Below are 144,179 nucleotides of genomic sequence, written 5' to 3'. Positions count from 1 at the left end.
ATCAGGATATCATCGCTGATGTTCAGTACCTCTTGAAGGCCCGACTGAGTCTCTCAGACTGCATCTTGGAAGATTTCCACAGCAGATGATATGCCAAAGTTGAGTCATTTGTAGCGGCGTAGCCCAATGTGCGTCAAGAAGGTCGTTATGTACCGGCTCTCCTCCGCTAGCCTTAGCTGATGGTATCCCGCGCTAAGGTCTAGCTTGGAGAACCATCTGGAGCCGTTGAGGTCAGCTATAATTTTGTCCATTGTGGGCATTATGTGCCTCTCTCTGTTGATTACCTGGTTGGGCAGCTGCATGTCAATACACAACCGTATTTTGCCTGGTTGTTTTGGCTTCTCCGCGATCACCATATGTGAGACCTACGGTGTCGGGCCCGTGACTTTTTCGATTACTCCTTGTTGTTCTAGGTCACTCAATTCTTGTTCAACAAGGGGTCGAAGGTGGAACGGTATCCGCTGGTGACGAAGTGCCACTGGTTTGACCGATCGCGAATGTGGAGCTTTACGGGTATTCTCTTCAGGCACCCTAGCCCAGTGAAGAGGTGTGGGAATAGTTCAAATATCTCCTCCGTTTGGAGGGCTTTGACCGCACATGCAAAGGTGACTAGGCTGAGGTCTTATTTGGTGTGGCTCTCTACCAGGATATCAACCTCCCTGTCGACCACATGGAATGTGTTTGTGAACTCCTGGTTCTCCGCTTTCACGTTTACAGTCATCTTCAGGGGCAGCGGTGTTTGACTTCATATGTGAAGATCTTAGCATTTGTCGGAGCTAGCTAAGGGCGTCGATGTAGTTGTTTATATTGTTGAGTGCCCATGGTGTTGAGGGACACAGCGGTGTCTATCAAGGCTGTGACGTGAGATCCTGCTATCTCTATTACGCATGTGGTCTGGGGACGCCTCCTACACTTTAAGTCACTGGCGAATGATATGAGAAAACATTCCCCCTCATCTTCGGTGGACGACTCCTCGAGGTGGTGACACTGTCGTTGTGATCCTGTACTTGTCTACGGGTTGTCGTCTTCTAGAGACAGTTGCCCCACAGATTTGGATGGTGGCCTCCTCCCACAGGCACCTCTGTTTCTGGCCCCTCCTTTGCATGCTGTGGTGAAGTGGTTGAGTGTGCCGCATTTGGAGCAGGTTCGCCCTTGGGCAGGGCACTCCTCCAGAGGGTGTTCTTCCCGTCACAAGTATCCACCCATGGGACCAGATGTTGCTTTTGCAAGTGGTCTTCCTCTGCCGCCTCATCTTCCTTATGTCCGAATTTCATCTGCTCGCTCCATCTTGACCGGGATGGATCTCTCTGGTTGCTGCGTGATGGTGAGATCCATCGCTGTGGCTCTGGCATCTGACAGGTCATGGGATCGCGCCATAACAAGGATATCCTCCTGCGAGATCCCTGGCTGGCGAAGGATGAGGCTTCTAAGGGTTTTATTGCAGCACCCCTGCATCACTTGTGCTCTCACTTCTTTGGCTTGGCCGTCCACTGTGCATGTGCTAGCTAGTTCCCTCAGGCGTGCGTGAAACACATTCATGGACTCCCCTTCCCTCTGGCAGGCTTGGTGGAACTTGAACCGTTCATAGTCCGGATTAAGTTGCGGGTCAAAGTGTGCATCCAGGGCTTTGACTGCTCGTGGTTGGCGTCTCCCGTGTTCCGCAGGTGTGCAAAGAGTTTGTATATATTCGGCCTCCCACGTGGTACCTGCACTGTGAGTGTAGTCTTCCGGCATCGGCTTCCTGGGGCTGCTTTGGCTGGTATGCGGCAGCATGCTCACTCGTGCTAGGCCGTGTGATGTCTGGGGAGGAGCCGCAGTGCTGGACGGGCTTCAGAGTGGCTATGTCTTCACGCTCCATCGCTGACTTGCTGCTCCAAGTGGTGAAATGACGCTGCAGTCCCGACGTAGGGAGTCGGCTCCACGACCAGGAACTGGCGGCACTGCAGCCTACAGACGGGCCCACCGTGCTGCGATCCCTATGCAGGAGAAATGACTGGGGCGGATGGTGTTGCAGGGTGGTTAGCACCCTCAACGCCAGAGTGGTGTTCCCTGTGTGCAGTTTGCATGTGGCCTAGCTGTGGAACAAAAGGACACACACACTGGGCTGACATGTTATTGGGGAAAAGACCACAAGCGGTCTTTTCCTGTTTAATTATATCCTCTGGCCACGCCTGGCCAGAGGGTGCTACATTGTTTGTGTGTTCTTCCGGAGCAGACCCCCGGCCCACTCTCGCGATATTGGAATTGTTACATCCTGGTCATTTCATGGCCTATATTTACAAAGAAGATGGTTTTCCTACGTTTTTTAACTTTGAGTGATTGCAATTTGTTGTCTTTAAGGCATGCTTTGGAATCTTGACATGACAATGAATGTTCTGTTGTGGATTCCTGAATTGTGGGCTTCTACCTGTGGCAGTTATGAGTTGTGGCTGGCACAGGTAAGTCACTCTCAGGTAGGATGAATAAAGACCTTGATTGGAGCCAAACTCTGTCTGGACGATGTTATTGCAACATTTTGGTGACGAGTTGCCAGGCCATTCAGCCTGCCAGGTGACATCGTACCCATGGAGACGTACTCGACTGCCTTCACTGAGATGATTTTAACCTTGCAAGAAGTGAAATTGGAGACCATGCTTTGGTTGCTTAAAGTCTGGTTGGTGGGTGGGAGCATTTTCCTCATTTCGGAGGAGTGGTGAGAGGGAAGACAGTGGATTTATCGATATGCCTGTGAACATAAAAGTAGGATTCTTGGCATTGTCAATGGGCTGTAAAAACAAGGAGAGAAGTCTTCAGTCACTCATCAAGGTGCTGTGGAAAGAAAGAAAGGTCTTTCTGGGCACATGAAGAGTCTTGCTTCTGTTTTGCTCCTTACGGTCTATGTGTGCTGGCGTGAGCGTTTCCTTTATTTTGGAAGAGTTAACAAAGAAAACTCTTTTGGACTGACATTACGCAGTGGAAAAATTCTCATGACATCTGTGGTGGTGATTTTGTTTTTCATGCTGTTTTTCTTATAGGGAAAGAGTTTTACCATCAGCTTGATCATCACTATGGAACCGGCTGTGGTTATTATTCCCCCACCATTTCTTTCTCATCAAGGGCCTCCGCCCATCCAATAGGAAGATTGGATTGACATATTTGAAGGCTCTTGATGGCCAAACGTTTAGTCCTGAGCATAAGAAAGCCAACTTACTCAGCTTTTTAGGATCTGAGGGTCAACACATATTTAAATTTCTTCCTGAAGTGTTGGATCCGAATGGGCAAAGAATACTAGATGTGTATAAAGAGGCCAAATTGAGACTGGAGTGTAGGTTTGTCAAAGTCGAAAATGCAGTAATGTCTAGGTACAAATTTTATACCAACCCACAAAGACTTGGAGGTTCAATTAATGAATTTATGATGAGGTTCTTAAAGTTGTCAATGGAATGTCAATTAGTTGATATTGGCGAAGAACTGATCCGTGATCAGTTAATAGTTCAATATAGAAGTAGGAAAATTCAGGAAAATTATTGGGCTGCAAAAAATCCCACTTTGAAAGACACCACTGATATAGCTGAGGTAGTGGAAGAGTGTGAAGTGTGTATGAAGGAGATCAGTAAAAGAGGTGGTGATGCTTCAGGAGACAAGGAAGAGATAGTAGCTGTTGGGAGATGTGCAAAAGTCAGGCAACATTGTGGGAGTTGTGTCCAAGGTTCTGTCAAGTCACAGATAAATATGGTGAACAAGAAGGGTCTAAAGATTTGTCATAGGTGTGGAATTAATTTTCACAGTGGTGAGTCAAAGTCTGGTAATGCCATTGGTAAGGAGTGTAGAAAGTGTAGTCGCACAGGTCGTTTTGCACACATTTGTAAAGAATTGCCGAAATCAAAGGTGGGTGTTATGGAGGAGACATATGGTAAAACAATGAGTGATCAGATTGTGAGCTTCGGGAGGATCAAGTAAGTGAGAGAGGGGTAAACAGGCCCAAAGCATTATTAAATGTTAGTTAGGAAGAGACATAGAGTTCGTGCTTGGTACAGGGACTAGGTACACTATAATTTCACGGTCATGTTTCTGAGAGAATGGTCTAATATTAAGCATCTTCCTAGGGACATTTGCCAAGGGGGTTATCAAGGGGAGAAAATTGACATTGTGGGCTATTTCAATGCCACCATTAAGTTCTTGGCTAGAGAGACTGAGGGGAAGGTTTACGTTGCAGAGAGAGGTCTTCCAATTCTAGGATGGATGCATCAGTGTGATTTGCATATTATTATTAATCCCAGATCTCCTGAACAGGTGATGGTAGTTGATGAGGTGAGTGTTGATGACATATTGGAGTGTGTATGGTGAATGTTTAGAGAGGAGCTGGGACAACTGAAGGGGTATGTGCACAAAATTGTTGTCAAACCAGGGGGCCCGGCCTGTCAAATATGAACTTAGAAAGGTAGTCCGAGTTGAAGTAAAACAAAGCGTTGAATGAAAGATAAAGGAGAAAGTTATACAGCATGTGGAAGCTCCAACTTGAATATCACGCATTCTCGTTGTACAAAAGGTTGATGGTCAATTGAGATTTTGCGTTCACCTGCCGTGGGTCCGCGAGATTGGATGTTAGCGCTGAGTCTACTGGATGCCTAATTTCTCATTCCTGTCCTGCAGTCCCACATGAACTACAGGTAGTTCAAGGTGGACCAAGAGCATTTTCAGTTTTTCACGTTCCCATTCAGCCTCACCAGTGCCCATCGGGTGTTCAGTTGTCTCAGCACACCTCCAGTGGGCAGGTATATCAGTCTTCCCCACCCTCAACCACTGACCGCTGAAGGCAGGCTCACCACAGTCTGTCATGGACCACCTCCAGATGATAAAGGATCTCTTAACATCTTTGGGGTTCTCGATCAACATGCTGAAGTCAAATCAGACTCTTTTGCAGCAGCTCCCCTTTGTCAGAGCCATTCTGGATACATTGCAGATTCAAGACTTCCCTCCTGTTCAGGGAGGCAAGGACATTCCGACTATGATTTCCGTATTTCAACCTCATTCAAGGCTCTGAGTGACAGAGGGGTTCTGATACTTCTTGCCTTCCTGTATCCTGACTATGGCAGATGGCACATGAGGGCTTGGAAGTGGGATCCAAAGTCTCAATGGGCTCAGCACCTCGGGAACTATCAGACTCCATCCAGGTTTAGGAGGAGATTCCAAAATACCTGCAGTGGTTATACTTGACTACAATTGAACTGGTGGCAGACCACTCTTCCTACTCCACCCAGAGCTGATGGTGACGGATACAAGGTTGCTAAGTTAGGTAAGTTACCTGGGAGAGGTGGAGGGCAAAAGACTTTAGCCTTTGGCAGAAACCTGATACCACTTAAATTTGTTGGAGTTGAGGGACATCAAAGGACGGCTAGTTTAGGTTATCATGGCTAAGACCACTGCCATATGGTGCCGCAGCAAACAGGGCAGAGTGCGGTTCTGGGCCATGTATCAGGAGGCCCTGTGCCTCTGGAACTGGCTGAGTTGTCACGGCATCTCCTGGTTGGTAACCACCTAGTGGGATCTTTGCACATCTGAGAGGACAAACTCAGTCAGGGACGCCTAACGGATCTTGAATGGCAGCTACACCTGAAGGTGGCATAGGGCATCTTCCACCAAAGGGAAAAGCTCTGCCTCAGTTTCTTCACTACCCTCGAGAATGAGCAGTGTCAGCACTTTTGCATGTTGAAGTTTCCAAGAGGGCTCTCCCACAGAGAAAACATTCAGACTAGAGTGGTGCACGGTACCCCCGTATCCCTTCCTGCTGCTGCCTCTCTGTCCCGAGTTCTGAAGAAGATCAAGAATAAGTGGACCCAAGTCATTCTAATGACTCAGAGGGACCCAGGAGAGTGTGGTACCTGGAACGTCTAGGCATGTTATGTTACAGTTTCTTGTAGAATTTTAGAGAAACAATGGTTCATTGGGGCAGTTAGTCATTAATAAGTATATTAAAAAAGCGAGGCTTTTCGCAAGGAATTACTTATTTGTATATTTACATTTAGAGCCCGAATGCAACAAGTAAGTCCGAATGGCAAGTATGATGCAGGACAAAAAATATTGATTCTTTTGCAATTGTTTTATGAATTGCAGCATATTATCTCGTTTTCGTTTTTTGTCTCTTTTTACGGTGATTATCACGATCCAGTGCTCACAAAAAAAGTGATTAAAAAGTGCTTGAGTGGGTGAAGAAACATTAAAACATGGATCTTAAAAACTTAACACTAAGCTCCTTTTGACAATTTAATATAATGAAATAAGGAGTTAGGTAGGTCGACTGCGTTTCGATCTCATTCAGTTAAGATCATCATCAGGACAGGTAATTGAGCACCTGGTATCTCAGGAAAAAAGAGAGGGGGGGCTCAGACAGAAGGACCCCGGGTTGCCTGCTATCTAATGAACCCCACCTTTTGGTCTCAGCATGGTTGTCATGAGAGCATTGCGGTGCAGGCTGTCATCAGCCAGACAAATCCTAACTCTTTCCCGGCTACTAACCCGGATAGGTTGTCCAAGAGAGTGAAGACCTCTGGGAAGAAGGTATTACCTTCCGTTAGTTCAGCCCTCCTGTCTGTCAATGACCGCTGTCTGTTGGGATATTATTCCCGTGTTCTCTGGGATTCGGTTGCTCAAATTGTCCAAAGTATACCAGAAGACCTATGCCCCGTACTGACCCAGGTTATGCAGAATGACCAAGCTGCTGCCCAGTTTACAATACACTGTGGCCTAGATACCACAGAATCCATCGAACAGTCTAATGGCACCAGTGTCGTTATTCATTGTCACGTCTGGTTGCACTTGACAGGTTTGTAGGACAATGTCCAGTCATCCCTTATGGACATGCCTTTTGACAGGACTGCCTCTTTAGGGGCAAAGCAGATTCCGCTTTTGTGTACTCAACCACGCCAACCGCAGCAATCCTAGTTTTCTTTTTGCAGCCATTTCAGTCTTATGAAGGCATCCATCTATTTTGTGGCCGAGGCTGTGGCACCCACTGACACCGCTGTAAGGCTCAACGTACTAGTCAGTCTACTGCACCTCTGTGTCCCTCGCCAAACCCATTTAGGGTGTCCTTAGTGGAGAAAATCAACCTGGATGGTGGCATGATCCAACGTTTCTTGCCCGGTTGGCAGTCCATAACTTCAGACAGATGGATCCTGCAAATTGTCCAGAAAGGGTACATCCTATCACTCTTGGCTGCTCTGCTGCACTTTCCATCATCCCCAGAATGACTGACAGAAGACCATCTGTCTGTCTTACTGCAGAAAGTGCTAGCCCTTTTGGTCAAAAGGACTATCGAGAGGGTGCCTGTGCCAGAAGTGGATCATGGCTGTTATTCCCGCTACTTTCCGGTGTCAACGAAGGAAGGAGGTCTTTGTCCTATTTTAGAACAGTGTCCTTAAATGCCTTCCTCTAGAAGGGCAAATTCTGAATACTCACCCAGGGCCAGGTCTTGTCTGCCTTTCACCCTGTAGACTGGATGCTGGCATTGGATCTATAGGACGCCTATTTCCATATACCCATCCTGCTGGCCAATTGGCACTACCTGTGGTTCGTGGTGTGACAGGAGCATTTTCAATTCACTGTGCTCCCCCTTTGTCTCACCTGTGCCCCTGGCATGTTCTAGGAAGTCATGCTCATGGTAGGAGATTATCTTTTGAGGTCAGGGGTCCCAGTACCTTAACAATTGGCTGTTGAAGCAGTCTTCAACCACCTCCAGACTTCAGCGGAGCTCCTGACATCTTTAGGGTTCACTATCTGATCAGGCTGCTCCTCTGGGAGAATCTGTGGTCGCAGCAATGGGGCAGGTTCCTTAACCCGGGCCTACGCAATCTCCACCTTCATACTTGGCAATTGACAAGTGACAGCTAAACACCTCTGACGTTCCTCCAGAGGTGGTTGATGTCATCTTGGTAGCCAGTTGTCCCTCGACATAGACCGGATACGCCTGTTGTTGGGACAAATTTGTGGCTTGGTGCGGTACATGGCAGATTGACCCTCGCCAGGCAAAGTTATCTGATGTTTTGTTGTTTTGTCCCTCGCTGCCAAGGCTCTGATCTGGGGACAGTTAATGGGTATCTTTCAGTTCTTTCTGCCTTTTACCAATTGCTGGATCAGCCCTCGTTGCCTAAATCACTTGTTGTGATGCACTTTATGAAAGGCCTACAACATAAGATTCCTCCCTCTCCCTTTGTCATGCTACAGTGGGACCTTAACTTTGTCGTAATATATTTGATGTGTACTCCCTTTAAACTGCTTCACAGTTGTCCTTTGTCGCTTCTCATCCTCAAGACAGTGTCCTTCATCGCCATATATCAGTGAGTGAGCTTCAAGCTCTCTGTGTCAATACGCCATACACTACCTTCTTCCCAGACAAGATGTAAAAATGATGGCTTCTTTTATCAGTCCAATTATTTGATAACTGTTAGGATCACTACAGTCAACATGTGTTTTGCGGTTATGAGAGGCTTCTTCAGTGGCAGATCTTAAATTAGTGATGCCTTACATGCTGTTAATTAAAAATTAAATATTCTTCATTATGTGATTTGAATTCAGGCTAGATGGGCAATTAGACTTCACATCATGTTTAGTAGATCATGATCCTCACAATAGTAGATTCAAATTTAACAGATCAATAATCCAGATTTTATTTTATTAATTCCAAATTTCTTTAATTTCATTGATATTCTCTGTTGTTCACCAACCTTACAGGAAAATCCATTTTGCACGATCACGGTATTTCAAGCCTCAGTCTATGCCATCTCAACCATAGCTCAGCACCGGTCAAACAAAGCAGGACCCACCAGCAGGGAGCCTCCAGCATAGCACATACTATTATGTAATGGGTAACAAAGAAGTCAAGATAACACACACAGGAAGCATATAAGGAAGGATGCCAAACACCTGGTGAAGTCTGTTTGACACAAAAAGTAGTGTTAGTCACAGGGTTGGACAGGCAACGTGAAAGTATTTATGCAGCACTCAAACAGTAATAAAGTGAAAACATAACACAAGAAAAATCCTACACCCATTTAGAAGAATAAAGTAAAATAAACTATTTGACACCAAAATTACAAATGTCCAATAAGTAGAACCCGAGATATGCAATTTTGAAGATTTCAGGTAAGTATAGTGCCTAAAACCACAAAATGCCACCAATAGTTATTTGGTCAGGTGAGACCAGGAGAAAATCACAAGTTCAGGCCTACCACGATGGAGTGCGGGCCTGATACAGGGACTAGGTTAGTCCTGCTGAAAAGTTACCTTGTAAAGTCCAATGCGAAGAGTTCCGTTTGCAGTTGAGGAGGGCCACGAGGAGCAGGAAGAGCATTGCAGATGGTCATCGCTGTAGAGAGAAGAGCAGGCTAGGCATTGCAGATGGTCGTCGTTGTTGCTCTAAAATCCTGTTGGGCGTCGTGAACGTTAGTTGCTGGAGATTCGTGTTGGTGGTCACCACTGGCTGTCGATGCTGCAGCTTAAAGTGTAGATCTCATGTTCCTGGTCATCGCTGGAGGTTGCTGTAGCACAAAGATTGGGGTTCAGTGGAGCTTCGCATTAGCAGTTAGCATGGGTGGTAAGATCTTGGCACAAACAGAACCGTTAGTTGTCGCTAAGAGCCCAAAAATTCAGGATTTCAACTTTTTGAGTCAGAGAAGTGCACTGAAATACCATTCTTGGGTCCAGGACCTAGGTAGGCACCGCTTGTGGATCAGGGACTTACTCTTACAGAGGCCAGCAGGGCTCAGGCAGTTCCCAATCACCTGTGCAGATGTCAGTCAGCTGACCCTTGGAGTCTCTAAGCCTGGGATGACGGGAGCGGGTCAAGTCTTCCTTCTCAGCAAGCAGGGCAGCAGGGTCTCCTTCTACATTATTCACAGGTCCAGGAGTGAACTGAAGAGTGGGTCTGAGGGTCTTCTTTTTATACTTGGTGCCCACTTTGTAGCGGGAGAAGTCTCTGGAGTTTGTGGGATTTGCAGGGGGATCGCGGGGGTGTCGCGGGGAAATAAAAAATAAAATCTACCTTTCCGCTGGGTCCTGTGTCTTCTCTGCTCCTGCTCTCCTGCCTCCGACAGGAACAGGATGCAGGCAGCCAGGCTCCCTCACCTAAACCAATTACAATGCTGCAAACAGTGTTGTGATTGGTCAGGACAGCGCCCAGCCAGGGGCTAGTGGGGTGGGCATGTTCTCCATGCAGGCTGCAATGCAGCCTGTATGGAGAAGGGCAAAGTGCGCATGACTGGTGTGGGTGGCCCGAGAGGGCGGACCAAACATTCTTTGCGCACTCAGGAGTGGGCAAACCACTCCTCCCCTGCCCGGTTTAAACAGCAGAGCAGCCCACCCACCCGCAATGCTCAAGGCACACATAAAATGGTATTAACTTAAAGTTATTACCATTTTATGTATTGGCTTTCTCGCACTGTGAGAAAGCAGTGGGACGAGGCTCCTCTGCCCTATAGGAGGAGCCACCCCCGCCCTTAACCTTTCTGTCCCCCCAGCGATGGAGATGCTGCTGGCTCGTCAACATCAGCTACACTGGTCCTCCATCCCCTACCTGGGGGTCAAATTGGCCCTGACAGTGGAAGCACTATTGTCTGTTCTGGCTCGGCCACGTGGCAGCATCAAAGATGACTACCCTCCCGAAGATCCTGTTTCTGTTTCAAGCCCTCCTGTTAGAGCCTCCCGTTTTCATGCTTGAGTCCTTGCAGGGGGAGATGTGCCATTTCTTCTGGTATTATAGGCAGGGCTCCCATGAGTCAGGAGCAAAGCAACCAGTCCACATGAGAGGGGGGTTTGAGGATCCCCAACCTCCTACATTATTACCAGACAGTGCAACTCCGCTACTTGGTGAATTGAACATAGGGGGGAGTCAGATAAGCACTTGCTGATATGGACAGGGCAGTAGCTGTGGTGCATCTGTGGAAAGTTCCATTTCTACACCCACCACAGAGACCATGGGGTCTTTACTCCTCTCTGGTCACTAAAGCCACTCTTGAAGTGTGGGACCGGAAAATGACATGTAAGACTATGTCCTCGTTCTCCTCCCCACTGACCCTGATTATGGGAAATGTGGTTTCACACCAGGACTGGATCATACCACGTTCAGACCATGGCAAAAAGTGGGATGCAGATCCATTGGCCACCTCCTTGATGAGGAGGACCCCATTCCCTTCGAGCAGTTATGTAAAGACAATGCTCTGCCTGAAATGGAGCAAATGCACTACCTTCAAGTCCGTCATTGGCACACTCACCCGACAGTTTGAGCCGGGCGCAGCACCCCCTAACTCCCTTTTAGAAAGGGCTCTTAACTAAGACCTCTGACAGCCGCCTTATCACTAAACCATATGCAGTGCTCCAACACGCTACCCCAGCGACTAAGACCTCAAGGTAGAAGCATTGGGAGCTTGAACTAGGACAGATGTTTACACACAAGGAATGGACACAATTTATTATGGGACGCGACACAGAGCAACCAGCACTGCTAGCATTGAGACAGCTACTAAAATAGTTACATACTGGCACCCTTCCATGGTGCGACTACATGGGTGCAACCCTATGCATAGCGCGGACTGCTGGAGGGGTTGTGGTTCTCCCAGTCGCTGCTTAATCTGCTCTGAGACTACCCACACACACTTACACGGTTTTGGGATAATATTGAATGATATAGATACCTACTTCAACATGCGGCTACCTTGCTTCCCCACATATGTTATACTGGGACTCCCGAATGCTCTTACCTTCCGGCATAAATCACGCAGGGGGCGACGTATTGGCCTTACATTGAGGGCAGCTTTTACATTGGGGTACCGAAAGGCTCCGACACATCTCGGATGGTTGTATGGACTATGGCACATATTGGGGATGGCAAGATTAACTCTCATGCTAACTAATCAGAGTTACTCCTACAGACAGCTTTGGCATCCCTACATTGCTCTCCTATCTGGGGAGTTTCAGCCGCATTCTAAACCTGAATACGCGCTACAACTTGCACGTCTGAATTTAGCGCCACGATATCCAGAACAAAACATACCAATATGAGAACAGAAGTGTTACGCATTGTTTGGCACGAGTTCACATGACGTTCAAGCGTCATCCTAGGACACACGTTTCAACAGTTCATTCTTGGTAAATGAGGTTAGGTGATTTACACAGACATTAGCAGAATTTTCCCCTGAGGAAGGGACCCCGAGTCCCAAAATGCATTGGGCTTTATGTCAACAACAAGATAATTTGTTAATGTTATGTTTTGAGAAATCTCATGTTACCAGATACATGTAATGTAAAGTTCAATAACTTGTTGGTTTTTTTGTTTGTACAATGGTGGGAAAACACGCACCACATAATATATATACTGATGTGATTTATATGAAGAATAGATGAATAATAATTCTTAAATGAGACTAATTTGTTAATTTGTTTATTTGTTTATATTTGACTGTTAAGATTGTTTAGAAGCACAATAAGATATAGAACGGATGTTCTCTAGGCACAGTGCTCACTGCACTCAGGATCTTATCCTGTTAGACCATTTGTTTATGATTGCATGTGAGGTCAACACATTGTAGCAGTGCAGCACCCTTAGTTTAAGTTCGAGTGTAGGGGGCCCCAGATTTTAGGGCTTACTACTATGCCTGCCAATTACAGTGGTTATCCCATTGGACGGCGGGAAGGAACCTGCAGGAAATAGGATATGGCCCAGTGACTTGGAGAGCGGGACACTCCACAGACTCTTGCTCCCTAAAATTTAACTCCCAACACAGGGCCCCCCTTTGCTGACAACCGCCCTCCAATGCTGGCAGAGGGCTTTACATTATACCTCGGGGACAGTCCCATACATGAGAAATATCCCATTGTTGGGTATGCCAATCCCAGGTGGGCGACTAACACAGGCGAGAGTATAGGAAAGGAAGGAGGTGGGAGTGGAAGAGTTGGGATCGTTATTTGGGGATGGCACTCTCCTGAATCATGACATGTCTGTGCAGGCCACAGGCGCAATGGACCGACACTATTTATTGTATGCTGCAGTTGCACACTACACTAAAGAGACGTGGGCACCTCAGCGTACTGAGCCACCTCAACATGAGCTAGTCCACCTGCTTTACTATATGGGAGGGGTAGCCACTTAGTGAAATGGCTATATACTGGTATTAGAACGCAGGTCTCCATTACACTCACTGATCTCCGGACAAAACGGACTGAAGATGCAGGTATGGTCATAACTGACAAAGCATGGTCGAGTATCTTGGAACACCCCTGTAGGGTGTCCCGGAATGCCGCCTTAAATTCATACAAACTATGGTACTGCATCAGGCATATCTAACCCCGAAGAGAATTCAACGTATGTACCCAGAGGCCCAGAATCGCTTCCCCCGATGCAGGGATGAGGAAGCGGGATTTCTTCACATGTTGTGGGCCTGCCCCGCCTAGGTGTTTACTGGGGCGGGGTCCGGAGGGCACTCGGGGAGACCACACAGCTCACGATTCACAACAACACAGTGGAGTGTCTACTGGGGCTGTGCAAACGTAATGGAGCCCTTAGGGTCCAGTTGCGATTCCTTGACTTAGGCCTCATCTTACCTATACGTGGGATTACCATGAGATGGAAATCTCCCTGTTGTCCTCCAATAACTTCATGGTAAGAAGACGTGATACGGTGGTGCGGGGCTGAAGGCGCGGCTATTAGACGGGAGGAGGCAAGAGGATTACGTAAACAGCCCATTTCCCTAGAATGGGACCGTATGTTAGAAGTGTTTCGACAATTAGATCTAACACCTGGGCCTGTCACACCTACCCCATAGTATACCCACAACGCCACACCATACACAATGTTGGTCGGTAAAACCTACCTCAGCGCCCAGACAAGCGGCACCGATAATTGGAGTCAAAGGTTCTTAGCCAGATGTACAGTAATAAGCCATGGGACGCATAACAAAACGCAGACAAGGAGGGAGGGTGGTGGGAGGGTAAGGGGATGTTATGATGAGGGTAATAGTTTAAATTGCACTTCAGTTATAACTGCCATAGGCAGTACTTTTGTATCATCCTGACGAACATAATGGGTCGGGCATAGGAACAACCGTTACCCTGATGTATTCTGAGTTTTACCAAAGTGTAATTTCCTACACAATGGGAAATATTCAGCTAAGATGTCTCAACAAAAACAAAAGGAAGATGCCAAAGATGTATTCAATATTAATGCTGTATTATTTATTGGTGTGCAATAAAGTTTGTTAAAAAAAAAAAAGTTCGAATGTAGTATGAAAAAATTGAGAAATAACGATACTAGTTAGGAGTGCTCCTCTAACCCTCAGGAGTTTCAGGAGTTTACATGCCCCAGATACTTACGCCTACTGCGCCTAGTGGAGCCAGAAACCTTGCCACAGACCAGAGAGGAAGCCCTGGGTGGGCCTGCCGAAGGCTAATAAAGCGCTACTAGCACACTGGATGTGAGTACTGCGGGGAGTGAGTATCAGAGGGGGGTGGAGGTTTTGTTGGGGTTTTTATGACGAATTGCTTTTAGGATGAAGCGGTACCTCGCTCTCTGTTTGCTGGTTTGAATTATCTTGAAATGCAATAAAAAAGATTTGGATCATAAATGTACGGCACAGATTTTTCAGCAACTGGTTAATCATCAGATTAGAACAGCAGTGTATCACCCATAAATATATGGCCTGGTTGAATAATACAATGCCACATTAAAACTCACCGTAAAATAGCAGAAGATGGAAAAAAGGAAATGGGATTTCATGCTACCTTTAGCCTTGTATGCTATACAATGCAAGGAGCAAGGAAGTGTAGGATCCTCTGCATTTGAGTTATTGTTCAGAAGAAAACCCTGAACCTTACTCAATATGCCAAAGAAGCCTGGGAACAGGAAAAGGAAGAATCTAAAATATTTGTAATATTTTAGAGTATGTAAGCCAATAAAAGGCAAGATTACGTGAAATTAGGGAAATAGTCAAAAACAGTAACGGCTGGCATTACTCGCAGGTGGGGGGGCGAGGGGTCACGCAGGGGCTGGGCCACGGGGGGGCAGTTTAATTTTTTTTTTTTAAGTTGAACTTACCTTCGCTGGCCCGGTCCGGTCCCGCGTCGCATCTGCTTCTTTTTTTGCTCCTCACATGAAGCAGGCAGCCTCCCTCCCGTAAGCCAATCACAATGCTGAAATGGGAACGTTGCGGTTGGCTGGGACGCTAAACACACAGGCGTCTATGGGGAGGCCATTTTCTCTCATGCAGCCTACATGGAGAAAAGGGAGAGTGTGTATTACTGGTTTGGTCGGCCCTTGACCAAATAGTCAGTGCCCTCAGAGTGGGCAAGCCACTGCTCCCATGCCCTAGAGCAGGACTGCCCACCCGCTCGCCCCCAATCAAACCCTTCTGCTTTCTCGTAGTGTGAGAAGCAGAAACATAAAATGGTATTTATAATACCATTATATGTTTCTGCTTCTCGCACTGCGAGAAAGCAGTGGGGCGAAGCTCCTCCACCCACATGGAGGAGCCGCCCCTTGTCAAAAACTATTATAGAAAAATTAACAAGGGCAGAAAGCCCTGTATGATAAAAAAGCCAAACGTTAACAGTTTTCTCTAGAAGATTATGTCCGGCTCTTACTACCAACCAAGGAAATTAAAATATCTAGTCAGTGGCATGGGCCTTTTCAAGTATTGGAGAAAGTAACCCCTGTCACATGTAAGTTAGAAATGAACCAAGTAAGAAAAGACACTCAGATCTATCTCATAAACCTCATTAAGAAGTGTGAAGGCCACATTCTCGCCTTATATTGTGCCAAAATAAAAGCCATTGAAGAAGTACAATACAATGTATTCATCCTGAACTCAGTTCAGATAAACACAAAAATCTCCAAAATTTTCTTAAATCATGTCCAGTAATATATTTGCCTACTCCAGGCCGTACTCATGTAATCCAACATTCAATAAATACAGAACCAAGGAAAATAGTCCGTTTAAAACCATAGAATATCCCAGAAACTAAGCGTACAGCAATAGAGGATGAGGTACAAAACATGTTACAACTAGGGGTGATAGAACCCTCCGTAAGCTAATGGAATTCACCTGTTGTATTGATTCGGAAACCAGATGGGACAATACGTTTCTGTACATACTTTCGAGAAATCGAAAAATATCTACATTTTACAAGTATCCCATTCCTCACATAGACAAAATGATTGAAAATCCCAATCTGTAAGTGCTCAAGATTTATGTAAAGGTAATTGGCAAATCCAAATAAACCAGAAAGATAAGAGAAAACTGCATTTACCTCTCCGGGTGCTCTTTTTCAGTTTACTTGGCTACCTTTTGGATTACACTGGGCCCTGGCTACATTCCTAACAATGATGAACACATCACTTAGAAAGCACGGGAGGTGTGCTGCTGCATATAGTGAGGACATCATAACACACAGCCAGTCTGGGGAAGAATACATGACCCATTTGAAAGCAGTATTAAAGACCTTAGGAGAAGTGGGTCAATCGGCCAATCCAAAGAAAAGTCATCTGGCAAGAAGATATTAGAAATACTTAGGGTATTTGTTGAGTATAAGAGTTATCCAACCTTAAGTAGATAAAGTAATAGCTACTTTAAAGGTTCCCTTTCCTAAGAAAAAAAGAGACTTATGAACTGTTTTAGGTTTAGTGACTGAGAATTCATTCCCCACTTCTTCCATTGGGCCACTCCCTTAACTGACCTATTGACCAGGTATCTGGGTCTGACCGGCAAGTAAGACAGCCCTCTCCCACAACTGTGAAAGCATTTGGTTTAACATTGTTTTATTGATTTTCAAACAACTGAATAAACACATTACAGACCGCAAATAAACCCTTATTCCATCAATTTGGGTCCCTCCCCTACCCCGGATCCCACCCATTCACCCCACATCCTTGAAGGCCATTGAATGAGTCCGTAGACAAGACAAATGTCCAGGGCAGCCGAGTAGGACGAGGGTCCCTTCTCGGTAGACAATGTGCATGGCCCAGAATAACAAAAAAAAATACCCATCCAACCCATCCCCAATTCCCGACCCCCCCCCCCCCCCCCCGAACAGGTGTGCTATGCCTGTACCTTAACAGGTTAGTGCACCAAGGGCCTGTGGCGTCCCATGTTTCAGGAGGCCCCTGTTGTTTGCGAGGTATCAGTGAGTCGAAGAAGGCGAAGGTATTTCGGGCTGTGTAAGCATTTGAAAGGCTAAACGAGATACTATCCTCTGATCAGATTCTACCGATGCTTTTGGGTTGGGCTTAGGGGCAGTGTTATCTCATTTAGACAATGAAGGAAGAGAAAACCCTATTTTATATATTAGCTCCAAACAGTTACCCAGAGAGCGTAAGTATGCACTTGTAAGAAAAGGAGGGATTAGCTATAAAATGAGCCATTAAAAGTCTCTGGTATGACCAACAAGCATTTACAATGCAGTGGTCTCGGCATTGTTAAATTAGAGCTATTGGCATTGCTCATGACATTATTTTTGTTTATGTTTTTGTTTTTAAAACATTTAAAGAAACAGCATTGTTATTTACAATGTCAATAGCTTAATCACTCTCAAATGCGAGATCTGTTGCATTTGCACCCACACACAGAGCCACACACACAAAGCCACCCGCACACACACAGAGCCACCCACACAGAGCCACTCACATAGAGCAACCCACACACAAATAGAGCCACCTACACATACAGAGTTACCCACACACAGACAGAGCCACCACGCATAGAGACACCTACAAAAAAAGCCACACACACATAGAGCCTCCCACACACACATAGAGCCTCCCACACACACACACACAGAGCCTCCCACACACACACACAGAGCCACCCACACACACACAGAGCCACCCACCCACACACAGAGCCACCCACCCACACACAGAGCCACCCACCCACACACAGAGCCACCCACACACACACTTCAATGAAAGACGGCTACGATTTCTAATACAGCATTATTTAAATAATTATTATTGGCTCCGTTATGGAGCTCTCAACACAAACTAAATTGTTGCTGCTAAAGATCAGGAATTTAGTTGCTGACTCACCTGGGCATCCTCCAAAATAAATTGACGCCGGGACCCCGAGGGTCTCACTTAACCCGGACAGGAGCGTAGGGTGGGGGTGGGGGGGAGAGCCCAGGAGAAGGGAGGGGCCGAGAGTATGCAGCAGCGCTGAGACGAGAGAGGGCGAGGGGACAAATCACCCAAGCGGCAGGCTGCAGATTCTCCCGGAGCAGGCCCATCCGTCACGTCACGTCACAGGGTAGCTTCGGCCCGCCATGAACACCACCATCTTTAGCCCAAGGAGAGGGAGCGAGCGCCAGGGGGAGGAGAGCGAACAGCGCCAGCCGGAGAGAACAGGGGGAGGAGACCAGAGCAGCAGCCGGACACAGGAGCACCGAGGGAGCCATAGCTCAAAGTAGCTTAAATGCGAGACCGATTGCATTGCAAATGCTTGTTTATACAGTCGGAGATCTCCAGTTCTCTCGTGTTGGTGGGAGTATCTCATTCAGTCCTTTATTTCTTTCTGGCACTTCGAGCGCTGCAGAAGGAAAGCAAAACTACAATTCCCACAATGCAAAGAAAACACACGGTGTGAGAGCACCACAGAGCTCTCTGTAACTGATTGATTCCTGCCCACTAAGTCCAGTTAACTATACTAGTTGCACAGAGAGCCAGTGATAGCGCTGTCCACCTTTGGAGCTGAAATCATTCTTAACAAGTACTCAGTGAGAATTACTTGGATGAAGCACAAAGTTAGGGTTTGTCCTGGTAGAAGGAACCTGCCTCCCAGTGTGCACCCATCTCCAGGTCAGTAAGTGCACTGGGGCTCTTAGCGGAGGTTTTGCCACTGACGCCGTAATTTGTTTTACTGGTTTGGGTTTCGACCCGAAAGTTGCCTTTACAGAGACGTGGAATACGTCGCTTTAGCCCTGGTCTGAGGCGCAAATGTCGCTGCAAAATTGTCCAGAACGTTTTGAAATTGGACCCTTGCAATGTGCGTAATCTGACCCGCGGCTCCCAGCCTCCATTCTCTAGGCAGCTTGTGGCTCATCACCTCACACTCCCCGAGTAAAGAGGTAGGGCTGGAAAAGAAGAATCAGTGAGACATTATTGGCATATCTGAAGGAGTAAAGAAGCCGGCTCTACAGGTTTTTCTACAGCAGCTGATCTGCAACTGCCTAGGTTGGAGATCGCCCCAAGATTAGTACAGGCGGAGAAGGATAGGGTACTCCAACAGTTTCAGAGCGAATGCGCCGCTGTGTGCGTCCTGCCAGTTGGTGCTGTGTGCAGTGGGGCTTACTCTGGGGCAGTCCTCCGGTAGCGCTAGGAAAATGAGCGCCGATCTATGCTGGCATATAAAGGGTCGTAGTGTCTATAGCAAGACAGGAGGAGGCCGGCGTTGGCGGGGTCAATCAGGCACGGTCCATGCTGCGTGAGAATCTCACCTCTCCCACCAGCACTCCAGTAAAACGTCCGATCGACCGCCCCCCCCCCCCGGCTCACCCACGGGCCCTGTCCCCGCGGGGCCGCCGATGGAAGCAAGCCCTGGTGATGCAGCTCCGGCGGTGCTGGCCGAGGCTACGCCGTACTGGATATTCTGGGCCCGTTCGGCAGAGCTTCAGTGCCGCGTGGCCATCGTGGTCGGTGGCCTGGCCACGCCCCCTGGGAAGTCAACTTTGGGGGCTCCCAAACTAGAAAAACACAAAGGGTTTTAGTAATCAGATTACACCACCATCTTTCTCCGAGGTAAAGCAGAAATGCCTCGGAGAAACGCAGCGTCATTTTCGGATTCGGGGGCATGTTTTTTTTCTCTCCTCTTCCCATTGGCTGGAATGTTTACATTCCAGAGGAGAGAAAGAAACTAAAAAACACGCCCCCGAATCTGAAAAAGACGTGGCTTAAATGGACAGACGCCCCTCTCCTCCAATGACTGGCCTCCGTTTAGGAAGCCAGCCAATGGAGAAGAGGGGCGAGTTCAAGCCCCATACTAGAAAACATTAAATCTCGCCAAGCGAGACTGCGCAAGTGCACGCTAGCCGAGACCTAAAAAGGGAGAGAGTTTGATTTATATAGCAATTATGCCCCTCTGGAATGGATGGCTAAAAAGAAAGGCAACAATTCTGGGGTGTTAAGATTCTTTCCATCCCTGCAACCATTCCGATTCACCCTACATCAGAGAAAGGGAAAGGAACAGACAAATGCAGATTATCTTTCTAGATATCTGCAAGAGGGTTTCTTCTCAGGAAGAAAGTAGGGGAGGGGAGATGTAGGGAAGGAGTATAAGAAGCCATAAACATTTTAGCCGATACGGGTAGAGAGAGTCTCATGTCACAGCCACCCACACAACACCTAGAAACAAGGATTGACAAAGCAAAAGGTTTTCTCCTATGCGAAATCTATTGGCTTTGTCAATGTGCTCTTTTACATGTTGCACAGAAGTTGAGCGGAGTAAAAAAAGAAGCACTATGAAGCAGCCAACACTGTCCGTATTATAGTGCTTCATTTTTTACTGTAAGCCATGTGTCACAGCAGCTTAACTGCTGTGCAACATATAAAAACAAGCATTGGCATATATGGTCCCAAAGGCGAGACCTATTGACTATGCCAATGCTAGTTCTCTCTTGTACTCAGTAAATGTCTGATGAAACAAAAATGTGCTGGCCCCCAGAAATTAGTGCAGCACGCTGTTCAGGACTTTAGGGGAGCTGCGCTGCTTTTAGAGTGAGTGAGTGAGTGAGTGAGTGAGTGAGTGAGTGAGTGAGTGAGAAAATACCCTTGGGCAGCACTCTTTACTTCTCGACTGGCAGCACAATCTCTTCGTGTGATGGAGGGATTCACGGGAAACCACAACGTAGTGGTGAACTACTTTTAGAGGTGCTGCAATGATACTGGATTGGATGGAGGAATTTACAAAAAACAAGCATGAGTCAAGCCAATAGGTCTGGTCTGGATTTAAAGTGACAGCGCATGCACTGCAAACACAGGAATGCAGGAATGCATTTTCATGCGATAAAACATTAAAGCCAGACCTATTGACATGGTAGTGGTGGTAGTGGAGATATTGGTGGTGGTTACACCAGTAGTGTTGGTAGCATCATTAGTGGTACTGGCGGTGGTGTGACAATGGGAGAATGGGCTGGTGGTGGGTTTTGTTTTAGGGTAGTGGTAGCGTTGATACTTCTTGTCATGGAATTCACATAACGTGAGTTTGTAAACGTACGCCCAAGTCTTGGGCCTTCTGGCTCTGAAATAACAGATGTTTATGGTTATCCAACTCAATGTTATTTTATTGATGTCGGAAGGACGAAAGGCCGAGTGGACCTGCTGGGATTCGAACCTGTGACCATTAGGTCAAACACAAATCCCGGAGCTGGATGTCTTAGTCCACTGATCCACCAACCTGGCATTAGTGGTAACACAGCTGTCAGAGTTAGTAGTATTTGTGGTGGTGGCATCTGTCATGGTAGGTGGTGGTGTGATATTGGTAGTGTTGCTGATGGTTGTGGGATGTTGGGATTTAACTGGTATGGTGTTATTGGTGCTGATGTGGTATTGGTGGTGGCAGTATTATTAATGGTCATGGTGGAACTGGTAACATATTGGTAGTGATACTGGTGGTAGGGTTTAAATATTGTTGATGGTGGTATTGGTGATGGTGTTTAGGTGATGTGTGGTAACAGTGATGGTGTAGTTCATCGAGGCGGTGGAGATATTGGTGGCGGTCATATTGGTCATATTGGTGCATTTGTATTGGTTGTAGCATTGATGGCATCTGTACTGGTGGAGGCAGTATTGCCAGTGATAGTGGTATTTCATGTTTACGATAAAAAAAAAAAAATAATGTGTCAAAAGTCTGGTGGTTGAGTCGACAATTTAGATCTAAAATAGTCCCTTGTGCCCACATTCCATTGGTGGTGGGATGATATACCAGACAGCCAATAGCATGAAGTCAAAGAAAAATACTCCTCTCTGCATAGCCAACAGCCGCTCTCTGTATATCTCAAATAATTGACAGTAAAAGGTGTGACACAAACTAAAGTCATTTGGAGCCAGGTTTAAAAAGTGTATTCTTTAAAGGCAAAGGTGGGACGAGACTGCTCAAATGTAGAGGGAGAAAATATCAAAATGTTCTTTCTGTAAGAATGAAAGGGCATGCAGCTGCAGGTGTGCACAAAGCAGAGCCTGTGTGCAGCTTCTCGCAGGCTGCAAGCAGAACATGTTCATGGTTTATCTACAACAACGGGCGCTGGCAGACAGGCAGCTCCGATAAACGTCACTTCAAATTCCAGATAGGGTTGGAACAGAATGCTGCAGATATGACATGTCATTCTATCTCGGGACAAGCTGGGAACCAGTGCCAGGACCTAGAGAAAAGCCTTCCGGGTCAGTATTTCCACAGATGGGCCCTGCGTCATAATCCTGTGATGAGCAGCCAGCAAAAGGAACCCAACTTACTCATACAGGAAAATACGTACACATTCATTACACAGCCTGGGAGGCCTGCATGTTGTTTGTAAATCAAAAGATTGTTTTAAATATTTACAGCAGAAAACTGCAGATTCCTTATTTTAAACAACTGATTCCCCATGTCGTCACCATAGAAAACAAGCACTCGTGACATTCGACAAAACAACAAATGTTTATGGAGACACCAAGACGAAGGCAAACATTGGCAAATCATAGTAAGTCTGCTCTCGGCAAACCTGCAGTTTTTAAACAAACATTTGCAATAGACATTAAAACTGTAAAACTAATACAATGTAAAAGTTAAAAAAAAAAAAAAAACTACCAATAAAAGGTGGCATGAATGTTTTACAAAAAAACAACATATATATATATTATTTTTTAAACCTTTTTATTGGCATTTATTTAATAGTACATACAACACATCTGTTAATGCAGTTGATATTGACTTACAAGCAGGATCGCACAATCGTGCCCTATGTTGACATTAGAGCGTATAGACCTAGAGTATGTAGGCCCCCACTCAGTCTTTGAGCTGGCGATAGTCCCAAAAGGCCTGTGTCGAAGTATAGCTAACCAGCCTGCAGGGTGGTCGCTACGCCTTGCTGGAGTTGTGGGGTGTGTCTGTTCCCCCCTTGCACTTTATCATGGGTGTTATGGGATGTCAGCCGTATGTTAACCTTGAACAAACTGGGGATAAATAAAACTGGGGTGGACTGTGTCGCATATGATGGTTACTTATAGTATTTCGCCTGAAAGATATACCATTGCGGGGTATCATGCTGGAGTTACGCAGGTGTCAGGGGGGAGAGGGAGGTGGGATCACTGATCGCTGCCCGTGTGAGGGCGTGGTGATGAATCAGTCGTGGCCGGAAGTTGCGACCTGTCGGGTGTCTGGACCCCTTGTACATCTTCCTGGGTAGTCTCATGGGCCATGGAAGCCCCGCGGGAACTGATCGTCCGCTGTCCCGCCTCTGTTATTGTTTCTTGCGCAAAGGAATGTAGTAGCATGGCTCAGGGCATGGAAATTGGGTGTTTGCGAAGTCCCTGGACTTCCTCATATATTTATATAAAGAAATAATTAAACCACTGCACAAATAAATAAAAGCCGGTTGGCCTACCAGCCTTGACACTGAAACGAATACAATTTAGGTGGATGTGCACACTTGCAAGAGCAAAACATTGTCACTCACAGTGAAGGGGAGGGCAGTGCCCTAAGCTTTAGTCTGTGGGAGAAGGAAGCAAAATGTGAATAACACCTCAACAAACCAACAAATGAAGAATGTGGTTTGAAAGCCCCTCTATGTATGCACCTGTGCATTTTATTATGATTTTATTGTTGGAAACATGACCCTGGCAAAACAAGCAAGCACAAAAAAGGAGCTTGGAAGGTGGCAAGCGTGGGCGGTGGCATCTGCTCTTAAGTCTAAACTGGCTGCTTTCATATGCAGAGACTCCAAAAACGACACCACTGATAGTGAAGTTTAGACCCCAGGACACAACATTCACTATAAGCAAGCACTGGCAAGTCAATAAATGTGGTGTTAGCAAGCTGGTGCAAAGGGTGTTTTTAATTTTTATTGCAAGCATATGGCATAAATATAAAAAAAAAAAATTAAAAAAACTTGCCACTGACTATACATGGTAGACATATGCTTGCAAAAGAAAATTAACCACCAAACACAAAAGGATGACTAATAAAAAAGAATACATAATCTAAAGAAAAAAAAGGAATTGACTAAATATTGGCCCAGCAGCTACAGCACTGAAGTGGACGTCTTTTTTAGGCGGCTTGCATATGTGATCAGTAAAAAATGCAGTTACTCGAAGTGCAGGAATGACAATGGCTTAAATAGCCTGATCCACTGCGCCAAAGCAGTATGCGGCAGAAGGCAGGAGCAAAATGTGAATGACACAAACAGAACAATGGATAAACAGAAATTACATTAAGGCCCTCTAGACAGGCATTTATTCTTTATTTAGGATTTTTTTTAATTGCATGAGGCTGGCAAGACAGAGAAAGCTCACGCTGGGTCAGGCGTAAAAAGACACAATTGAAATCTGGCCCAGCGTCTGGCATGAGGCAGTTTCAAAAGCACCGACGACTGCAGAAACAAACCAGCGCCGCCTCTAATCCAGTGCTAGTCTATCGTAAGCTGCTGGTCCCACAACAGACGTCGGAGAAAAAGACCAACATTACAAAAGATCAGAGGCTGAAAACTACACAAGCCGCATCAAGGTTAGAAGGCTGCGATGCTTTCCCATTCTCAAGGTAGATTGTTACCAAGTACGTCTTAATTCAAGCGCGGTGGAGGAAAGACACATGGCGCTGCGCTCGTGCACGCTCACGTGCACGCAAGCTTTAGGCCACAGGCAGCACTTTGAAAAGCCGTACACTAAATGTCTTGGCCAGGCCAGCGCATGCGCTGGATCAGGCGAGACCTAAAAATAGGCCTGATGGCTCCTTACGTCTTTAGTGGGCGCAGCTGAAATCTTCTTCCCCCTGCATCTTGCTGCTCGAACAAAAAAGCAGGCAAAGTTTAGGCGATGCTGAAAGTGCCCTGGTGTCAGAAAATGACACCGGGACGAGTTCAGCATATCAGGATAAGTTAGAAAGGTAAATGGCCCTCTGCTGAAAGCGGCCAGCTTTGCAGCAGGGTAGACGGCGTCTACCCTCTGAAAATAGTGGGTAGACTGCGTCTACCCTCGACTCGAGCCCTGAATATGTGAACCATTCATGCATGGACCTCAGAATCATGAGATCTTTGCTGGTCTCTCTACTTCTCTGCAGTCTGTACCCTGGCACAGCCTCATTCGACTCTTGGTTACGAGCAACACGTCTGATGCAACCTCATACATGGCACTGTTTTCTGCCATTTCCTTAAAACCTGCGAACAACCCGGATACGACGCGGATTTAACATCCAGGTCACTATGACGTCGCATTCGACTTCGGTTAGTAAACTAGATGAGCTCCTGACGGTTGTCATGGAAATATCATTGTCCAGCTCGCTATGGCGAACTGCACCAGTTTGGGCAAGAAAGGGAAAGCATCCCAGCCGAAGCGCTCCAAGCGGATGTCCTCTGCATCCCCAAACTGACACTTCTAATCAGAGAAAGGCTGTTGTTACTTCCTTCGTAGAAATGAAAAGGGGACTGTGTTTTCTGTTTGCTCTTAAAGAATCCAACCTTATAATCGTCTTCGGCGTTGAATCTGTCCCCGAGCTGGTGCTTTAATTACCCCTGGAAGTTGATGCATTCGCAGGCGTATAATGAAGGGCACGTTTTCACATCGTCAGATACATAGATCTTCCGCCCGATCTTGTCTGTGCTTCACCAGCTCCACAATGTTACATTACACATAGCGCTGCGCGCGTGCACGCTCACGTGCACGCAAGCTTAAGGCCACAGGCAGCACTTTGAAAAGCCGTACACTAAATGTCTCGGCCAGACCAGCGCATAAAGCAAATAGATTGCACATAGGTGAAATCTAAAAAATAATTTGATATTGTGTAATGTAACTGTACGAATTCCAATACTTTCGGGTCGGTTTTGCGTTATATAAAACTGCAGCAAAGATGAAACCTAACAGGCAACCCTCACTTACCTACATGTGCCTGTTTAAAGCCATATCTGAAAACAGTGAACTCTAGTATGTATTTCTATATTCACACAGAACGTTCAGCTGTCCAGCACTATCAAGTTTCCTAGGTCAGACACACAAACAAACTCTTCAAAATAGTCAAAGAATTCTCCAACCCGACAGCCATAGAGAACACCGTCCACCCCTCCCAAGAACTCTGTGACTCCCTCTCAGACTAATTCCACAGCAAGATCACCAACCTCTACAACAAATTCAAACTCCAACCCGCCACCCTCAACCCCAATGACCTCAATCAACCAGCGAACATCATCCAAACAATTACTATCTGGTCTCTACTCACCACCTGGACCACCTCAGCCTTCATGTCTTCCATCTACTCCGGGGTGCCCACCTACCCCTGACCCCACTATTTCTACAACCTTGCAACGAACCCAATCGGCATGCAACTCACCAACATCAACTCCTCCATCTCCACAGCAACCTTTCCCGTACAGATGGAAACACACAAAACCATCTACTGGACGTGTCACAATCAGGATTCCGTGCCTACCACAGCGCTGAGACGCCGCTGATTGCACTTCTCGACCATGGAGAAACTGTGGCCCTTATTCTCCTCAGCCTCTCTACGGTGTTCAACACCTTCTCCCATAACACCCTCATCAACAGACTCCACAACCTAGGCATACGGCAAGAAGCCCTCAAGTGGATTGCCTACTTCCTTACAGGACGCACACAGAGCATCCGACTGTCTCCCTTTACCTCTGCACACAAAGACACCAAATGCAGTGTACCACAAGGATCATCCCTCAGCCTCACCCTGTTCAACATCTACATGACCCCCCCCAGCAAACGTCATCAGATCCCATGGACCCAACATAATCTCCTACGCAGAACACACTCAACTGATCCTCTTGCTCAGCAAAGACCCATTCAACACCAAAACCAACTTCTGCAACGCTATGACCAATGTAGCCAAATGAATGAGAGACAACTGCCTCCAACTCAACTCTGACAAAACTGAAGAACTGATCTTCGGGAAGACCACCTCTGCATGGGACCACAGCTGGTGGCCTGCAGATCTTGGACCCACACCCACACCAACCAACCATGCACCCAACATAGGCACCATCCTTGACAGCCAACTGACCATGAAACGATAGGTCAATACAGTAACCTCCTCCTGCTTCCACATACACTGTATGCTCCACAGAATCTTCAGATGGATCCCAACCAACACCACTCAGGCCCTTGTCATCAGCCGCCTTGACTATGGCAATGCCCTCTATGCTGGCATCTCCACCCAGTACCTCAGAAGACTCCAGACCATACAGAATGCTGCAGCCAGACTCATCCTGGACCTCTCCAAATAAACCCACATTACCCCCCACCTGAGAGACTTTCACAGGCTCCCCATCCAGAAGAGATGCCAGTTCAAGATCCTCATGCATGCGTACAAAACCCTCCACGACCTAGGACCTGCCCACATCAACCATTGGCTGAACTTCCACCAGCTCTCTAGACACCTGCGCTCCTACTCATTCGCCCTCGCACACCACCCCCGCATCCGTAGCAGCAGTGGCTACTCCTTCTCCTAAATCGCATTTTTGCTGTTATGTCTCATAATGTCATCTGATATTCACTCATGTGCGGCAAATAAAAGGAGGAAGTAAAATACTATAGTGGTTTGTTTGTGAAGTTGCTCTTGACCAGCGTCAACTGGCTAGTTATCCACCAGCATGACCAGTATTTTAATACCTTGGCCAGTACAAAATTAAGAAAAGCACCGAAAGACAGTTTTTTGCCCTTTGTACTTCAAAGCGCAAATGTATATATTAAAAAAAGCACTTTAAAACCTGATCTAGAGCTGCCTTACTGGTCCTTGACTGATAAGTAAAATAAACAAAAATAGAAACGTCATGTCACAGATAAATGCACAAGATGTATTTTAAGTTCTATTTAACTATCACGTCCGGTCCTTTGCAGACTCTTAAACATGAGTAAACGGACGCTATATTTTCCTTTGGAAAGGTGCCCACCATATCAGTAGGATGAGCTTATGTGATCAGGAAAATGTAGTCACAGTGTAAGTTAGCTAGTGGCGGAACTGTGCTAACAAATTGTCCCATGCGCTATGATGTGGTGAGCAGAAATAAGATGAGAATGGAATTTATTTGGCAAATTGATTAAGATGACAGACTGAAGGCCCGTGTACATATACCCTTGTATTTTGGGTTTGATCTGAAAAGTAATGTCGCGGATAACACGAAGTCCCTTGGCAGCTACAGTTTAATGCTTATTAGTAATGAGTTACAAAACAAATATTGTTTTAAATTTTTATTACAGCGCGAACTCGGTACATGGCCATAAAAACGCTTCATATGATCGCCAGTTACATTGCACAAGGGCATAATCCTTTTCAGGTCTCGCTGAGTCAGCGTGCATGCGCTGCTCGGAGAGACTTTAGTAGGTGAGTTTTCAAAGTGCTACCCACATGGTTTTGCTGGCTACAAGCTTGAGTGCACGATGGCGTGCACGTGCACAGCTGCTCCCCGCATTCCCCCCTCCCTTCTCGCCCAGCCCTTTGATGCTCTGCTCGCATCTCCCTCCTCCCTTTTCGTCAGTTTCATTGTGGCTCCTCTGCTCCTCACATTCACCCCTCCCTTCTCGGCCAGCCCTTTGATGCTTATAACATTGTGTTTCATTTAGGGCATTAAACATAAAGGGGCACTGGCAACGCTGATAAAATGGATTTCATTTTGAGTAGTGACTAAAACTTTTAACCACACACACACAACCACACACACACAACCACACACAAACACAACTACACACATAACCACAACAGCCCACAAGCACACACACAACCACAACTACACCCACAACCACTCAGAACCACACACACACACACAACCACAACCAACCACATCCACACACAACCACAACCACACACAAGTACACACACACACAACCACACACACAACCACTAGAGCAAGGATAGGTGGCCGTGCTTTTAGCTATACGGCCGCCACATTATGGAATTCCCTACCTCTGGCGCTGAGGGGCAGTCAAGATCTGCTCTCCTTTAAAAGGGACCTTAAGACATATCTGTTCCCAAGAGCAATGTAAAATACTTCTTCCGATGGTTTAATAGGGTCTCAGCGCCAGGATACCCTTTGGGTGACAACTGCGCTTAACAAGAAATAAATACATACATACATACATACAACCACACCCACACACAACCACACACATCTGCACACATACACAACCACACACCCACACCCACACAATAACACACAACCACAACTACACACCACAACCACACAAAACCACAATCACACACAACCACACACACAACCACACACAGCCACACACACAACCACACAACCACAACTACACACAATAACAAACACACACACAACCACACACACACACAAAACCATAAACACAACCACACACAAACACACACACAACCACAACTACACACACAACCACAACTACACACACAACCACAACACACAACCACACACAAAACCACAACCACTTACAACCACACAACCACACACACCAACACACACACACAACCACAAACACACACAACCACAACCACACACATCCACTTACAACCACACACACAGAACCACACACACAACCACACATACACACAACCACACACAAGCACACACACACAACCACACACAAGCACACACACACAAGCACACACACACCACAACTACACACACCACCAAACACACATACAACCACACACACACACAACCACGCACACACCCGCACACACACCCACACCACCACAATCACACACAACCACAACTACACACAAAACCACAACTACCCCCAACCACAAACACACAACCACAAACACAACCACACACAACCACAGCCACACACAACCACACACCAACACACACAACCACACACAACTACACACACAACCACAACCACAACCCCACACACACAGAACCACACACACACAACCACACACACCCACACACACACAACTACACACACTACACACAACCATACACACAAATGCCCCCACCCCCCCCCCACACACAACCCCTCACACCCAACCACACACAACCACAATCACACACATAACCACACACACAACCACACACACCGACAACCACACCCACACACACCCACAACCACAACTACACACACTACACACAACCATACACACAAACGCCCCCACACCCCCCCCCCACACACAACCACACACAACCACAATCACACACATAACCACACACACAACCACAATCACACACAACCACACATACAACACACACACAACCACACACACAACCACACACAAACAACCACACACAACCACAACCACACACACACACCCACAACCACACACACACCCACAAGCCCACACAACCACACACACACAACCACACACACAACCACACACACACGCCCACAACCACATGCACAACTTCACACAACCATACACACACACCCACAACCACACACACCCACAACCACACACACACAACCACACACACAACCACACACACCCACAACCACACACACAACCACAATCACACATACAACCACACACAACCACACACACACACACAACCACACACGCACACACACACAACCACAACTACACACACAACCACACACACCCACAACCACACACACAACCACAATCACACATACAACCACACACAACCACACACACACACAACAACACACAACACACACGCACACAATCACACACACACAACCACAAGCCCACACAATCACACACACAACCACAAGCCCACACACAACTACAATCACACACAACCACACACACAACCACAGACACACAATAACACACACACACACACACAACAGTTGCATAGCTAAATACTTATAAGGTCCCAAAAGCGAGACCTATTGGCTATGCCAATGCTTGTTTGGGGTTGCGAGGAGCGCCCCTACTCCTGCAGCAGATATCAGTTGAAACTGTGTTCGGTTCCAAATGCTGCATGGGGCACTAACATTTACTCCTTCTACATGGCGCCCACTACCAGCACATTCTCTAACGATAGTTAGCACTCTAGTTCGTAGTTGGTAGAACGGTTCGACGTAATTCCTCTTCCGGTTCAGGGAAGTTGGCAGTAGTTGCTCGTCTCACCGATTTAAGTATGGCGCTGAATGGAGGTACGGGGAAGAGGAGGCGGGACACGCACATTGATCGATGGGAATCTAAACAATATATAGTGCACATACAAATGAGGCGGGGAGGGTTCGTGATGATACGGAGATAACTCTATATACCCGTTCAACAGATCAACGAGGGCTGACAGGACGAATTGGACCTATAACCAGGGGCGTAACTAGACCCGAACTTTGGGGTGGGGGCTAAGACTCTCTCCAGGGCTGGCTCGAGCGCTGGTGGTGGCTGTTACGGCAGTCTTTTTTTGGGGTGTCTTCTTCCCATATCCGTCTTCTCAATGAATTCCCTCACTATCGCTCTCCCAACAGGGCACCTCATCTCTCCATAGCCTGTCTCTGACGTACATTTCATTTTTTATAGTGCTGCTCCTACTCATTTCTGTGATCTGCATACACATTCTTTCCTTGCTAATTTGGAATTAGACAAAACTGCAACAATACAAAATTCTGAATTATCATTAGTAGGAACATTAATCACCAGAAATACATTAATCACCATAATTATGTTGAGATTTTTTTTTGTTACCTGATGCACAAGGAAAATCATGTGCTTTTAAACCCAAAAATATTTATAAACATAGCGCCCCCCAACAAAGTCAACGCTAGCTGCGGCTGCACCGGTCACACTGCCCTATAGCCAGTCCTGCTCCCAGCAATGGGGCAGGACAAGCCTATCTATAAACGGGATCTGAGCTAACATCCTCCTACCCATTGTATGATGAAAACAATCTATATAAGGGGTGGGGTGTGATACCCAAATTCCAGCAAGTAAAAATAGTTAACAGATTTCTTTCTTGTAGATGGTTTAAGGGAGAGTAGATTTCTTCTCTGAGAATTTTTTTTAATGTTTGGGATCAAATTTGCCAAACGCTGCAGACCCTTATGGGTATTCATGAAATATTATGGTACTTTCATGGCGCACCAGTGTAGCATGTCCTTTCCTAGGAGTAGATCTTGTGTTTTTTCTCATGTCTTAAGTCAGAACTTAGACTATAGCAAAGTCGTCATTTTTTCAATGGGTGAGCCCTTTGTGCCAAGGAGTATATTCTATATGACAGTGCCAGAAAGTTACCATGGATACTTCAGTCACAGCCATGGGTAACTCTAAAAATTCCCTTCAGTATACAAGGGTGAGCATTTTTCCATTAACACCCCTTTAAAATGAGTACCAGAAATATTGACGAGTGACTTCAAATATCCGTTCCAACATTATGCTATGGCTGCACCCCATATGCTAAGAATAATGTGCATTATGTCGGGGTCTTCGGCCAGGTGTGGTGTGTTTTGTGTCTCTGCCGCTGGGTATGACTGGGTTAGCGGCTTTGTCAGTTAGACAGTTCAAGTCCCCACAGCCACTGATGGTGTCTTAATAGAAGCATGTGCAGTTTGCCATAGGTAACACCTCCCATCCATATTCTATTAGTGCCCTTGTCTATAAGGCAAGAATAACCTCCAGTATGCCAGACCAGCAGCACACTTGCACGTATAACACATACACAGTCACATTCTCACTATCTCTTGCACTCTTTCATATATTTGTACTGTCACACTCCCATTAGTCAGTCTGCTTTTATTGTGTTCGAAAAGCTTGACTTGCTGCTTCTGCTATACCTGCGTTGCCTTTTATTGAAGCTTAATGAAAACATGTTCAAAAATAATTTATTGACTTGTCAATGTTTGTTACAAGTAGGATGTGAATGATAAGTACACTACCTTAAAATAGCTGTACGGGGCTTATATTTCTTTCCGCATGTGGATCAACCAGTTACGGTATTAGAAATGAACAAATCCGCGTTTTAGCATGCAATATCTCAGCATCCAACTGATCTTATGAAATGCTCGAATCTTCGGTGACCGTGAATTTTATCCAGTAACACTTTGCATTTTGGGATTTTTGAGATCCAATTTACAATGTAAAAAAAAAAAAAACAAGTCCCGGAATAAAGCATTGTGGTGAATGGAAAGCCAGGAATGGCTGACGGTGTCACAAGATCCTCAATTTATCACCATACCCCAAAACCTCAGCCCTAGTCTCCCTCCTTGCGCCATCTCACATTCTCAGTCCACTCTTCTCTCTTGCACCACCCCCATTGTTGCAGATGGAATTATTTAGGCATCTAGTACTATGGAACAAGCAGGTATTCTGCGGGTGCCTTTGTAGAAATGTGTTTATATTCATGAGAGTTGTGTAATTTCTATATGTGCTGAGTAAGAGATGTGTTCATGTAGGTGCTGGATGATGGTGAATAGTGTGAGTGTGTGTAGCATGAGTGGTGCGAGTGTAGGATGAAAAATCTGCAGATGTGCGTGTCAGGTTAGCTGTATGAATGCAGTGTGAGAAGAGGGCCAATGGGAGTGTTGGGTGAGAGGAGTGCGTTCTGAGTGAAAGGGGTGAGTGCAGGGTGGTATGAGCAGTGTAAATGCAGTGTGAGTGGTGTGCCTGTGTGTGCTGCAGGGTGAGCAGCGAGAATGAAGGTTGCTATGTGAGTGCATGGTGAGATGAGTTAGTGCAGAGTGAGTTGTATGTCCCTATGAGTTCCGGCAGACTATTGTCCCTATGTGCAGGCAGGATGAACAGAGTGGTTGTATGAATGCGGGCTGAGAGGGTTGTCCGTGTGAGTTCAGGGTGGGTGGTGTGACCTTAGGGTGAATGCTTGTTTGCATGGTGTGAGTTCTGTGCCAATGTTAGTGAAGGGTGAACTGTGAGTGAGAGGAATGCTTATGTGAGTGAAAAGTGGGAGGAATGAATGCATAGTGAGTGATGTGCTTGTTCGAGTGAGATTGCAGAGTGAGCTGCGAGAGTGACTGATGAGTGAAGTGTCACATGATTGCAGGGTGAGTAGTGTGCTAGTGTAAGTGCAGGGTGAAAAACGTTAGTGCATGGTGAGTGGTGTGAGTGCAGTGTGATCACTGACTGCAGAGTGAGCAGTGTGCTCATGTGACTGCAGGGTAAGTGGCGGGAGAACGGCATGAGTTAATTGCAAGGGGCATACGTGCAGTGTGGTCGCTGTGAGTGGTGAAAATGGGAAGCGAGTGGAGGAGTGTCATGTGCGTGCAGGGTGAGTGGTGTGCTCGTGTGAGTACAGGATAGGAGGAGGGTGAATGGTGTGAGTGTATGGTGAAGGAGTTGTCTGAATGCAGAATATATTCCCAGACATTTGGAGTAACTCAGCATTGTATTGACGGCTGGATTAGGGTTTCATATATAAGATAAACTATTTCTATTACGGCATGAATCAGGGATGGAAGAGATAAATAATGTGCTGATCCCACAACAAACTTTCAGTCTCCTGATTAGGGTTGCCAGTTGATTGGATCTCTACAGGCAGCACCGGTATTTTGATGTCCCAGCCAGTACCAAAAATAAGCAAAATCACCTAAAGCCAGTCTTTTTAGCACTTATTTGTGCATACTTCAAACAGCAAATATAAATAGCACTTTTAAATGTCTTCTAGGGGTGCATTAATGATCTGTGACTAATAATTAAAGGAAACAAAGACAGAAAAGTCATGTTACAAATGAAAACATACCAATTTATTTACAGACCTATTTAGTGTCCAGGCGAGGCTTTTGCAGACTCTTTAAACAACAACAAATGGAAGGTATTTTTCGCTTGGAAAGGCGGCATCCTTACTTCTGAGATGCCTTTTCACGAAATGCATTCTCGAGTAAAAATAAAATACAATTGTTAGGAATAGGCAGAGTGTGAACCCAAGGGGTACTAGAACCAGAGAAAAACCACAAACCCTCGTTTACAAGTTCACAAAGGTATGTAAATGGCCTTTTAAAGGCTTGTGAAAAACTCTGGTGTGCCCGAGATTAGACTCCATACACTACCCAGCGGATCCCACAGCAACTCAAGCTTATACACATGATGGGGATGTGGATTGGGGGGAGGGGCTGTTATTTATACGTGGTCGAAGAACACCATGGAAGCTATGCGAGCTTATCAGGAGAGAGATATGTGTTAATGCATATATGGAAAAGTAAAACCTTTATAAGAGGCAATGCAGACTTGTACAGAACTTAACAAGATACTTGGGTGATGCCGAGGAGGACCGTAACCCGACAACGGATACAGCTGCAACAAATACTAGCCAAGTAAACTCCATTTGAGGTAAAGCCCCACGTCACTTGGCTGATAGCAGAGCTCTGTCTTCCAGGACCATGCAGGAGTAACTCATCCAATCTAGGTTTTTACTTAGCATTCTGGAACTTGTAGTCCTGATTTTACAATGGGGTAAAAGGACTGTAAGTCCCAGAGTGCAAAGAAGATAGGATTGGGTAAGCCTCTCATCCACGGACCCTGGAAACGTTTTTCTAGCTATGTTGCAGCAGGTCCTACAGAATATAAGTTTGTTTTTTCTCCTTCATGAGCTAGCAGAGAGAACGAGTTGATAATGCCAGTCATACTGTCGCATTCCTTGGCTTTATTTAATTAGATTATTTCTACTTTGCGGTAAGCAGGTGTATTTCTTGATTTGCATACATTTTATATGCAATAACTTGCTATACATCTGTCTAGATGTGGGAGGGGAAGCACTTACTATATAGGATACCCCGTCCAGTAGGCCCTGGAGTGGATTTGAGATTTAGTCTGGCTGGGTCAGTTAGGAAGGTCACTGGACTGGTTTGTGTTTTGTCGTGGGCTGAGGGAGCTTTGGACAGATTAACGGGGCCTGAACATGGCTCATGAAGGGGAAATCTAGACGAGACTGATCTGCGAGTGGTCTGGGTAAAGTTGGCTTGTCTAGTAAGATCTACATGGATAGGTCAAGCCAAGTCTGGAAGCAGGGGAGAGTGTCACGCAAAGGGATCTCAATGAGAGTGTTTCGAAGAAAGTATAACACAAGGTTTTGCAGAGGCTGTCTCCAGACGACTTTTTGGGAGGGACAGAAAAAGAACAGTGTTATGAGGGTTATAAACACGAGTTCGCAAAGAGTAACCTACATTGAGCAGTCTAGTGAGAGCTGGGTGGTTCAGTGGAGAAGGATCTGTAGGAGGGCATTGCTGCATAGTATGGCTTGTGTGAGGCTGTAAAGGAGTATAGATGAACTTTTGTTTTCTGGCTGGTTGAGGCAGTGCATAGCGATATCCTTTCCTAAACCAGGTCAGTTCAAAGAAGGACTGGATGGATTTTGTGCTTTGGATTTCATATAGGCCAGTACAGGATTCAAGGGTTACTGCGCCAAAGTGAGCAGTATAGCAATCAGACTTTCAGCATTGCAAAACCCATTTCGTCTAAATCTACATGAAGCTAATTGCTGGATCTATCCCAGGTTTTCAGCATATCCACAGAGCATTTATTTACACCTACTGAACTAAAGGGGAGCTTTCACAAAGTTATTAATTATCCTTCAAATCTGGCATGGCCTTGCCATTCTAGACCTAGTGTGGGTATCCTATTTTAAATTGTGAAACTTCTAATTTGATGTGAAAAGACTACATGTAACTTTCATTCTTCTGATGGTGTAAAATAAATACTATTGAGTTCAGCATGTATTTTAAAACTGCTATTTGCCAGCAGCACCAAGAACGCCCCTGAAGGTGAACATGCGTTTTTATGTTTCCTTAATTGTCATCTTGTGATGTAGTTGTGTTGGGAACGAGTCAGTTAGATGACTTGAGATGAGACTGACTGCCCCAACCCTGCCACTCCTTCATATGCAAAACTAACATATGACTGAAAGTGCCTCAGACCTAGTCAACCAGTTGAAGTGATACTGACTTGCGTGATTGTGCCCACCACGCCACTATTAGTCAGTCACGGGCTTTATGTGCATTTTCAGAGGCAATTATGTGACGGTATTCACCTTTAACCAGCCCTTCTGGCCTTTTACGGGCATACGACTATTGCTTACCTTTGGTTGCCATCCTGCCAGTGGCAATGGTGATGCGATAGACTCGGCTCCGAATCGCCTGTCTATCAGATGAGATATTTGACACGTGACCACAGATTTACCATGTCAGGTGTTGATAACGTCGGCCATTCGTGACTTTTTATCCAGTAGCACTTTGCCTTCTGGGACTTGTAGTTTTCCTATTTTATATAGTGAGTTCGGCGCCTCCAAGTCTCTCCGTGTGAAGTGCTGTTTGATGACAAGCTATGACTGGCTGCTGACATGAGGTTTCTACGGAGATGTGAGTGACCGTTCCACATCTCTGCAGGCCATGTAATTGGTAACAGCAACCAGGCAAGTATTATGTAAGTAAGGGCACGGGCTACCAGTATTCTATTAAAAACGAAACCTTGCGTTTCAGTCATGGAGTCACATGATTCCTTCTCAGCAGTGAAACATAAATGCATTCAGAAGAGATCAGTGACAGGCTTACAGAATTTGAAAACGATGGCAGAGAAAGTATCCCTGATAATTATTTTACTGGACACTTAGGTTGAGCAAACGAGGTCAACCCAAGTAAGCTATCAATAAATTGCAATCGACACTGCAAGAAGAGTGCAGGTTAGTGGGGTTATTTTCACGATTCAGTGTCTACATTTATTATACATTATCTGCAGCTAGATCTTTAGAAGGAAAAAAGGCCAAGGATTTGATCTAAAAAAAAATAAAAGCCCCCATGCCTAAAATGATATTGCGAGTCATCTGAGAGTTCTGCACCTTTTAAAGGACCTGCTCCTCCGCCTTCAACGTTATTCAAGGAGATTCTCGCGACTCTCAGAATCCTTATACCATACGATAGGGTTCTTAGTAGCAGTAACATAACATCCGGGACCTTGTCGAGTAAGGTTAATCCTCGCCTGACATCTTGTGTTTCGCTCTCATAACGGCGCACATAGCAGTGTAGCTTTCTCCTGTCAAAAAACCAACCAACCATAGCAGGTAAAACGAAACCTCTCAGAAGCGCGGTGATGCATACAATATGTGACACCGAAGCAGCTCTGAGCTAACGTGCATGTTAATTAGAGTGTATTCCAAGTAAAACACAGCAGTGTACCAATATTACTCAATTCTACCCTGTTAAAATGTAGTTTGCATTTGTTAAGCCTCTTAAGTAGTGGATTAACAACATACTATCCGAACTGCAGAGGTCTCCATTCTTTTTTTGCATTGAGAACTTCTTTTACTAAAAAAAATAGTCCTGAGCTACTAACAGATTTGACAGAAGTACAATAGTGAACACATCCGTTAACAATAAACTAGTGACCACACACACATTTCAGGTGGGTTTACCAGCAGAAATGTAAGGAAAACTATTATCAATTTGAAATTCCCCCACAAGACCAATGAAGTAAATCCAAAGCAGCACACGCAGATGACATAACCACTACATTGTCTCCCCAACTCAGTTTGACTTACCATTCGGTTATAATCTTTAAATATGTTTTGGGAATGCAGCCGTGTTCTCTTTATCAGTATTTAAGTTAATAAAGATAAACATATTTTACTTTCTTACCCCTCTCATTATGGGCAAACAAACTCAATTTCCCAAATGTATTTAATTAAAGAAACATAATTTTTGCCTTAAAAAATGTTTTCATTTTAATTTATAGGTTTTACAATCCTGTGCCATGGATTCTTGTAAGGATGTCTCTTAAATGCCAGTAATGCACACCGTGTTCCCAAGGGCACCAGTGTGTCACGGCTGGATATACCACAGCGGCAAGCATAGTCACAATACTTTCGCTGTGACCATTATTTTACAGGGGGGGGGGGGGGGGCAGGAGGCCTAATGTGCCTAGTCTTATCCACAATAAGTCAATGGTGGCTGCAGTAGTGCGCAACTGCACCAAGAATGCCTAGAATTGGTCAAGGATGGCAACTTTTATACGAGGGCCCCTACTATGCTTGGATCTGACACAATTGTGCTAGAGATGAACCCTGCATGGTGGGGAGCCAGATCTACTTTGTTTGGGTCTTGACACCAGATATAGCTTTCATGGAGCAATAGTGTTTATCAGAAGGACACAGTGCCAAAACACATAGTTTGCAGACACATACATAGACACAAGAAGATCTATGCACACTGAGGCCCGGAAGCGGCCTGTGGAGCTTTCCCCTGCCATCCTCAGCTACTGGACTGATCATGCACCCAGCTCGCACACTTTCTCTTAGGGACCTCTCTTCCCGTACTTAGGTGACTCCGCTCTGGTTTCTCCTCTGGTTACTGTGGGCACTCCTTTTTCTTGGCCTATTGCTGTACCACATATTGTGACTGATAGAATTGGACTTACAACATGTCCAAACGTGGGACTTAGCTAGATTCATAAGGGTACAGATGGCCTCTCTACGGGCTCCATAGGCCAACACAGTGTGTGTTTGTGTGTTGGCCTGAGGCCCTGCCGCTGGTTTGGCAGACTTTCACTCTAAAGGGTCTTGAGATGAGCAGTGTTGTCCTTTAACGTGCATAAACCTTCTGGTTGATGTACCGGCTGAGCTTCCGTCTGGTGAGCTACTTCAAGGTTGTTGGCAATCATTTAATTGGAGACCTATAAGGCAGAGCAAGTGAGAGTGTGTTTTGTTCATATATCATTACAGGCAAAGTAATGCAACGTTGGGAATACCAAGGAGCAAGGCTGATGGCTTATTTTGAGGTAGAAAGTTCAGGGAGTAAAGGCTTGGAGTCTATACTGTAACCAGAGAAATTCAACCTTATGAGATATTCTGTAGGATGGTGAGAATTTTAAAGAAGGTATGTATTGTAGAGTGACAGTAAAAGAGACAGATGGCTATCTTACAAAATATAGCAAGGCTTAGGGAATCTTTATTTCTTTTTTTGTCTGTAATGTGGTGGTGCTTATCCATTTCGCCACTTCGGATTACCTAAAGATACCGGCTAAGCAGAAAGACAAAAGGTGAAGATATGGGGGTGAACACATGGAAAGCTATGACCTGTGGAATGTGATTTGACCCAGGATCAGTGAGTGACTGCTTGAACAGCAAGTACTGTAAAGACACTAGGGATATGTCTTGGCCTGCCTCTTGGAATTTTCTAGATATCGTATTGTGAGCTTCCTCAATTGTTATTTTGTTGTGGTCCTGGCAGGTGTGGATGACATGCACTGGGAGCCACCTTCAGAGGCTGAGATGAAGGTAATCCAGGCAAGGCGGGAGCGGCAGGATAAGATCAGCAAACTGATGGGCGACTACCTGCTGAAGGGATACCGCATGCTGGGGGACTGCTGTCCTGACTGTGGGGTAAGTGTGTTACAGTGAAGTGGGGAGGGGAGCTGCAGAAACCAAGAGGCATTATGAATCCTTTCTTTTTTCAGAGGTGGAGCTTAGACTGGGGGCCTGACATAAAGCCAGCTGACAAATATAATGTTCTTTCAAAGGATTGTGGGTAGCTTGTTTTGATTCTGATTTTGTGACTTTTTCAGGTCTGTGAAACAAAATGCAAACACCTTGTATTTTTTCTCAATATGTTTCCTCTTCAACCACAGAATGCAGACATTTCTATGTAGCAAATAGTCGTATCAAATAAAAGATATTCTAGAGATGATGTTCAGACAGCTACAGGTTCGCGTGGCAGGCCTGCTCAACCCAGGAAAACGTACAAGCTCACTCTGAAAGTTAGATTGGCTCCGGGTTTGGGGATGCTGTGCCCCATGGTTAAAAATCCATTGACAAACCTGATAGGCCCCAAAGGCGAGACTTGTTGGCTTCGACAGTGTTTGTTACAAAAGCCAAGGCGCACAGCAGTCAGCTGAGGTTATTGTATTGTAGTTTCATTTATATACCACTTACTACCCCTGACGAGGCGTCAAAGCGTTTTTTCGGCGGGTAGCACGCTACTCCGGAACCCATAAAGGATTAGTGTTGAATTAGTATAGTGAAATATGAAAGTGTTTTAAGTGGTGGATTGGTTAGTCAATTATTTGGATTCATAAGGATAGCGGAAGGATAGAAGAGGGGAAAAAAGGTTTGCATTTATATAGCACTTAGTACCCCTGACGGGGTTTTGAAGTACTTTTATGGCGAGTAGCTCGCTACTCCGGAACCCATAAGGATTAGTGTTGAATTAGTATAGTGAAATATGAAAGTAATTTGAGTGGTGGATATGTTAGTCAGTTATTTGGATTGAGAAGGGTTGGGGAGGGATAGTAGAGGGAAAAAGGTTTGCATTTATACAGCGCTTGTTACCCCTGATGGGGTGTTGAAGCGCTTTATTGGCGAGTAGCACGCTATGCCGGAACCCATAAAGGATTAGTGTTGAAAATTAGTATAGTGAAATATGAAAGTGATTTGAGTGGTGGATACGTTTTTTCAGATATTTGGATAGAGAAGGGTAGCTGAGGGATAGAAGAGGGAAAAAGGTTTGCATTTATAGAGTGCTTACTACCTCTGATGAGGTGTTGAAGCGTTTTTTTGTTGAGTAGCACGCTACTCTGGAACCCATAAAGGATGTACAACCAAACTCCTTTAAAATGTTATCCCCCAATACAAGCTCACACAATTTGATTACAATACACTCCCTCTCATTTGGGTGAAAAATATTGACATGGTGCACATGCACATTTGCAAGCAATTAATATAACACAAACTATTAAAATTCACCAGGTGCCTTGTACTTCTCTTGCTTCTGTGTGGTACCTGCTGCCACATTCCCATCAACTGCAGTGCTTCACAAAACTCCCTTAGTCCACTTTACCTCTCCCATAACACTTTCCAAACCTGTTCTTCTAGCACCTTCTCTCCATCCCATCTCTTTAGACTCCTCCTCACTTTGCTGTCTTGCTAGCCTTCCTTAGTCTCCTGGGAACTTTTAGCCACCATTTCACTTATGTCATTCTTTCATTGTTTGCTTCCATTATCCATGCACACTATATCCAGGGCCACTGGAATTATGCAGCAAAGAGGACCAAATTATGTGGCAGGTTGAGTAAATTATGTGGCAAGTAACGCCAAATTATGCGGCATAATGCAGCACGTTTTTTAATAGTATTACTTCATTATATTGTATTTTTTACACTTGTTAACACTGTCTGGGCTTTGGGTGCACCTCATTAGTACCAGTGTAATTCCCAAATATAGAAATAAGCAACAGAAAGGTGCCCAGTCAGCCTTTTCAAAAGGCCTTCCACTTGTCGGCAACATGTGCCACTGTGCTTTTAATAAGTTTTGAACCATTTGAGTTAGAATGTTTTATTTTTTTTGTTAAAATCTGCAGATTATGTAGCAGATGATGGATTATGTGACAAATGCAGCAAATCTATTATTCTGCGAAAATTGCTGCAGTCGCACAATCGCATAATTCCAGTGGCTCTGACTATAACCCTACTTATGCATCCACAAAACGCACATCACCTGTTCCGTAACTACTTGTATCCTGGGTCCAGCTGACCTCTATTCTCATGCTTCACACTCATTCCTTGCAGGCATGGAAATACCTTCCTAAAAAGCCAATCTCTTCCGTTCTCTAATGCCCTACAATTTCTTTCTGCCTCAATTACTTTTTGGGGATAGCGGAACTCTGCTGTCACTTAATGCACTAAGTCATCTTTCTTCATATGATGTACTCACCAGTCCCCACTTCAATCTAACCTACTCCTTTTTCCCCTGGAATAGCACTCTCGCACCTTCTCTGCTACTACACCACTCATCCTTTAACATTCTCTCTCATCCAAAACACCTTTTCAGACACCTTAGATTAGGCGGCCATATATTTGGAATTGCTGTTGTATCTCTCATCAGCTCGAATGGTAGGAATGCATTTGTGGCATCCTTTGTTGTGCTATACACACCATCTCCACCTCTTTGACTTTATCCAGCTAGTTCTACCTCACTCTGAGGCCAACTGAATTGTTCCCTTAAGATTCCTATTAAATCTCGGTATGAGACCATTCTTTCCTAGATGGTATGTTGATGAAAATGTATGTTTTGATCTATTACTTAGCAGTCCTCTCTAACTTTTATCTGTTGCGAGTCAAATGCTCTTACTCATTCGAGCACAGTCTCTCCTAAACATTCTCAGATTTATATATGTACAGTGTTATATTGATAGACCACTTCCTCCCTCTGCCCTTTTCCTAATGTAGTCATTCAACACTACTCACAGATACATATCCTTCTCCATTCTAGGTTAATTAGTTCCCATGATGCATGCTAGGGTTTTTTTCACCATTGAATGTTTTGCTTCTCTAAGTGACCTTGATGCAAAAATATCCCAGTCTCCTTTAGAGTTTCTGAACTACTTGCAGCTGCGATCACTCAGCTTTTCATTCCCAGATCATACCCTTAAAGAGGCATTATGCTGCTTTATAACATCAACGGGTTTGTTGGATTTCTCACCCACTTGAATTACACTTATTTTCACAATTTGCCTCAATGGATATGTAATCTTCGCAATCTGGAGGAACCGCGCAACATGTATATGTATGGGTGTGTGTGTGTATATATATATTTACACAGCAGCAATTTGTAGATGCTGTATTATCTGGTTAAAGAATAACATTTAAATAACAATTAAAAAAAAAAAAGCGGCCACTAAACGTTTTTTAAAATATATCCGAACTATTCAGCTCATGCCCTAAATATAAATCTGAATTCATAGAGATTATTGCATTTTGGTTTATATTTGTATTAACACCTTTTTCTTTTTTTCTGAATACTCCTAAAACTCTTCACCCTTCTTAAACTTCTCTTGTGCTCTATCATGTTTGTTTATGTCCTCAAGCTGTCCTCCTGGAAGTACTATGCACTATCCAATACTCTGAACGTCTCATACAGCAAGCTTTAGAATACGACTGTAGGCAAGTCTTTCATTTGAAAGAGGCACTAGCTTCAGCTTTGAATATGCTTCCAATAACAGAATGCTACTGTTGTTCCGTCTTTCTTTTAACCAGCTCTGTGTTGGGAAAAGCGACCCACAAGGTCGAGAAAAGGATCATCCAACAAGTTTTGAAAGTTAGATGAAGATGGCAAATTCTTACTCAGAAAATGACCACTTGAAATAATGAAGTGTCCTACAAGTAATTACTCCCAGCAGCCCAGGAGGCAATATAGATGGGCCCCTCATTAAACAATCATTGGCATAGCCAATAGGTCTTGCCTTTGGGATCTTATAAGTGTTTAGTTATCCAGCACAATATCCTTGGTGCAACAACATCAAGTGTTGCATGGCTAATCACTTATAAGGTCCCAAAGGCGAGACCTATTGGCTATGCCAATGCTTGTTTTGAGTGAGTGGCTCGTGCAGGTATGCCACTGTGAGGTAGAGATGCTGCGAGTGCTTTTACAGGAGCCCCTGTGACATTGTGCCTCTTCAAAATGTATCTTGGGTCTGGTGTAATACTTCTAGCCCCTACCCGTGCTCTCCAGTGACACTTTACCTGTCACAGGTGGTGGTGGTAGAGGTGGTGGACGTGGTGGTGGTGGTGGACGAGGTGGTGGTGGACGTGGTGGTGATGGTGGACGTGGTGGTGGTTGTGGTGTACGTGGTTGTGGTGGACGTGGTGGCCATGGTGGTGGTGGTTGTGGACGTGGTGATGGACGTGGTGGTGGATGTGGTGGTGGAGGAAGTGGTGGTGGTGGATATGGTGGTGGTGGATATGGTGGTGACCTTGTTGGTGGACATGGTGGTGGTGGACGTGGTGGTGGTGTGCGTAGTGGTGGATGTGGACGTGGTGGTGGTGGGCGTGGTGGTGGTGGATGTGGTGGTGTTGGACGTGGTGTTGGACGTGGTGGTGGTGGACGTGGTGGTGGTGGTAGACGTGGTGGTGGTGGATGTGGTGGTGGTGGATATGGTGGTGGTGGTGGACGTGGTGGTGGTGGACGTGGACATGGTGGAGGACGTGGTGGTGGATGCGGTGGTGGTGGACGTGGTGGTGGTGGTGGTGGACGTGTGGGTGGATGTGGTGGTGGTGGACTGATGTGGTGGTGGTGATAGTGGACGTGGTGGTGGACGTGGTGAACGTGGTGGTGGTGGTGGAGGAGGACATGGTGGAGGACCTGGTGGTGGTAGTGGACGTGGTGGTGGTGGATGTGGTGGTGGTTGTGGACTTGGTGGTTGTGGACGTGGTGGTGGACGTGGTGGTGGGCCTGGTGGTGGAGGACGTGGTGGTGGTAGACGTGGATGTGGTGGTGGACATGATGGTGGTGGACATGGTGGTGGTGGATGTGGTGGTGGACTTGGTGGTGGTGGACTTGGTGGTGGTGGACGTGATGGTTGTGGTGGACGTGGTAGTGGTGGACATGGTGGTGGACGTGGTGGTGGTGGTGGTGGTGGTGGTGAACGTGGTGGTGGTGGATGTGGTGTTGGTGGTGGACGTGCTGGTGGTGATGGTGAACGTGGTGGTGGTGGTGAACGTGGTGGTGGTGGTGGTGAACGTGGTGGTGGTGGACGTGGTGGTGGACATGGGGGTGGATGTGGTGGTGGTGGTGGAAGTGGTGGATGTGGTTATGGTGGTGGTGGATCTGGTGGTGGTGGTGGACGTCGTGATGGTGGTGGACGTGGTGTTCCAATAGCTGGCACATTTGCCGTTAGGATCCATACAGCATGGCGATACAGGACATTTGCTTCAACAAAACTTCCACCGTATGAGTAAAATATCCGGATGCTATTTAAAAAGACACACACAAATGAAATGCATTTCAAATATTTAGACTGTTTGAAAAATTAAGGGCTTTCACTTTTAATTTCCCCAAAAGGAATTGATTAAAAAGTGCTGTCAGTAATGAAGTTAAATGCAAAAACAACAATTGATGGACAGAATGCAGAACAATGTCATACATTCACCCCAGTACAGAGATCTGGGCCTAAATCCATCGTTTTTTTGCTCACCATGCCATTCCAGTTTGAACCCAGCCATATGCAAATCAGTCTTGACCCTGTGCCCCATGGGAACAGTCCAGCCCGAACTGCCAAGCCAGGTCCTCCCTGGACTGGAAACAAGCATCCTAGGACCGGTTTCGGGCTTTCAGCCCTCGTCAGCCAGGATAGCTTGATTCCAGTGGCATGGAGAGCAAGGGACTCACGTCTGAGCATACCCTGCCCACTCGGGGTGACAAATGCAAAAACAACAATTGATGGACAGAATACAGAACAATGTCATACATTCACCCCAGTACAGAGATCTGGGCCTAAATCCATCGTTTTTTTGCTCACCATGCCATTCCAGTTTGAACCCAGCCATATGCAAATCAGTCTTGACCCTGTGCCCCATGGGAACAGTCCAGCCCGAACTGCCAAGCCAGGTCCTCCCTGGACTGGAAACAAGCATCCTAGGACCGGTTTCGGGCTTTCAGCCCTCGTCAGCCAGGATAGCTTGATTCCAGTGGCATGGAGAGCAAGGGACTCACGTCTGAGCATACCCTGCCCACTCGGGGTGACAAATGCAAAAACAACAATTGATGGACAGAATGCAGAACAATGTCATACATTCACCCCAGTACAGAGATCTGGGCCTAAATCCATCGTTTTTTTGCTCACCATGCCATTCCAGTTTGAACCCAGCCATATGCAAATCAGTCTTGACCCTGTGCCCCATGGGAACAGTCCAGCCCGAACTGCCAAGCCAGGTCCTCCCTGGACTGGAAACAAGCATCCTAGGACCGGTTTCGGGCTTTCAGCCCTCGTCAGCCAGGATAGCTTGATTCCAGTGGCATGGAGAGCAAGGGACTCACGTCTGAGCATACCCTGCCCACTCGGGGTGACAAATGCAAAAACAACAATTGATGGACAGAATGCAGAACAATGTCATACATTCACCCCAGTACAGAGATCTGGGCCTAAATCCATCGTTTTTTTGCTCACCATGCCATTCCAGTTTGAACCCAGCCATATGCAAATCAGTCTTGACCCTGTGCCCCATGGGAACAGTCCAGCCCGAACTGCCAAGCCAGGTCCTCCCTGGACTGGAAACAAGCATCCTAGGACCGGTTTCGGGCTTTCAGCCCTCGTCAGCCAGGATAGCTTGATTCCAGTGGCATGGAGAGCAAGGGACTCACGTCTGAGCATACCCTGCCCACTCGGGGTGACAAATGCAAAAACAACAATTGATGGACAGAATGCAGAACAATGTCATACATTCACCCCAGTACAGAGATATGGGCCTAAATCCATCGTTTTTTTGCTCACCATGCCATTCCAGTTTGAACCCAGCCATATGCAAATCAGTCTTGACCCTGTGCCCCATGGGAACAGTCCAGCCCGAACTGCCAAGCCAGGTCCTCCCTGGACTGGAAACAAGCATCCTAGGACCGGTTTCGGGCTTTCAGCCCTCGTCAGCCAGGATAGCTTGATTCCAGTGGCATGGAGAGCAAGGGACTCACGTCTGAGCATACCCTGCCCACTCGGGGTGACAAATGCAAAAACAACAATTGATGGACAGAATGCAGAACAATGTCATACATTCACCCCAGTACAGAGATCTGGGCCTAAATCCATCGTTTTTTTGCTCACCATGCCATTCCAGTTTGAACCCAGCCATATGCAAATCAGTCTTGACCCTGTGCCCCATGGGAACAGTCCAGCCCAAACTGCCAAGCCAGGTCCTCCCTGGACTGGAAACAAGCATCCTAGGACCGGTTTCGGGCTTTCAGCCCTCGTCAGCCAGGATAGCTTGATTCCAGTGGCATGGAGAGCAAGGGACTCACGTCTGAGCATACCCTGCCCACTCGGGGTGACAAATGCAAAAACAACAATTGATGGACAGAATGCAGAACAATGTCATACATTCACCCCAGTACAGAGATCTGGGCCTAAATCCATCGTTTTTTTGCTCACCATGCCATTCCAGTTTGAACCCAGCCATATGCAAATCAGTCTTGACCCTGTGCCCCATGGGAACAGTCCAGCCCGAACTGCCAAGCCAGGTCCTCCCTGGACTGGAAACAAGCATCCTAGGACCGGTTTCGGGCTTTCAGCCCTCGTCAGCCAGGATAGCTTGATTCCAGTGGCATGGAGAGCAAGGGACTCACGTCTGAGCATACCCTGCCCACTCGGGGTGACAAATGCAAAAACAACAATTGATGGACAGAATGCAGAACAATGTCATACATTCACCCCAGTACAGAGATCTGGGCCTAAATCCATCGTTTTTTTGCTCACCATGCCATTCCAGTTTGAACCCAGCCATATGCAAATCAGTCTTGACCCTGTGCCCCATGGGAACAGTCCAGCCCGAACTGCCAAGCCAGGTCCTCCCTGGACTGGAAACAAGCATCCTAGGACCGGTTTCGGGCTTTCAGCCCTCGTCAGCCAGGATAGCTTGATTCCAGTGGCATGGAGAGCAAGGGACTCACGTCTGAGCATACCCTGCCCACTCGGGGTGACAAATGCAAAAACAACAATTGATGGACAGAATGCAGAACAATGTCATACATTCACCCCAGTACAGAGATCTGGGCCTAAATCCATCGTTTTTTTGCTCACCATGCCATTCCAGTTTGAACCCAGCCATATGCAAATCAGTCTTGACCCTGTGCCCCATGGGAACAGTCCAGCCCGAACTGCCAAGCCAGGTCCTCCCTGGACTGGAAACAAGCATCCTAGGACCGGTTTCGGGCTTTCAGCCCTCGTCAGCCAGGATAGCTTGATTCCAGTGGCATGGAGAGCAAGGGACTCACGTCTGAGCATACCCTGCCCACTCGGGGTGACAAATGCAAAAACAACAATTGATGGACAGAATGCAGAACAATGTCATACATTCACCCCAGTGCAGAGATCTGGGCCTAAATCCATCGTTTTTTTGCTCACCATGCCATTCCAGTTTGAACCCAGCCATATGCAAATCAGTCTTGACCCTGTGCCCCATGGGAACAGTCCAGCCCGAACTGCCAAGCCAGGTCCTCCCTGGACTGGAAACAAGCATCCTGTGGTAAATATTTCGTTACCGGTACTATTTTTTATGCGGTAAAGTCTGTCTAAGAATAACTCAGTAAAATGAGAGGCAGAATCCGTGGTATTAGAGGGTTTAAAAAGGCTTTATTCCTATACAAAGGAATACAATTCGAATTGTGGGCCTTCTATTCCATCACCACGAAAGTTCAGGAAGGAAGGAACATATATTATTGACAGATAGGCAGTTTTATAGAAAATACATTACAGTAAAACAGATGCAAGAGGCGTAACAGCTGATAAGAGGTGCATACGTAGCTAATAGAGGGCGTAATTTAATAAACGTCATCATACATGATGTCATATGTGGGTGGATTCATAAGAGAATCCTGCAATGTCAGCAGAAATAGTTGGCAGAGATGCGCGCGCAGCCGCATGACGTGTAATTGACGTGCAACTAGAGGGTGAAGGGGACTTGACATTTAGCTCTACATGTGGAGACAGAAGTCTGGGGTTATGTCAACCTAATCCCAAATCATATCTAATATCCTATGTTTAAAGAACTGTGTTATCCAAAAAGAGAGGTCTCTTAGGATAGAATCTTATTCTATACTGACTATACTGACTGTTAGTGCGTGTACAAGCGTCTAAGTGTCTACACTAGATGCGAGGGGGTAGGAATATTCCATGGTAACGGGGCTATGAATTATTGGCATGAGGGCAGCGAGGCCTGGCCCTTTGCACGGGAGCTGGAAGAATGTTTACCTAAACTACTAGACAGGAATGCATCGGATGAGGAGCGAAGGAGATAATCTCGAAGGTGAAATACAGTATTTGGCAAGCGACAGGCTGGATCAGGCTCCGTTAGCCGCGCAAGGAGTAAGACAAAGTTCATGGTCGCAGATGCGGGCTCAGACTGGAGCTTTCAGAGGCAGAAGGCAGGAAAAGGCTTGATGACAGAATTCGGGCCTACTCGCCTGAATCTGTAATATGTGGAAAGTGAACCACATAAAGTCGGTGGCCTTTCATACTTAGGAATGGAATATCTGACCCATTCATGGCGGATCTGAAAGAGGACATGTTGACGGTGGACGTACATGTATTTGCGTCTTCAAAACTGGAATAGGAGGAAACATACATGTACTTATAGCATGCACATGGAGCCGTTGGGGTCTACGATAGGGGACATAACTGATCACAAAATTCATATTTCCTCATTCCCTCCTTGTCCCCTTCGGACCCTTAGGAGATATCGATCTTCATCAATCCATCGATCTGTTCATATAGCATCATTTGTTCTTCTTTCTTCTTCCGGGATCTCGAGCGAAAACTTGGATGTGGGATACACGAGGTGGCACACAGACCACAAATCGCTGGCCCACATTGTAGACATAAGCAGCAACTGAATAGTATGAGAAAGCCAATACCTAGGAAGGATAGGATTCTCCATCCCCAGGCTGACAACACGCCCCAGAACCAACCGGACCAAGTCCAGGTGCCTGGACTCTGATGTATCTGGCTTACAATCTTATGAAGGCGAGTTATGGCTTTATATACTGACGGCGAATTTTCTGGGATGAAAATGCAGCAACTTGATCCGATGACCCTACAAGCTCCGCCCCTATCGGCCAGGATGACGTCAAGGACAAGACGATTTTGGAGCACAACAATCCGCATAGCAGACTGCTCTTCTGTTAAATTGCCTAAGGCGGAAATAGTTTCGTTCACTACTGCTTCAAGGGTTCTGGTTAATCTACGTATCAGCTTACTATTAGTGACTGTACCTATATAGGGAAAGAAACCTTTATTGAAATCTGTGTATTTCTCCCATGCTGTTTCAGTGTAATCGACAATTGGGAGATCTCTCTGCTGTCTATTGTGTACTAAATGGGTATTTCTATGATAATCAGGAGGAGCTAGGAAAACAGGTGGTAGAAGGAATGCTATGTAACAGGTACCATCCCAATCTAAAGGTAGACGTATATATGCGGTCTGGCCACATATAAAGTAGGAATGACGAGAAGCTCTAAATGTAGACTTGCCTTGATCACTGAATTTTATTACAGTGGTGCATTTACTATGGCCCATGTGTATGGAACCATTCTTTCTGATACATAATTCCCCTTTTACTGGGAATACTGACATGGCGGGCAAGATTGGTGTAGCTTCAGATTCAACGTTCAGGATCATAAGGTTAAGTGTAAAATTACCTAATCCATATACTTCATTTTCTAGATCAGTTCCTGTTCTTTTGGGAAGTCCCTCCTTGTTAGGGTAGCAGACTTTAAGCAAAACTAAGTTCAGGTTTCCCCATACCCAGTTGTCTTGATAAACTGCGGAATTTGAATCTAGGGAATTAATCAAACTAAACCATGCTCCACAGGAGCCATTGTGTGTGAACGGATAGGGAAAGAGGGGCAAAACTCCCTTATAGTTCTGATAGGGAGGGAGTCGGCCACATATCCAACAATTTGTGGCATTGCTGGTTTGATGGGAATGATGTAACATACTAATGAATGTGTTGTTGCGCAGCGCAAATCTATAAGACAATTCATGTAGAGGTAATTCACTAAAAGAATGTTCTGCAGTTATATTATAAGCACGTTTAGGAATAGGGTAATACATGTGCAATAGGATGCTGACAATGATAATCAAAAGACTTAGAAAAAACAAAATTAATAATGTTACTGTACAATGACTACGAAATGATTTACAATACGCTTGCTTCTTGAGCAGCATTTGATTATTTCTTTCTCTATTCCGGTCCAGAGGATACATGTCAGAGACAAATTCAACCGATTCACCTTGGAGAGGACTTAAACAATCAAATTGTCTGACTTACTGGACCTCAACTTTAGTTTATATAGTTCTGAGTTCGATTGCTCAACCAAGGGGAGCTTTGAGTCTGTCTGTGAGGGAATACAGGGTTGAGTCTCTATACTGGGTGGTAGTCCATAAAATTTCTTGATATGACTCGAGTGCAACCACCCTTTTCTTCCTTCGATTTTCACGGCTGTCCTTGTGGTGAGTAAAACTAACTTCGGTGACTTCCACCTAGGATCCAGTTGGGTCTTCCGGTCAAAGTTCCTGACCAGCACCAAGTCACCAGGAACCACGTCATGGGGCTTCACCTCAGTATTGTCGGGAAAAGCTGCGGATACCTGTGAACGACAAGATTGTAGTGCAGACATCAAGGAAGCCAGGTAATCTGTCAGCATATTACAGTCAACGTCAGTGATTTTGCGAGGTATAGGCGTCCCCCACATATTTGGTGGTCTACCGAAGATCACCTCATACGGGGATAGCCCTGTTCGAGAATGTGCTACCATTCTCATGTAAAAGAGCGCAACTGGTAAGGCTACTATCCAATCGACTCCTTTTTCTCTACATATTTTGGACAATCTAATTTTCAGAGTTTGATTATGGCGTTCTACGAGACCTGCTGCCTCGGGATGTCGGACACAGTGAAATTTCCATTGGTATCCTAATAGAAGGGAAACGTGTTTCATTAGTTCGGACGAGAACGGCTGGCCGTTATCGGAATAGACAACACGTGGTAAACCGTACCGTGGGAAGAATTCTCGAACTAACTGTTTGGCAGTAGTCGGGGCAGTGTAATCTGAAACCGGGTATGCTTCTGTCCAACGGGAAAGAGCACAGACAACTACGAGAACATATTTGAATCCTCGACATCGTTCCATCTGGATATAATCCATCTGGAGGACTTCAAAAGCATGATCGGGAGTTTGGAATCCACCCTGTTCTACGGAGATGCTTTTACCTGGATTAAACTGACAACATATCATACAGGTACGAACTTTTTGTTTCGCTGCGGCTCGTAAATGTTTGTTGAACCAAATGTGTTGAATGCTGTCTAGCATAGCTTTTTCTCCTAGGTGCGCTGGACTATGTATAGTGTTAATGATAACTTGGACCATTGAGTCGGGAAGAAACCATATAGATTTTTCCTTCGTCATCCATCCCTGATCTGTTTGGATCCCTCCTAATTCAGTCCATTTCTTTATTTCTTCTGGTGTAGCGTGTGTCTGTATATCAATTACATCAAGGGCGGGATCCTTAACTGTCATGCAATGTGTTGGTGTCGGAACTATTGTCTTTGTCATGTCAGTTGTGTGAGTCTGATTCTGAGCAGTCTGTTTAGCTGTTCTGTCAGCTAGGTCATTACCCTGAGAAATGATATCGGTAACTTTTGTGTGGGCTTTGCATTTCATAATCGATATTGCAGTAGGTAGATGAATCGCGTCTAATAGGGCTTGAATGAGGAGTCCGTGTTGGATGTGGGCACCGTGAGAAGTCAAATAACCTCTCTCTCGCCACAGTACGCCGAAATCATGGACGACTCCGAATGCATAACGTGAATCTGTGTATATGTTGACTTTTTTATTTGTGGCTTGAATACAGGCTTGTGTCAGAGCGGTGAGCTCTGCTGCTTGAGCTGACAAAGTGTTAATACAATTTGTTTCAATGACTTCAGTGTCTGTTGTGACTGCGTAAGCGGCCACTAACTCTCCTGTACTTGTTCTCATACATGACCCATCTACATACAATGTCAAGTCTGGATCTGTCAAAGGGATGTCTGTTAAGTCTTGTCTGGGTTTCGTCGTGATAGTAATGACTTCGACACAATCATGTGCCAATGGATCTGTTCCGCCTACTGGTAACAGTGTGGCAGGATTTAACGTATTGCAACGTCTGATTTCTATATGTGGCTGAAACAATGTTAATTCGTAACCGGTGAGTCTTGCTATCGTCAAGTGTTGTGTTTGTGTGCGGTTCAAGAGAACCTCTACTGCGTGTGGTACTTGTACTGTCAGTTGGTGTCCTAACACTATGGCATCGCTTTGTCTGATTGCTAAAGCTGTTGCTGCCACTGATTTCAGGCACGCTGGAAGTGCCTGAGCTACTGGATCTAATGTACTAGAGAAATAAGCACATGGTTTGTGCGATCCTGCTTGTTCCTGAGTGAGTACTGACAAAGCAGTACCTTCGCGTTCTGTAACAAAGAGTGTAAACTGTTTACTGTAACATGGTGTTGCTAGAACAGGTGCTTGGCATAAAGCTTTCTTTAAGCTTTCAAAGGCGTGTGTATGTTCTGGAGTCCAAGGGAGGACAGTCGATGTGGCTGCCTCCTGTGTTGTCAACTGGATGAGTGGTTTTGCTAGAAATGTATATTGAGGGATCCACTGCCTACAGTATGAAGTGAGGCCTATAAAAGCCCGCACCTCCTTTTGTGTCTTGGGTGGTGGCATGTTAGTAATTAACTGGATGCGGTCGGATGTAAGCTGCCTTCCCTCCTTGGACAGCGAGTGCCCAAGGTAAACAACTCGCTGGACACAGAATTGCAGCTTAGAAGGGGACACCTTGTGCCCCTTATCAGCCAGAAATTTCAAAACCGTCAGTGACGCTTTTTCACATTCAGGTTCGCTTCGAGCGGTGATCAGCAGATCATCGACATATTGAAGCAAGGCAGTGTTAACTGGCATGTGGATACTGTCAAGTTCTCGTTTCAGTGCTTGGCTATAGATGCTGGGGCTTTCTGTAAATCCTTGAGGTGCGCGTGTGAATTTAAAACTTCGTCCATTTAAACTAAAACCGAATAAATATTGACTTTCCGGATCTATTGGGACACTAAAGAAAGCATTCTTGAGATCAATTACAGTGAAAAACGTTGCTTCTGAGTCAATAGCTGTGAGTAATGAAGAGATATCTGGGACCACAGGGTATTGTGGTACAATGCATTTATTTAATTCGCGCAGATCAATAACTAATCGATATACTGGTGGAGCTTTTGGATCCGTTCTTTTAAGAATCGGAATTATCGGAGAATTACATACATTGGAGTCGGTTTCGACAACCACTCCTTGTGCAATGAGCTCGTCAATGATTTGCAGTAAAGCCACTACAGCATCTGGTGGTAACTTGTATTGTCGCATTCGTGGTAGTACTATTCCTGATTTCAGTGTAACTCGATATGGTGTAATGTTCATGCAACCAACATCAGTGGGGCCTTGTGCACATAAATGTGTAGGTAAATTCTGCAGTCGGTGATCCATGTCTCTGGACACGTAGTGACCTTTAAAGTCACGTAAAAATAGTCGTACTCCTTCCGGAGAACAACATATAATAGCTCCTAGAGCTTTCAATGTTTTTATGCCTAACAAGTTTTCAGGACATGATTTAGTAAGCAACAAATCTGTTGTACGTGTTAATGGACCTACTGTGAGTGCAAGAGGTTGTGTTACGTCATTAATTATAGGTTTTCCTGAGAATCCAAGGGAAATATTCTGTGAGCCTGAGAGGGGTGCCCCTGGAACTTCACTGCGTCTTATAGTTGTTCTGCTTGCCCCTGTATCAAGTAAAAACTTTCTGTCTTCCCCTAATAGTTCACTATGTACATAAGGTCCCTCTTGGTCTACCGGAACCTCAATAAGGGGTAAGCCAACTTCCCTCTCTAGGCTATCTCATGAGTATCGCTGATAATCGGGATAATCTGTTTGTGCATACTGATACATTTGTTGTGTTGTTGCTTGAGTTGCAGCAGTAGGCTGCGCTTGTGGTGGTGCTACGATCTGTTGTGGAGCTGCCTGTTGCGGAGCTAATTGTTGCGGAGCTAACCTATGTTGTGCCTGCTGAGGCGTCTGTTGTTGATTCTGATCCTGTCTAGGTGGACGTGGTCTCTCATGTGTTCTACCTGTGGCTATATTATGTTTCAGGACTGGACAATCGTGTATATAATGACCTGGTTGTTTGCAATAGTTGCATGTCCCTTTTGCAGGACCTGTGGAATCACCCTTTTGATGACTATCAGCTGGAACTGACTGTGCAACAAGCATTTTCATTTTCGTATCTTTCATACGTCTTTGTTCGTGTTCTTGTTCTTCTCTAATTCTATTGTGATGATATTGTAACATCTGTAGCATCTGTGATGGGGTATTACCTTGCCAGGTACTTTCGAATTTCAATACTTTATTCTTGACTTGTAGCAGAGAATTTTCAACTAATTTTGTCACAAACAGATGTGGATATGACTCACTACTGGCTTTTATGCCACTATTTATACTAAAACATTTTTCAAATCGGGAATAGAAATCACTAGTGTCTTCATCTGGTTTTTGTTTACAGGCTGAGATTGCACCCCAGTCTTCCTTTTTCGTAGTTAATAAACGTGGCAGTACCTGTATTAGTAATCCTGCTAGTGCTGTAGTCTTATCCCCAAGCCCTGCTCCTGCAGCTCGGGCCTTCTCTTCGTTTTCTAATGCTGTCCAATCTATCTTTTGGTCTCCTACCTCCCATTCTTTTTCTTTGAGTTTTTCATAAACACCTGCGGGTAATAGGACTTTTAATATTTTCATAATATCGGGGTAGGTATACTCTCCCATGAGTAACATGTCTTTTATCTCACGGTGGAAACCTGCTGGATCTTTGTCATGACTGGGTACTACTTTCTTCATTTCTAATAATTCCAGTTTAGTTATAGGCGTGTATACAAACACACGTGTGAAATTATCGTCGGCACCTCTGATCGGGTGCACTTCGCGTAACGGGTTCTGTCTATCTATGTGATACATTTTTCTTCCCATTATGGGAACTGAGACGTGTTCTGGGCATACGAAATTTAAATATTGGTTTCGGGATTCTAGTATTTCCTTAATCAAATCAGTACCTGACCCTCTCCATATGTTGGTGAGTAGTTCTGTCAATATGTCAGGTAAGGGTCCTGGATCGGAGTGTTGGCTTTTATATAATATAAGGAGGTGTTGAATCATGTATATACTAGCTAAACGCTGTTCATATGGGTCTAGATTCAGAAACGTGTGTGCAAGTACATCGTCATTGTATTCGCCGGGACTGTCAGCCCATTGTACTGCTGACCTGACTAATTCTTGTTCATCCATGGAATCGAGCACGTGGTACCCCCTTCGATCTCGGAGTAATTTATCAGCGGCTTGGAATAAGTGTTCAGGGGATTTTGTATTTAGCATAGGGTTTGGAAGATGTCTATTATATTCTGGACGTATTGGACGTATTGGGTCGTTAAAACCTCTGGTATTATTATGGGGTCTTCCTTTACCTACATAAGCTATCGTGTCTACTTGCTCTGATTCTTGCTCCTCCTCCTCTCTGTTTAGGTCAGCGGCGTCTACCTCTAATCTTTCTTCGTGTATTCGTTCTACCTCTTTGCGGATCTTTCGGTACATAGCTACTATACATAACTGTTTATCATGTCTTCCTTCTGATATATTCCGGCCCCAAGTGACAAGTGTTTGCATTTCTTCCGGATTTACCCCAGGCCGGTCTTGATTTCTAATTACACAGTTTATGAGGAAACGTAACAGTTGTCCCTGTACCTCCGCTTTCTGGTACTCCATGGCTCTGCTAATACTTTCAGGACCTCGCCCTGACTGGACAAAATGATATATTTTTTCTAAATGTGTATCCATTCCTGGTAACTTCGTTAAATATATTGCAGCTCGTCTAATACGTAATGATGACAGCAGCATTTCGTCCCGTTTACCGGGCACAGGATCATATCTACAATCTACTAGAAGTTCCTTAAGCATGTCGGGAGTGGCTAGTTTGGGCGTACGTTGGTGTGCTAATTCTCTAAGGGAAAATTTATTTCCTCTGGGTGGTGTAGAAAAAATGTCTGTCGTACCTCCTGTAGCACCGTCTGGGGTGCTGGACGTGAAAGGATTTGTTGAGGGTGAGACAGCAACCGTCGTTGCTGGAAAAGCTGTAGAAACAGATGTGCTTGTCGGAATGTGTGTCGAAGCGTGTTGTTGCGGAGGTACAGACGAATGTTCTTGGCGATGAGCATCATCGGCAAGCAGTCTATGTGGTGCGGTATTAGCATACTCGGGAGCTGCGTCATCTAAATAGCGGGAAAGGAAAACATCTTCTGCGGTTCTAGGATGTCCCTTGGGATGTGCTTTTATCGGAAACAATGGAGGTGGCAAGTCTTTTGGTATTTCCGGAGTAGCCTTAGGTAACCCTTCGGCCAGAAGTGGATACATAACATTCATAAGAGCGTTTCTTTGTCTATCTACTTGTTCTGATTTTACTCGGGTACCTTCCTCAAGTAATAGATTTTCTCGGACTTTATTTGAATTCTCCTTACTCTTATCTTCCTGTCTGAGCGCTTTTTCTGTACGTCTATATGATTCTTTACGCCATAATTCAATGGCATCTTTCTGTGACTGTCTGGCTTTCTTTTTCCATAATTCTTCTTCTACTCTCATGATGCAATCTGCATCCCAGGTCCCCGCTGCGGGCCATCTCTGACTCTCTGGTAATTCTTTGGTGTAATCCACCCATAAATCAAGAAATAATACGGCATCTAGGCCATGCTTATGATACATAAAGTACCCTGGAGTGTCCCTCGGTGGGATGGGAACGGCTTCTTCGAGTACACCTTTTCTAGTTTTGATTTGTCTTAGTTTCGAAAAGAGCGGCATTTTTAGACCTTATTACTAGAACACACTTTGTACAAAAAAAACACAATAATGAACAGTCATTCACACCACAGTATATAGAACGTATTTAAAACATTTAACGCTTAACAGTTTTACGAACAATGATAACTAATAGAAAACTAGTTACTGACATTATACTGACACTAGATAATACTTATTTATATGCAAGACATACTATATATACTGCTAAACAGTACAGATACACTGCTAAAACAGTGCAGACCGGATTTGTGTACCCAAACCCGTCTTGACCGGCACAGACTATGTGCACGTTAAATGCCTCCCCGGTAATGGTACTCACCGGGTAGCTCGGAACGGAAGGCCTCGGAACGGAACTTGAAACTGGACCGGACTGGATTCGACTCGACTGGACTCTGAACTTCGGAACCTGGCGGGTCTCTGTATACCTCGGATCTTGCTCTCTCAGCTAGGCTCTGGTCGGGATACTTCGCACTTCTCACCGCCTCGTCTGGGTGTTGATCGCAGCCTCAGTCGTCCCCGCTTGGCCGGAGGGAGATACAGGAAATCCTGCAGATACGCGTTTTTGTTGTCCGTTCAGCTGTGGCAGGAGACCGGGCCTGCAACGCACCGCCGGCGCGTGAGATGAGAAAGTGTCCCTGTTCGGGCGCCAATTTATGTGGTAAATATTTCGTTACCGGTACTATTTTTTATGCGGTAAAGTCTGTCTAAGAATAACTCAGTAAAATGAGAGGCAGAATCCGTGGTATTAGAGGGTTTAAAAAGGCTTTATTCCTATACAAAGGAATACAATTCGAATTGTGGGCCTTCTATTCCATCACCACGAAAGTTCAGGAAGGAAGGAACATATATTATTGACAGATAGGCAGTTTTATAGAAAATACATTACAGTAAAACAGATGCAAGAGGCGTAACAGCTGATAAGAGGTGCATACGTAGCTAATAGAGGGCGTAATTTAATAAACGTCATCATACATGATGTCATATGTGGGTGGATTCATAAGAGAATCCTGCAATGTCAGCAGAAATAGTTGGCAGAGATGCGCGCGCAGCCGCATGACGTGTGATTGACGTGCAACTAGAGGGTGAAGGGGACTTGACATTTAGCTCTACATGTGGAGACAGAAGTCTGGGGTTATGTCAACCTAATCCCAAATCATATCTAATATCCTATGTTTAAAGAACTGTGTTATCCAAAAAGAGAGGTCTCTTAGGATAGAATCTTATTCTATACTGACTATACTGACTGTTAGTGCGTGTACAAGCGTCTAAGTGTCTACACTAGATGCGAGGGGGTAGGAATATTCCATGGTAACGGGGCTATGAATTATTGGCATGAGGGCAGCGAGGCCTGGCCCTTTGCACGGGAGCTGGAAGAATGTTTACCTAAACTACTAGACAGGAATGCATCGGATGAGGAGCGAAGGAGATAATCTCGAAGGTGAAATACAGTTTTTGGCAAGCGACAGGCTGGATCAGGCTCCGTTAGCCGCGCAAGGAGTAAGACAAAGTTCATGGTCGCAGATGCGGGCTCAGACTGGAGCTTTCAGAGGCAGAAGGCAGGAAAAGGCTTGATGACAGAATTCGGGCCTACTCGCCTGAATCTGTAATATGTGGAAAGTGAACCACATAAAGTCGGTGGCCTTTCATACTTAGGAATGGAATATCTGACCCATTCATGGCGGATCTGAAAGAGGACATGTTGACGGTGGACGTACATGTATTTGCGTCTTCAAAACTGGAATAGGAGGAAACATACATGTACTTATAGCATGCACATGGAGCCGTTGGGGTCTACGATAGGGGACATAACTGATCACAAAATTCATATTTCCTCAATCCTAGGACCGGTTTCGGGCTTTCAGCCCTCGTCAGCCAGGATAGCTTGATTCCAGTGGCATGGAGAGCAAGGGACTCACGTCTGAGCATACCCTGCCCACTCGGGGTAACAAATGCAAAAACAACAATTGATGGACAGAATGCAGAACAATGTCATACATTCACCCCAGTACAGAGATCTGGGCCTAAATCCATCGTTTTTTTGCTCACCATGCCATTCCAGTTTGAACCCAGCCATATGCAAATCAGTCTTGACCCTGTGCCCCATGGGAACAGTCCAGCCCGAACTGCCAAGCCAGGTCCTCCCTGGACTGGAAACAAGCATCCTAGGACCGGTTTCGGGCTTTCAGCCCTCGTCAGCCAGGATAGCTTGATTCCAGTGGCATGGAGAGCAAGGGACTCACGTCTGAGCATACCCTGCCCACTCGGGGTGACAAATGCAAAAACAACAATTGATGGACAGAATGCAGAACAATGTCATACATTCACCCCAGTACAGAGATCTGGGCCTAAATCCATCGTTTTTTTGCTCACCATGCCATTCCAGTTTGAACCCAGCCATATGCAAATCAGTCTTGACCCTGTGCCCCATGGGAACAGTCCAGCCCGAACTGCCAAGCCAGGTCCTCCCTGGACTGGAAACAAGCATCCTAGGACCGGTTTCGGGCTTTCAGCCCTCGTCAGCCAGGATAGCTTGATTCCAGTGGCATGGAGAGCAAGGGACTCACGTCTGAGCATACCCTGCCCACTCGGGGTGACAAATGCAAAAACAACAATTGATAGACAGAATGCAGAACAATGTCATACATTCACCCCAGTACAGAGATCTGGGCCTAAATCCATCGTTTTTTTGCTCACCATGCCATTCCAGTTTGAACCCAGCCATATGCAAATCAGTCTTGACCCTGTGCCCCATGGGAACAGTCCAGCCCAGCCCGAACTGCCAAGCCAGGTCCTCCCTGGACTGGAAACAAGCATCCTAGGACCGGTTTCGGGCTTTCAGCCCTCGTCAGCCAGGATAGCTTGATTCCAGTGGCATGGAGAGCAAGGGACTCACGTCTGAGCATACCCTGCCCACTCGGGGTGACAAATGCAAAAACAACAATTGATGGACAGAATGCAGAACAATGTCATACATTCACCCCAGTACAGAGATCTGGGCCTAAATCCATCGTTTTTTTGCTCACCATGCCATTCCAGTTTGAACCCAGCCATATGCAAATCAGTCTTGACCATGTGCCCCATTGGAACAGTCCAGCCCGAACTGCCAAGCCAGGTCCTCCCTGGACTGGAAACAAGCATCCTAGGACCGGTTTCGGGCTTTCAGCCCTCGTCAGCCAGGATAGCTTGATTCCAGTGGCATGGAGAGCAAGGGACTCACGTCTGAGCATACCCTGCCCACTCGGGGTGACAAATGCAAAAACAACAATTGATGGACAGAATGCAGAACAATGTCATACATTCACCCCAGTACAGAGATCTGGGCCTAAATCCATCGTTTTTTTGCACTGGGGTGGCGTAGTGGGCAAAAGAACGATGGATTTAACCCAGATCTCTTGACTGGGGGAGAATGTCTGCATTGTCAGCATTCCGTCCATCATTTGTTTGTAGTAATGAAGTTAAATCAGGAAATCGGGGAGAGGAGTCATCCGCAAGATGACAAAACAAGGAATGCGTGTGAGAGGGGGAGCAGGAGGTGAGCCCGGGAGTGGTGCGTGCGTGCATGCGCGCGCAGTCTGCTCATTTTCAAGCACTGCACTTGTGCTTGTGGCGCACCCCTGCTCGCTCCCGCAAGGTGGATGCTGCCACAAGCACGAGTGTGTGCTTGAAAATGAGCAGAGCGACGGCTAAAGGCCCTCCTAATCAGCGCATGCGCGCTGCGTAGGCGAGACCTAAAAAGGAGGCTCAGATGATTCCGAAACTACACACTGCACAGTCAGGTGGGAATAAAAACGTAAAAATTTAAAATATACCCTAATGACAACTATTGGCAACGTCCATAGTTTTCGCCTGTGCAAGAGCTATTGGCTTTGCCAATGTGTTTTAGTGATGGTGTACACCAGCATGGCTAAATGTTGGTGGCATAGAGGAAAGGGTGTGGAGTGGCATGAAGTGAAGTAGAATGGAGTAGAGTGTCATAGAATTGAGTAAAGTGGCATAGAGGGAGTGGAGTGACATGGAGTGACTGAGGGTGGAGTGACATGGAGTGGCATAAAGTGTCGTAGAGTGTTGTGGAGTAGTGTGTCATAGAGTGAAGTGTCATAGAGGGAGTTGAGTGTTGTGGAGTGACTTAGGAGGGAGTGACGTGGAGTGGCTTAGAGTACAGTGAAATGCTATAATAGAGTGAGGGGCATAGAGGAGTACAGTGTCGTATAGCGGACTAGCATTGAGTGTTGTACAGTGGAGTGGTGTGAAGTAAAATGGCATAGATGGAATTGCATAGAGTGGCATAGATTGGAGTATAGTGTTGTAGAGAATTGAGTAGAGTGTCTTAATGTGGAGTGGCATAGAGTGGATTGTCATGGTGTGTTATAGAGTGGTAGAGGGGCATAGAGTAGAGAGTCATAGAGTGCTGTAGAGTGGAGTAAAGTGGAGTTGCGTAGGGAATTATGTAGAGTGGCGGGGCGTAGAGTGAAGTAGTGTAGGGTGGAGTATAGTGGCCTAGAGTGAAGTGGCATAGAAAGTCATAGAATGGAGGAACGTAAAGTGGGAGTATCCATGGTGGGGTAGCGCACTGCCATAACATACCACACATTTTTTATTGAAATTACCTTTGCATTTACACATTCAGTTTTACTGTTAAAACTATACAATGCACAAATGTTGATTTGTGGTAATGGCATTACCTAGTGCATTGATTTGTTTTGACCGTATTAAAATAGTTGTTTCCACCTCACTTCAGAATCCGAAAACAATGTGATTCATTTGTGCTTTCCTAATTCTGAAATATTCTGAGGAAGCAAGATGGCGGCCCCCTAGGCGGCTATTAGCAGCACACTGACCACGGGAGAGCTAAGAGCCATGAAAACTATAACTGACATGTGAAGTGGAGAACCTTTCCCTTAAAAAGAAATTGATGACCCCCAGTGCCAAAAGCTGCTGTCCGCGGGCAATTTGGAATGCTATAGGACTCGTCTTGAAACTGATTGCTGCGGCAACATCAGCGCATTCACCTTGTGCTGTATGCTGCGGCGCGGGCACCGTCCTAATCTCGGCGTTTGCCATGATGGGCCCAAAAAATGCAGGCACGAACTTCAAGGCTGGAGGTGGTCGCCTGATACGGAGTGCCCCGGGTACGGCTGAGCCAGGAGGCGAGAATGCGAGAGAGTCGGCGCCTCGGCATGGACGCCGAACACAGGCGCAACAAAGCGAGCAGCCAGCGGAGGAGAGAGGAAGAGGCGGGGCTGCTGGGAAGTCACGTCCGGCCGGCCCGACAGTAGCTGATCTGCTCTGCAAAACAAGAGCAAGTGACGAGAGCTGAGGAAGACTACAGTAAGCTCGACACTGGTGGCTCTGAACAGAAAGCAGGTGAGGCACTGGGAATGGAACGTGCTCCTGAGACGTTGGGTGCTGAATACTCTCCACGCGAAAGTATGCTGCCAGAATTAAACTAACTCCTTCCTACTTTGACTTTAAGCAATGGGGGGCAGAGTATAAGGGAAATAGCAGTCCTGGGCTATATGATGTCATGCTCTTCAGGGGGAAATAAAGGAGCAAGAGAAGAGGTGGATCCCCGGGTCTCCATGGCGAAAGGTGGAGAGGAAAAAGTTTTGGTATCAAATACTGCCCGCCACGTCCATTAAAAAAAGTCCTCACAAACAATCAGTGCCTCTAATAATACGGAGAATAAGAAGCAGGAGGCCATGTCTCGTCCCCCTGGACTAACGCTGCCGGCTGACCAACAAGTGGAAGAAGAGGCTGACAAAGGTGACCCCGAGAAAGAAGCAAGCGATTGCTTTTTTTCAGTTTCAGATGGGGCCGAGTGGTCGGAGGATGGGCTTGGTTCTTCCTCGGAATTTAGTAATAATGACAGTTATCCTGAAGAGAGTGATTTGTGCCCAAGCTCAAACTGCTCGCAAAGCAGGGAGGAAATCCAATCTGCAACACTCAGGAGGCAAGGATCTCCCCTGGGACTACACACCTACTAATCAACGAGCTGGCACCCCACCAGACGAGATGGTAAGCACAGGTTTAGCGACTCCAGATCCCCCAACTCTAAGGGCCATCTACCAGGCAATACTAATGCATAGGAACGAGACTCGCCAAGACAGTCGGAAAACTCAGATTGCCCTGCATAAGGTGCAGGTGGTGGTCAGGAAGCTGACCAAAACGCACAACTGTATTGGGGAACAAATAACGGACCTCGAAACCAGGATAGCCACAACTGAGACTGACCTTGAGACAAAACAAGCACAAACCAAGGCTCATAAAGCCCAGCTAACAGATATACAGTGGAAGTTGGAGGAGCTCGAGAATCGTCGGAGGCAAAACAACTTACGCGTGTTTGGGGTCCCTGAAGGCGTGGAGGGGGTCAGACATTCGAACTTATGTAGTGGAGTTATTAAAGGCTGCCTTTCCAGAACTGACTGTCTGGAATTGGGCGCATGAGGTGCAGCGGGTTTATCGAGTTCCTTTTAAGCTGAGGTATCCATTGAAAGAAGACGCAAAGCCTTGGGCCATCCTCGTGTACTTTGGGAACTTTTTGCTGCGGTCAGCAATTTTTGAAAAAGCCAGGCCCGAAGCAAAGAGAACTGTTGGGGGAGTCTCGTTCTTTGTACGCCCAGACTTTTGTCACACTACAGTTGAAAGGAGCTGTCCCTTTCAGGATAAGAATGCACAAGCCTTCCTGATCAGTCCAGCGCAGCTAAAAGTAATTTAGGGAGGGAAAACACGCTTTTTGTCCTCAGAAATTAAGGGGAAAGAATACTTGCAGGCCTAAAGGCATAAGAGGGCGGGGGGGGAGGTTGGGGTTGCAAAATTGTAAAACATATATATACCCATAGATGAAATAAAGGCTAATGTAAAAGTGCCACTTTATGTATGTGTCAAATCATACGAAGGCACACTAGGCGGGCTCAAACCGGGTTTAAATGGGTAGATTAAACATATGCTCAGTTAATGTGGGTGGACTGAATGATAGAAACAAAACGCAAAGACTGGTGAGTTTGTTAGAATGAATGCTTTTGATGTCATGTGTTGCAAGAGACACATATCTCCTGGGGGAAAAGGCACCTGATGGGCATAGGCGGGTACAGTATGCTGGTCTGGACCTCACATAGCTCCAATATCCGGGGAGTTTCGATTCTTGCAAATGTTGCCATGGGGTCAGCCAAACGCAAGCTGACAGATACGTTAGGACGGTGGGCAGTCGTGGAGCTGGAGGTCTGCTGTACTATCTGTGCGATATACGGGTCAAACCAAGACGACCCAACGATTTTTGAGGACCTTGAGGTATAGCTGGCAATTTAGCCCTGCCCGCTGGTTATCTGCGGTGACTTTAATATATCAGCTGAGACTTGCAGTGGCCAGCGGTACCAAGGGAGAAAGCCTAGAGTCTATAGGGCATTGACCTCCCTCATGAGTAGTCACGGTCTGGCCGACATTTGGAGTATTAAAAAACCTAACATTCCCGGCTATACGTACTACTCTTGCCCACATAAGAAGCATGCTAGACTTGACTACTTCCTAACTTCGATGGATTTGGTTAATAAAGTTGGGATAAAAAGAATTCCAAAGGTGATATCGTATCACAATCCTCTGATCCTGGAAATTGTGGGTGGCATGATCAGCAAAGCCCGCAACAAATGGATGTTTGACAGGAAACTTCTTTCAAACAGTTCCTATATTAAACATTTCAGAAATTGGGCCCAGGAATATTTTGATATTAATAGATATAGTGCCAGCCGGGGTTTAGTTTGGGATACTTTTAATGCCGGCTTAAGGGGCGAAACAATCAGCTTTGTCGCCTGTGCAAGGAACAATGTAGGGTAGAGAACGAGCGACTACTAAGCGAGTTGGCTAATGCAGAAGAAGAGCATGTATCTTTGATAACTCAGGGACAGGAGGTAGCACGAAATCAGCGCCGGGTTATTTCTCTTAAAGCTGAAATAAATAGTTGTCTCACTCAGAAATCGGCTGAAGAATACCAGGCACAACAAAATGATGCATATGAGAATGGAGAATTAGTGGGCAAGATGTTAGCATTATGTGCTCGGCAAAAAAATGCTAAGAATGTATTATCTTCAATCAAGAAGGATGGACAAATATATACAGAAACCACTGATATCCTACGGGTATTTCAGGACTACTATCCGCTTCTATATAAGGAAGACACAGGGACAGCGCAGGAATCCTTACTTAAAATAACAGAAGCAGAACTCGGGTCCATCCTTGATGATCAGGCTAAGGATGAGCTAGAAAGGTATTTCACACTTGAGGAGGCTCTAACGGCACTAAATGAATTACCATCAGGAAAGGTGGCTGGCCCCAATAAGATTCCCCTAGAATTATATAAGGCAAACATTGATAACCCCCATACTATTGGATCTGTTTTTGGAAGTGCTACATAGTGGGTGTACACCAGAGTCCTGGAAGGAGACAGAGAGTATTATATTTCCTAAAAAAGGTAAATCACTATATAACCCTGCTTCATATATGCCAATATCCTTGATTAACTTGGATACCAAGATGTTCTCCAAAGTGTTGGCTGCTCGGTTAGGGAGGGTCATAGGTCATCTGGTTTCGCCCTGGCAGCATGGTTTTATTCCCGGGAAAGGTACAACTGACCACATTAGGCAGGCCATAACACTTTTCGATATCCAGGCTGAAACAGGAGGGCAGATGGCCATGATCCTCCTTGATGCCAAAAAGGCATTTGACCAGGTAACCTGGAGGTTTCTGTGGGGGCTACTTGAGTTAAAAGGCTTTGGCCTGTGAATCATCAGGGCCATTAGAGCAATGTACTCTGACCTAAGAGCCCAGCTACTATTGATGGGAAAGGAATCGGGAAATATACTAATATCAAGGGGAACTAGGCAGGGGTGCCCCTGCTCCCCTATCTTATTTGCCTTGTATATAAACCCTTTGATAGAGAAAATTTCAAGGAACCAGTAGATTGAGCCGATTGTATGCAAAGGGTTTGAGATGAAGGTCTTAGCATATGCTGACGACATTGCTAATTTAACCACGAATCCGACAGATGCAATTAGGGAAGCTGTCCTTATCGTCAAAGAGTTTGGGCAAGTATCGGGGTACTCGCTGAATGAAGGTAAAACAATGGTAATCTGTACAGACAATATAACAGCTGTATTTAGGATAATAATTGCAGGGAGATGGAAGTATGCAGATCCCCCTACCTTTCAGTTATGGTTAGCATGCCTCCTGGGGGTATACAATCAAGAAACTGCACTTTACGCGTGTAGGGGTAGGGAGGCCAGGAAACTTGGGCGGAAAATTGGGTCACTTATTGCACAGTGGAGAAAGGGTGTGGGATGCCAGGATAGATTAAGATGCGGAGGTCTCTGGGAGCTACCCTAATGTGTGCAGGCATCAGCCCAATGTAAATAACTATGAAACACTGCCTAATGTCTTATCCTTTTTCTCTTTTAACCACTATGTATTCATGGTATTTATGAAACTCACTTTAAAAAAAAAATACTATTCATAAAGTGGTATTTTTGTACTTATTGATGTTTACTATCCTGCTCTTTATTATATGTATATTGTTCTATATATTGTAACTGTATCTCTATGGGTATGCAATAAAAAAACTATTCTGATATATTCTGAAATGTTTGCACAGTTCTTTTACAGACATTTAAATTTTGTTGTGTGCTAGAAAAAAACATTCCTTTCCCACTCTCAGTATCTAGCAAGATTATCACATAAATCCTCTCCCTTTGAAGTCAGCAAAGCAAAGTAAACACCAAGCTCCCTCAGAAGACAGAACCTGACATTTGACCTCTGTCTTTTAATGCACCGTGACCAAAATTAACGGCCTGTTTACAGTAAGCGAGCACTCGCGAAAGAATACAAGGTTTCATGGTAAACAGGCTATGCTCCACGGGGGCGGCATGAGGATAAAGACATGTTGTACAGCCTAAAACACATAAAGCCAGCAAATAGAAAGCAAGCAATTATGAGTTACAAACTACAAAGCCATTGATAATTAGTGGTGCGGATTAAATTTCCAGGGAAGCTTTCAGAATGCTCTCAAGAAGTCTTGCTGTCTGGTAGGCTTGAACCCAAAACGAGCCTCTCCTTCAGACCCTCCAAGAGTTAGTGATTTGCAACGTTGGCACTTTTGTAACTAGCCTGCATTTTTTCAAAATCGCTCATGAAATATACATGAGCTTTTAAAATCTGTCACCAAGTATATAACAGTACTTATTTTCCTGAAGTTAAAATACTTATTGGATCCTGGAGCATATTTTCTTAAAAGTTCTCTCAGGCTCCATCTTGGGGTCAAAAGTGTGTTGTATAAATAAAGTATTGAAGTAGATGATTTTCTTCTGCATAAAACCTGTAAAGAATTTGGGGGCATATTTACAAAGAGTTCACACTGCGCAGTGCAGCAAGTAAAGTTGTAGTGCTGAGTTGTGTGAACAATAGAGAGCAGAACTGTGCCATATCTAATTAGGAATGGTGTAGTTCTGCTCTCTCCCTGCGCTGATGCACTTGTGGCTGCCATGTGCCAGCTCAGACACCATAGTGCAAGGGTGCCTGCGTTGTAGTGAACATAGCTTTCGTGCACAGAAAGGAGTCCCTTCTGCACAGAAACTATACTTTAAGGCATGTTCCTTCTTGTATGTGTGCTGCAGAATGCCTTTAGCAAGTTAGTCATAAAAGTCTGCATATTTTGTGATTGATTTTTTTATACTTTGTCCATCTGAGTGTTTTTTTTTTAAATCTAGCTGCATTGCGGCCTAAAAAAAAATCTGTGTGGTGCTCAGCAAATGTCTTTTATAGTACTATTAGAGTCCCAAGTCCCAATACTTGAGCTCACCTCATAGCCTCCACCTCCATCTAAAGGTGTCGTTTTGTAAGGTGAGCTGGTAGCAGCGGAAATTTCAAAAGGGAGGTGCCATCAATTCTGAGTAATGTGAAAGCCAATAGTTTGCTTTGTCTCATTTTTCTAGAGTGCCATACTCCTTCCCTAAAATGTGATCACGGCTCAGCGAATATGGCATCTGCATAGCTTCTATGTGTTTTAGGAAAAATAGATGTGCTGTAAGCAGGAGCACTTTACACAGCCCCTATGCTCGGATAAATCAAAAGCATGTATTTCAGTGGAACATTCCAGTTTAGCTACTAAAGCTCTCGGATATGTCCTTATCTGCCAGTCTTATCATCTTACATCAAGATAGCGAATAAGGGCTACCATAAATAAGCTGCAATGTGTACTACTGATGGGCCCCAGAAGATCTGCGAAGTAGGTACCTGATTCCATGCGCAACAGCTGCAAGCTCACCTACCTCCTGTACAACAAAATTGATATTGCATTGAACCCTAGTGACATGGAGACAATAACACACTGCCTCAGCAGCTCTACTTGATACTAGAAGTGTTGGTAACTGCAGCTTCTTTCTCCTGTGGTTAGTAGAGAGTCTTGGCAGAACAGGACACCAACATGAAAGGAAAATCCGTAGTTATATTTAATTACTCGAGAAGCACAAAAGTATTCCTCTTTCATGGATGAGCAATTGTTGGAACGAATAGACAAACTGTGCTTCTGTGCGAGAAGAGAGCACACGGTGCTTTAAATGTGTTCAAGATACCAAAGCTATCATGGCAAACAAGAGCTTCTCTGCATTGTATTTCTCCATTGCAATACCCAACCGCAGACTCTGCGTGCATGTGCGCTACATCAGCTGAACAATATGACAGATGTGTGCTTTCTTTCATGGATGCATTCAGTGATAGTCTGTATGTCTATTCTTTATTGCCCTGATAAGACAGTGAATGCCTCCTCAGAAGTCAAAATTGATAAATGGCAGACATTTCTGTAATTTTGCCTAGACTTGAACTATTGTTATTGGCAGAGTTAAAAGGCTATATAAGGTAAAGACCATGTTTCGTTCGAAAAGGTTATATGTAGGATGTTTTAAGTACACTTGGGAATGTTCATGTCACCAAATAATTGTTGATAATGGCTCAGACTTGGGTGCCTGAAAAGCTTCCAAGGAGAATATCCTTGAATGTGTGAGCTGTATGTGAGTTGATGGTGATCTTCCCGCGCCACTGGTTCTTGTAGTGTATGTGAGATGTTTATGGGTTTAGAAGTTAAGAACGGTTATCTCAGTCTTCTTATTTTGTTTGTGTGACAACAGATTGGCTACGGAAAAGCATAGTTCCTACTTTTCAGCTCCAGGTATTTTTCCTAGGCATATGCTTTTGCATGAAGTTGTCTGCCAGAGAGTTACACAGTTCTGGGAGGGCGGGTAGCCTATGAGAAAGTGCATTCAGGGTTCTTTTATGATTTTATCTTTTTTCTCTAAAATCGAATAAAGTTTTTTATTATGATGAATTAACATGGTACAGACCAGATACCATTAAACAAGTGAAAAAGACCAGCGACTAAATGTATTATCTCTTTCTAAAAAGATTGAACAATATTGGGACAAGGCACATGATTAGTTACAACTTTCTCACACCCATTGTTCCCTACATGGGTAGGGAGTGCAGTCCCATCCCCAGTCTCAGTTGGAGACTGTGCCCAGTTGATCAAAATAGTCCTGAGAGAGTATGCTGGCACAGAGAATGAAAATGTTACTTACCTTTAACAATCCATTAGCAATTTGTTTTGTTGTAGATGTCTAGTATTGGGTCCTGAATAATACAAAAGTAGTAATCTGAAAAATGATAGTAGAGCCCAAAGATGCTTGGTGCTTGGCAATATTGTTACTGGAGTTTGATGGGGGGACTAGAGGTGCCCCCCAGTTCGTGTTCTCCAGGATCCCCAAGTTGCAACACAAATCATGCAGGTAGGATCAAAGAAGATACATATACCTTGGTCTTTGATCATTTTGGCATCAGTGCTGCTGCTAGAGTTTACAACCCTGCAGCCAGAGTGAAGCTGCACATATTTGTCTGGCTTCAGTCTTAGGCGGTCTCCCTTTGGGATCGTGCATCCCAAAGTGTGGAAGCTGTTGGGTAGGTTGCTTGGCTGGCCTTACCTACCATGTCGATTTAGCCACACATTTTCAGAGCAAACACCATGATTTTCTTCTGCCCCCACTGTCTGTATTTCCTTGTCCAGTGAGACAGCAGTAGTTTCTCTCAACTGAAAGATTGGTGGACTTGATGTTCCCATCCAGACCTCTGAGCTTGTCACCTGTCGCAGGCCTTCAGCATACTTGCCTCATTCTCATGTGCCCGAAGCAAAAAAAACTCAAAAAGGTTGGGAAACGTGCTTTGGGGAGCTTAAGGTAGGGTGCATGCTCTTTGATCCATGCCGTGGACATTCCTATCACAATACCCACCATTTATCTATAGACCATAGATTTATGTACAGAAGATAGACCCATTTAAAATAGTTAATGTGGGGTCCAGGGTGCATTTTGAATTAATATACATTTTGTTTGTTGGAACATTGTCAATATTTTTTGTCTGAAAGAGAGCCTCCGTCCACCCAGTTTTTTTCCTGTCAGTCAATAATCTGAAGCCCATATAGCATAGTTTTATAGCTTCGGGAAAAAAACTCCGCCTCAGAGGATCTTGGAGTTTGTAAAACCCAGATCCTGAATGACCATTCCTTGTAATGTGTCAACGTGCATTAATTATTACTGGATTATTGGAGTCAAATGTAATTTAGAAGTAACACTCTTGTACTTACACATTAGTGAACATATATGTTAGATTGACATATTTACATTGTCGCTGAGAGAAAAGGACAGTTCAGTCTAACCAGAATTGTACCTGCCACTCTCTGTAAAGGGGAAGGAAAGGAGATTTAAAGACCGGATTGAACCCTTCTACTTTACTTTGTGTAAGTCTTTAATTTTCTGTGATAGTGCCCTTCCTACAGTTTTGATGTATTATCCTGTTTAACATTCATTTATAATCATATGTACTGATTTCAGTGTCCCACCACTGATTGATTTCTTACTGCTTGTTAGTTTTTCTGTTCACAGCATTATCTATCTACAGACGTTTTCTAGTCGATTTATGGTATGTCCCTCAAAGACCACATGCTTGATGTTTCTACTTGCTAAATGGAAGAGTCTGATAATTTGTGTGAATATCAAGGTGCTGATCAATTTAAAGGGTTGTGGGTACAAAGGAAGAATTATAAATGAGGGGGGAAAGGTTAGTGGTGGTAGCAGAGTTGTTTACAGTCTGTGGGCCACTACACTTTGTGCTTCAGTGTCCTTGCGCGGCTTTACTCCTTGCCCTCTCTCTTGACAGACTATCTTGCTCCAGGATAAGCATCGAAAGCTGTATTGCGTGGCGTGCCAGGAGCTCGACTCAGACGTGGACAAAGATAACCCAGGTAGGTCAGACATAAAAGGCATGAGTACTGTACTGCTTCACCCCCTTGCCATTGAAAAACCACCCTTTTTCAGCTGCTTGATGGCATATTGTCATGTTAGCTAGTCTAATTTGCATTTTGCAATGTAGAGCCTGTACTTACGTTGAATAATAACAAAAGAAAAGTCCCAGATTGCAATATGCTTTTGGTTTCAAAAAGCCCAAACTGGCTGATGGTGTCAAATATGTCATGGGCTGATTTAGTAATATGCCTTTCACTTGGCATTGTGGTAGCTCCATACCTCAGTGTAGGACAATAGGGCCTCTCTTGCTCCTCCTATTCATTTCAGTCCATCCTCCTTATGTTAGTGATTTCATGGAGTTAAAATACAGACTTACTAAGGTGTGACAGCAGCAGAATGATCTAAACATTGTGCCGCAAAACAGCAGAAAGTTATGGGATTGCTGAGGATGAGCAAGACTAAATGTAGCTTTAAACTTTGAATAACCTATAGTTTAAATTCCCAAAGGGTTATGCCTGTTCTCAAAGAAGATGTTTTTGTTTTTTTATTATTTTTAACAGCCCCAAACAAGGGAATACTGCACCAATACAGCAATTGGTTAATGTACACCGGATTCCACCATACTTGAGCCCCTCGTTCCTTCCCCCAAGCCAAGTCATCCTTTATTGCTAGAGTATTAAAATCAGTACAATGTGCAAAGTACAAGTGCAAAAGTCTATAGTCAGTACAGTGTACACAATTTAAATGTCAAAAAAAGCAATAAATTAATTTAAAATCATTGCAGTATACAAAAATACAAATGTTTAAAGCGTTAATGGCTGTTAAAATCATTACAGTGTGCACGGAGCAAGAATGCAGAAAGGACAATGGATTGGTTTATTTCATAGCAAGCTGCTAAGTGTCTAAGATCTTCTACACGGTGCCCTCAACTCCCTGGAGATATTTTACTGTCCAGGAGATTAATTTCTGGTCTGCTGAGTTGAGGGAGGCCAATAGTGCTTGCTGGCAGGTTCGAACCCCTAACTGATACCAGAGAGGGCGCAATCATTGTCTAGGTAGGCTTAAGGTAGATTTACAGAGGCAGAAAGTATGTACCAAGTCCTCATTCAAGAGGCCGCTTAGTCGACAAGTCGCTTTCCCTTCTACTTTCTGCCATGGCATGTCATGCGAGTTCAAGGGTAGGATCCCTAACAGATATTTCAGGTATTTGCCTTTTATCCTACAGTTTAGAACCTCTGCCAGGTATTGCTGTGTTTGCAGGTAATTATAGCTGTTTAATATTGTCCAGGCATGAGAGTATTTTTCTAGGGTTGCCCTGTCATCTAGGGATGATAATATTTTAGACGCTTTATTAACGCTGCTAGCCATAGTTCTGGTACCCCGAACAGGTCAATTGTTTCCCCCGAGATAATCTCTTGCTGGGGAGCGTGATCTTTTAGTAATTTCTTCCGACACATGATAGTTTATGGTATTCTCCTTTTCAGGTTTAAGCCTGTAGCAAGTGATGGCAAACACTGCTTGCCTGGCAAAAGACTGTTTTGTTAGCCCAAACTCCAGCCTGATCTGGGCTGGTGAAGCGTAACAGGAACATTTGCCTGTACATTTTTGCAGTCGTAGTGTCCAGAGTTTTAGAGTCTGTGCTCCGTTAGCCTTGCTTCCATAGGCCAGAATGGAGACCACTTTGCCCTGGTGATTTCTAAAATGGGGGTGAACGATTGACTATTTAAATTCCTGAACATGACCGTTAGCCCTGCTGCCATCGCTATCCCTTTTCTTTTGATTTCTTCCTTAGGCCAGAGTGGAGACCACTTTTGCCCTGGTGATTTGTAAAATGAGGGTGAACGAATGACCATTTAAATTCCTGAACATGACTGTTAGCCCTGCTGCCGGTGCTATCCCTTTTCTTTTGATTTCTTCCTTGTGTGGTTTTAATGAGCCAATGCTGTCATATAAGAGGCCAAAATATTTATATTCTCTTGTTTCATCGACCTTGTTACCATCGACCAAGAAGCCAACTGGCCTTTGCTTTGGGTCTGCTTCTGGAGAGAATCATGATTTTTGCCTTTTTATACTTAGGTGGCACACAGAAGACGCTGCATGCCAACCCTGATCGCCTAAGCAGCACCAGATCATCGGTGTAGAGAAGATTTGATAGTTGTATTGACCCAAATTTTGGAGCTTATGAATTTATAGCAGACAAGGCTGGGGGGGAAGATCTGCCAGGAATAGGTTAAATAATGTGGGGGCCAGTACACACCCCTGTTTGTGTCTGCTAATTGTTGGAATGGCCTTTGATTAGTTGGCTCTGCTCCCCAGCTTGATTCTGACCCAAGTGTTAAGAGTATAGATTTTCAAGTGCTCTTAAAAGGGCAAGGGATGAGTCAATTTATTAGTTTCCTTGAGATCCTGTTCCAGTTTACAAAGTCAAAGGCAGCTTGGTAGTCAATGTAGCAGAGATAGAGAGGCGGTTTTGCACTTTTCGAGGAGTCGCGGGTGAGTGACAAAGCCTTCATGTTTGTCGAGGTTCCAGTTTTTATTGTGAAATCTGTTTGATTAAACTGGATTGTTGAATTTGAGGTAGCCCATTGAAGGAGGTGCTCCAGTTGGAACCCGGTGTAGTATTTTGCCTCATTGTCAATTAGGGCTATCGGTCTGTATTCACTGGCTCAAGTTTGTTACCTCCTTTAAAAATAGGCAAGATAATGGTGCCTTTCCATGAGGCTAGGGTCATTGCTTCCATTAGGGCGTGGTTAAAAAGTGGGGCCATTGCTTCAGCCCATTTTGTCGGGTTAGTCTTGTGAATAGCCTGGGGGATGCCGTTTGGTCCTGGAGCTCTAGTCATTCTCCCCTTTAATATTTGCATACTGTGTGGGACCGATGGTGACATGACTGCTAGTCCATTTCCCTTTGGCAGGCCGACTCCTACGCCTTGTACGCTTGTGCCGATATGTAAGTTGAAATGGGCGAGTAAGTGAGCGGCCCAAGTTTCTTGTAAAATGCTGTATTCCAGACGAAGCTGTGAAGGATTTTTTTTTTCTCCATAACAAATATTATTGTATTTTTATGACAAAATGCCCCAAAGGGTTACATACATTTATTGTGTCACATGTTAACTAAACAATCATAACCCAATGCCTGATTCCTTGTATTCTGATAAATCAGTCCCCAGCTAGCGTTGAAGTCCATGAAGAACAACCATAGACATGTTACATTTTAGGATTGTAAGTTTGGAGCACAGAGTCAATAATATCCGAAATCGATGTGTGATCTTCTAGCGCTAGTCCGCAGGATTCCGCCCATCTCCTCCACATTTTTTTGTGTTTCTGTAGGCATCCCCGAGCCCGAAATACTGATAATTGTAGACCCATTCAAAAGTCCAATGTGAGAAGTTGGCCTGGCATATGCTGTTCCTAGTTATAGGGACACCTTGCACCAGTCCAATTCGACTCTTATTGATGATAGGTTTAAGACAACCTTTAAAGAAAGCTATCCTAGTGGTAGCTGTGGAGAGCAGCCTTCAGGCTAAGTCTTGAAGGAGTGTTAAGCTTATTGTTTTACCATAATAACCTCTTGAATAACCAAATGAAAGAGTAGCCCACACAGGTATATATATAAAATATATGTATTTATTCTAGACAGAATCCCACAGTCACTTTATGTGGCTAGTGGCAAAGTTACACTTCAAACAAGCATTTATAAACACAATAAATAGCACAGAAATCAATGGGCCCCAGGGGGGGACCAAACCATATACTAAAATAGTGGTATAAGAACCACGACAATTCTACAGGCAATGCCTAGGGCATTCAGGATCGCTTGCCCCTTCAGAATCCACCCACAGTTAAGAGGAAGGGGACCCACGGGAGACGCGTGCAGTGCAAAGAGCTGCTATCGGGATCGCAATGTTAGCCTATGGAGAATGTCGCGGTTGAATATTTAAAGTTTAAAGACACTTCTAGCAGTAGTACAAAGTTAAGGCTTGAGACTTAAGGCTTTGGAGAGCCCACCACCACGGGAGTACCGAAGTATCACTGTTACCTGCCCCAGGGAAGCCGGGTGCATAGGTCGATTCTGGTGTCGGGTCGCGGGCTGATTTTCAAGGGAAAAGTAGTCCAAACTGCTGCTAGCTGAAAGCGTCGATGAAGTCGTGATGATCTAAGATGTAGAAAATGTAGAGAAGAACCTGAAAGCAGAGGGGACAGAGTCTGGGTCACGGCACAGTGACCAGGGGGCTCACAGCAAGGAGCCCTTCGATGCCGGGTGCTTCAGGTGAGATAGATGCAGCTTGGCTCAGCAGTCACGGGCTCCGGGAGGCTTCAAGGAAGGCCAGCTTCTGGAGGGCGACTGTCCCACGTCGGATGAGGGTCGCTGCGGTGTTAGTGTCCCGATTGGATCCACTAAGCCTTGGCAACCGCAACCCGCGCAAGATGAACAAAGCAGCTGCTGGTGCAGACCCACGAGGTCTGAGGGTGCTCTTCTTTGGAGAGAGCACAGAGCTGGCCTGGAGCAACCAGGGGAACTCTTGGATGTGAAGATTGTCCTCCGCCAGGGCCCACAAGTCGAGAGACAAGGGACCGCGGAAGGCAGCAAAATGGAGTGCGTAAAAGGGCTCCCACGGGCCACCGGAGCGGGCTAGGGAGCTGAGATTTGGCACGGATGCTGCTTGAAGGTTGGCTCAGAAATGGGCCAAAGCACAACTTCCCCACTGGTCGGGGTCGTGTGCTGTGCAAGAGGTGGCCGGGGTCTCGGGGTATGCAGGGATCTCGGCACCCACGTGGTCCACGGTGCTCAGACTTGCTGGGCACGCTCACAGGACTCTGGAATGCTCTGGAGACCCACCTCAAGGTTGCTGGAAGACGTCGAAGTTCGTGAGAGCAGCGAAGTTCCAACCGGGTATCTTGCAGTCTTTCAGGTGCCTGCCAAGCAGGGGGATAACTCCTTTATCCCAAGGGAGATTTCTTCAGTCAGCTGGGCAGCAGCTCGTCGAAGGTCAGTTCTGTAAAGTTCTGGATTATTCTGAGGCTCTGGGGCCAAGTTATTCACATATATCCCCAAGATTAGGGGATGGTCCCAACTAGAGCCTACCAATCAGAGTAGAGGCGGGAAAGGGTGGCTACACCCACTCCCCTTTGTGTGTTTCCCGCCTGGGCGAGGGGCAGGATGCCCCTGAACTGGTTCCAGGCGGTGTATGCAGAATTGGGGCTCTGCAGCTGCCTATGTGCAACTCTGAAAGGACATTTGGTGCACCCACCCTGTTCCAATCCACATATCCTGTCTGGGGAGGTGCTGGTACCTCCTTGCCACAGGAGCCCTATTGTCCAGATGGCGAGGCTGGGGTTTTCCCCAGCAACAGCCAGCCAGAGTCGTGTAGGTGGCGGACAGTAGCCATTTTGTGGTACATGTGCACTTTTAAATTGGTGTCTAAATTCTACCGCTTTTCCCATATCACCCTCCTAGCAAGGGGGAATCGTGCCCTCATGCCCATGGCTGGACTGGGGGTATGATTCCTTCATGTTTGACACCAAACACGATATGGTTCTGTGTAGCCATTCCCAAGTTACAGCGATGACGCGATAACTTATAATGCGGTTAAGAGTATATGGTATGGCTACACTACACACAACCCAGTAACGATTTTACGAAGGTTGCAGAGAGGCCCTACTCACGTAGGGGTCCCCCCTCACACATACCTCAGCACCCAGCCCTGTAGGATTACCAGGGCCTGCCATAGGGGTGACCTATGAGAGTATATGTGTTGTAAGGGTGTGGGATATAGGGTACCTACATCCCTGTAAGGGGTGCTAGCACCACCTTACCCAGACTACAGTAGTGGTCTGGTGGTGTCAGTTTGGGTGGCTGTCCCAGGGTGGCACAATAAGTGCTGCAGCCCTGGTAGGCCTACAGGGGGACCCATGCCCTGGGTACCTAGGGTACCATCTACAAGGGACTGGTAGGGCATGCCCAGCATCCAATTGGTTGGTACCTAGGGTACTCACATTGTTTAACAGAGGAAGCAGATAGGCTGGGGTCCTTGATAGCAGGGCCACAGCCTGGCTAAAGTCATAAAAACAGTCAAAACATCAGCAAAAAGTTGGGGGCAACTATGCAGTCGATGCCACTCTCCTACATAACCCCCCCCCAAACGCAGGGACATTAAACTAACCTTGACCAGTTGAGTCTTCATGTTCTAAGTGGAAATATCTGGAGAGGCCATCTGCAGCTCAACTACATTTACATTTACATTGGCATGGTTGCTCCCTGGTCTATGTTCCACTGTATAGTCCATCCCCTGTAGGGAAATGGACCACCTGAGTAGTTTGGGGTTTTCACCCTTCATCTGTTTTAGCCATAGGAGGGGCTTATGGTCTGTCTGAACAATGAAGTGAGTGCCAAACAAGTATGGCCTCAGCTTCTTCAGGGCCCAGACCACAGCAAAGGCCTCCCTCTCTATGGCTGACCAACATTTCTCTCTGGGGGTCAACCTTCTGCTAATAAAAGCTACTGGTTGATCCTAGCCCTCCTCATTCAGTTGTGATAACACAGCACCTACCCCCACCTCTGAAGCATCAGGTTGAACTATGAATTCTTTGGAGTAGTTGGGGCTTTGGAGCACTGGAGCGCAGAGCACATTGCCTGTTTAAGGTCATCAAAAGGTTTCTGACAGCTGATAGTCCACTGAACCTTTTTGGGCATCCTCTTGGAGGTGAGATCATTCAAGGGGGTCACTATGGATCCATATCCCTTTACAAATCTCCTATAATAACCAGTCAGGCCCAAGAAAGCTCGAACCTGAGTCTGGGTGGTTGGAGCAACCCAGTCCATGATGGTCTGGATTTTGCTCTGTAATGGTTGAACCTGGCCTCCACCTACAAGGTGTCCCAGGTATACAACATGACTCTGCCCTATCTGGCACTTAGTAGCCTTGATAGTGAGCCCAGCCTTCTGCAGGGCTTCTAAAACTTTCCTTAGGTGGATCAGGTGATCTTCCCAGGTGGAGCTAAAGACAGCAATATCATCTAGATATGCTGTACTAAAGTCTTCCAGGCCTGAGAGGACTTGGTTCACCAACCTTTGAAAAGTGGCAGGTGCATTTTTCAAACCAAAGGGCATCACAATAAATTGATAATGCCCACTAGGGGTAGAAAATGCTGTTTTGGCTTTTGCAGACTCAGCTAACCTTATCTGCCAGTAGCCAGCTGTCAGATCAAATGTGCTCAGATATTTGGCTGAGGCCAACCTATCTATGAGCTCATCTGCTCTGGGAATTGGATGAGCATCAGCCTTAGTGACTGCATTGAGTCCCCTGTAGTCTACACAGAACCTCATCTCTCTCTTACCACCCTGGGTGTGAGGTTTTGGTACTAGGACTACTGGGCTAGCCCAAGGGCTATCTGAGGGCTCAATCACTCCCAACTCCAACATCGTTTGGACTTCAGTCCTTATGCAGTCCCTGACATGATCAGGTTGCCTGTAGATTTTGTTCTTGACAGGCAGACTGTCCCCAGTGTCCACTTCGTGAGTGCACCAGGTGGTCTGACTAGGAGTCAGAGAAAACATATGTCTGTAAGCTTGTAGAACCTGTCTACAGTCTGCTTGCTGCTGGTCAGTGAGGCTGCCTGCCAAGGCTACTCCATCAACTGACCCATCGTCAGGGTTCTGAGACAGCAGGTCTGGGAGAGGGTCACTCTCCTCCTCCTGTCCCTCATCTGTTGCCATGAGCAAGCCCATGTCAGCCCTGTCCACATATGCTTTCAACCTATTCACATGAAGTACCCTGTGAGGACTTCTGGGAGTGCCAAGGTCTACCAGGTAGGTAACCTCTCCCTTTTTCTCCAAAATGGTATGGGGTCCACTCCACTTATCTTGGAGAGCTGCTGGGGCCACTGGCTCCAACACCCATACCTTCTGTCCTGGCTGGTACACCACCAGGACAGCCTTTTGGTCATGCCAGGTTTTCTGTAATTCCTGACTTGCCTCCAGGTTTTTAGTTGCCTTCTTCATATACTCAGCCATCCGGGAGCGGAGACCAAGTACATAGTCCACTATATCCTGTTTAGGGGGTTTGAGAGGTTGCTCCCATCCCTCCTTCACTAGACAAAGTGGGCCTCTAACAGGATGGCCAAACAAAAGTTCAAAGGGGCTATAACCAACCCCCTTTTGTGGCACCTCTCTGTATGCAAAGAGAAGGCAGGGCAGAAGAACATCCCATTTTCGCCTAAGCTTTTCTGGGAGTCCTTTGATCATACCCTTTAAGGTCTTGTTGAACCTCTCAACAAGACCATTGCATTGTGGGTGGTAAGGGGTGGTGAACTTATAGTTAACCCCACACTCCTTCCACATTGCCTTCAGATAACTACTCATAAAGTTTGTACCTCTGTCCGACAATACCTCCTTAGGAAACCCCACCCTGGAGAAGACTCCAAGGAGGGCCCTTGCCACCACAGGAGCTGTGATGGTCCTAAGGGGAATAGCTTCTGGGTATCTAGTGGCATGATCCACTACCACTAGAATGAACCTGTGCCCAGATGCTGTTGGTGGGTCCAGGGGACCAACAATGTCAATCCCCACCCGCTCAAAGGGCACCCCCACCACAGGCAATGGTATCAGGGGGGCCTTTGTGGATTTACCTGCCTTGCCACTTGCCTGGCAGGTAGTGCAAGAGCTGCAAAAGCTCTTACAGTCTTCACTCATGTGGGGCCAATGAAAGTGAGGGACAATTCTGTCCCAAGTCTTATTTTGGCCCAGGTGTCCTGCTAAGGGAATATCATGGGCCAGTGTGAGCAGGAAGCCCCTAAACTTGTGAGGTATGGCCAACCTCCTGGCTGCACCAGGCTTGGGGTCTCGACCCTCAGAGTAAAGGAGCCCTTCATCCCAATAAATCTTATGGGTCCCACTGGCATTCCCTGCAGCCTCAGCAGCAGCTTGCTGTCTGAGGGGTTCAAGAGTGGGGCAGCTCTGCTGCTCCAGGCTCAAGTCTGCCCTAGAAGGTCCCCCTGCCCCCAAGAACTCAACCTGATCAGGTTCCAGTTCCTCTGGGGCAGTTCCTTCTTCAGGTGATAGATTCTCTTCTGCTAAAAGAGTCTCTACAGACTGATCCTGGGGGGAAGGCTCTGCCTTACCCCTGCTACTCCTCCTCTTGGAAGGTCCTTGGTCCATTTTTCCAGGATCCAAGGCCTGTTCAGTTCCTGTCAGCTTGGCTTTTGACCTTGTCAGGGCAAATACTTCTGCTGGTATACCCAACATTGCTGCATGGGTACTTAGCTCCACCTCAGCCCATGCTGAGGTCTCCAAATCATTCCCTAGTAAACATTCAACAGGTAGGTCTTCACTCACCACAACTTTCTTGAGGTCAGTTACCCCTCCCCAGGAGAAGTTCACAACAGCTAGAGCATGGTCTGTACTAACGTTGCTAGCGTTGGTCACTTGGTATATCTCTCCAAGTATGATCTGGCTAGGGTCTACAAGGTCCTTAGTCACCATAGTGACACTAGCCCCTGTATCCCTGTAAGCTAGTGACTCCCTTCCATTTATGGTTGGCTGTTGTCTGTATTTGCCCAGACCACTGGGGCTCACAAACAGGGACAAGTCCCCATCACAAACTAGAACAGCCTGAGTAGGAGTTCTGACTAGGCCAGAGTCCTCTCTAGATCCCAGGGTCAACCCTACTATGCCCTTGTTCTGTGCACCAACACCTATAACTGTACTAGGGGGAACAGGAGCCTTAGGGGCAGGTGTGGTGCTTTTGGAGTCTTTGGCCTTATTACAATCTGAAGTCCAATGGGTTTTCTGTTTAGTTTTTACACCATGGCTTCCTTGGTTGTTTGGGTTTGTTGTTCTGGGTATTCTCAGATGCTGCTTTTTGGGGGCCTGTTGAAGACTGCTGGTCTTTTCCCCACCCTTGTCAGAGTTCTTGGCATCTTCCTTTTTAGTTGCACCTCCCAAGGGCTGGACCTTCTGCTTAATCCTGGTTCTGACCCATTTGTCTGCCTTCTTTCCCAATTCTTGGGGAGAGGTCAGATCAGAGTCAACCAGGTGCTGATGTAAGAGCTGATTCTGACAATTATTAAGGATCTGCTCCCTCATTATGAGATTGTATAATCCTGTATAATCATTTACTTTACTGCCAGTTAACCAACCTTCCAGTGCCTTGGTTGCACAATCCTCAAAGTCTACCCAATCTTGATTTTGTGCTTTCTGGGTGTCTCTGAACTTAAGTCTGTATTGATCAGTGGTTAAGCCAAACCCATCTATTAAAGCAGCTTTCAAGATATAGTAATCATCTGCATCCTCTTCTCTTACAGAGAGGAGCTTGTCTCTACCTTTATCTGAAAAGGAGAGCCACAGGATTGCTGCCCACTGCTCTACTGGGACCCTCTGTACTCTACAGGCCCTCTCAAGAGCAGATATCCATTTGTGGATGTCATCCCCATAGGGGGGCACAATCTTGTGGAGGTTCCTATTGTCAGGGACTTTCTCTCTAACTCTAGGGGTTTCTTTACTGCCACCAGGGGTCTCTAGACCCCACTTCATTGAAGCTTTCTGAAGCTCTAGGGCTTCCCTGTCCAATGCTAACTGTTCTCTTTTAAGCTGAAACTTAGCCTGTTCAAATTTGATCAGTCTGCATTTCCTCTCATGGGAGGATTCTCTTCTCTGAGAAGAGGCAGAGGACCCTTTGGATCTCCCAGAATGGTTGGATCCTCCTGAGGGGGATCTGTTCCTTCTGGGACCCACCACTCTCCCTTTAGGGATGGAGGGAGTGCCCCTTGGGCCATCACCTCCATGCTGTGAGTGGTTTGTTTCTTCCAGGTCAGGACTTTCATCCTCTTCCTGGTCCTCATCAGAGTCCCCTACTGGAGGGTCCTCTTCCGATGGATGCCCACCCAGCCTGTCAACCCCACTAGACCCTATGATCTCCATAAAGTCTGCTATGAGCAGGATTTCCCTGAGGCGTTGGGTGTTAGCACCCTTGTTTGTCTTCAGTTTTCTGAGGGTGCACATCTCCCTGAGCTCAGCAAAGGAGAGATGATCATACTTATCAACTGGGACCCTTTGGGGTCCTTCCATAGCCTTAGTGGCACCTGCACCTGAAGACATGTCTAGTGTAGTGATAGTGGTGTATCTACCTACACTAAGTGTGGCCTACTGAACCCTCTCTTGAGTTGTAGTCAAGGTGTGCTAAACCCTCTACACACAACTCTAAGTTCAGTAGAACTTATTGTATTCTAGCTTGAATTTATATGTACCTTTGGTACCAAGTGGCTTTCACTTTAGAAATTCAATTTGTTATCTGGTAAAACAATGGCAAGCTTGAATCCAACCGCTGCACACCAATGTGAGAAGTTGGCCTGGCATATGCTTTTCCTAGTTATAGGGACACCTTGCACCAGTCCAATTCGACTCTTATTGATGATAGGTTTAAGACAACCTTTAAAGAAAGCTATCCTAGTGGTAGCTGTGGAGAGCAGCCTTCAGGCTAAGTCTTGAAGGAGTGTTAAGCTTATTGTTTTACCATAATAACCTCTTGAATAACCAAATGAAAGAGTAGCCCACACAGGTATATATATAAAATATATGTATTTATTCTAGACAGAATCCCACAGTCACTTTATGTAGCTAGTGGCAAAGTTACACTTCAAACAAGCATTTATAAACACAATAAATAGCACAGAAATCAATGGGCCCCAGGGGGGGACCAAACCATATACTAAAATAGTGGTATAAGAACCACGACAATTCTACAGGCAATGCCTAGGGCATTCAGGATCGCTTGCCCCTTCAGAATCCACCCACAGTTAAGAGGAAGGGGACCCACGGGAGACGCGTGCAGTGCAAAGAGCTGCTATCGGGATCGCAATGTTAGCCTATGGAGAATGTCGCGGTTGAATATTTAAAGTTTAAAGACACTTCTAGCAGTAGTACAAAGTTAAGGCTTGAGACTTAAGGCTTTGGAGAGCCCACCACCACGGGAGTACCGAAGTACCACTGTTACCTGCCCCAGGGAAGCCGGGTGCATAGGTCGATTCTGGTGTCGGGTCGCGGGCTGATTTTCAAGGGAAAAGTAGTCCAAACTGCTGCTAGCTGAAAGCGTCGATGAAGTCGTGAAGATCTAAGATGTGGAAAATGTAGAGAAGAACCTGAAAGCAGAGGGGACAGAGTCTGGGTCACGGCACAGTGACCAGGGGGCTCACAGCAAGGAGCCCTTCGATGCCGGGTGCTTCAGGTGAGATAGATGCAGCTTGGCTCTGCAGTCACGGGCTCCGGGAGGCTTCAAGGAAGGCCAGCTTCTGGAGGGCGACTGTCCCACGTCGGATGAGGGTCGCTGCGGTGTTAGTGTCCCGATTGGATCCACTAAGCCTTGGCAACCGCAACCCACGCAAGATGAACAAAGCAGCTGCTGGTGCAGACCCACGAGGTCTGAGGGTGCTCTTCTTTGGAGAGAGCACAGAGCTGGCCTGGAGCAACCAGGGGAACTCTTGGATGTGAAGATTGTCCTCCGCCAGGGCCCACAAGTCGAGAGACAAGGGACCGCGGAAGGCAGCAAAATGGAGTGCGTAAAAGGGCTCCCATGGGCCACCGGAGCGGGCTAGGGAGCTGAGATTTGGCACGGATGCTGCTTGAAGGTTGGCTCAGAAATGGGCCAAAGCACAACTTCCCGACTGGTCGGGGTCGTGTGCTGTGCAAGAGGTGGCCGGGGTCTCGGGGTATGCAGGGATCTCGGCACCCACGTGGTCCACGGTGCTCAGACTTGCTGGGCACGCTCACAGGACTCTGGGATGCTCTGGAGACCCACCTCAAGGTTGCTGGAAGACGTCGAAGTTCGTGAGAGCAGCGAAGTTCCAACCGGGTATCTTGCAGTCTTTCAGGTGCCTGCCAAGCAGGGGGATAACTCCTTTATCCCAAGGGAGATTTCTTCAGTCAGCTGGGCAGCAGCTCGTCGAAGGTCAGTTCTGTAAAGTTCTGGATTAATCTGAGGCTCTGGGGCCAAGTTATTCACATATATCCCCAAGATTAGGGGATGGTCCCAACTAGAGCCTACCAATCAGAGTAGAGGCGGGAAAGGGTGGCTACACCCACTTCCTTTTGTGTGTTTCCCGCCTGGGCGAGGGGCAGGATGCCCCTGAACCGGTTCCAGGCGGTGTATGCAGAATTGGGGCTCTGCAGCTGCCTACGTGCAACTCTGAAAGGACATTTGGTGCACCCACCCTGTTCCAATCCACATATCCTGTCTGGAGAGGTGCTGGCACCTCCCTTCCACAGGAGCCCTATTGTCCAGATGGCGAGGCTGGGGTTTTCCTCAGCAACAGCCAGCCAGAGTCGTGTAGGTGGCGGACAGTAGCCATTTTGTAGTACATGTGCACTTTTAAATTGGTGTCTAAATTCTACCGCTTTTCCCATATCACCCTCCTAGCAAGGGGGAATCGTGCCCTCATGCCCATGGCTGGACTGGGGGTATGATTCCTTCATGTTTGACACCAAACACGATATGGTTCTGTGTAGCCATTCTCAAGTTATCGCGATGACGCGTTTTACTTATAATGCGGTTAAGAGTATATGGTATGGCTACACTACAAACAACCCAGTAACGATTTTACGAAGGTTGCAGAGAGGCCCTACTCACGTAGGGGTCCCCCCTCACACATACCTCAGCACCCAGCCCTGTAGGATTACCAGGGCCTGCCATAGGGGTGACCTATGAGAGTATATGTGTTGTAAGGGTGTGGGATATAGGGTACCTACATCCCTGTAAGGGGTGCTAGCACCACCTTACCCAGACTACAGTAGTGGTCTGGTGGTGTCAGTTTGGGTGGCTGTCCCAGGGTGGCACAATAAGTGCTGCAGCCCTGGTAGGCCTACTGGGGGACCCATGCCCTGGGTACCTAGGGTACCATCTACAAGGGACTGGTAGGGCATTCCCAGCATCCAATTGGTTGGTACCTAGGGTACTCACATTGTTTAACAGAGGAAGCAGATAGGCTGGGGTCCTGGATAGCAGGGCCACAGCCTGGCTAAAGTCATAAAAACAGTCAAAACATCAGCAAAAAGTTGGGGGCAACTATGCAGTCGATGCCACTCTCCTACATCCATGCACTTAGTATAAGAGGTTTATCCGAATTCCATAATCTTGCAATATCTCTCTTGGTGAGAGTAAGACCCACCCATAGTAAGTGGCGCTTGTATCTATTGCCTCCGATGCCATCTGCGAGCTGTGAAGGATTTTTAGGTGCATTCACCATTTTACAGATTATATTAGAGGTGAGGTACTTGATGTTCTATATTTTGCCTCTTGATGACCCATATTACCCGTTTGAATTCCTGTTTAGTGGCCCTCAGGTTAGCAATGTGAATTTTGTTGAATGGGGCCGACAAACTGCTTGAAGGGCCTTATTAGCTTTTCTCTTTAATAGTTTCAAGACGCCGACCTTGTGTAATTTTTGACTATTCAGTGGAATAGGTATTGATCAGGTCCTTACTGGGTTTACTCTTGTGGCAAACTGTTTGGAAAAAGATTCAGTGAAAGACTCCCAGTTTTCTGTAACTGAGCTCCTCAGTTGTCGGGTGTTTTTTAGTTGGAATTCAGTTTTTTGTGCCTAAGTTCCTATTGTTGCTGAGGACCATTTGACTCTCATTGTCAGTCATATATGTGGAGTCTTCAGGTTCTACTCTGTGTGTATTTTTAGCCAGGTCAAAGGTGAGTTCCCACCCCCGGGGGAGGTGATTGCTTTCCGGTCTTGATCTTATTTTAAAGGAGGAGACTGAGTATAGTGGGGGGGTGGGATACTAGTGTGTAGTCTATTAAAGAATTTCCGTTGGAAGAATGAAACGAGAGCTGGGGGAATATCCCTATTGAGGTGGCCATTAAGGACCTGTAGACCTAAGTGCTCCAGTTTAGGGAGCAAGTTTAGGCCCTCGAGTCCCTCCTCCCAAGATCCGTTTGTGCATGTTTTAGTAATTTCCCATTGGCGTTCATGGGCTACTATGATTTCATTTCTTATGGGCTGACCTAGCAATTTCATGTTGAAATTGGCCAGAATCCGTTGTTTGACTTGTCAATTTGCTCTGCCGCTTTCCCAGGGAACTGAGCCCTGGATGGGGGTAAAGTTTCCTCTATTGTATTTTCGTGGTCTATCGCTGTCATTTATGAAGCCAGCATTTCGTCCTACTCTTCTTGCATTAAATAAGAGAATTCTGTTTCCACGTCCATAGCAGTCATTGCCTGAGGCTGGCGTATTTGGCTGCTGTCATTCCCTTCTTTGCTTATTTGCCCTTCTGAACTCTCCTCGCCCTCCAGCTGGATACTATCGAGGGTCGGGTTCAGAAGGTCGCTTCCTATACTGAGCCCCTCAGTGCTGCTTTGGCTGATGGGTCACACATTGTGAGGGTTTCCAGGTCACGTTTTTCAGGTTGCTTACTGTCCACGTTTCTGCTTGGATCAGGGCTCCTTCCCCGGGACGCAGCTGAGCTGCTTGGGCTATTTTTGTTAGAGCTCTGCTCCAGCTTGGCATCCTCATTTTTGTTTATTTTTGCGGGGCTTTGGGGGCTCCCCCTTGCTGCTTTGTCTGTGCAGTTTGTACTTCAGTTATCCCCCAAGCATTCTTCTCAGCCCCCATGATCCAACCATACATCCTATAGTGATTGGTATTGATATGGACACACTTGTGCCTTGTAGACTGAGCGCTCAGCTGCAGCACAAATGTCCATTCACCCTGTCCACTCAACAACATTGGGCAGACCTGGTGCAATCCATTACCTAGTAATGTCCCTTTTTGCCAATAAGCTACCCATGGCCAACAAACGGCGGGCTCCCACTTTCTCAATCCCTTTCTGCATCTACACCCACAATAGCATGTTTTGGGTCAGGGCATACAGGGTAACCCACTATTTCCGCTCATTTCGGATGTGCCCACATTATATGGACGAAACCTGAACAATCTCATTGCAGTGCGGCCATGGGGTGTCCCTTCTCCGCCTTGTGTGCCAAAGCTTCAAAGGGTCTCAGTAAGTCCTGTGAAACACCTTGAATTTTATTATGGCAAACATCTGACCGCCATCTTGACTTACCCCTCAGCTGTCTTCATCAATGGGGCCAACATATCTCTGCCATTTGGCACTAGCTATAGATGTGGATCTGCAGAGTTGACCACTAGTGATTTATGTATGAAGGCATGCCTTTTGGCGTCAGTGGTTCCATTACAGTCTGGTTTAATTCAGGGACTGCTGACCGGAGGTGGTTATATTGGTGGAGTGCATGCCTAAGATGCAAATAGCAAAGGGATTAGGAAACCTGAAGCATGTATTCCTGCGCTATCTGGGCGAATGGTTTAATATGTGTCCTCTCCTAATTTATAGATGTCACATCAGTTCCAGGGTCCAAACTCCCTCCGATTTGAAACCTCAGGCATTCAACTGCCCACCACAAGGGAGTTTCCCAATATATTCTTTTGAACCATTTAATGTGCTTCAGTGCCCTGTGCCAACGAATTAGTGGGATCCTGATGGACTCTGGGATGCTCTTAGGTACAGACAAGCTATTACATTCCTGCCTCTGAAATCCATGTCTGCAGCAGGTCCTACTCCAGCTGGAATGTCATGTCCTGAGTGACACCATAGATCCAGTCAATAATGACCAACAACTGTGATGCCCAGTAGTAGCTGCAGAGGTCAGGTACCCTAAGCAAGCCTTATCATGTGGCGCCTGGATGCATTTGGCCAGTGATACCTGGGTTTGAAAGCTAGCCCATAGGAACTTGCTAAGTACAGTGTAAATATCTGTAAAAAAGATGTATTGTAGCATGTATGGGAAATATTTAAGTATGTATAAAAACCTTGGCAATATTATCATCTAAAATAGGTCTCTATGCCCCATGAGTGAGAGGGACAGCTTTTCTTAGGCCAAGACCTCACCCTTAGTATGTGCCAGGTGTGAATCAAATATTGAGGTTCCAGCAGAACTGTGGATGTTTGGTTATGCGGCCCTTCAGAAATAGCTAGTGCTTCCCTAGATCCCACAAGCACGTCCATACCAGAAAATATGCATGTTGTCCAGTGAGTGGAACATACTGTATTTTGAAATGATTACTGTGAAAGTCGGTCGTATTATCATATAACTGGAGCATTTTCAAGAGCTGCGTCCTAAAACATTAAGGCTTTTGCAGGCAGACCAGGAAAACATCAGCATATAAAGAGACACAATCTTAGAGTCTGACTGCTGTTTAATTCCCCACAGTCCCGCCTCTCGTCCAGTCCACTCCACCGGTGGCTCGATCACTAGCGCGAAAAGGAGAGAGGAAGGGGGGGGGGGGGGGGGGGGTGGGCTGAAGTGTACCTTTCTCAATCTGAAATGGCTGAGATAGCACTCCAATCACCTTCAGTCGTGCCCAAGATGCCCGATATAATGTGTGTAAGTGATGTAGGCAAAGGCCAAAGTACATTCTTTGTAAGATCTGAAATACCAAAGGTAGACAAACTGAATCAAATGCCTTCTCGGAATCTGTTAAGACCAAGGCTGCCACCCCATTCTACCCAGCTGCCCCCGCCATGACCATCTGAAGCCGCCTAATACTGTGTCAATTAAACATAAAGCTGTTTTCATCATAGTGGATCAAAGAACCTATCACCCTTGCCAGCCGCATATCCAGAATCTTAGCCATAATCTTGGCTTCCAGTTTACTCAAGGAAATAGGGCTGCAAGAAGAGCATGTTGTCTGGTCCTTCCCGTGTTTAGGGTTGACCACAATAGCAGCACCCCTGAGGTCAGCCGTTAATTGCCCTCTCTCCACTGCTTCCCCAGATTGAGCTAGGAGGTGAGTGGCCAATACAGAAGATTTACTTTTTGTTTAGGATGTGTTTTAAGACTCATTCGAGGTCTGGCTTAGATATAGCTTTGATGCCCACAATAAAGAAAAGGGGGGAGAAGGAAAAAGCCCTACCTCATCCTTCTCAAAAAGTAATACGTAAACACACAAGGAGGTAGAGCAACCAAAAGTCGGCCTATGTATGTTTGCAAATGTAATAGATTTAAGAGAGCACACACACTTTGTAAAAACTGCCCTCACCCACAACAAGTTGTGGCATGCTTCATCATAGGGCTGCTACTAACGCCTCTGCGCAAAACCAACGCTAGAGGTGGAGCAATAGGGAGGGGTAAACAATACAACAATAATAAAGACAAACGGAAAAGACAGGATCCTAAAGTGCAGATAAGTCGTGAATTTAAAAACTGGCTAAAGGATATCTCTCTAATAATTTTATTCCTAGATTCCCTAGTCAGGATTAAAAAGGTATATAAGAAAGTAGATACCTATTGGATAGTGGTGGTGTGAGTAAATTAAGTGCTTACCACCCCTCCATTCTGCATAGCGGTCAACATGTTTCTGCCGGTTCAAAGCTTATTCTCCGGCATTCATCAGGACAAGTTGAATCCCTATGCTACTTTTCCAAAACCCCTCTCACTGCCCACTATAATGGGCTATACTCCACCTGTGAGTCTGGAGTGTTTTTGTAACTTTACTCTTCCAATAAAAACAGAGTTTATTGAGTAGAAAGCTAGAAATGGCACTGGAGTAGAGGGCGACCCTCTGTAGTCACACATTCGTCAAGACTGGTACGCCGCCTACGAAATCCGTCTCTCCTGGTGCCGTATAGCCCATTATAGTGGGCAATGAGAGGGGTTTTGGAAAAGTAGCATAGGGATCCAACTTGTCCTGATAAATGCCGGAGAATAAGATTTGAACCGGCAGAAACATGTTGACCGCTATGCAGAATGGAGGGGTGGTGAGCACTTATATACCTTTTTAATCCTGACTAGGGAATCTAGGAATAAAATTATTATAGAGATCTCCCATAGCCAGTTTTTAAATTCATGACCTATCTGCACTTTAGGATCCTGTCTTTTCCGTTTGTCTTTATTATTGTTGTATTGTTTACCCCTCCCTATTGCTCCGCCTCTAGCGTTGGTTTTGCGCAGAGGCGTTAGTAGCAGCCCTATGATGAAGCATGCCACAACTTGTTGTGGGTGAGGGCAGTTTTTACAAAGTGTGTGCGCTCTCTTAAATCTATTACATTTGCAAACATACATAGGCCGACTTTTGGTTGCTCTACCTCCTTGTGTGTGTCTAGATATAGCTTTAACTGCTCCCCCAAATATCATTATATATATATATATATTCACTGAAAAAACCATAGGTTTCACACATGTTATAGTTAGCTGGACATTTTACTGATAAAAAACCAATGAAATTCCCCCGTTATAGTTACTGCAGGCAACTATAACTCACGCGACCGCAATCCTCTGCTGATGCTAATACTGTATTTAGACACTTATTTGCCCATGTCTTCTTCCATTAAATTTTAGCTTTACATATATTACAAATATTTTTTTTTCATAAAGACACATATGTCATCAGCAGAAGATTGCGGTCGCGTGAGTTATAGTTGCCTGCAGTAACTATAACGGGGGAATTTCATTGGTTTTTTATCAGTAAAATGTCCAGCTAACTATAACATGTGTGAAACCTATGGTTTTTTCAGTGAATTTGCAAGGTTTTTTAAATGCTAAGTTACTTTACGCCATTCGTGGCGTGCGCGCCCAGTTAACGCAGTTCGTTCCGTGCGCGCACGGTGCGCTTCTCGCACCGTGCGCGCACAGTGAGCACGCGGTGCGCTTCGCGCACCGCGCGCCCACTTTACGCAGTTAGTGCCGTGCACGCACAGTGGAAGCGGGATGGGCCATGTACGCACGATGCGCTTCGCGCACCGTGCGCACATGGGGGACATATTTTGCGCATCTTTGTGAAATGTATTCTTTGTTAACTTCTTCACTAATATGGGCTATGCACAATTGGTGCCCTTCGGGCACCATTTGCACACGGGGTGGGGAGAATGTGGATACTTTTTTTTTTTTTTATAATTTTTTACCGTGCGCGTACGGTAAGCGTAATCGGCGATTTTCCGATAAATTTTTTTTAATTTTTTTGGGGCTTGGGGGTGGTTTGGGGACCCCTGTATCAATGCTGGGTGGTTAGGATCTCAGGAAACTGCCTCTTTACACATTTTTGGGGTTCGTTTTTGCTGCCCAACTCAGGAAGCGAGAGAGAAAATGGCGGCCGCCGCTTCCTGGTTTCGACCGATTCGAATGTTTACTAAGATCTAAGAGCCAATCAGAATCGCGCTCGCGCACGCCACCGTACGCGTACGGTAAGCTTACGGTAAGCGCACGGTAAGCGCACCGTAAGCTGCCACAGATATATATATTGATTTAAAGGCTATTTTCTCAGAATCTACTGAACAGATTTACACCAAACCTACAAAAGGCACTTCCTTGACCTGGGGACTACCTCTCTGCCAAATTTCATTAAATTCTGTTCAGCCGTTCGGGCTGTAGCCCTGTCTAAAGGTCCTATGGAAAAATGCATGGGAAAAACGTGTTTTGGGACCCCCCTTTTATCTCAGCCCCCGCTTGACGAATCCCCCCGAGACTTTCAGGGTAGGAGCGGAGCGTAGCGCCCCACCTATTTTGAACAATTCGCGAGGATTCGTCGACCGGCGCCAAAGTTATTCAAAATAGAATGTTGCGGATTTCCTATGGAAACGTGGTCCTAACTATAACTACCTACTGGCGACCGCCAGTAGGTAATATATATATATATATATATATATTCACTGAAAAAAACCATGGGTTTCACACACGTTATAGTTAGGAATTAGCATTTAAAAAACCTTGCAAATTCAGTGAAAAAACCATAGGTTTCACAGACGTTATAGTTAGCTGGACATTTCACTCGTAAAAAAACAATGAAATTCCCCCGTTATAGTTAGTTAAGCTAACTATAACTCGCGCACCCGCAATCCACTGCTGATGACGTCACATATTACATCACTCATGACATGGTCAATGACATCACTCATGACATCACTGAGGACATCTCAAATGACATCACTGATGACATCACTGATGACATCATCCAGTGAATGTGTGTTTTTCTGAAAATTAAATATGTTTTATATATGTATAACTCAAGGTCGATGGAAGAATAAATGGGTATGTAAGTGTCTAAATGGATGATTTGTTTTTGAAAAATTGATTGTGTAACTGACTGATTAAGTGTATCATAGTGAATACATGGCTTAGTGAGTAATGTTTAAATATGTAAATATCTGTATCAGTCTCTCACTTTGTGTATAAGTGGCTGCATGGGTTGGTGAGTAGCTAGATGGGTGTCTATATAGGTTGGTTCGGTGGGGGGTATTACGTAGTGCATAGGTGCATGAATGAGTGACTTACTGTATGTGTTGAAGACAGCATGTGTGCAGGACTGTATGGGTGGATGAGTGTGTGTATGAGTGTGTTAGTGAGTGAATGACTGTCTCAATAGTGTCTTTATGAGTAACTACATATATTTTAAACTAGTATATGTGACTATTGGTGTATATAAGTGAGTATATGTGAGAGTGAGAGATTGAAAGAGTTCCTGTATCAATAAGTATGTGTTTCTATAAGTGATTGTTTTAAAGACCAAGTATGTGTAAGTTTCCGTAGAAGTAAGTGTGGTGGTGTGTGTATAACTGTATATGAAGGTAAATTGATGTTTGATTCATTATTAGCATGAGTGACTATGTGTGTGAGTAACTCTATGGATGAGTGGCATTGTGTAACAGGATGTACAGGTGTATGAGTACATATGAGTGAGTACATGTATGAGTGACTGTATAGGACTGTTGGTAAATGAGTAGATGTGTATGTGGTTCTTAGAATTACAGAAGAGTTTTTTGAAACTGGTATTAGAATTTCCATTAATTTTTTATTTTTTAGTCTCTATTTTTTAATGTGTGTATCAAAGGTTATATTAGGGTGAGAGGATGTCTGCCACTTTTTCACAAGGTTGATGTCATCAGTGATGTCATCAGTGATGTCATTTGAGATGTCATGAGTGATGTCATGAGTGATGTCATTGACCATGTCATGAGTGATGTAATATGTGACGTCATCAGCAGTGGATTGCGGGTTCGCGAATTATAGTTAGCTTAACTAACTATAACGGGGGAATTTCATTGGTTTTTTACGAGTGAAATGTCCAGCTAACTATAACGTCTGTGAAACCTATGGTTTTTTCACTGAATTTGCAAGGTTTTTTAAATGCTAATTCCTAACTATAACGTGTGTGAAACCCATGGTCTTTTTCAGTGAATTTGTATGGTTTTTTAAATGCTAATTCCTAACTATAACGTGTGTGAAACCCATGGTTTTTTCAGTGAATTTGTATGGTTTTTTAAATGCTAATTCTTATATTTAACGTGTGTGATTTTTTTTTTTTGCAAGGTTTTTTACATGTTTTTATTTTTACTTTATATTCTCTTTAAACACTATGCTAAAATTTTATAAATTCTGCAATATATATTTTTTTCACCTTTTTTTTTACCAAACAGGTAAGATATATTAGTATAACATAGTGATTCTTTTTCTCCAATTTTTTTTTTTTTTTTTTACGTGCGCGTACGGTAAGCTTACCGTAAGCGCACGTTTTGCTTTATGTACGTAATATTTCTACTCTTTTTGCGTATGGTTACGCAATTTACGTAGACGTGCGTACGCGGCGCATAAGCGCATACGTTACACGCGCACGTTACGCGGAAGTGTTGGGGCGTGCCTGTTATGCGCATGCGCGCGTGCGCGTGTCTTTTATACGCGCATGCGTACTTTTACCGTAAGCGCCCTGTAAGCGCACCGTAAGCGTAACGTACGCGCACGGTGGGTCATGTGATCAAGAAACAACACTTTTGATTGGTTTAAACTACTTTCAGTTCTAGAACTCTCCTACACCACACCCATTCCCCTCATTTCTGCTTGTGATCCCTTAGGAGAAGGAGCTGAGTTGTCTTTGGGATACAATGGCAGACCAGCAGTCCTCTTCTTCGAGTGAGGCTAGCAGCACCACCATCAGGCAGAGAAGGAGAAACAAAAGAGCTCTTTTATATGGGAGTATTTTACGTTTCCTGAGGGCCTGAAAAAGGTAAATGCTCCTTTAGTGACTTGCAAGCTTTGCCAGCGTGTACTTTCTAGAGGTAATCCTAATAAGAAGTATTCCTTCGGGAATCACACTATGTTAAGACACCTTGAGGATGTACACCCTAGGACAAATGCTCGACATACTGGAGCAAACCCTTCAGTAAGTCGACCGAGCACATCCACAGCAGCTCAGCCGAGTCCATCTTCGGCAGCTCAGCTGAGCCCTTCATCTGTGGGGGGAGAATCACCTTTTTCTGGTCCTCTGGAAACTAACCATCGATTTGCGAGGGTTACAATGCGGTGCTCAAATTGTCATGGTCTAATTGTTCGTGGGGAGACCAGTGTTCCCCTAATTAACAACAGAATAGACCAGCATATTTGTCCTACCAGCTAATATTCCCATTCTTTCTTTCCTCTGTCCCTGTATGAACACAACGGCTCTTTTAAGAGCCAACCTTACCTTTCAACTTTTTTTATTTTTTTTAAAAAAACGTTTTTTTCTTTTTATTTACCGTACGCGTACGGTAAGCGTATTTTTTTTTTTTTAAAACACTAAAAAACAATTACCACATTACAAGGTCCTTGAGGGATTAATAACGAAAAACTGAAAATCTGATTGAGGAGAAGTGGAAAAAAGGGACCATGACATTTCTGACTTACCTGACACACCCAAAAAATTAAATATCAATTTAAATTTTATTTAAATTGCTAGAAAAATGGTTTTATTTTTCGTTTCTTTTCTTTCTCAATCTGTAAAAAAAAGAAAAAAGTATTAATATTTAATAAAACATTTTATAAGTACTTTTACAGTCTGACACATTTTCAATCCACTTTTCAGAATCTGAAAACACCACATGTCCAAACAGCTTTTTCAGACCAGAACATGTGTAACCTGGGTGAATGACTACACTCCAGCAAAGGCAACCAGCCTTAGTGATGTTGAATGTATTTGCATTACTCACTGCAACCTCAAACACCACTCGGTTGTGAATACTATGCATGATTCTACAGGATAAGCAGCTGGGTGTGTGCTAAGAGTCTGCTTCTGCAGAAAAATAGCTGTCCCTTTCCTACTAATGCAAATCTAAAATTACCAGAGTAATACGCAATAAATCTCTGTCAACAATTCCTCTTTGCACACAGTCATCTTCTGATTCTATGCAGAAAACAGTATTCCTTATTCATACCAGTACACCTTAATTTATGGTGAAAACATAGTCCATAATATTTTACATGTTCCTTACATTTAAATTTCTCCCAAAACACAAAATGAAAAACACAACTTCAACAAAAGGAATTCCAATTCTATTATTCATTTCTGAATTTACCACATACATCCCCTCTCAAACTCATAACTCACCTTTAAAATTAGTTAGTTGTGAAAGAAATGTGGCACTCAAACAGCAGATTATCAGAGCCAGGATCTCTGTTCTGTACACCTCTCTCCTCTCAGCAGAACCAGATAATGGCAATGTTTCCCTCTCTTTTTCCACACATATACATGTTAATTACAAATCTCAGTGCTTCCCCCTTTTTTTCAAATGAAATCACACATTTCTATTGGTTGAAAACCAACCCTTTTCTAAAAGTACCCTTCCCCCAACTTGACTTCTGCCTGCTACCATAGCAACAGCTCATGGAACACTGCTGTGTGGAGTCAGGTCAGAAGTTCACCACACAATGTTTCATTTCCTTAGAGCAAGAGTGCTTGACTTTTCAAACCGAACAGCAAATCCATAGTAATGTTCTTTGGTAACACATTTTTCTGTACCAATACAAAACATGCTTCTATAAATTTACACATACAGCCTAGTTTTTAGTGTAGAATGATGTGAAACAGCCAATGAGTTCTTTTTATTTAAAAAAAATATGTATGCCTTCATTTCCAAACTGTCTTTCATTTCATTTTGCCATTCTACTGAAAGACACCTTCAGAGTGCATCCAGATCTCCTTGAAAGATGTTCACAGTGTGGATTGTAGGTCACAGCTATGTCTTCTGGAGTGAAAAATTTGCAGAAAAAAGAGGTATGGTGAGAGACCTTGCTTTGCCAAATGTAGACATTAAATGGATTGGTCAGAGAGGGTTAAAGTGGCACCAATTGATGCCATTGGTGAAATCCTTCATGCAAATCCAACACCCTGACCTCATAATAGTGCACTGTGGTGGCAATGACCTAGGCACTTTGTCTGGGGTAGATCTGGAAATGCTTATGAAGGAGACCTTTGCACAACTGTTTTCACTTTTCCCTAAAACTGCCTTTGCGTATTCTAACATATGCCAAAGGCAAAAATGGAACTGGTCCAATCAATTTTGTCCACAGATTGACAAAGCAAGAAAGCACGTCAACAAATCTGTTTCTGCTTTCCTCCGAGACTATGGTATGGGTTCCATTTACCACAACAACTTGCGTTACAACATGCAAGACATTTATAGAGGAGATGGTGTACACTTCACTGATGAAGGGAACAGAGTCTTCCTCTTGAACCTTAGACTCTGCACCGGTACTTACTTGTAGGTACCACTAAAAAATCACTTCATAAACACAATGGCTCTTTTTAGAGCCCCCTAATATCTAAACACTTAAATCTGAATTTTATTTCTTTTCTTATTTTTTTTTTCTGCCGTACGCGTACGGTAAGCTTACCGTACGCGTACTCCGCGATTTTAAAAAAAAATTAATAAATGTATTTTTCGTACTTTTGTGTCCTTCTTTGACCCCCTTTCAAATGTTAGGGGGTCTGTAACTCTCTTCCTTGCCCCCTTTTCACGTTATCTCCCTTTTTTTTTTCTGTGTGAAACACACGAAATGGCGGCCGACACTTCCTGATTTCGTCCGATTCGAATGTTTACAGTCATGTGACAACCAATCAGATTTGAGCTCGCGCACGGCACCGTACGCGTACGGTAAGCTTACCGTAAGCGCACGGAGCGCGCTTACAGATATATATATTGCTTTAAATGCTATTTTCTCAGGAACTACTGAACAGATTTACACCAGACCTACAAAAGGCACATCCTTGACCTGCGGACTACCTCTCTGCCAAATTACAAGTAATTCTGTTCAGCCGTTCGGGCTGTAGCTCGGACTAAAGGTCCTATGGAAAAATGCATGGGGAAAACGCGTTTTGGGACCCCCCCTTTTTCTCAGCCCCTGCTTGACGTATGACCCCGAGACTTTCAGGGTAGGAGCTGAACGGAGCGCCCCATTAGTTTTGAAGATTTCGCGAGGATTCGTCAACCGGCGCCAAAGTTATTCAAAATAGAATTTTGAGATTTCCTATGGAAACACGGTCCTAACTATAACTATCTACTGGCGACCGCCAGTAGATAATATATATATATATATATATATATTCACTGAAAAAACCATAGGTTTCACACACGTTATAGTTAGGAATTAGCATTTAAAAAACCTTGCAAATTCACTTAAAAATTCATAGGTTTCACACATGTTATAGTTAGCTGGACATTTCACTCGTGAAAAACCATTGAAATTCCCCCGTTATAGTTAGTGCAGGCAACTATAACTCACGCGACCGCAATCCTCTGCTGATGACGTCAGATATTACATCACTGTATTTAGACACTTATTTACCCATATCTTCTTCCATTAATTTTTAGCTATACATATATTACAAATATTTTTTTTTCAGAAAGACACATATGTCATCAGTGATGTAATATCTGACGTCATCAGCAGAGGATTGCGGTCGCGTGAGTTATAGTTGAAACCTATGAATTTTTAAGTGAATTTGCAAGGTTTTTTAAATGCTAATTCCTAACTATAACGTGTGTGAAACCTATGGTTTTTTCAGTCAATTTGTACGTTTTTTTAAATGGTAAGTTATGTATTTATATTTTTTTTTAAGGTTTTTCACCGTGCGTGTACCATACGCGCACGGTGCGCTTCACGCGCTCCCACGTTACGCAGTTCACGTAATTTTTCAGTTTCTACCGTACGCTACGCGTACTCCGCGATTTTTCGCAAAAAGATTTAAGGAAATTTTGGCCTTTGGGGGTCCTTCTGGGACCCCCTGACAAAGGCTAGGGGGTCAGGAACTGTCCACCCTGCCCCCTTTTCACGTTCTCCACCTTTGTTTTTCACGCCCTCAGACTGCGAGAGACAAAATGGCGGCCGACACTTCCTGGTTTCGACCGATTCGAATGTTTACTAAGATCTAACAACCAATCAGAATCGCGCTCGAGCACGGCAGCGTACGCGTACGGTAAGTTTTACCGGACGCGCACGGTGCGCGCTTATAGATATATTTATATATGCTTTTAAATGCTATTTTCTCAGGAAATACTGAACAGATTTACACCAGACCTGCAAAAGGCACATCCCTGACCTGAGGACTACCTGCCAAATTTCAAGTAATTCTGTTCAGCCGTTCGGGCTGTAGCTTGGACTAAAGGTCCTATGGAAAAATGCATGGGGAAAACGCGTTTTGGGACCCCCCCTTTTTCTCAGACCCCGCTTGACGAATCCCCCCGAGACTTTCAGGGAAGGAGCGGAGCGGAGCGCCCCACCTATTTTGAAAATTTCGCGAGGATTCGTCAATCGGCGCCAAAGTTATTCCAAATAGAATGTTGCGGATTTCCTATGGAAACACGATCCTAACTATAACTATCTACTAGCGACCGCCAGTAGATAATATATATATATATATATATGTGTGTACACACACATATACATACAATCTTTCGGTCAGCTTCATCATCCATTGGTTTGTACAAGTGTCATTTGCATTTTAATTCCACTCATCACCACAGCATACTGCATGGGGGTGTGGGTCAGCTCAGTTCAGACATTGGCTGTCTTCATAGTGAGTGATGGCATTTTGCCTGTGCACATCCACCTTAAAAGTAGTTCTCTTCAGTGCCAGGTCTGGAAGTCTAATCTCTACTTTCATATTGTTGTTTTTTTCAGTCTCACCTTTAGTCTGCAGCTTATTTTTTTTATTACGTTTAAACTTTTACATGAGTGTGTCCACAACATGAATAAAAACATTGCAGGCTTGCTAAGATCAGACCTTTTGACTTTACAAATGCTCTTTTAAACTTCATTTCATGGATAGAATTCTGTTTTCAGTAGTAACGTTGGGCAGCAGTCGGACTTCTTTATTGACGCATTGTTGAAGGGATGTGGACTGTGACATGTTTGGTTGTGTGATGGGTAGATCGAACCTCAAGGTATGCATTTATCTTTTAGTGGGTGGAAAGCGAGCCATGAGGTGCTTCAAGCAGTGTGCACATGTTGGGTCTGCTAAGTGAGTAAACCGATAGATGGATGCATTATTGACTGAATGTAAGCATGGGATGTCTGGGTGTGCTTAGTGTGAAAAAGTTTGAATGCATTATGTGAATTAATAGTAGTTAGGTTAGTGCCTGTCTAAGGGATGGATGTAAGGCAGGCAACTACAGATTTTGGGCTGCAGTTGCAGCCACTCAAGAAGAGGTTGGTGTTGTGTTGGGTGACCTGCTTAAGAAATGTTCCTGTCGCAGGCCCACAGAGGATAATGGGACTGAGCTGCTTTAAGGCTAATTCTCTGGAGCTCCTCTGTGTCTTAGCATAGCACAAACACCTTCTTTGTAGTTGGAAAGATGACCAAAGAAGGTTGTCTCTGTATCAGGGAAGCAGGTGTGTTAATAAAGACCCTGAGCATGGCACACGTTTTTTGGTGAAGGTCTTTGTTTTGGAGGTAATGATCACTCGTGGACTATGTACTCCAAGTAAAAGCAATGTATTGCCTGATAAAACATATTATTAGCTATTGGAACGACTTGGCTAACATCTGCAAGGTTGCATCCTACATACCTCACTATTAACCCTGAACTTTGATAATCAGTGTCCCTGCTCCTGCACAAGTTGGCACTGAGAATTGTCTCTAGAAGTCTCCATCCTAGGGTGATGGAGGATCAGAATGGTTCCTAGCATGACCTCACTGTAGAATGCCAAGTCCATTAGTGATGTCGGCATTGAGTCATGTTCATGGAGTAATGTCATGGAATTTGTCTTGGCTTGCCTGGCTCCTGGAGTATGTTGCAGTCAGTCCTCTGCAGTGAAGGTCCACAGTAAAATGTCAATAACAATGCTTTCTCGTTTAGCCAGTTATACGTTCTAGTTGGCTTGGCAGGCTTCCTTCCCCCTGCCCACATGAGATGATAGTGGATGTGTAAGGTGGTTTCTTGGAGTCTGGTTGTCTGATCCTGGGATGTATAGTAGGATGCTAGATGAAGTTGTTGTCTCTTATTAACTTCCTCTCTGATGTCTTCCTTTCTTGTACAGCTTTGAATGCGCAAGCCGCCCTCTCCCAAGTGCGTGAACGTCAGTTGGCTTCCAGTGCGGCTGAGAGCGTGGTCGATGAGGACCCTGCTCTTGAACCCTTGCTGCCTGCCCAGCTGCCACCGGTACCACGGCCAGAGCACTGTGAGGGAGCTGCCTCTGGACTCCGAGCTGCTGCTGCTCTGCCCCGGCCTGTTGTCACTCTACCAACAGTGTCCGCTCCTATCGCTCCCCAGGTCCCATCTCCATCAAAGAGGCCTTCGGAGGTGGTGCTAGCATCTGCAGAGGATGCAGTACTGCAGAAGATTGGTTGGGCTGCACAGGAGCTGCGGCAGTCTGGGTCTGTAGAGTTCAGTATGCAGTTGTGTGAGCTGCTCCGTGCTTGTGCAGAGTCACTGAAAAGCATCAAGGATCTGCAGCAATGAGTATGTGTCAAGATCCCACAGAGGCTGGGTGCCAACCTAGAACTTCTAACACTGCCCTATTGACCAATGGCTCACAAATGTGCATCAGAGAGCATTCAAGGAAAAGGGACAGTCGGTTGGAAGGAATATGTCCCCATTTGACGATAAAGTTTACCACTTGCATCTGTTCTCTCTCGCGACTGTACGCTAAGGTTATCGCTAAAAAGCGAACACAAAGATGTCCTTCGTGTTTTGGTCAGGCTATAGCTCGGTGACCCAATAAAACAGCTTCTTGATGTGTACATCAGTTGTCTTGATACCTTATGTAAGGAATCCTCCCTGTCCGCAATAGATCAATCCTTGGGGTGTCATGTCACATAGTCTCCAGGTCGCACCTCCTTTAAAACACACCAATTAAGACTAGGGCTCTATTTATCAGTGAAACTAGCTGTACCACTTAAACTACAATCAGCTGCTACCAACAAGCTATCATTCCTTTGGGTGGTATGAGGGGATTGCTGCCAACCTTGGCCAGGGTGGAACTAATGGAAGTGCATTTTGCTTTTATCTCATCTCATCAGAGGATAAGCTCTTCTATCAAACTTATAAAATATGGAATACCTTCAGTGAGCTTGCATATTGTCAAGCTCATTGAACGAAACACAATAAGGCTAGGCCGAAAAAACAATGATGTGTGTGTGTAAGGAATATTCCTGCATTTAATGGATTTTAAATCGGGTATATTTTTAGAAACCTAATTTTGATTAACTTTTCTGCAGCTGACCTTTTTAGAGGTGCATCTTTATCTAAATCAACTGTGGTTGCCTTTTCCCATTTACGTCAATTAGAGTACACAATGCACAAATGCCAGTCAGTTTCTAAAAAAGGAGCTTAGCTGAGTATGCTTTTCTAAATAAGTTAACTATTGAAAGAAACAAAAGTTATAAGGTCCTGCATGACAGCAACAATGTTCAGTAGTGTGTTAATAAGTGTGTTTTAAATTAAGCCTCCACGTACGCATTGTTGATTCGTGTTACATAGGGTTTTACATATGTTGTTGCAAAGCTCAAACTTTGTTATGGTATTTTGTTTCTTTGTCCCCTTTTTGACAACTATAACAGACAAAAACCTCCTTGGCTCACATACAGTCTCTCTAAATGGGGAGGGTTCCCATGTCAAAGCTGTTTCAGATAGAAAATTAGCCATTCGGTGTGCAAGTCAAATTTAACCCCTCTGCTTAAAGTCTTTGATTATTGGGCTGCGATTCTTAATTTATTTTTTAATAAGTTAATCAATGGTATGGAGTATTGGTTACATTTTACTTAAATTCTGCGGTCCATAATTCGAAACATGGTATGTGAATTTACTTGGATGCTACTTTTTGGCACAGCATTGAAAGAAGCCCTACGATTGTGAAGCTTTTTCACTGCCTCTCACCTATTGCCACACACAATCTGCTCCCCCCCAAACAAATGGTATGAACAGTAGCCTTGTAGAAACTTCTGTCACAGCAATTTTTCTACCTCCACAAGGTGTTTAGGTGCTTGTCGCAACAGCAGAGGGAATGATGTGCTGTACCTCTCCCAAAGCACATTCATTAAGCTAAGGTACCAGTAGCTGTTATGTGAGCTGATCAAAACTGTGAATTAAACTTGATTGCTTATTAATCCAGTAAATTCTGCAAGACAGCTAAAGCTTTCTCTAGCCTGGACTTCAAATGTAGGCGAGGCACTAGGCCCCAACATGGTCGCTATGCATTCTGTTATCTCATGGACTTGTGCTGTGTATCATTGTGTTGTTTGTCAAAGCAGGTAAGGCATGCCTGGGTTAATAGCCAGATAGGGCAAACGTTGTATAAGTATGTGTTATAAACAGGTTTAAAATTAGTTTAACTGTGTGCGTATTCGTCCATATGTCATGCGGACTGAATGAGGGCAGTGACATTGCAAGGTGGATGATTTTACAGCTGGACGGAGGGACAGGGGTTAAACCACAATACACCAGAGCACACCCAATCATTATATCTGTAGTCCAACACAGAAGTCAAAGAAGAATAGAGAAAAGAAGAAACGTACGTACGTTGGCTGCTGCTGTTCTGCGTATTCTGAAAAGTGAAAATAAAATTAACGGAAGAACCTGATTTAAGATTGTGCCTGGCTCTCAATTGAAAGGACATTTGACTATTGGCTCAACGGGATTACTTTATGTGGGAGAACAAAAATTCCTTTTTTCTTTTTTTCTCTATTCTTCTTTGACTTCTGTGTTGGACTAGAGATATAATGATTGGGTGTATTGTGATTTAATGATTTAATGTTGTTCTAGGTGCGTGTCCCTAGGAAAGATATACCCTGGTGGGTGGATATAATAACACCATATGAGCACCTTTAACAAATACTGTTGAATCGAATTATTTAGACTCAGTATCTTCACAAGATGTGCAGATCACTAAGCAAACCCACAAGTCTCTGGAATTTAAGAGGGACAGGGATTATTTGCATAGTGGCGGTTAAGATGATAGCTTGATATTGTGTGTGTTTATGTGTGTATGTTTGTGTGAGTGATGGGCAGGGAGGAAAAGGACGGTGTGTGATAGCCAGAGAAATCAGCATTTGTTAATGTATGGGTATGTCTGCTTTTTTTTTTTAATTTGTCTTTATAAGATTTGCTTTAGCTATACAATGACCTATCAGCTGCTTTTAGGTGCTTTGATGTTATGTGAATAAACAAATACTTATCGAGTTATGGTCCCAGACTGGGTAATGTAGAAAAGGTTTTGTATAGGTTGTGAACAACAGGAAAGAATCATTTCATTGGACAGCAATCACAAATTGTACTGAATACGTAAGAACGTGCATATGGTTAGGACAGTAAAGAGGGGATAAAATAGGGTTACTTTGGCATGTTTTCTGGCAAAAAGGAGGAAGGTGCTGTTGTATAGTGCCACTCATCAGTAGGAACTGCGCGTTTGTGGATGACATAAACTTTAGGATACTGCCAGACTGAATCTGTGCACCCCCGCTTGATATGTTGTCCCTTGGACCAGCTAGCTCTCATTGCCACCATAGGCCCCCTTAACCTCGACAGGGAACGAACAGTTCTGGCAACCACTGAACCTGACAACCCTGTTTCCTCAGGAACCGAGGTGGCAGACCTAGGACCTTTCGGTCATACACTCGTGCTCTCTTTTTCTCAGAGAAATATACAAAGAATACACAGAGTGACGTTTTCAATATTTATTTAACCAAAGTGATATATGTGCTACAACGATCAATAGAGAGAATCAGATGAAAGTTGTAATAAGCGTCAGGACAGTGAACCGAACACATCGTGCTGAAACTACGTATATATGCAAGCATATAAAATAATCTAACAATCTGGTGTACTCCTACAATGCAGACTCTAACCTATGTGTCTAGGGAGTATGTTTTGCCAGGAATCCTCTTACTGAATGATCCAACCCCATTACCTGGAGGGTAAGAATATAGGACCCCATCTTGCTCACAAGCTAGACACCCCTCAAGGAGATGTCAGTCAGCTGCTGGGCGAAAGCTTCAGCATGTTGAGACTTCTCGAAATCAGCAGAAGTACCTCCTCTGCCTATTCCCGAAAACAGATGTTTATCTATAGAAAAAGACATCCTTGCTTTGGGCCGAGATTGTGATCAGACTGCCATTGTTTGTATGTTACAGATAGCTGGGTCGCCAAATGGACGTAAATAATAAACACACTTGCAAAACGTACATGTATGCCTTATACATACTATCTGAAAGAGACAATTAGTTATGGATTCCTTACCTTAGAATTACCCCCAGGCGTCAGACTGGATCCGGAGAATTTTCCTTGAGCAGTACCCCTGCACGTCGGTAGGTGGCGTCGGTCGACTCCTCGTTCGTCATTTGCATCGTGATCGGCGGAATGACGTCGCGATATCTACTTAGACGCCGCCCCTGCGCGCTGTCAGTTCTTTCTTTTTCCGCGCTAGCCAGCGCATATCCGGAGAAATCAGTACCCTTAGTCTTTTTTTACTCGTTTTTTCAACTTTTGTCGACTTCTTTTTTCAAGTCGTTTGACTCCTGGTGAAAGGGATGTCACATCGTCGGACCGGCTTCAAACCTTGTGGCTCCTGTCTCAATTTAATGTCAGTCACGGACCCACATCTCGTGTGCCTCTGGTGCCTGGAGCGCGACCACTACCCGAAGTCGTGCTCCGACTGTCAGTCCATGAAACCGAAGTCTTTGCGTGAGCGGTCCCGTAAGCTTCTCGAGGCCTGGCAGTCAGCTCCGCACCGCTCGAGGTCCTGGTCAGGAGGGAGGTCACGGGACCGGTTGCGGAGTCACCACCATCAATCCCTTTTGAAGTCTTCGTCTTTGGCTAAGTCGAAGCACAAGAAGAAGGCGAAGAAGCACCGTCGCTCTTCGCCTTCTCCCCCTCCATCGGCCGACGCGGGATGCGGAAGGTAGTCATCCTTCACCTCTGTCCGAGAGCCTGTTGGGTCGGCTCCGAGCCTCCCTCCCTTTCCGGGAGCCGGAGCGTCCCCTGCCCAACTTCGTAGCTTTTACGAAGCCCTCCACTCCATCCTTCGGCAGCCTAACTCCGCCAGCGTGCCTTCGGGCCCCGTGGACTCGGCTGGGGGTTGTAGGCCTTCGATGCCGGTGGCTTCGGCCACGGCACTGCAGGACCCCCAGGGATCAGGCCTGGATCTGGATCGGCACCGGTCGACCTTATGACACCTCCAGCACCAAATCCATTAATGACACCTCCGCCTCCTCCAAAGCCATTGGGTCCCTAGCTGGCGTCGACCCCAGCCTCCCACTCAGTATAGACACGGAGCCGGACCAGCATTGGCCAACACCGGTACCGACCGGTACTTTTGTACCTCTGTTCTACCCTGGTGTTTCTTATCGCCTTGAGTGGCAGCCAGAAGAGGGTGAGGAGGACTGGGAGGTGTCTGGTGTCCCTCTGGCAGACCAGCTTGAAGAGCCGGACTAGAGAGAGGAACTGGGTGAGGCCAGTGGTCTGGATACATCCCCAGACCTTGGTCTGCTTTCTCCCCCTACCGTGGCTACGGAGGAGGGAGACTCCTACGCTGTGATGTTGTGTAGGGTGGCTGAGGCCTTGGGCCTTTAGCTACCTACGGTGGCAGTCAGGACTAATCTCCTGACTGAGGTACTTCAACCGGCAGCAGCCTATCAGAGCCCCTGCTGCCGTTCAATCAGGCCCTCACAGACATCCTTCTGGGCACCTGGTCCAAGCCCAGCACAGGGGCTCCTGTGGATAGGATGATTGCTCCCTGCCCCGGACGGCCCCATTTTCCTCTCCCAACACTCTACCCCTGAGAGCTTGTTGTCCAAGCCTCAACATCCAAAGGTGCGTTCCCTACTGCTCCCCCAGATAGGGGATCCAAGAAGCTGGACCATTTTTGGGAAGAAGATGTTTTCTTTCGCCAGCTTAGGACTGTGGTCAGTGAACTCCGCATGTCTCTTGGGCCGTTACACACACTCTGTAGGATATGGTTGCGCAGGTGCTGCCACAGGGCCCGGAGGAGGCCCGGGCCGTACTGTCGCAGAAGGGAAGGATGCACCGAAGTTCGCCATTCGCTGCGGGCTAGACACGGCCGACTCGCTAGGCAGGACGGTTTCAACGTCGGTAACCCTGAGACGCTACGCCTGGCTGAGGTCCACTGGCATCTCGGGCGATGTCTAATCGATTCTTTTGGACATGCCCTTTGATGGCCATCACTTATTTGGCAACAAGTTGGACAAAGCGCTCGAGCGCTCTAAGGACTCTAGGGCTACGGCCAGATCCTTGGGCCTCGCTACCACCTCTCGCCCGCACAGTCTGCTTTTAGCCCCTTTTGTGGCTACGGAAGGAGTGCCCCACTACGTTCCGCCCAGAGTCACAGGCCTGCGCAGGCTGTCCAGCCTCTGCGGGGCCAGGGACGTGGGACCCATCACTGGGGGGAGTGGGCGGGCCAGTCCACCAGTGCCCCCTCTGCAGCAGCCTCCAAACCTTCCTAGTCTGACCTTCCAGGACCACCAGTTGCCAACAGGCAGCAGGATTCGCCATCACCTCCTGCAGATAGTCTGAAGGGGTTACTCCCTCCCCTTCGAGACTACCCCTCTCTCCATGCCACCTGCATTCCATCGCATGTCGGAGGATCACTTGGCCCTTCTCTTGGCCAAGGGAGCCATCAAGCGAGTCCCTGTGCCAGAAGTAGGTTGTGGCTACTACTCCCACTACTTTGTGGTACCCAAAAAGGACAAAGACCTGCGTCCTATTTTAGACCTCAGGGACGTCAACCGTTTACTCCGGAAAGAGAAGTTCAAAATGTTGACTATGGCTCCGGTCCTGTCTGCCCTCGACCCTGGAGACTGAATGATAACATTGGACTTGCAGGATGCTTATTTTCACATCCCTGTCCTGCCGCCCACCGGCGTTACCTACGCTTCACGGTAGGCAACAAGCATTTTCAGTTTACTGTGTTCCCCTTTGACCTTACCAGCACCCCTTGGGTGTTCACGAAAGTGATGGCGGTGGTCGCAGCTCATCTGTGCAGATCAGGGGTTCCAGTCTTCCCCTATTTCAACGACTGGTTGTTGAAGGGGAGCTCGCCTCAGGCTGTCGTTGCCCACCTAGACTTTGGCGGACCTCCTGCATTCGCTGGGGTTCACAGTCAATGTGCCGAAGTCACTCTTGAACCCTTCTCAGAAGCTCCTTTTCATCGGAGCGGTTCTGGACAGAGCAGAGTTTCGGGTCAATCCTCCCGAACAGCGACTCCGGGATATTTGTGCTAGGATACCGATTTTTCCAGCTTCTATCCCGGATTTCAGTAAGAATGACCCTGAGGCTGCTGAGCCTCATTGCCTCCTGTATCCTGCTGGTGGATCATGCCAGGTATTATATGCGAGCTCTGCAGTGGGACCTGAAGTTCCATCAGGGGAATCAGTCCGATGTCGTCCAGAGATCAGCGGAGACTGCACACCAGTTGCAGTGGTGGCTCACGAACCATGATTGGGTCAACGGCAGATCCCTCTCCCTTGCCCAACCAAATTTCACAGTTGTGACAGATGTGTCACTCTTTGGATGGGGCGACAACATGTGAGAGGCGGAGTTCAGAGGCCTCTTGTCTCTGACGGAATCCCGGCTCCACATCAACCTTCTGGAGCTTTTGGGCAATTTGTCTAGCATTAAAGGCATTCCTTCCCTCTCTCAAAGGAAGAGTAGTGAAGGTGTTCACAGACAACACCTCCCCCATGTGGTATTGCAACAAACAGGGCTGAGTGGGGTCGTGGACCCTCTGTCAGGAGGCCCTTCATCTCTGGAAGTGGCTGGAACATCAGGGCATGTCCTTGGTGGTTCAACATCTGGCATGTTCCCTGAACGCCAGGGCAGACTAACTCTGACGCCGGTGCTTGATGGATCATGAATGACATCTTCACTCCGAGGTGGTGCAAGGTCTCTTTCAGCAGTGGGGAGACCCTTTGTTAGACCTATTCGCCATGGAAGAGAACGCGCTATGTCAGCAGTTCTGTGTGTTGGAATTTCCACGGCAACTCGCTAGGTGACGCTTTTCGACGCGAGTCGAGTTGCGTTCTTTTATACACTTTTCTGCCTATACCACTTCTGCCCAGAGTGCTGAAGAAGATCAAGCTCTTGAGCATGGCCATTGATCCTCCGATCAGACTGCCCCTTCGGGAGGATCTTCTGTCACAGCAGCAGTGGACGGTCCCCCACCCGAACCTTTCCAGCTTCCACCTCCTTGCGTGGGGATTGAGCGGCGACAGTTGACAGCTTTCGACCTTCCTCCTGAAGTCTGTAACATTATCTTGGCAGCCAGCCATCCCTCCACCAAAACGGTATACACCTGTAGAGGGAACAAATTTGTGGCATGGTGCACAGCTAAGGCTGTGGATCCCCTTTCTGCTCCTCTTTCAGAGGTTCTCCTCTTCATTCTTTCTTTGGCCCAGCAGGGTTCTGCTCTGGGCACTCTTAAAGGCTATCTTTCAGCCATTTTGGCCTTTCTTTGCCTTCCTGATCAGCCTTCTCTTTTCAAGTCCCCTATTGTAAATAGATTTCTTAAGGGCATTACTCACCTTTTTCCTCCTATTCCTTTCATAATGCCCCAGTGGGACTTGAACCTTGTTCTGACTTACCTTATATGCGCTCCTTTCGAGCAGCTACATAATTGTCCTCTCAGACTCTTGACCTTAAAAACTGCTTTTTTGGTGGCCATCACCTCTGCTCGCAAGGTAGGTGAGCTTCAGGCTCTTTTTTCAAAACCTCCTTTCCTTGTTCATCCGAACAAGGTTGTCCTTCGAACTCGACCTTCTTTCCTTCCCAAAGAAGTTACCTCTTTCCACATAGGACAGACCATCACTTTGCCCACCTTCTTTCTGCCCCCACATCCATCTAAAGATAAGGAAAAGCTTCACCATCTGGACCCAAAACGTGCGCTCTCATTTTATCTGGACCGCACAAAACAATTCTGGGTGGATGATCAGCTATTTGTTGTATGTGGGCACCAAGAAAAGTCTGGCTGTGCAAAAACAAACCATTACTCGATAGGTCATTCTTTCCATTAAAACTTGTTATACCTTGGCAAAAAAGGAACCTCCAGTAGGGTTGTGCGCCCATTCCACCAGGGCGATGGCAGCCACTATTGATTTGGGACGTGGAGTCCCCCTTCATGACATCTGTCAGGCAGCCACGTGGGCTTCATTGAACATGTTCACTAAACATTACTTCCTGGACAGCCAAGTCCGGAGAGACTGCTTCTTTGGCCGCTCCGTTCTTCAGGACTTCCTGGTGTGGACTTTGTTCGCAGACTCACCTCTGGGGTTGGTATTGCTGAGGTATCTATTCTAAGGGGAGGAATCCATAACTAGTGGTCTCTTTTAGATGAACAATTTACTTGCCTTCGGTAACGATATATCTGTAACAGACATATATTAGTTATGGATTCCTTACCGCCTCACCCATCCTCCCCGTTCTGCGAACTGACTTCTAGAGTAAGGGACTCCTTTTCAGGGTCCTTGTTTTATGCACCAGTGGTCAGTGTCTTGCATGGCTCTGCACTTCTGGTGTGGAATGTCCTGTAAAGAACTGACGTCAGCGTGCAGGGGAGGTGTCTAAGTAGATACCGCGACGTCATTCCGGTGATCATGACGCCAATGATGAACCCGGGGTCGACCGACGCCACCTACCAACGCGCAGGGGTACTGCTGAAGAAAAAATTCTCCGAACCCAGTCTGACGCCTGGGGGTAATTCTAAGGTAAGGAATCCATTACTAATATATGTCTCTTAACAATATATTGTTACCAAAGGTAAGTAACTTGTTTGCCATGGCAATGTGCTAGTGTTCTTGCAAAGTTGATTCGTGTAAGCAAGGTTGATGTTTCTAGGAAACTAACCCAAAGTGTCACAAATGCAAATGTGTGTCAAAAGTCAATGTGAAAAGTGAAGGCAATTTTAGGAAAGATCAGTGTTCGTGTAAAAATGGCAATTTTCCTTCTAGGCCTATCTGGACACATGACAGCGCAGTTTGAAGCATTAAATCGTGGTGATATGTTGTCTGGTTGCTGGGTAAGATCAAGTAAGTGTATCTTCATCCATGTGCAAGATTTTCCTCTCCTGTCTCCTTCATTGTGGAATATAAACCTTGTTTTCTTCAGTTGCCTATTTATATAATTCCTGTTTCCATACTAGTGCACTCGGTACACATGAAGAACACCAAGGTATGGCTATAGAGTACCTAGCCAAGAGCAGGGCCAGTTCAATTAAATTAGAGGCCGTTTCCCAGTCCTGAGTCAAGGCATTAGTCATAAGGAGCAGTCACTAGTGTTGATGCCCACTCTAGCGAATCAGTCTTTGTGTCTGCTTCTCCAAAATTCCTAGGTCTCTTTATACATTTCTCCCCAATGATTATAAGTTAATCATTAGATGTATTTCTCTAGAGAGCAGTGTTGAAGAGTCCTCTCTGCTGTGTTTCTGTTATTTCTGCTAGCTCAACTAATCTCAATCTGTTGCTAAAATAATATGGGGATCTTGTGCACACTGTTAGCTAGTATTAGCATTCACGTATTAGTTCTCTAGGCCCTAAGCCTCATACTTCCACACTATTTAGCGCCCTTCAATAGGTCGACCCTGGGCAGCGCATGCGCTGTTGCGAGGCATACTGTACTGGGGTATGGACCTGAAGCTCCGCCCATCTTTTCAATTGGCTCCTGTTGCTATCCTTTCTAAATGGTTGCTTCTGATTCCTTAACAGGTTTGTTAGTCCCCCCCTTAGTACCGCCGTGTCTGCATTTGTCACCACCCATCAGGACTGGACTTTTTACTGTGTCCTTACTGTTTAGCTTCCATTAGCCCTTCGGGAGAACTCTTTGCTTAATTTATCTAAAGAGCACTGGTGGGACGCCAGCTTTAGTAATGACAGGCGGTTTTTAGGTCTCGCCTGAGCCAGCGCTTGTGCTGCTCTGCGAGACATTTAGTAAGTGGGCTTTTAAAAGTGCTACCACACACCTTTGCTGGCCTAGCACTGGCGGTTACGCGCGCAGCCGCCAGCTTTCGGCGCCGGATCAGGCGCCTTTCCTCTCACTTGATTTCTCTCTCAACGCTCCTCTGCTCCTCCCCGCCGCGTCTCGCGTTAATTGCAAACATTTGTGCAAACGCGCTGCTTTCACTTTCGCTCGCGCGTGCACCACTTTCGAAGCCGGGCTTTTTGCTTGGTCAGCAAGACCTATTTTAGAAATACTAGCTCCAGTTTGAGATTATTAATGGTGGTCGAGCCGAATTCTGGCTCTGCATTAGATTACGATTGGGCGGCTTGGCCACTGTTACACTGAGTGCCGTGCTGCACAAACTGCGTCACATCTGGCAGTTTCTATTCCTCGCGGAGCTGTGCAGCCGGTGTATTGAACCATACCTTGGAGACCGCGTCAGTGAGACGTTGTTTCTCGCTGGCCATCGGCTCCGGGTTTCCCAGCAGTGGTTCTGCCTGTCACACAGTGATGTCAGAGCTCTGGTATGGCAGGACGGACTGGTGCGGATTCGTGCACGGGATGGCCTCTGCATAACATCTAGGCGACGGCTTGAACTCTATTTAGCGGGCCCTCCTGAGCCTCACTGCAGCAATAGTGCTACTGCGCCTGCGCCTCTCTGCTGACAAACTGTTCCAGCCTGATGCTTATTGTGGGTTTCTTTCAACACATTTTTCTCATTGAACAAAGCACGTTTTGCAGATTCAAGCCACAGGAACAAGATGTGACTACATGTGAATAGTAGGTACTCCGTTAAGAGTTACTGCAACTTCTTTGTGTAGGTACCAGTATATTCAGTTTTTATGGGTAGCTTAGCACAGACCTGTACTTCAAAGGGAATGTCGAGTTTGACTTTTGCATACAATGAATAAAAAAAAGTAAACTAAGCCTCAAATCTTGTCCTGCGAGCTAAGAGCTCACTGATCCGTGTTATGGTCAGAGTTTCTAATCGCTGCAGAGCAGATTGGTCTTTACTGTTGAGGTTGGTAAACCGAGTGTCATTAAGTTGAACCATATGTTATGTACAGTGCTATGAAGCCACAATAGACTGTGTGTAAAGCGCTACATAAAATGTATAATACTATGTGTTCTCCTGGCCCACCGCACTTGCTTTCTTTATGTGTTTGAGATGCTGATTGAGAATTGGGGGACGAGAAAACGGCAAGGGCTTGAATTTTGCTCTTTCGGCTTCTCTCAGTATCTCAAATACAAGTTTGAAGTCTCCTGCTTTAGTGTTAAAACCATCCTATAGGCCTTCCACTTGCCTCAGCCTGATGGGTTTACAGAGTAATATGCGAAGCACAGAACACTGTTCTTCCGTGCCAGAAGCATTGCACACTCAAATGGTTGCACCTATTGAGAAAGCCTTACCAACATTTTAATTATTTTTACACCGCAATAGTAGATTTTGAGAGAAAAAAAAGCATTCATTTACATATTCCGAATCTCTCATCTGTTCTCCTTTTCCTTCTGGAAAACTGTTTATGAACATGAACCAAACTGAGGTTTGGGTCTTCTGAGAGCTTTCACCACCGCCACATCGGACATGGGCCCTGTACTTGGATCTTTCCCATGTTGTTGCAACTGGTTCTGGTATGAACCCATGAAGATAAGCAAGGCTGGTGTCTAGAACCTTCCACTTCTCCCTCAATGAGTAACATCCAGATTTCCACGAAACTAACGTTCTTCAGGGAACTCCTTGAACCATATTATACAAATCCTTTTGTGTGCACCTGTTGGCATCAGAGGTACGCCAGCACAATCACAAGGGCCCTTCGTGAATTGCCTGGCGCTGTGGCCCCTTGCGGATGAGGGAACCATGTGCCATTGAACCTCTGCAATACTACAGACACTGGCACGATGTGAAAGAAGCTGTCTGGAAATGCAATGATTGTTCCCCTATGAGGTGATGCACAGTCAGTGCCCCCCCCCCCCCCCCCCCCCCACCATCTTTCTGGGGATCCCTTTCCCCTCTTCAGACAGAGTCCGGTCTCAAACCACTGCGGTCTCTTTCTTACACTAATGCACTCTCGTCAGCGCAGGAGTAAAATGTCAACAGTTCGCGCTTGTGCTCATGACGGCACATTTTATAGTATAATCAGGCGCACTGTCTCAGTCGCTGCCGGGTACACTGTGTGCGACGGGAGCATACCGAGACAAAGTCCCAATATGTAATTAGGGTCCTAATGTGAATGTCGGTCTCAGTTTCCAAACCTGCCTCGCCCCAGGCTCTCCATTCCCCAGATGCACATCATACCCAGGCACAGAGTAGAAGGATTTGCACAGTTGCAGGTTCGAGATCTTCTGTTGTCTTTCCTAGGCACTTAGTTTTTTTGTATTTTCTCTTATACAGAATGAAAAAGCTTTGCAGGTGAGTGCTGGAGATGTGGTTATCTTCGAGGTTGAGTCAGTTAACCCCTTTAATACATGCAAGTGACTGCCCTGTAAGTGGCACATGCCGTTCCTATGTCAGTAGAGAAACAAAAGGTGACAAGTGGCATGCTTGAATTATTCTCATCCCCTACTGATCACTCTTCAGTCATCATAGAATATATTACTTCGGTAAGTATCCCTCCAAATCAAATATTGGGCAGTTTACCCTTCTCTGGACATAGGCTGACCGCATTTGACGCGACAGTCAACTAGGCATAAAGGGATACAAGGCTTTATAAGTACCATTTACAATTTAATTAGCAGTTTTAATCAAGACACATTATGCTGTGTGTAAACAATGTATATATGTTTCCCTTTGTTTTTCTCTGTCGAGTGTTTTCTATGCTGCCGAAAGCTTTCATCTAAATACTTCTGTTCCCCGGTCGCAATCCTTCTTCTATGGTTGTGGCATGTCCAAGTTGTCAATTTTGAAATCTGCTCATCATTTTATCCTGGCACAATAATGAGCTTTTCTTGCAGATATCATCCTGTCAATAATCAGTGTTCCAAACCGTCCTGGACAGCCGGTTTTAAAAGTGACTTGTATTAAAGTGTTCACCACGTGCTTGCAGCGAGTTACCAGCTGCATATTGATCTGTTTGCTATCGTGGCAGAGTTTGTTCCTTTATTCATGTGTGGAATCAATGGTTCTATTTCATAAGACACTGGTGAACATGGAGATATATTCGATAATGCTCTTGGCATCTGTAATGTAGAAAGGGCACCTTCGACCTTAATTCAGGAAAGCAATCCTGGTTTGATAGAAAAAAACCTACTCTAATTAGGATGAAATGGGCACCTCATGCCCCTTGGCACAGGTGTGGCTGCACTTGCTGCACTATTGATAAAGACATCATCTAAAATAAATGGAAATAAATAAAAATAAATAACCGACCCTATTTAAAAAGAACAACACCAAAAAACTTGGAAACCCAGCAAAAGACAGACTTGGTGGACGAGTAGATCAGAGATAAGGCTAGTCAGTGTGCTAATTGATAGCAAGTACCTCATTTCTTTTACAGTTGAATAATACATAGTAGTTAGTAAGTGACAGATATAAACGAAGTACAGCCAATACAAGAATGTGTTTCCTGCCTATATACCACACAGGCAATATAAAATCGTGTTGCTATATTACAACTTACTGATGAATTCTGCATTTATTTTTATATATATTTAAAAAAAACATATATATATATATATATATATATATATATATATATATATATATATATATATATATATATATATATATATAAATCAAGCTCGGTGGGGAGTGTCCCTCGGACGAACCGCACTCGAGCAGCGAGGAGCTCCCCCAAAGCTGAATCACAGGTATGAACAGTCAAGGTCACCAGCAAATGTTCCATGTGGCCACAAACCAGACGCGTTTCGAGTTCACCTCTTTATCAAAGGAATGCAGCCAGAAAGCGCTGAGGTGGCTCCACCTGCCAATTAAATATGCGCGATCACCTGCCTGAATAGGCAACTCTTAATTGAGAAGGTGTTGCATTGTGGGAGATGAAGTCCTTTATTAAAACATAAGTTGCAGCGCTTTACTAATAAATGGCTATGACAGGCGAGTGAGTAGTAGAGAGAGTAGTAGCGAGTGAGAAGTAGAGATAGTAGTAGAGAGTGAGTAGTAGAGAGTAGTTGAGAGCGAGTAGTAGAGAGTGAGTTGTGGAGAGTGAGCAGTAGAGAGTAGTAGAGAGCGAGTAGTAGAGAGTGAGTAGTAGAGAGTAGTAGAGAATGAGTAGTAGAGAGTTGTAGAGTAGTAGAGAGTGAGTAGTGTAGAGTGAGTGGTAGAGAGTAGTAGAGTGAGTAGTAGAGAGTATTAGAGAGTGGATAGTAGAGAGTGAGTAGTAGAGAGAGTAGTAGAGAGTAGTAGAGAGTGAGTAGTAGAGAGAGTAGTAGAGTGAGTAGTAGAAGAGAGCGAGTTGTAGAGAGTGAGTAGTGGAGAGTGAGTAGTAGAGAGTAGTAGAGAGCAAGTAGAGAGCGAGTAGTAGAGAGCGAGTAGTAGAGAGTGAGTAGTTGAGAGTGAATAGCAGAGAGTGAGTAGTAGAGAGTGAGTAGTAGAGAGTAGAGTAGTAGAGAGTGAGTAGTAGAGAGTGAGTAGTAGAGAGTAGTAGCGAGTGAGTAGTAGAGAGAGAGTAGTAGAGTGATTAGTAGAGAGTGAGTAGTAGAGAGTAGTCAGTCAGTGCCAGTCAGTCAGTGTCAGCTAGAGCAGCTCTGCTGACCTGGTTCTCTGGCTCTAAAGCAGCTCTGTAGTAGAGAGAGTAGTAGAGAGTGAGACGTAGAGAGAGTAGTAGAGAGTGAGACGTAGAGAGAGTAGTAGAGAGTGAGTAGTAGAGTGAGTAGTAGAGAGTAGTTGAGAGCGAGTAGTAGAGAGAGTAGTGGAGAGTGAGTAGTAGAGAGTGAGTAGTAGAGAGTGAGTAGTAGAGAGTGAGTAGTAGAGAGAGAGTAGTAGGGAGTGAGTAGTAGAGAGTGAGTAGTGGAGTAGTATAGAGAGTGGTAGAGAGTAGTAGAGTGAGTGGTAGAGAGTAGTAGAGTGAGTAGTAGAGAGAGTAGTAGAGAGTGAGTAGTAGAGAGAGTAGTAGAGTAGTAGAGAGCGGGTGGTAGGGAGTGAGTAGTGGAGAGTGAGTAGTAGAGAGTAGTAGAGAGCAAGTAGTAGAGAGTGAATAGTAGAGAGTGAATAGTAGAGAGTGAGTAGTAGAGAGAGTGTAGTAGAGAGTGAGTAGTAGAGAGTAGTAGTAGAGAGTAGTAGCGAGTGAGTAATAGAGAGAGAGTAGTAGAGAGTAGTCAGTCAGTGTCAGTCAGTGTCAGTCAGTGTCAGTCATTGTCAGTCAGTGTCAGTCAGTCAGTGTCAGCTAGAGCAGCTCTGCTGACCTGGTTCTCTGGCTCTAAAGCAGCTCTGCTGACCTGGTTCTCTGGCTCTAAAGCAGCTCTGCTGACCTGGTTCTCTAGCTCTAAAGCAGCTCTGCTGACCTGGTTCTCTAGCTCTAAAGCAGCTCTGCTGACCTGGTCCCTTGGCTCTAAAGCAGCTCTGCTTACCTGGTTCTCTCGCTCTAAAGCAGCTCTACTGACCTGGTTTCTCTGGCTCTACAGCAGCTCTGCTGACCTGGTTCTCTGTCTCTAGAGCAGCTCTGCTGATCTGGTTCTTAGGCTCTAGAGCAGCTCTGCTGTCCTGGGTCTCTGGCTCTGAAGCAGCTCTGCTGACCTGGTTCTATGGCTCTAAAGCAGCTCTGCTGACCTGGTTCTCTGGCTCTAGAGCAGCTCTGCTGACCTGGTTCTCTGGCTCTGAAGCAGCTCTGCTGCCCTGGTTCTCTCCCTCTAAATCAGCTCTGCTGACCTGGTTCTCTGGCTCTAGAGCAGCTCTGCTGACCTAGTTCTCTGGCTCTAAAGCAGCTCTGCTGACCTGGTTCTCTGGCTCTAGAGCAGCTCTGCTGACCTAGTTCTTAGGCTACAGAGCAGCTCTGCTGATCTGGTTCTCTGGCTCTACAACAGCTCTGCTGGCCCGGTTCTATGGCTCTAAAGCAGTTCTGCTGACCTGGTTCTCTGGCTCTAGAGCAGCTCTGCTGACCTGGTCCCTTGGCTCTAAAGCAGCTCTGCTTACCTGGTTCTCTCGCTCTAAAGCAGCTCTACTGACCTGGTTTCTCTGGCTCTACAGCAGCTCTGCTGACCTGGTTCTCTGTCTCTAGAGCAGCTCTGCTGACCTGGTTCTTAGGCTCTAGAGCAGCTCTGCTGTCCTGGGTCTCTGGCTCTGAAGCAGCTCTGCTGACCTGGTTCTATGGCTCTAAAGCAGCTCTGCTGACCTGGTTCTCTGGCTCTAGAGCAGCTCTGCTGACCTGGTTCTATGGCTCTGAAGCAGCTCTGCTGACCTGGTTCTCTCCCTCTAAATCAGCTCTGCTGACCTGGTTCTCTGCCTCTAGAGCAGCTCTGCTGACCTGGTTCTATGGCTCTAAAGCAGCTCTGTTGACCTGGTTCTCTGGCTCTAGAGCAGCTCTGCTGACCTAGTTCTCTGGCTGTAAAGCAGCTCTGCTGACCGGGTTCTCTCCCTCTGAATCAGCTCTGCTGACCTGGGTCTCTGGCTCTAGAGCAGCTCTGCTGACCTGCTTCTTAGGCTCTACAGCAGCTCTGCTGACCTGGTTCTCTGGCTCTAGAGCAGCTCTGCTGACCTGGTTCTTAGGCTCTAGAGCAGCTCTGCTGTCCTGGTTCTCTGGCTCTGAAGCAGCTCTGCTGACCTTGTTCTATGGCTCTAAAGCAGCTCTGCTGGCCTGGTTCTCTGGCTGTAGAGCAGCTCTGCTGACCTGGTTCTTTGGCTCTAAAGCAGCTCTGCTGACCCGGTTCTCTCCCTCTAAAGAGCTCTGCTGACCTGGTTCTCTGGCTCTAAAGCAGTTCTGCTGACCTGGTTCTCTACCTCTAGAGCAGCTCTGCTGACCTGGTTCTATGGCTCTAAAGCACCTCTGCTGACCTGGTTCTCTGGCTCTAGAGCAGCTCTGCTGACCTGGTTCTCTCCCTCTAAAGCAGCTCTGCTGACCTGGGTTCTCTGGCTCTACAGCAGCTCTGCTGACCTGTTTCTCGGCCTCTAGAGCAGCTCTGCTGACCTGGGTCTCTGGCTCTTGAGCAGCTCTGCTGACCTGGGTCTCTGGTTCTAGATCAGCTCTGCTGACCTGCTTCTTAGGCTCTAGAGCAGCTCTGCTGACCTGGTTCTCTGGCTCTACAACGGCTCTGCTGATCTGGTTTCTCTGGCTCTACAGCAGCTCTGCTGACCTGGTTCTCTGCACTCAAGATGCATGCACCCGACTTCGCGAAAATATATTTAAAAATAATATAAGTACAAATATATTATTTTTATGAATATCTTCGATAATGTCTTGCCCTAATATGTATATTAAAGACACATACATATCATTTTGGAACATGCATTTTTTTTGCGGGAGTCGCGCAGCCAGCGCGCCCCAGCACGTATATGACGTCATGCGGGACCCGCCACCACGCAAGCATCTCATACCGTAATGCGCATGTGTCGCGAATGCGCGGGAGCAGGAGTCACGGACTGGTCGCATACCAATCATGCACATCACGTAATATTAAATGTATATGATGTAACTGAAAAACACGCAGCCGTCGCACACTGTACGCGGATCCTTCACGACTTTTCTAAAATGGTGGCTAGAATCCGCGCACCCACCGTGATGTGTACGCTTTGAGAGCGCGACTCCGAAAAAAAATTGAAACTTTAAAAAAATAAAAGAAAATATTATAAATATATTAAAATAAAAAATGAAAACAAAAAAATGAATCAATATTTCAGTTTGAATATTGTTTAAACATTTTTTTTTCAATTTTCAGAAAAATTTATAATGTTATTTAATGAATAAAATATTTACTAATAAACAGTTAAAAAATGTAGAAAATCAGTACAAAAAAATAGGTATAACTACTATCACACTTAGAAATTAGCATTTAACCATAGGTTTCAGAGACGTTATAGTTAGAAATTAGCATTAAAAAAACCTTAGAAATTCACAGAAAAAACCATAGGTTTCAGGGGTGTTATAGTTAGCTGGACTTTTCACTCGTACAAAACCATTGAAATTCCCCCGTTACAGTTAGTTCAGCTAACTATAACTCGCGCGCCTGCAATGCACTGCTGATGATGTCACATATTGCATCATTCATGACATGGTCAGTGACATCACTGATGACATCTCAAATGACATCACTGATGGCATCATCCACGTGACAATCTGATACACCTCATCATACACTAGTATAACCTTTCATCACTCACTGTAAAATACATAGTACCATATTCGAAACCATTGACACACCAATACCACACACTGATTCCTAAGTCTACACTCACAACTACCCATTCAACAACATAATCATTTATACATGCAGTCACTAATTAATAGAACACTATCAAATGCACTTTTACACATAAATAGACATTGACTCATCAGCAATCATCTTGGTCGGTTATGCAGTCATCCTACTCACTCATGAAAAAAATTAATCACACTTACATTTGCTCACTTACACAATTATCCAACAACACCTCATTTATTCAAACACATAGTAACTCATAGTTAATATGGTAAGAAATCACCATTACAATTTTCACTCATTCATATAGTTACTCTAACAATCACTGACTCTTACACATACTTATTTATATACACCAACTCTCACATACAATGCCTTTTATTTTTTTACTTTGTTGAAGATGTACAACTAAAACATATATTCGCTCACCAACACACAAATAAATACACTCAGTCACCCAAACAAATGTTTCCACATGCACTCTTAAAGTTTTTTTCTGTGAATTTCTAAGGTTTTTAAAATGCTTATTTGTAACTATAACGACTCTGAAACCTATGTTTTTTTTAGTGAATATATATATATATTACATGTGCAAAAGACATTGTCATTTACATCGCCAATACCTCTAACTCAACCAAATGCGAGACCGATTGCATTGCAAATGCTTGTTTTATTTGCAGCGCAGTATGTGCGCTTTCACTTTTGCTACGGTGTCACACGCAGCGCACAATCATTAGCTTTTAACACTCTCCCTCCCCACTTCATTTTATACGCTGCGCCCCGCCACGTTTTGGCCGGGGCGATGGGCGCTTTCACTTTATTTCAGCCCGCTTTCTTTTGTGTATACAGTGCGTCTCCGCCACAGAATGGCTGGGTGCTTTCACTTTATTTCATAGTTTTAAATGTTTTTGCAGATGCACTCAGTGTGGCGCGCTCAGTCTTAAAGCATGCCATACACGGCAGGCCTTGGAAGCTTGGGGGGGAAAGCGGGCAAGTACATCGGCCGGGTCTGGTGGGTTGTTTTCCTCCCTCACGCTGCCTATACTCTGTCCCCACAGTTGCTAGCATTCCCACAAACTGACCTGCCGCAGCCCTTCTTGTTTTGTAAGGTCTCGCCTACGCAGCGCGCATGTGCTGTATAGGAGGGACCTCTTGGAATCTATCAGCTTTTTTGGCTAAAAACGTGCACTCTTTGCATTGCTTTCTATTGCAACGCGTGCATGTTTGGCGTTTCCCTTGCAGGAGCGAGCTTTGGCCACATCTGTTTGTAATTATCTTGCAAACAGATGGTGCCCCTGCTCGCTCCCGCAAGGGAAATGCACCACTGAAACCCCTTTGCGTGGTGCATTCAGCGTCGCTTTAACTTTCGCGGCCGTGGGGCCGCGCTTGTCTTTTAGCACTTGTTTACTTAATAGGGTACACCGTAAAGGGGTGGGGGTCTCCACTTCCCGACGTGGGCAGCAGGGGTCTGCTTTACGCCCCTGGTAAGAGGATTTACCTCAGAAGCAAGCAACTGTTGAGAGTGAGACTACAACGCTATATAATATCAACAGCCCTTGTGAAAGGTTTGTTATCCTCTGTAGTTTCACATGCTTTCCATGTTTTCCCAGCAAAACCTGGTCGCCTTTTAAGAAGAGAAGTGAGGGCACTCCTTCCAGATTCAGAAGCTACAATAACTAGTGTAATATTACACACACACAAGTGTCTACAGGAAGGAGCTGTAAAGCATTTTAAGTCTGAGAAAGAAACGCCGAGTTGCAATGTGATTAAACATCGTGTTTCCAGCTGCCGTCTGTCGTAGCCGACCCAGCTCCCGTTTTTCTAGACTCAGCCCTACCGTCACCAAGGCTCCCCCTCCCTCCGTCTCCTAGTGGGCTTGTTCCACGGTTACCTTCCTCCGACCACAGAACCCTGGCGCCAAGCTCAGCTCCGGTCTGTCCGTTCTCCTGAGCCCTGCACCTCGGGCCTGCGCCCGTCAGGTGTCACTGGCTGCATGTTAACCCCTCAGAGAGGAAGCGGTCACCGCCCCCTCTTGGTGCATGCGCGCACCCACCCACACAGCAGCGAGGCCCCGCAGCCACTCCATGTGACATAGCTATGCGATGAGTTACCGGCTGTTTACAGCCTTCTGCAGCTCACATTCCCACAGACTCCGCGGACACGCCCTCTGTGAGCACTGCTCAGGAACCCCAGACTGCTCCTCTGGTGGGGAGAGGGGGTGGGACAAGGGACGAAAGTGCCAGAGGCAGGCTGTCGAAACTTTCGGGGACGAATTTGGATTACAGACATGCTTCAAACAAAACAAGGTTTATTTTGAATTACATAGCCTACAATTTGCTCAGATGCAAAGTGCCAAAAGTAGGCAGATTTTGACGACAAATAATGTCTCCCCGTCATGTGCCCCCATTATCCGTTTTTACGTTCTCGTACCGCTGTTCCCAGTGTAGTATTTTCTAGTTTGATCGCTGATTTTGCCCCTAAACACGTTTAGATGATCAATGCAGCCGCTTGTGAATACAATTGTATACGAGGACAGTCTGTAATGGGTGATTAAGCCAAACGTCCAGTATTACAGGCAGACAAAAACATCATACTCCTGCCAATCACAAGACATTTCCCAAACGCTCCTGCATCATCTTCCAATTCATACCTCTTTATTCCACCCTTTATTGTACCTCAAAATTGGACAAACATTCTCTGCTCCAGACATCTACCTCCCTTACAATCATCTTCAATATTTCTCGCCACATAACCTTTTTTTCGATCAGGTAAAAGCCCCCATTCATGAACATAGTTAAGACCGAGATTCGGGGGCTTCAAGGAACACAGTCAGACTGGCCTCAGAGCCTAGCTATAGCTGGTCCATGTGCCTCAATGAAAGACATGCGTGCCAGATTCATTTTTCATTCCAGTTATTTACTCCACAAGTCAAAGCGATGGTCAAAGGCATCAAAATAAATATCTTTCCGCGTTTCATGAAATCCTGCTATCACTTCAAGGATAATCGGTGGAGTTGACAAGAACGCTGGGTAATGGCAGGAATGGGCTGAGCTGTTTAACAAACTTGTAGAGCGGCTGAAAAGGCTACAAAACCAGGGGCATGGAATGTGGCAAAGACTTCAAACACAGGATCATATAAAACCAGCCTTAAATTTACTCCACTTGCTAGCTCCCTGTTGCCACAAGTTGTTGGGATGGAAAGTCTTCTGCAATGCTCTAACAAGCATTCGCATAGCCAATAGGTCTCGCTTTTGGGACCTTATAAATATTTAGTTATGCAGCATAATATCCTTGGTGCAACAACATCAACTGTTGCATGGCTAAACACTTATAAGGTCCCAAAGGCGAGACCTATTGGCTATGCCAATGCTTGTTTAAATTGGGCCTGCGCCGTAGATAGCAGGGACGGGAAGCCGCCTAACGCTATCTGGTGTACTTTGTGAAATGTGAGACAGCTGTCTTACTGTTGCCAACACTGCTTAGAGTCCAGTCCATGAGGAGGAGGAGGTGCGTGAACTGCGCGGGCCATTTCCGTTGTGTGTAAAAGTGATGCGGCGAACAAGCAACTTTTTTCTATTCATTCACTTTTGTAACAATGGCGGCACGCTGCACTGCATGCCCCCATTACTACAAAAGTTGTTTGCTCACTGTATTACTTTTACACACAACAGAAATGGATCTCTTCCTAGCCAGCTATTAAAATTAGCTTTCTCCCACTTGGAAACCTCTTTTAAATGGTTATTCACAAACACATCATGCATATAGCATTAATTGGCAGGTAGAACTTCAAATGCTGACCACTTGCACACATAATTAATTGTACTTTTTAAGCCCATCCCCTGGTGAAACAACAAAGATAGGTAGCATGTCTAACACACCGTCGGTGTACCCCCCTTGTTGCTTCGGTGTGTGCCCCCACTGCCCACCAAGTTCAACCTTCACACCCGACCTTCCTGCTTGAAAGCGTCCAGTGATTTGCTTGTTTTTCATGGCTCATTTAGAAATTTCCCCCCGCATGATAAAGGTGACAGCATAAATATTTGCATTGCCATGAACGTCTCTCGATCGTTTCATCATCAAAGATGTTTTGTGGCTGTCCCCAGATCGTTAATCATTTAATCACTCATTTTGAAGTGTAGTTCTCAGCCTGTCCATCGAAGCATTTGTGCCTAATGGTGCCTTTATGAATGCTCTGTACTGGACCACGTATTCTGTGAGTGTGTTTTTCCTGGATCGCCCTATTCTATGCAGTGTCGGAAGTTATTTGAAAATATTTCAAGACGTTTCAGTCAATTGTGTTTTAGTAACTTTTTTACTCAGTATGAATAGAGGAACATTGTCTTTTTTATTAATTCGTTGCAGCCACAGGAAGTGAATTTCAGGCCCATGGGAAGAGCCCTGGTGTTCTGCTGACCTGGTTCTCTACCTCTAGAGCAGCTCTGCTGACCTGGTTCTATGGCTCTAAAGCAGCTCTGCTGACCTGGTTCTCTCCCTCTAAAGCAGCTCTGCTGACCTGGTTTCTCTGGCTCTACAGCAGCTCTGCTGACCTGTTTCTCGGCCTCTAGAGCAGCTCTGCTGACCTGGGTCTCTGGCTCTTGAGCAGCTGTGCTGACCTGGGTCTCTAGTTCTAGATCAGCTCTGCTGGCCTGCTTCTTAGGCTCTAGAGCAGCTCTGCTGACCTGGTTCTCTGGCTCTACAACGGCTCTGCTGATCTGGTTTCTCTGGCTCTACAGCAGCTCTGCTGACCTGGTTCTTTGCACTCAAGATGCATGCACCCGACTTCGCGAAAATATATTTAAAAATAATATAAGTTTATTATAAGTACAAATATATTATTTTTATGAATATCTTCGATAATGTCTTGCCCTAATATGTATATTAAAGACACATACATATCATTTTGGAACATGCATTTTTTTTGCGGGAGTCGCGCACCCAGCGCGCCCCAGCACGTATATGATGTCACGCGGGACCCGCCACCACGCAAGCATCTCATACGTAATGCGCATGTGTCGCGAATGCGCGGGAGCAGGAGTCACAGACTGGTCGCATACCAATCACGCACATCACGTAATATTAAATGTATATGAAGTAACTGAAAAACACGCAGCCGTCGCACACTGTACGCGGATCCTTCACGACTTTTCTAAAATGGCGGCTAGAATCCGCGCACCCACCGTGATGTGTACGCTTTGAGTGCGCGACTCCGAAAAAAAATTGAAACTTTAAAAAAATAAAAAATAAAATATTATAAATATATTAAAATAAAAAATGAAAACAAAAGAATGAATCAATATTTCAGTTCGAATATTGTTTAAAAAATTTATTTTTCCAATTTTCAGAAAAATATATAATATTATTTAATGAATAAAATATTTATTAATAAACAGTTAAAAAACTGTAGAAAATCAGTAGAAAATATAGGTATAACTACTATCACACTTAGAAATTAGCATTTAACCATAGGTTTCAGGGACGTTACAGTTAGAAATTAGCATTAAAAAAAACCTTAGAAATTCACAGAAGAAACCATAGGTTTCAGGGGTGTTATAGTTATCTGGACTTTTCACTCGTACAAAACCATTGAAATTCCCCCGTTATAGTTAGTTCAGCTAACTATATCACGCGCGCCTGCAATGCACTGCTGATGATGTCACATATTGCATCATTCATGACATGGTCAGTGACATCACTGATGACATCTCATATGACATCACTGATGACATCATCCACGTGGCAATCTGATACACCTCATCATACACTAGTATAACCTTTCATCACTCACTGTAAAATACAGAGTACCATATTCGAAACCATTGACACACCAATACCACACACTGATTCCTAAGTCTACAATCACAACTATCCATTCAACAACATAATCATTTATACATGCAGTCACTAATTAATAGAACACTATCAAATGCACTTTTACACATATATAGACATTGACTCATCAGCAATCATCTTAGTTGGTTATGCAGTCATCCTACTCACTCATGAAAAAAATTAATCACACTTACATTTGCTCACTTACACAATTATCCATCAACACCTCATTTATTCAAACACATAGTAACTCATAGTTAATATTGTAAGAAATCACCATTACAATTTTCACTCATTCATATAGTTACTCTAACAATCACTGACTCTTACACATACTTATTTATATACACCAACTCTCACATACAATGCCTTTTATTTTTTCACTTTGTTGAAGATGTACAACTAAAACATATATTCGCTCACCAACACACAAATAAATACACTCAGTCACCCAAACAAATGTTTCCACATGCACTCCTAAAGTTTTTTTCTGTGAATTTCTAAGGTTTTTAAAATGCTGATTTGTAACTATAACGTCTCTGAAACCTATGTTTTTTTCAGTGAATATATATATATTACATGTGCAAAGGACATTGTCATTTACATCGCCAATACCTCTAACTCAACCAAATGCGAGACCGATTGCATTGCAAATGCTTGTTTTATTTGCAGCGCACTATGTGCGCTTTCACTTTTGCTACGGTGTCACACGCAGCGCACGATCATTAGCTTTTAACACTCTACCTCCCCACTTCATTTTATACGCTGCGCCCCGCCACGTTTTGGCCGGGGCGATGGGCGCTTTCACTTTATTTCAGCCCGCTTTCTTTTGTGTGTAAAGTGCGTCCCCGCCACAGAATGGCTGGGTGCTTTCACTTTATTTCATAGTTTTAAATGTTTTTGTAGATACACTCAGTGTGGCGCGCTCAGTCTTAAAGGATGCCATACACGGCAGGCCTTGGAGGCTTGGGGGGGAAAGCGGGCAAGTACATCTGCCGGCTCTGGTGGGTTGTTTTCCTCCCTCACACTGCCTATACTCTGTCCCCACAGTTGCTAGCATTCCCACAAACTGACCTGCCGCAGCCCTTCTTGTTTTGTTAGGTCTCGCCTACGCAGCGCGCATGTGCTATATAGGAGGGACCTCTTGGAATCAATCAGCTTTTTTGGCCAAAAACGTGCACGCTTTGCATTGCTTTCTATTGCAACGCGTGCATGTTTGGCGTTTCCCTTGCGGGAGCGAGCTTTGGCGACATCTGTTTTTAATTATCTTGCAAACAAATGGTGCCCCTGCTCGCTCCCGCAAGGGAAATGCACCACTGAAACCCCTTTGCGTGGTGCACTCAGCGTCGCTTTAACTTTCGCGGCCGTGGGGCGGCGCTTGTCTTTTAGCACTTGTTTACTTAATAGGGTACACCGTAAAGGGGTGGGAGTCTCCACTTCCCGACGTGGGCAGCAGGGGTCTGCTTTACGCCCCTGGTAAGAGGATTTACCTCAGAAGCAAGCAACTGTTGAGAGTGAGACTACAACGCTATATAATATCAACAGCCCTTGTGAAAGGTTTGTTATCCTCTGTAGTTTCACATGCTTTCCATGTTTTCCCAGCAAAACCTGGTCGCCTTTTAAGAAGAGAAGTGAGGGCACTCCTCCCAGATTCAGAAGCTACAATAACTAGTGTAATATTACACACACAAGTGTCTACAGGAAGGAGCTGTAAAGCATTTTAATTCTGAGAAAGAAACGCCGAGTTGCAATGTGATTAAACAACGTGTTTCCAGCTGCCGTCTGTCGTAGCCGACCCAGCTCCCGTTTTTCTAGACTCAGCCCTACCGTCACCAAGGCTCCCCCTCCCTCCATCTCCTAGTGGGCTTGTTCCACGGTTACCTTCCTCCGACCACAGAACCCTGGCGCCAAGCTCATTTCCGGTCCGTCTGTTCTCCTGAGCCCTGCACCTCGGGCCTGCGCCCGTCATGTGTCACTGGCTGCATGTTAACCCCTCAGAAAGGAAGCGGTCACCGCCCCCTCTCGGTGCATGCGCGCACCCACCCACACAGCAGCGAGGCCCCGCAGCCACTCTATGTGACATAGCTATGCGATGAGTTACCGGCTGTTTACAGCCTTCTTCAGCTCACATTCCCACAGACTCCGCGGACACGCCCTCTGTGAGCACTGCTCAGGAACCCCAGACTGCTCCTCTGGTGGGCAGAGGGGGTGGGACAAGGGACGAAAGTGCCAGAGGCAGGCTGTCGAAACTTTCAGGGATGAATTTGGATTACAGACACGCTTCAAACAAAACAAGGTTTATTTTGAATTACATAGCCTACAATTTGCTCAGATGCAAAGTGCCAAAAGTAGGCAGATTTTGACGACAAATAATGTCTCCCCGTCATGTGCCCCCATTATCCGTTTTTACGTTCTCGTACCGCTGTTCCCAGTGTAGTATTTTCTAGTTTGATCGCGGATTTTGCCCCTAAACACGTTTAGATGATCAATGCAGCCGCTTGTGAATACAATTTTATACGAGGACAGTCTGTAATGGGTGATTAAGCCAAACGTCCAGTATTACAGGCAGACAAAAACGTCATACTCCTGCCAATCACAAGACATTTCCCAAACGCTCCTGCATCATCTTCCAATTCATATCTCTGTATTCCACCCTTTATTTTACCTCAAAATTGGACAAACATTCTCTGCACCAGACATCTACCTCCCTTACAACCATCTTCAATATTTCTCGCCACATAACCTTTTTTTCGATCAGGTAAAACACCCCATTCATGAACATAGTTAAGACCGAGATTCGGGGGCTTCAAGGAACACAGTCAGACTGGCCTCAGAGCCTAGCTATAGCTGGTCCATGTGCCTCAATGAAAGACATGCGTGCCAGAGTCACTTTTCATTCCAGGTATTTACTCCACAAGTCAATGCGATGGTCAAAGGCATCAAAATAAATATCTTTCCGCGTTTCATGAAATCCTGCTATCACTTCAAGGATAATCGGTGGAGTTGACAAGAACGCTGGGTAATGGCAGGAATGGGCTGAGCTGTTTAACAGACTTGTAGAGCGGTTGAAAAGGCTACAAAACCAGGGGCATGGAATGTGGCAAAGACTTCAAACACAGGATCATATAAAACCAGCCTTAAATTTACTCCACTTGCTAGCTCCCTGTTGCCACAAGTTGTTGGGATGGAAAGTCTTCTGCAATGCTCCAACAAGCATTGGCATAGCTAATAGGTCTCGCTTTTGGGACCTTATAAATATTTAGTTATGCAGCATAATAAACTTGGTGCAACAACATCAACTGTTGCATGGCTAAACACTTATAAGGTCCCAAAGGCGAGACCTATTGGCTATGCCAGTGCTTGTTTAAATTGGGCCTGCGCCGTAGATAGCAGGGACGGGAAGCCGCCTAACGCTATCTGGTGTACTTTGTGAAATGTGAGACAGTCGTCTTACTGTTGCCAACACTGCTTAGAGTCCAGTCCATGAGGAGGAGGAGGTGCGTGAACTGCGCGGGCCATTTCCGTTGTGTGTAAAAGTGATGCAGCGAACAAGCAACTTTTTTCTATTCATTCACTTTTGTAACAATGGCGGCACGCTGCACTGCATGCCCCCATTACTACAAAAGTTGTTTGCTCACTGTATTACTTTTACACACAACGGAAATGGATCTCTTCCTAGCCAGCTATTAAAACTAGCTTTCTGCCACTTGGAAACCTCTTTTAAATGGTTATTCACAAACACATCATGCATATAGCATTAATTGGCAGGTAGAACTTCAAATGCTGTCTACTTGCACACATAATTAATTGTACTTTTTAAGCCCATTCCCTGGTGACACAACAAAGATAGGTTGCATGTCTAACACACCGTCGGTGTACCCCCCTGTTGCTTCGGTGTGTGCCCCCACTGCCCACCAAGTTCAACCTTCACACCCGACCTTCCTGCTGGAAAGCGTCCAGTGATTTGCTTGTTTTTCATGGCTCATTTAGAAATTTCCCCCGGCATGATAAAGGTGACAGCATAAATATTTGCATTGCCATGAGCGTCTCTCGATCGTTTCATCATCAAAGATGATTTGTGGCTGTAATCCCTCATTTTGAAGTGTAGTTCTCAGCCTGTCCATTGAAGCATTTCTGGTGTCACCACACCCAATTGCACTTGTTGATGGTCTTGAAACTCATAATTTGCCTGTTTAATTAACATTCACCTACATACTCCCTTTGCTCATTTAACATCCGGTGCATGTGCTCTCAAACACTTTCTAATAACCTTCATAAACATCTAATCCATGATCCTTGTAATGTTAAGGACAACGATCACTCCACTGCAAACAAAAATAAAAGACATTGTCACTTACAGCTTCAATAGGTTTAACTTTTATAAATGCGAGACGGATTGCATTGCAAATGCTTGTTGTAAGTAGTAACTATAGCAGTGTGGTTTATTATCAGGAATGGGCTCACTCTTTTGTGGATGTGTGCATGTCCCTCCCATAACACATCCTTACTACTCCCTAAAACTCTCCCCTTTGGTCATAAATATTCCCTATTCTCCTGCTACTCTTCCGTTCTGCCCACATTTACAACTATAATGTATACCTACATGTGCAGAGACTGCAGTCTGCGGCAATCTCTGCATAGCAAAAGATAGGACAGGCGGAGGTATAGACCTCCACACGTAGTTTGTGAATTGCATTGTAGTACTAGTAAAGTACAACAAACGTATTACAAAGTATGTTTTCTTCATAGGCCCCATAGTTTAACCACATAAGAATGACTATAAAGTAAATGAGAAAACCGTGAATGAAACTTGATCAAGCCAATGGAGAAAGGGGGCTGACCCAACGGCCTGTATTTTTTTTAATTCGTTGTAGGAGAGTGGAATCTGACTAATGGTTGCCCCCAACTTTTTGCCTGGTATTTGAGTGGTTTTTGACTAGTCTGGCTGGGATCCTGCTATCCAGGACCCCAGCCTATCTGCTTTCTCCCTAAAACTGATGTGAGTACTCTAGGTACAAACCTAATTGGATGCTGGGCATGCCCTACCAGTCCCTTGTAGATGGTACCCTAGGTACCCAGGGCATGGGTCCCCCAGTAGGCCTACCAGGGCTGCAGCACTTATTGTGCCACCCTGGGACAGCCACCCAAACTGACACCACCAGACCACTACTGTAGTCTGGGTAAGGTGGTGCTAGCACCCCTTACAGGGATGTAGGTACCCTATATCCCACACCCTTACAACACATATACTCTCATAGGTCACCCCTATGGCAGGCCCTGGTAATCCTACAGGGCTGGGTGCTGAGGTATGTGTGAGGGGGGACCCCTACGTGAGTAAGACCTCTCTGCAACCTTCGTAAAATCGTTACTGGGTTGTTTGTAGTGTAGCCATACCATATACTCTTAACCGCATTATAAGTTATCGCGTCATCGCTGTAACTTGGGAATGGCTACACAGAACCATATCGTGTTTGGTGTCAAACATGAAGGAATCATACCCCCAGTCCAGCCATGGGCATGAGGGTACGATTCCCCCTTGCTAGGAGGGTGATATGGGAAAAGCGGTAGAATTTAGACACCAATTTAAAAGTGCACATGTACCACAAAATGGCTACTGTCCGCCACCTACACGACTCTGGCTGGCTGTTGCTGGGGAAAACCCCAGCCTCGCCATCTGGACAATAGGGCTCCTGTGGCAGGGAGGTGCCAGCACCTCCCCAGACAGGATATGTGGATTGGAACAGGGTGGGTGCACCAAATGTCCTTTCAGAGTTGCACGTAGGCAGCTGCAGAGCCCCAATTCTGCATACACCGCCTGGAACCGGTTCAGGGGCATCCTGCCCCTCGCCCAGGCGGGAAACACACAAAGGGGAGTGGGTGTAGCCACCCTTTCCCGCCTCTACTCTGATTGGTAGGCTCTTGTTGGGACCATCCCCTAATCTTGGGGATATATGTGAATAACCTGGCCCCAGAGCCTCAGATTCGTCCAGAACTTAACAGAACTGACCTTCGACGAGCTGCTGCCCAGCTGACTGAAGAAATCTCCCTTGGGATAAAGGAGTTATCCCCCTGCTTGGCAGGCACCTAAAAGACTGCAAGATACCCAGTTGGAACTTCGCTGCTCTCACGAACTTTGACGCCTTCCATCAACCTTGAGGTGGGTCTCCAGTGCATCCCAGAGTCCTGTGAGCGTGCCCAGCAAGTCTGAGCACCGTGGACCACGTGGGTGCTGAGATCCCTGCATACCCCGAGACCCCGGCCACCTCTTGCATAGCACACGACCCCGACCAGTGGGGAAGTTGTGCTTTGGCCCATTTCTGAGCCAACCTTCAAGCAGCATCCGTGCCAAAGCTCAGCTCCCTAGTCCGCTCCGGTGGCACGTGGGAGCCCTTTTACGCACTCCATTTTGCTGCCTTCCGCGGTCCCTTGTCTCTCGACTTGTGGGCCCTGACGGAGGACAATCTACCTTTCCAAGAGTTCCCCTGGTTGCTCCAGGCCTGCTCTGCGCTCCCTGCAAAGGAGAGCACCCTCAGACCTCGTGGGTCTGCACCAGCAGCTGCTTTGTACATCTTGCATGGGTTGCGGTTGCCAATGCTTAGTGGATCCAATCGGGACACTAACACCGCAGCGACCCTCATCCGACGTGGGACAGTCGCCCTCCAGAAGCTGGCCTTCCTTGAAGCCTCCCGGAGCCCATGACTGCAGAGCCCAGCTGTACCTTCCACACCTGAAGCACCCGACTTCCACGAGCTCCTTCCTGTGAGCTCCCTGGTCACTGTGCCGTGACCCAGACTCTGTCCCCTCTGCTTTCAGGTCCTTCTCTATCTTTTCTACATCTTCAATCTTCACGACTTCAGCGACGCTTTCAGCTAGCAGCAGTTTGGACTACTTTTCCATAGAAAATCAGCCCGCGACCCGACACCTGAATTGACCTATGCACCCGGCTTCCCTGGGTCAGGTAACAGTGGTACTTCGGTACTCCCGTGGTGGTGGGCTCTCCAAAGCCTTAAGTCTCAAGCCTTAACTTTGTACTACTGCTAGAAGTGTCTTTAAACTTTAACTATTCAACCGCGACATTCTCCATAGGCTAACATTGCGATCCCGATAGCAGCTCTTTGCACTGCACGCGTCTCCCGTGGGTCCCCTTCCTCTTAACTGTGGGTGGATTCTGAAGGGGCAAGCGATCCTGAATGCCCTAGGCATTGCCTGTAGAATTGTCGTGGTTCTTATACCACTATTTTAGTATATGGTTTGGTCCCCCCCTGGGGCCCATTGATTTCTGTGCTATTTATTGTGTTTATAAATGCTTGTTTGAAGTGTAACTTTGCCACTAGCCACATAAAGTGACTGTGGGATTCTGTCTAGAATAAATACATATATTTTATATATATACCTGTGTGGGCTACTCTTTCATTTGGTTATTCAAGAGGTTATTATGGTAAAACAATAAGCTTAACACTCCTTCAAGACTTAGCCTGAAGGCTGCTCTCCACAGCTACCACTAGGATAGCTTTCTTTAAAGGTTGTCTTAAACCTATCATCAATAAGAGTCGAATTGGACTGGTGCAAGGTGTCCCTATAACTAGGAACAGCATATGCCAGGCCAACTTCTCACATTGGTGTGCAGCGGTTGGATTCAAGCTTGCCATTGTTTTACCAGATAACAAATTGAATTTCTAAAGTGAAAGCCACTTGGTACCAAAGGTACATATAAATTCAAGCTAGCATACAATAAGTTCTACTGAACTTAGAGTTGTGTGTAGAGGGTTTAGCACACCTTGACTACAACTCAAGAGAGGGTTCAGTAGGCCACACTTAGTGTAGGTAGATACACCACTATCACTACACTAGACATGTCTTCAGGTGCAGGTGCCACTAAGGCTATGGAAGGACCCCAAAGGGTCCCAGTTGATAAGTATGATCATCTCTCCTTTGCTGAGCTCAGGGAGATGTGCACCCTCAGAAAACTGAAGACAAACAAGGGTGCTAACACCCAACGCCTCAGGGAAATCCTGCTCATAGCAGACTTTATGGAAATCATAGGGTCTAGTGGGGTTGACAGGCTGGGTGGGCATCCATTAGAAGAGGACCCTCCAGTAGGGGACTCTGATGAGGACCAGGAAGAGGATGAAAGTCCTGACCTGGAAGAAACAAACCACTCACAGCATGGAGGTGATGGCCCAAGAGGCACTCCCTCCATCCCTAAAGGGAGAGTGGTGGGTCCAAGAAGGAACCGATCCCCCTCAGGAGGATCCAACCATTCTGGGAGATCCAAAGGGTCCTCTGCCTCTTCTCAGAGAAGAGAATCCTCCCATGAGAGGAAATGCAGACTGATCAAATTTGAGCAGGCTAAGCTTCAGCTTAAAAGAGAACAGTTAGCATTGGACAGGGAAGCCCTGGAGCTTCAGAAAGCTTCAAGAAAGTGGGGTCTAGAGACCCCTGGTGGCAGTGATGAAACCCCTAGAGTTTGAGAGAAAGTCCCTGACAATAGGAACCTCCACAAGATTGTGCCCCCCTATCAGAATGGGGATGACATCCACAAATGGATATCTGCTCTTGAGAGGGCCTGTAGAGTACAGAGGGTCCCAGTAGAGCAGTGGGCAGCAATCCTGTGGCTCTCCTTTTCAGATAAAGGTAGAGACAAGCTCCTCTCTGTAAGAGAAGAGGATGCAGATGATTACTATATCTTGAAAGCTGCTTTAATAGATGGGTTTGGCTTAACCACTGATCAATACAGACTTAAGTTCAGAGACACCCAGAAAGCACAAAATGAAGATTGGGTAGACTTTGTGGATTGTGCAACCAAGGCACTGGAAGGTTGGTTGAATGGCAGTAAAGTTAATGATTATCAAGGATTATATAATCTCATAATGAGGGAGCAGATTCTTAATAATTGTCAGAACCAACTTTTACACCAGCACCTGTGGGATTCTCATCTGACCTCTCCCCAAGAATTGGGAAAGAAGGCAGACAAATGGGTCAGAACCAGGATTAGGCCTAAGAACCAAGTTGGTGACCAGAAGAAGGATTCCACTAAGCCCAAAGAGAAAGGTGGGGATGATAAACAAGAAATGTCCTCTGAAGGGCCCCAAAAACCCAGTGCTGGGGGTGGGTCCCAAAATACTTCCTCTAATAACAAGAAACCATATTGCCATGAGTGTAAGCAACCTGGCCACTGGAAAACGGACTCCAGCTGTCAAAAGAATGGCAATAAAGAAAATGTTCCTCCAAAAGCAGCTCCAACACCTCCTGTTGCTACTAGTAGTAATCCCCCAGGTGGTGGGAGTGCACCCAAAAATTTAGTTGGGATTTCTTGGGGAACTCAGGGGGACTCTGGCCTATCCAGGTCCCCTACTCAAGCAACTATGGTCTGTGATGGTGGCATGGGGTTTGCCAACTTTACCATGAGCCCCAATATCTTGGGCAGGTACAGACAAGAACCAATAATCAATGGTCAGAAGGCTGTGGCCTATAAGGACACAGGGGCCAGTGTCACCATGGTGACCAAGAGGCTAGTGCCCCTAGATCAGCTTTTACCTGGGTTTAGCTACCAGGTGACCAACACAGATGGAATCAGGACAGATCATCCCATGGCAGTGGTAAATCTCAGCTGGGGAGGGGTCACTGGCCCCAAGAGAGTGGCAGTGTCCCCAAACTTGCCTGTAGATTGTCTACTGGGGAATGATCTGGAAATCTCAGCCTGGGCTGAGGTTGACCACAAGGCCCATTTGAAAATGGTAGGAATCCCTGAGAGAGTGGATGAGACCCTGAGGGCCTCACCTCCACCCCAGGAGAAAATAGAAAGAGTGAAGCCTGAAACTATGGATCACTCTACCCAAACAGAGAGCATAGGGGAAGAGGAACAGTCCTCCCCCCACCAGACTACAGGTAAGGGTCAAGTTTCTCAGGGAACTGATCCTGCCCCTTGTGAAGTAACTGCACCAGAAGTGGACAGGCCTGGCCTGCCCACCTCTCTGATGGCAGAGGACCCTTCCAAGGTGGTACCCAGTCTGGAGCAGGTATCCTGCCCCTCTCTACCCTGCCTCAGTCAGCCCAGGGCTGCAGAGGTCAGGGAGGTCAGTGGACCCTTAAGGGGCCCCTGTCCAGAGGAACCCCCTCATCAGCAGATTAGGGACACCCAGCAGAGTAGTTTCAGCCAGGTGAATATTCCTCTACAAACTGAGGGATCCCCCTTACCCTTAGGTATAGGCACCCCTCAAATGGATGATGTTGAGCACAGGGAAACCTGGGGCGTAGTTGCCCCAAACCTTCCAGTGCCCTCCACTATTCCAGCCAAAGGGATCCGACCCCCAGCTGTAGGCAGCCAGAGGTTGACCCTTAGGGCCAGAGATGACACAGTCATGGGCAGAAAGGCTTCCATAGTGGCCAGTGATCTGAGGAGGTTGAGACCAACCCAAGTAGGGCCTCACTTCCAGACTCAGACACCCCACCAGCCCACCTCTGACCCAAAAACCAATACAGGTAATTTCCCTAGACTTTGGAGAAACTCTAGAACCCCTTGGGGTAAGAGTTCCCAAGTGGACCATGAGACAGGGAGCAACCATGGTAGTGCAGGTTCTTCCTTATATGGCCACTCAGGAAATAAAGGCTTATCTGGACAAGGTTAGCCTTGTCTCCTTTCGTTTGGGGGGGGGGGTTATGTAGGAGAGTGGAATCTGACTAATGGTTGCCCCCAACTTTTTGCCTGGTATTTGAGTGGTTTTTGACTAGTCTGGCTGGGATCCTGCTATCCAGGACCCCAGCCTATCTGCTTTCTCCCTAAAACTGATGTGAGTACTCTAGGTACAATCCTAATTGGATGCTGGGCATGCCCTACCAGTCCCTTGTAGATGGTACCCTAGGTACCCAGGGCATGGGTCCCCCAGTAGGCCTACCAGGGCTGCAGCACTTATTGTGCCACCCTGGGGCAGCCACCCAAACTGACACCACCAGACCACTACTGTAGTCTGGGTAAGGTGGTGCTAGCACCCCTTACAGGGATGTAGGTACCCTATATCCCACACCCTTACAACACATATACTCTCATAGGTCACCCCTATGGCAGGCCCTGGTAATCCTACAGGGCTGGGTGCTGAGGTATGTGTGAGGGGGGACCCCTACGTGAGTAGGACCTCTCTGCAACCTTCGTAAAATCGTTACTGGGTTGTTTGTAGTGTAGCCATACCATATACTCTTAACCGCATTATAAGTTATCGCGTCATCGCTGTAACTTGGGAATGGCTACACAGAACCATATCGTGTTTGGTATCAAACATGAAGGAATCATACCCCCAGTCCAGCCATGGGCATGAGGGTACGATTCCCCCTTGCTAGGAGGGTGATATGGGAAAAGCGGTAGAATTTAGACACCAATTTAAAAGTGCACATGTACCACAAAATGGCTACTGTCCGCCACCTACACGACTCTGGCTGGCTGTTGCTGGGGAAAACCCCAGCCTCGCCATCTGGACAATAGGGCTCCTGTGGCAGGGAGGTGCCAGCACCTCCCCAGACAGGATATGTGGATTGGAACAGGGTGGGTGCACCAAATGTCCTTTCAGAGTTGCACGTAGGCAGCTGCAGAGCCCCAATTCTGCATACACCGCCTGGAACCGGTTCAGGGGCATCCTGCCCCTCGCCCAGGCGGGAAACACACAAAGGGGAGTGGGTGTAGCCACCCTTTCCCGCCTCTACTCTGATTGGTAGGCTCTTGTTGGGACCATCCCCTAATCTTGGGGATATATGTGAATAACCTGGCCCCAGAGCCTCAGATTCGTCCAGAACTTAACAGAACTGACCTTCGACGAGCTGCTGCCCAGCTTACTGAAGAAATCTCCCTTGGGATAAAGGAGTTATCACCCTGCTTGGCAGGCACCTAAAAGACTGCAAGATACCCGGTTGGAACTTCGCTGCTCTCACGAACTTCGACGCCTTCCATCAACCTTGAGGTGGGTCTCCAGTGCATCCCAGAGTCCTGTGAGCGTGCCCAGCAAGTCTGAGCACCGTGGACCACGTGGGTGCCGAGATCCCTGCATACCCCGAGACCCCGGCCACCTCTTGCATAGCACACGACCCCGACCAGTGGGGAAGTTGTGCTTTGGCCCATTTCTGAGCCAACCTTCAAGCAGCATCTGTGCCAAAGCTCAGCTCCCTAGTCCGCTCCGGTGGCCCGTGGGAGCCCTTTTACGCACTCTATTTTGCTGCCTTCCGCGGTCCCTTGTCTCTCGACTTGTGGGCCCTGACGGAGGACAATCTACCTTTCCAAGAGTTCCCCTGGTTGCTCCAGGCCTGCTCTGCGCTCCCTGCAAAGGAGAGCACCCTCAGACCTCGTGGGTCTGCACCAGCAGCTGCTTTGTACATCTTGCGTGGGTTGCGGTTGCCAATGCTTAGTGGATCCAATCGGGACACTAACACCGCAGCGACCCTCATCCGACGTGGGACAGTCGCCCTCCAGAAGCTGGCCTTTCTTGAAGCCTCCCGGAGCCCGTGACTGCAGAGCCCAGCTGTACCTTCCACACCTGAAGCACCCGACATCCACGAGCTCCTTCCTGTGAGCTCCCTGGTCACTGTGCCGTGACCCAGACTCTGTCCCCTCTGCTTTCAGGTCCTTCTCTACATTTTCTACATCTTCAATCTTCATGACTTCAGCGACGCTTTCAGCTAGCAGCAGTTTGGACTACTTTTCCATAGAAAATCAGCCCGCGACCCGACACCTGAATCGACCTATGCACCCGGCTTCCCTGGGGCAGGTAACAGTGGTACTTCGGTACTCCCGTGGTGGTGGGCTCTCCAAAGCCTTAAGTCTCAAGCCTTAACTTTGTACTACTGCTAGAAGTGTCTTTAAACTTTAACTATTCAACCGCGACATTCTCCATAGGCTAACATTGCGATCCCGATAGCAGCTCTTTGCACTGCACGCGTCTCCCGTGGGTCCCCTTCCTCTTAACTGTGGGTGGATTCTGAAGGGGCAAGCGATCCTGAATGCCCTTGGCATTGCCTGTAGAATTGTCGTGGTTCTTATACCACTATTTTAGTATATGGTTTGGTCCCCCCCTGGGGCCCATTGATTTCTGTGCTATTTATTGTGTTTATAAATGCTTGTTTGAAGTGTAACTTTGCCACTAGCCACATAAAGTGACTGTGGGATTCTGTCTAGAATAAATACATATATTTTATATATATACCTGTGTGGGCTACTCTTTCATTTGGTTATTCAAGAGGTTATTATGGTAAAACAATAAGCTTAACACTCCTTCAAGACTTAGCCTGAAGGCTGCTCTCCACAGCTACCACTAGGATAGCTTTCTTTAAAGGTTGTCTTAAACCTATCATCAATAAGAGTCGAATTGGACTGGTGCAAGGTGTCCCTATAACTAGGAACAGCATATGCCAGGCCAACTTCTCACATTCGTGATTTAAAAAAACAATAATTACATTAGCTACTCCTCCAAGACTGCCTGACCAGTGAAGCTGCCAAATAAATACTTACGGGACAGCCATGCATGTAAAGGGAAAACGAGGAAAATCTAGAGGCCAACACTGATCCTTCATTTGCTCTGGAGAACTTAAATAGAAAGATAGAGCATTAAAAGATACCAATATGTTATTTACAGAACAACCAATAGATGAGCTATATTCCAAGCAGCAAACAGCTAGCGGGAGCCTGAGCACCAATCACTTGATACCTGAGAGCCAACCACCACCAGGGCCACTATGGTCTAACCTATAGCGCACTCTCAGCAAAGCTGTCACTCAGGTGTATGCATACATGCAGTGAACCTGGAGTTCAAAAGGTTTCTGATAAGTCAAGCCAAGCAGGCAGCAGGGCTCAATAAATCCGTTGACACTATCCATGCAAGGTTTAAAAAAACTCACTAGCAGGTGCACATTGCTTGATGAAACTGTGGAGAATAGAGCACAAGTTACTTATGGGTGCGCATCCACACAATAAAGAAGACAGATCCTAAGAGAACCGTGAAAGTCGCTAGCCGACATCCTGACACTTGACCGATCACTAGAACTTTTCATTTCCGGAGCATCTCACAGGAAGCAACCCTGAACAAACCAGTGGAGGCTGAACTAGATAACCAGGTTACCGAGACCTTAGCATGCCCTAAATCAATGTCATAACCACCGAAAAACCGACCTATAAACACTGTGGTGCAATTCCCACATCCTAGGGAGTGCCTGGAGCAAGGAAATAAATCCTCCTTGTTTGGAAAATATAACCGTCTTGCCAAAGTCTGTCGATGTTCCTTCCCATCGATTTAAGCTAACCCCAAATAGGACGATCAGTTCAGTCACACCCGCTTAGTCGGAACTTCCGACAAACGACATAGACAATGATGAAGAGAGCAAAGATGTTGCACACCTTACAATATGGCAGAATCCCCAAACTGTTCTCAGCCAAAATGCCAGACACTAGTAAAAGATTAGCCCATCACAGCATTGATTAACACAAGAGCCTCTATAAATGGCATGGCCAAAATATGTTTTAACTCACTAACACTTCTACATCATCTAAGGCCTACGAAGATCAAAATCGATTTATATGGAAACAGCAAACTCAGACTCTGTGCGGTGTCTTACCTTCAAAATTGCACACAATAGTCGCATCACGTCTGCCAAAGTCTGTCACCTAAGAAGGCACAAGAATGCTCTTGAACTGAAAGGCAGCCGACAGAATGGTTGATACCGTTCACATAAGGTGTGCATGTCAACAAGCTAAATAGTCTACTGAAAGACTTTCACAAACTGTTCCAAGGGATTGGGCTAGAAGATGGATTAATTACAGATTGCACAAAACAAGTGGTGGTGTGTGGCACATCTGCCTGGCTTTTCGTAGGTGAGCAAGGGTGAAGTTGACCTCCGCAAGCTAGACAAAGCAGACTTCATTAAACGTTTTGGATATTTCTGCTGACAAGCAATTTCCAAACCTATTGCTAAGTGAGGGTGCCACCTAACTCCCACAGTATATCACCTGGTAGCCGAGGTTAACAGGGCAAGTTGGTTCACCAAAGTCAACCTAACTCTGCATTACACCGACAAGCAACTTCCAGATCAATGACCTCATTTTTCACCCCCCAAGGCCTACAGAGTTACAAAGGGCTTCATTTTAGGATCTCCAGCGAGAGATCTGAAAGGTCCTCACTTTGACAGTGGTTATCAATGTCAGCAATGACATTGTCATGCACGCAATAGCCATAGATAAATGTTGCATAAGGCTCCAGGCATAATACAAAGACTAAAGTTCTGTAGTCTCACCCTATGTCCCAAAGGTGCATATTCCCCTAATGTGAGTCTGCTTCTTTGGATACTGATTTTCTGCAGGAGGAGTTGACCCTGACCTGGTAAATGTAAATGATATCAAATAATAGATTATATCTACACCTGTGCTGGGCTAATGTTTTCAAACTGTGTTTTCCTACTGACTGTGTTTTTTTTTAACAACATATTTTATTAGGGTTTTCGTAGAGAGATCGGGCAACCTCCCTACAATGACCTGTAGGAGGATAAGGATAATCATCACGAAAATGCCAGCATTTTTACCAATTTTCAACACCAGCCAAACATGCGGGTGATACAAATAAAACAAACTGCAGACTGTTCTCGAGCTCAAGACACATATACATAACTTATTTGGAGCAGGCTCAAGTAATAGCGCGGATAGGACCGATCAGGGAGGACTCTGGAATAGGGGGCACCTCTCAAGGGTCTGCGGGTGGCAGTGGGGGGAAGCTCGATTCCTCGTTATGACGCCCAACAAGTCCATATTTTCCGATGTATTGCAGGGCATACCCGTGCTAAAAATACTGCAATCTCGGCCCCTATACATCTATCAAGTTTGGACTTCCATTTGCCCAGGGTCGGGGGAGATGTAGCCTTCCATAATTGTGCAATGTCCCTTTTGCGGATAGTAAGGGCCAAAAACAGTAAATGCTGCTTGTATTTCTTTCCCCCAAAGTTGTCTGTGCTATGTAAGAGGAAAAGGCGCAGTTCATGCGGGAGCTCCCACGAAAGCACCTCATTGAGACAAGACCGAATTCTGCGACAAAAGGGCTGCAATGCCGTGCAGCTCCAGATTGTGTGAAAGACTGTCCCATCTGCACGGTCACACCTCAAACATGTCGGGGACTGGACAACACCCATCCGCCATAGTCTTGTCCGTGTAAAATAAGCCCGGTGTAGGTATTTAAACTATATCAGGCCGTATCGTGTAGAGACCTCTGCGCCCCGTGGGCTAGTGATAGCTTCAGCCAAGTCGTTGTCCGTCATTTGTGGAATGTCGGCCTGCCACGCCAGGCATGTCTTGTCAAGTGTCGTCTGTGTGCGAGTTGTCAGGGTCTGGTATATTTGCCTGATCTTGTGGAGGCCAAGGTCGCCCATTAGTAGACGGCCTTCCAAAGGGTGGAATTCTGGAAGGGTCTCAAGCGTGTGAATCAGAGGAGTGAGTGCATGACGCAGTTGGAGGCTGACTGTCTTTTTTTATACTGACTTCTCATTTGCTTCTCAGTGCGTTATATCTGGTCACTGCTTTTAAGTTTTTTTAAGTGTCTAGAGGACTTTGGGTTGGTTTATTTGGATTTTGTGAGAAGTCATTTTTTTTACCATGAGCAATTTAACCACTGTGTTTTCCTTTCTCACTTGACCTACTAGGAGCAACCATTTTAGAAGGAGTGCTAGTTGTATTTTTAGGGCATGTTTGATTATTCCATTATAAAATGAGTCATGCAATGCAACTGCACAGCAGGTGTGTAGGCAATGGGACAAAGAGGCACTAATGGCAGCTCATCCATGCCCGGACTACAGCCAGTGGCCAGTTACACCGGCACTTTCCCACTTCACTAGGCAAACCTCTCTGTTCTTCATGGTTAAAGCATTCCTATTTATTGAATCTATATTCCCCAATTTACCTCAGGTTGTTTGAAATATTATGAACTATTTGTGGACAAACCAGTAGTTTTTATCCTTTTTTTACTGGGGTGTCCTCAAAACAGGCTTCCTGATGTTTTAATGAATGCTCGATCCACAGTAAGAAGCACCCAG

At 45.8% G+C, this 144,179-nt stretch overlaps 1 protein-coding gene across 1 annotated transcript; it reads left to right on the top strand.

Moving 5' to 3' along the window:
* Window positions 1–31,143: 31,143 nt before the first annotated feature.
* ZNRD2 (zinc ribbon domain containing 2) lies at window positions 31,144–102,802 on the top strand. Its single transcript, XM_085625835.1, has 4 exons — window positions 31,144–31,252; window positions 40,271–40,422; window positions 72,721–72,805; window positions 102,100–102,802. The coding sequence occupies exons 1-4, from the start codon at window positions 31,237–31,239 to the stop codon at window positions 102,519–102,521; spliced, it is 675 nt and encodes a 224-aa protein (XP_085481961.1). The 5' UTR covers window positions 31,144–31,236; the 3' UTR covers window positions 102,522–102,802.
* The last annotated feature ends 41,377 nt before the right edge of the window (window positions 102,803–144,179 follow it).

This window comes from Triturus cristatus, chromosome 9, assembly GCF_964204655.1.
Source record: "Triturus cristatus chromosome 9, aTriCri1.1, whole genome shotgun sequence".
In the NCBI taxonomy this organism is placed as follows: domain Eukaryota; kingdom Metazoa; phylum Chordata; class Amphibia; order Caudata; family Salamandridae; genus Triturus; species Triturus cristatus.
This window is presented reverse-complemented; position numbering and strand designations above follow the sequence as displayed.

Coding starts and splice junctions, on each gene's coding strand:
- ZNRD2 (XM_085625835.1), top strand. Junction 40,423..72,720: donor ACTGCTGTCCTGACTGTGGG/GTAAGTGTGTTA, acceptor CTCTCTTGACAG/ACTATCTTGCTCCAGGATAA. Junction 72,806..102,099: donor CGTGGACAAAGATAACCCAG/GTAGGTCAGACA, acceptor TTTCTTGTACAG/CTTTGAATGCGCAAGCCGCC.